Source organism: Aphelocoma coerulescens, chromosome 4 (genome assembly GCF_041296385.1).
Source record: "Aphelocoma coerulescens isolate FSJ_1873_10779 chromosome 4, UR_Acoe_1.0, whole genome shotgun sequence".
Classification (NCBI taxonomy): Eukaryota; Metazoa; Chordata; class Aves; order Passeriformes; family Corvidae; genus Aphelocoma; species Aphelocoma coerulescens.
In genome coordinates, this window is record NC_091017.1 from 60,527,206 (window position 1) to 60,671,384 (window position 144,179).

A 144,179-nucleotide genomic window follows, 5' to 3' on the forward strand; every position below is an offset into this window, starting at 1 on the left:
CAGTGTGTGTTGCAAGTCTTCAACAACCAGCAGACCACCTTGGATACATTATTTAGTGTCTAGATCATAGCTGCCTTCTCCTTAATCATTAGGGGGTAGATCTATAAACTTCAGAGGCAGAACAAGGATCTCTTCTTGGATACTTTTTATTCTTCTGATTAAGATTTGATGACAAAGTTGATTAATCCTTTCTCTTCTTTTTTTTTTTTTTGTTCCATGTGAAGGATTATTCCATTGTTTCATTTTCTTGTTTGATAAATTTTCAAATAGACGATTCAAAAGTGAAGAATAAACCTAGAGGAACTAGAAACTCTTGAAGGGTTTTTGTAATGGTTATGGTTAACCAGCTACTGTAACTGTTCAAAGGAACAATCTAGTTTAAGTCATGGAGATTTTTACTTCCATTAAAAGGATTTTTCAGATATCTTTTACCTTGATTTCTGCTTCCTTAACTTGATGTCTGCTCTGTTGGAAAGACAGCTGGAAGTGCCACAAAAAGGAAATGCTGAACAAGCAGAACATAGCAAGCAGAACCTTCATAAATTTCTCCATTTTGTCTCCCATGATGGTGCTTTCCTTTCCCTGTACAGACAAATGCTGTATATCATCGAAAGGGAGCACCAGGCACTGATTAAATGTCATCACCAGCTATGGACTAGAATCTTCTCTGACACATCTCAGGCCATGGTAGGGACCTAAAGAATCCTATGTTGAAATACTTGCAGTTGTCCTATATTAATTCAAAAGAGATTGTCAAAATGTAAAACTGAGCCCTAATTTCTAAATTTCTACCATTTCTCTGTTTATATGAAGGAATACATTATTGCAGAAAATTATCTGAAACACTGGTTACTAATACTGCCTGTTACAGGAATTGTTGTGCATATATGAAACACAACTAAATGATCAAGGTTTTACTGTGGAAATAAGTTCATTATAATAACATGCTCAAGAATTCGCCCAAAAAAGAGTGGAACGGTGAGATAGAAGAGCACACATATGTGAAGCACAGCTCTGAAAGCTGGATTCAGAGCCACTGAGTAGCAGACTACCCTGCTTTCACTAAGCCAAAGCATACAAATTAATATACGGATCTGCTTAAAGGAAAAATTACACCAAAATATTATACACAGCTCTAGGGAGGACAGACAAACCCAAATGATTTGATTTCAGATGAAGCTCTGCACATGGAAACCAAAAATTTTAAATATAAAATTGCAGTTAGGTTTTCTGGTTTGCATCACTGTTTAGAGGTCTGTGAAGAAATCTTTCAAGTGCACAACAAATTTGCTAAATTAAAAAAAGGACAGAGGTAGTACCTAAAAAATTGTATTATTTTGTTAATTACAGGATACAGGCTTGAATCTTACAATCTATATTGCAACATGTCCCCAGAAAGATGAGGAAGGAAAATTAGAAAACACTCACAAAGGTGAATGTGCTAAAGGGCTCAGGAAGGGTTGAAATAAATTGTATTTATTGCAAAAAAGAAAGCGAAGAGACAAGGTATGAAACTGATAAACCAAAAACTGTACAGCCTAGCTGAGCCTATCAGTCATTAATGTGAGTAAGCAGTCATATAGCAATGCAATTTATCATTGATCACTTTGTTCTTCATAGGAAGGACCCCTGTGGCCAGCATTCCTATCCGCTGTTTAGCAAAGAACACATTTTCCAGAGCAGGTGGGATAAAATGTGCTCTGAGCTTAAATAAATACATGTATACACTCTAGTAGCTAGTGTGGATAAAATTTCCTGGTCTTTGTCTGAAACTGCGTCGAGGCTTGCATTCATAGAGAGTAGAGCAGGGTGAATTTCTGCTGGGCAGTGTATAGCAACAACCTAAAATACAGAATTAAAATACCTCATTGGTGTTGTTCAACAACAGAAGGGCTTTTCATTTTGGCAAAATTAGGCTAATAACAAAAGCAGCATAATAAAGGTTTAGATCAAAGGTGTGATACATAAGCTTGTCCCCCCACATATGTATTGGCATGTAACAGCATGAGATCATCATAGAATCACAGAATATCCTGAGTTGGAAGGGACCCATCAGGATCATCGACTCCAGCTCCAGACTCTGCACAGGACCATCCCCAAGAGTCACACCATGTGCCTGGGAGTATAGTCCAAATACTTCTTGAGCTCGGTCAGACTTGGTGCTGTGACGACTTCCCTGGGGAGCCTGTTCCAGTGCCCAGCCTCCCTCTGAGTGAAGAACCTCTTCCTGATATCCAACCTAAACCTCCCTTGACACAACTTCGTGACATGGACTCTTTGAAGGAAGCTACTTTTAAAGTGTAGGGTTGGGGTTTTTTTTTCCCAGATATATCTATGAGGTTTGCAGCAATAATATGGATGGGACAAAAACTTAAAAAAGCTTGTAGAACAGGTTTGGTAGGGGATTTGTCGGAGAAAATGTGTATATGGATGTTGATTTTATGATCAAATATTCAGATAGAAAAACACTTTACTTTGGCATCATTATTCAGTGGTTTAGGACACCAAAACCCCCCAAGTATCTATAGCCATGCAATGGTTTTAACTTCTAGTGAAATGTAACTGTGACATGAGTTAATATCCTTTTTTCTTTAAAATATATTTTTTTAAATATCCTTGTGTAGCAAGATACTACTAGCTTTCATAACTTTATCCAAGAGGCACAAATCTTTGAGACTTAACTATTTATTTCCTCCTTAAAACTGGAAATAACACCACTGTTGGGAATACTGAATCCAGCTCAGTTGGGTTGCCTAAGAGATGGACACTCCAGACCTAAGGTGCCTTTTTCAAATTCACAGTTTTGGTTAAGTTGGCCTAAAGGAGGAGAAAACTACACACAAATAGGATGGGCAATAGGTAAAAAAGCACTCATGAGGATGCACTGAAGAAGGAACAGAAGTTGTTACCATGCCACTAACTAAATGAGCCACCATGTCAGGAAGATGGAAAAAGTGTAAGCAAGGAAAAATCCTGGGGTTTTTTCTCATTCCCCTGTACTATTAAGGGAAATGAAACTTACTGCCTTCTTGATAAGTAAGCTGGATTTCATCAAAAACTATCAATTTGTACTGCCAGTTTCTTCTTAAACAGCATTAAATCTGTAAGGCCTTGGATATTTAGTAACACGTCAGAACACAAGGATAAAAGTTTCCTATTATTTTAGGTTGGATAATATTGTATATGACCTACAGTCATGTTCCACCCTGGGGAACTGCGTAGAGTTACTTTAAAAGTGGATGGTTGGGAACGAAATTAAGCCAAACGAGTAAAACGTTGTATCTGAAAAACCGTTTATTGGTAACAAAAAGTAGAAGGAAAAGGAGTTGCCCAAACGAAAGAGGACTAGAAGAGACAGGAAAGAAATGAAAATGGAAAAGGAATGGGGGAGATGAGAGAGAGCGGACAGAGAGAAAAAGAGGGCGTTTCCCGCAGCAAGGCAGGGCAGTGCTGTCGGTGTCCAGGCGGCCCCCCGGACACCCAGGTGAGCGCGCTGCCTGCCTGTGGCCGCCTGTGGCTCTGACCCAGCCCGCGCGGCTCCCGGCGGGGCGCGGCTCCCGGCGGGGCGCGGCTCCCGGCGGGGCGCGGCTCCCGGCGGGGCGCGGCTCCCGGCGGGGCGCGGCTCCCGGCGGGGCGCGGCTCCCGGCGGGGCGCGGCTCCCGGCGGGGCGCGGCTCCCGGCGGGGCGCGGCTCCCGGCGGGGCGCGGCTCCCGGCGGGGCGCGGCTCCCGGCGGGGCGCGGCTCCCGGCGGGGCGCGGCTCCCGGCGGGGCGCGGCTCCCGGCGGGGCGCGGCTCCCGGCGGGGCGCGGCTCCCGGCGGGGCGCGGCTCCCGGCGGGGCGCGGCTCCCGGCGGGGCGCGGCTCCCGGCGGGGCGCGGCTCCCGGCGGGGCGCGGCTCCCGCGGCGACGGCCCCGGACACGCGGGGAGTGGGCGGCCGGACGGGAGGAGCAGGACCCTGGACAGGGTCGCGGCAACCGCCTGGACCGGGGCGGCAGGGAAGGAAGCAGGCAGCCCAGGCAAGGATGCGGGGCAAAGTGGTCAGGGGCACAGGAAGGCTGGACAGGTGTGAGGGCGAACCAGCGAGGGCAAGAGAGCCAGACGGCAGGCTGGGGCCAGGGCAAAGGAGGGAGCGAGCCCTAGCGAGCAGCAGCGAGCCTTGCTGCAGTTGGGTTTTATAGGCCCCTGGCCCCTCCCAAAGTCGGCCCGAGGACCGGGAACCATTGGCCCCGTCCAACTTGCCTGTGCCGTCCATTGAAGAAGCCCCTCCGCAGTGTCTCCCGCTGCCTGCCTCGTGGCGGTGTTGCCAGGCGAGGTCTCCGCAGAGACGACGCTTCCCCCGCTCCTGGCTGCCTCCTGCCAGCGGCAGGTGTACGCTCCCTCCCCCCGCGTGCCTCTGACAGCCCCGACAACCAGAGCTTAGGCAAACTAAAATGTCTGAATTCAAACTAAATTGGCTCCTTACACCTGCCATCTAGTCCTCTAGAAACAGAAAATGAAAATTCAGTTACCAATTTGTATTATGATCTCATTTTTTAGAATTTATTCGAATATTTCCGACATGATCCAATTTTAAATTTCCAGCTTTCTCCTTGTAAGGTCTTGTGAAAAAGATATCCTGGTATGAAATGGCTCAGTTTAACAGCTAATGAAATAGCGTGTTACTTTTTTTTTTTTTTTTTTTTTTTTTTTTTTTAACCAAAACATTCCTTTTTGTCTCCCGATAGCTTTCATTAGCATTCATTGACGATTAAGTCAAGATTTTGGGGAGGTCTGTCTTACAAAGTATAAAATTGCAGCTGATAATTGACTTTCTAAATGAAATGTAAATTGGAATTAAAGAGATAAGATCACTGTTAGATTAGGGTTTGAGCAGGATTATACTTCCAATACCACTGGGTTTAAAACCAGAGTGGGTTACGGTAGAATCTGGGAGCATTTCACTAGCATATTGCTTAGAATATTTTAAAAACCCTTTACTTGCTTCAGGAACTTCAGTCAGCAAAGCTTGTAAAAACAAAACTCTAACTGTTACTGCTCTTTTGTAATTATCTCATCAGAAATACCTTTCCTACTTCAATTTACTCCTTTTCCCACATTGTAGGATTGCAAAATGAATGCGTTAGAATAAAAGAAGAACATTGTGAAGAGATAAGGTATCCAAGAAGGGACACAGTAGCCACAATTCGTGTATGATCTGTGACTCTGTGTTTTGCACTACTGTCATAGGTTAGCAAGCATAGTCCCGGAAGGGATATCCTTGCTAAGGGGTGCTTACAGCTTCCTCTGGGACCTGATAGAACCTATCAGGTGGCCAGTTTGAATATGGACAATTCTTTAAGCCACTTAAAGTTGTGACCGCCTCTGTGATACACACTTAAGAATAGACAAACTCCCACCCCAGCTCTCTCTCGTTTCCGGCGCTGGGACAGGTGGCTGCAGGCCCCGTGCGGGGGCCAGCGGGCCCGGCCAGGCCCCGCTTGGGCCAGGCCGGGCCGGGCCACGGCCAGCCTGGAGCCATGGGCCTGTTCCAGCCATGGAACCCCCCCCCCCACTGCCTTGCCGTGGGCAGCCGGAGCGGCTCGGAACCCCCCCCTCCACTGCGGCCGAGATTCAGCAAAGCGGCACCTCTGTCCGGCAGAGGCCAGGGGACCAACAGCGATAAGCCACATTCCAGCTGCAAGGCCGAGGTGAGATTAACCCTTTTAGTGCTGTGAAGAGCTGAAAACCTGAGGGAAGAGAGAGAGGAGATGCTTAAAGCTGAAAGTCTGTTGTGAAGCTATGATATATCAGAGTATCCCGTTGTAATTTCATGAAGATATGGGGGGTGGAGTGTTCAACTCATAAGCAGAAGCACCTGCGCTGAGATAGGCAGATGCTGACGCAGCTGTAATTTCATGAGAAGTTTGGACAGAGAGCGATGAACCAGATGAACCAGATGAGGACTTTTGCTCCAAAGAGGAAAGGAGAAAAACCTCAATTCCTAGAGATGCTTCCAGAGATAGTCTTAAAGATGAAGATGACCCTTTGCTCCCAGGGAAGGAGAAGGGCCTCTGTTTTTTTTTTGTTTCTGAACAGCTCAACCTTAAAATTGTACCCCAGAAAACTTTCAAGAGTGGACCCTCGAAAGCAGTTGTGGGAAAAGCTGCAAGTCGGGGGAAGGGACTCACATCGTAAGCAGAGAGACTCCTCTTCCTAAATGGACTGAACAATATTTGGAAGTGGGTGGCTGTCTCGGTGTGATACTGTTTTCATAGCATGAGCAAAAAGAGACTTCTCTTCCTAAATGGACTGAACAAGGTTATTATGGAAGTGGTAAACAGACTGAACATCTTAAGGGTTATCTTTACATTGTCAGTGGGAGAAGGGAGGAAGGTGGGGGGAGGAGGAGAGTTCTAAAGGTGGTATAATTTTTTTTTCTTTTTTTCTTTTAGGTCTGTTAATAAACTTCTTTATATTCATTCAAGTTGGTGCCTACTTTGCATTTCTCCTAATTCTTATCTCACAGAAGATAAACAGTAATGAGTATTTTAGACCAAACCACTACAACTACTTTTTCTGTACAAAGCACACTTAGCACCAGTGCAGGTGGTGCTGGAAAGGGCCAAACCAGAATGCATGAAATTGTAAATATAATGACTATATAATATAAAAAATATAATGCAATATATAATGGCAAATATAATGAGATAATGACTTCAGGCACACACACAAAAGTGTTAGAAAAAAATATCCAGTTAATTGCAGTCAGTCTACTGCAAATTTTCAAATGTTTGTTAAACTGCAATCAAGAGTGTAGCACGTACCTTTTCTATATACAAGGATTACATCCCAGAGATCTGACTTATATGCTTTTTTTATATACCCTGGATATTTGGGCACACCACAGTAGCCTGACTGAATCTGACTCTGTCAAAAAGTGAGTGTAGAGAATTGAGAGGAGAGTTCGTCCTTGGACTTTTGTTTCTCCCTTCTTTTGAGAGTTGAGACTTCTTGGCAGATTCAAAGCAGTTTTGTAATGTAAGCAAAGATTAAACAATGAAAATTAATTTAAAACTTAGATACTTTCAGTCACATTAACTCCCTGCACAATGTAATATTGTATAAACATGAGCAAATTGCCCAAACTGACTATGGCAATTGTTCCTCAGCATATGTTTTCTTAAGGATTATATAGACAAAAGCGTGGCAAGTAAGGCCAACAGTACTATCGTTTAACGGCCCATCTGTGCTGAAACTCTGGAAAGTATTATTTTCAGTGTTTCAGTATTTTAATAATGTTTTGAAATCACTATCAAATACTTCCAGGACAGCTTAGCACAATAATTAAAAGAAATTGAGTATTTTTTTGTCATTATGGACTTGACCTGCCTCCCTCAGTTTCTCAGAAAATTATAACTGACAACGTTCTACATACAGCATTATACCTATCAAAGAAGTCCAAAATGTGAAGAGCATTTGGCTAATTTACAAATAAAGCTAAACATTCCAGAAATTAAGATCTAGAGGAGAACTTCAGCTGGGGTAAATTGTCTTTGCTCCTGAAGGTCTCCCTGTATCTCATCTTACTGGGTTCAAAGATTAGTCCAAACTGCCAGCTAACAGAGTTCCATTTAACTGAAAAAACTGGCCTGGAGATTGTCACAGTAGAAGAACAAGAGTCAAACAATAAAATTCTTGTGTACAACAAAACACAGGCCATGAGCCTAATTTAAAATCTTACTTTCATTATATAAGCCCACAATTTGAAGGGGACAAGCTGTCGTTTTGCTGTCTGAGTACCCTTCCATGCAAAATCACGACAATGGAAAACCAGCAAAATTCTGGGCATCACATTGTCATTTGCTTTTCTTTTTATTAGATCAAAATCCTGCTTTGGTTATGTACTTTCAAGGAGTGTTGTTTCGTTGTGGGCTTTGCTGGTAGGGGTTTATAGAGTGCAGTAGCTGTCTGTGTTATACCAGTAGTAATGGTAGATTGGTCTTCTAATGGAGAGACATTTTTCAATGCCTTCTAAAATATTTGTTCTTTACCCTCACTTCATGGTTTGAATTGTTTCAAATGACTAAAATTCATACTTAGAATTCAGTTGTTGAGAAATGTAGCCAGTTACCCTTTAAAATATGAGGCTATGTGCTCTCTTCAGTTACAGAATAACAGAGAATCCATCAAAATAGAATAAAATGGTATGTTCCATTTTTTGTGCAGACTTGTGCAAATTTATGTCAAATCAGATGACTGGTCATAGGAAGCTTATGTTTCCTATAAAAAACGGAAACTTTTAAAGAATGACTGTTGATAATTAAATTTATTCTTTTTATGTAAGTGTAATTTCCAGTATTTGTCTAATAGAGATGATGCCTCTCTTGCTTCCCATGTCTTGGGTTCCCTTAAAACAAGGATTAGATAACTCTTGGGAACTCAGATGTCAGTGAACAAATTTCAGTAATGGTACCTTACGGGACTTTATCATCAACAGAAACTGATAGCCCTCTAAAAATGTTGATGTTAGATGAGATGTCATGGAACACAAAGTAATTTCTCTCTGTACATAGTAAGACACACAAACTTTGGAATCTTAAATTAAAGCCCTGGCTTCAGACATGCTGGTACCAATTCATCCAATAATACATTAGCTGACTTTCTCTATTTCCTCCCTGCTAATTGCACAGCCAGTCTCTAAATTGCTTAGTTGGTCTTGTGAAATTAACATCTCTTTATCTAATTCTGTGGAAATATGGAAATCCATTTGATCTTAATGTCATGAGGACAGCATGGCTTCTTTTGAGAGCAGAGTATCAGGCAGCAGCAGTCTGAAAAGACTGCCTTGCTTTTCCCAACTTTTCCACTCTCCCACTGAGTGGCCTGTGCCAAATACTTCGCTTTGTTTTTTCCATCTTTAACTTGAAACTCATAGCAGCTGCAGTTAACATAACTTACTTCTTTAATAAATCTGTGTGAGACATACTAATGAAAATCTCTTGTGGTAAAATAGCTGTGACTCTTTGTTATGTGCCCAACTGGAATCCTAAAATAAAACACTACGGTTCTCAGATGTTACAGGTGGGGGTTTATTTAGCAGCCTGTTGAAGTTTTGAACTTTGTTAAGGAGTTGAGTACTGTTAAGAAGAGTCATACCATTGTGTTGCTGACATGATAACCTATTGGGGTTGTTTCTGGTGACAACCCCTGATCTTTTATCTTTGTTACAGCTGCTATTGTACCTCAGAAAAGTTTCAGACAACCAGTACCTTAGAACATGGGATGGATTTTGACTTTGACTGATGTTGGTCTAGTATGCAAAGATATGCTCAAAGGAGTGGTACCAGCACTTGATGGTGTTAATATAATCCAAAAAAAGTGACCTCTTGGGTCTGCATGTTGATGCAGGTTACCTGGCATGGGGTTCTAGCACATAATATACCTGGAGGATAAGGGTATGCAGAGCTATTTTCTTGCATCTCTAGCTTAAATCTTGAACTGTTTTTTTCCTAGAAAATTAATATTCACAGGGTGAAGGAAAAAAAAACAGGGTTGTGCAACATCATGTATAGTCTGCAAAAGAAATGAGCATCTTTTAAAAATATCTATGTTCCTCTTTCATTGGGTGTGTATTCATTCCTTATAGCACTTATGTCTCCATTTGATAAGGCACAAAAAGGAAAAGGATCACCCTCAGTTGTTCAGAGAGCATTAATGTAACTTCTCCCCTCAATTTTTAATAGTTAGACCACCAGATGTGTTGGGCGAGGAGATGTATCTGAGCTCAGTGACAGGCTGAGAAGGGCTGACATGAGTAGCAACATGCTAAACCATTTGGGAGGAATGAGTAGATGGTGAATCATTCCAGACTTCAGTAATGTCACAGGATGTCAGAAGGATTTTTACGAGATCTTATGTTACACTGGACAAACGATTTACACATATTTCTTTGAAGCAGTTTCCCTAAATTGTATACAAATTTGCATAGAAATCTCTGGAACAGAAATCCCTTTCACCCTGGAAGCCCACAGAAACTTTACCATGAGTATGAAATTGGACCTGAGGATTTACAGAGACAATATGCTTTATTCATCCTGTTCATCAGAGAGCCTTGAACACTGTACAGAACTCACAGCCATCACCTGGGAGGTCTCATTTCCTCTCTTCTGAGGAAGGTGGTAGGACAGGCTGTCTGGATGCCCTTGAAGGCGTAAGGACCAGCTGTATTGCATCTCACAGGGAGGTCAGGTAGATGGTACTGCAAACATGCAAGTTGAAGCACTATGAGTTGGCCCATCAAAAGAATGAAAAGTGGTCATGTCCAAACAATTTAAAAGGTACCTTGAGATGTGTTTCAATAATAACATGACCTAAATACATAGACTTTCATCACTGAAGACCTGTGGAGTCTTCCAGAGATTTATTGAGCAACATGCCACATAATACATGACCTTTGCAGAAGCACTGCAGGGGCAGCAGGAGCAGCAAATTGTTTGCCTTTGATCCCATCCATGGCTGGTGAATGGTAATTCAGAAATTACTGATGGTACAACAAGGTGTGCTGAAGTAAATTTCATTATTATGTTACTGAGTTCAGATCAGTATGAAATAAATTGTTTAAATGCAGATACTGTGAGTCACTGATAGGACTCAGGCTCAGATCACCTTGAAAAAGTTTATGGTAAATGTGTTCCTGAGAATTCAGTGTGTTCTCCAAAAGTGTGGCCTGGTCCTGATCTCCTTGTGGTTTGTGCCTGTGAGAGTAACTCCACTGAATCAGAGACCTAATGCTAGCATAAACCTGGCAAGTGAGAACAGAAGTAGACCATGACTTTCCATATATGTTTTTTCTAATTAGTTTATTTTATTACACTTTTCAGGACAAAAAATACATGGCAGAAAACCTAAAACTATTAGTAAGTTTGACACCAGATAAAGATATGCTTTTCCAAATTCATCATTTTACAAGTGGACTTTCTGTTTAAATTAAGTAAAGATCTTTGTCAAATTAATGAAAAAACGGAGCAGATTATTCTTCAGGAAAAAAGAATGAGGTAACTAAATTGACATGGTTTAGTTTTGGATGAGAAAAGATACATACACATGGCAGGAAATTACAGAGCACAGCAACTGTTTTGGCTGCAAAGGCAGTGAGTTTGGAATATGACATTACACTGGAGAAAAAGATAAAGACTAGAATTAAAAGAAAAAAAAAGAGGCAGATTCTTTTGTTACCATGGATTAGCAAGCCTCCTTCAAATATAGGGAAAAGTATTTTTGTATACTTTTGTCCAAACTACCTACACAGTCATATTAAGGTACCTAAGGTATTTCTTAATTAAAAAACAATTTTATTAAAAAATCACTGTTCTAATAAAGCAGCCAGCTCACGAGAAGTTCTTCCCTAAAACTTTCAACATCCCAAATAATGCATGATTAAGTTCAAATGGGACAGACACTCAGGTTTTTGTTTCTCCTAAATTGTAAAATTATGTCTGCAATGAGCAAGCATTTCATTAAAACCTCCTTTTTTTCTCCCTGAAACTTGCAGGGAGACAATGAGGTGATACTGATCTGCATGGAGAGTGATCTGTCATGCAGTTAGCTAAATGTAGTGTAGAGAAATGATATTATAAAGACAACTCAGAAGTGTCCAAACATGAGGACTATTGGCTGTACATTTGAGTAAATCTATGCAAAATAAAAGCCTAGAAAATAAAACTCTTTGATCTTGATATGTTTCATACAGAAATCCACTCCAAAAGGGGAGTCAAGAGTTCATAGCAAATTCTTCCTCATTTACCCTGGCAATTTAACCAGCAGATGCTGAATCGAGCTCAGCCCAGGACCAGATGGTATTCATCCAGAACTTCTAAAGGAAATAGTAAAATTATTAACCATGATGTGCAATCAAATGCTGTTGCCAGGGAAAAAAAAATTGTGTAAATGTGATGCCAGTCTTTAAAAAGGACTCCAGTGGGACTAAACCCTCGGTAAGCCAGTCTGTAAGCCTGGAATTCAGAGAAGGAAAACTGGTGAGGACTCTAAAAACAGATAAAAATCTCTGGTTGCATGGTCTGGACAAATTTGTGGAGGAATTTGCAAAAAGAAAATTTGCACCTTACAAATGCAGAGTCCTGAGCATGCGCACACGGTGATCTTGTTTGTTTTAAACAGTAGCTCCACAGTTGTTGGGATTTGCACGGGATATCATTCCCTCATGCATTCTGCACTTGCTTTTGGTTGAAATTAGTACCTTCTGGAGTTAGTTACTTATCCCCCAACTCTTCAAGTCTGTGCTGCATGTGCTGCCTCCTACCACTGTATTCCCAGCTCCTTTGCTGTCTGCAGAGCACACAAAGAGAGCTGTGTCCAGTGCAGCTTGGTTCAGTTTGCCTTTTTGCCGACTCCATGGAGCCTCTGGCCATGGCTGCTGGCCTCGTTGGCTTCATCCGTCTTGCATGTGCTTAGCAAGCATTTCTTGACACTGAAGTGGGACCATCCCGTGGGCTGGGGCTCAGTGAGGAGCTCCTGCTGTCCTGGGGAAGCTGGTCCTTCACCCTGTCCTATGTTTGAGACCTGCACTGGCTTTACAGTGTTAGTCATAATGTCCTGCAGCCCTGGCCAGCCTCTCTCACCCTGACAGCAAGGTGGTGAGTGGGACTGTGCAGTGGTGTGGACCACTGATTGCCAGCTGCATCCAGGACTCCCAGAGGTACAAAGGATAATTGAGAAATTAGAACTTTCAATGTAGCTTTTCAATCTACATTCCTACCTACCTATTCCCATTACTCATACTATAAAGCAAAGCTGGCAAGACTGGAAAAGAAACCCAGGCTTTCCAGTCTGTGTATATCAGCTTTGAGGGGTCAGGACTTCTTATAAAGAACCTGTTACTGCTCTGCTTTTAAGTAAAAGGGATTTTAAATGTGAAATTAATTTTTCATTCAGTTAGAGATTAATTTCTAATATTAATTTGCATTTCTGGCTATCAACAAGCTATATACTGGGAAGTAAAAGCCCGTGACTTTGTGAAAACTCCAGTGAGGATGATGTTTATGTATTAAAAAAGCAGAACTTTTAAACCATTGAGATCTTTGTGTTTTCCACTGGTGTGTAACTAATGTGCTACAGTTTATCAGTTTTATCAAGTTTGTATTCAAGTCATATAAAAATTCTTGCACAGAGGAAATGTATAAGCTTCTGCTTATATTAACTGACAATTCCAATTTACTTTCATAAGGTTTGATCCACTACGTGAAATCAGTGAGTTTTTCTGTTGACTTGCTGGAATTTGGATCAGGCATGTACAGCACTTTCCTATGAAACTAACACTTCACCAAATGAGATAAATGTAGCTGCTTTTATTTTTCTGAGTCTACCTTATCTCCAGTTTACTCTGAAAAATACGAAGACAAGAATCATTTCCATGTAAGGAATGCAAAATCTTCACTGTTTTTTTCTTCTCTGCCCTTTTATTAAGTGACTCTTACCATTTTAAATGTTGTTAGTTGAGAGACAGATTTATCACTCTCATCACTTGGTGGGTCTCATTTACAGGCTGTGACATAACGGGCTGACTCTGAGAAATGTTGCAGAGACATGAGTAGAAGCAATCTTGCAAGGGGTTAATGCTGTAATCTTTTTCAAGCCTGTTTATAATCCCAACAGTAGTGCTGTAGCAGAGGAGGGTGGATCTCAAAAGTAGCAGAGGGGATACGCGTGTGCGTGTGTGTGTGCGCATACTTGTGAGTGTGTATGTGCACACATGCTTTGCTTTTCCGAATTGCTGTGTGTGCCCCTGGAAGAAATCTTGTGCAGCCAGAACAGGACTCTGTGTGCTGGCTGCTCCTGTGGGAGAGTCAGAACAGCTTCCTTGCACAGCTGCCTCTCTTGTATTTCTTCTGCAGACTTCATTCAGAAACGTTCATTTGTTTACTGAAAGCATGGGCAGATAGTTACAAACCCACCTTCTTCTTCATCAAACCTAACCTGTGGGTACTGAAGAATGGAAATCGTTGATGCTAGTAGCTTCCTTGGGAATGGTACCAATATTACTGATTTCCTCTGCAATATCATCTTGGAAAATGACACTTTTTTCTGTGTGGATGATGCGCCTTATCCTTCTAAAGGTATGTGTGGAAAATTGATTTTTTTCAGGCAGTTTTAGTTCTAGGTGGATGTAGAGATACTATAGAAAGAAAGATCTATGCAAAGCATTTTCTCTGAGAGAGTGCAAAATCAACTGCTTGCTTTTAAGTTAGTATGAGAAACAGGCAGCAAAAAAATTTGTATATGCTGGTTTTCCAAGTTCAAAATTCAACTAGGACAAAATTTGGATACAGTGGAAAACTAAAACAGTAGCACTTTGGGGCACAAAATGTAAACATCTCTGCTAAGGACTTGGAGAAACATGATTTTTACTCAATTCAATAACAATGGAGTGATCAGATCTGATACCATGTATGAAAGTGATTTAATAGGAAATTACAGCACTCTGAAGCCGAGAAAAAAAATCCATGCATTAAAATATTTTCCGATTGCTTAATCTTCTCTTACTTTTGCATAAAATAGGATCTCCCATGGTGAATAAGTGGTGCACAGTAAGTAGCATGAGAAGCACATGCTTTAAGAAGTTGTATTTGACTCTCCAAATGTACATGGTATTGCTTGTATTGTAGTTTAATGCTATGCAATTTAGGTAGATCAGAATATGTTTAAGAATTGCAGCACTTCCACTTATTTTGCTTTGGTGTAAAGACATAACCTTCATAAAATTGAATACAGAAAAGCTTTTACATTTTGATTAAAGGTTGAAATACATAATATTAATCTGAGTTGAATACTATGTAACTGATCTTTTCTTGTGACAATTTTCAGATTTGCATCAGATAATTCGGATTCTGCTGTATTGTTTGATATTTCTGCTCAGCATTTTGGGGAACATTCTGGTGATTACAGTGCTGATAAGAAACAAGCGGATGAGAACAGTCACCAACACATTTCTGCTGTCACTGGCAGTCAGCGACCTGATGCTCTGCCTTTTCTGCATGCCCTTCACCCTCATTCCCAACCTGCTAAAAGATTTTATTTTTGGAAGCGCTGTTTGCAAAACTGCCACTTATTTCATGGGTAAGTCTGGGAATTTTATACCTATTTTGAAGACTGACTAATAAGACAGGTGAGAAGGTTTTTAAAGACCTATAAAAAGCTGATTGTTTCCATCCACCATTGAAGTTACCAATATAATGAAGAAACAGCTTTGTAGTGCAAATTGTCATGGTTCTGGTGTCCTTGGTCTGATCCAGCAAACACGCTTAACTTTAGTGACATACAAAAGTGTTTTGCTGGATGTGAAGATGTTGCATGATCAGACTTTAATGAGGAACCCAGCACATGCCCTTGCTTACCCATCACTGACAAGATGGTTATCAGCGTTCAGATCGCCCACCAGAACTGATGGGCTTGTACACCCTCACTAAGGGCAGGTTTTGCCCACAGATTTTTGGCAGCAGTGATACATAAAAAAGAAATAGGCCAAAGTAGGTGTAATTTGCAGAGATGGGAAGTTGGAGCAAGTACTCTCTGCGGACAGACCAGGTGTGATCAGAGCTCACCAGGAGACCATAAAACACAGATACCGATTTTAGAGCCTGACTTTAAGAAGCAGCACTTTTGTATGCCTTGCCATACTCCTTTTGGTTGTGGAGCCAGGAGCTAGGAGTTTCAAAATGCCTGGGTTGTGGATGTATGTGTAAGTGATTTTTGTCTCACTTTGAATATTTCCTCTGCATTTGCTTGTTTCTTAACAAAAAAAAAAAAAAAAAAACCAACCAAACAAAACCAAACAAACCAACCAAAAAAAAAAACAGAAAAAGAGAAAGAAAAAGAGAAAAAGAGAAGAGCAAAAAGGAAAATAAGATATGAGAACATTATGTAAAGTTTTTGCCTCTTTAGGAGACCCTTAGTTAGTTACAGAAAATTCAGGTCCCCTTTCAACCCATGCCCTTGAGAACTTTGATGTAATGTGAAAGTACACACCTAAAGTGTGCGAATGGGAAATCAACACCTTTTTGTAGATAAAACCAATAAAACTAAAGGCCATGTTTAAACAATTATAATGAATTGCTGGCAAAAATACCATAAAGCATTACTGAAGCATTGTCATCTTCCTCTTATTGCACACAGTGTAAATTACTTTATTAAAAAAACAGTGAAATAGACCAACGTAAAGTTCCTCATTATGAAGCTGTTTTAAGAGTCAGAATGTAGAGATTTCTCACTAAAGGTTCAGGTAACAGAGGCTTCATCTGACAAACAGACATTGACAACCATTGCATCAACTATGCTCAATTTTTCATTTTAAGATGTAGAAAGGCAAATTTTAAATTACAGATGATTTCTGTAAAGCAAACTGTAACAATATTGGCATTTGATAGTTTGACCCACATTCACAAAGACAAATAATCATTCACTGAAAGAAAAATCTGTGGCAAAGTTGAGAAGAAATACCTATAATTTTACAGTGATGAACTTGGGCACCTCAATGACAGAAACACAGACCACCGCATTGTATTTTATAAAATACAAACAGAAGAAATTAAGGATACTTGAAGGACAAAGATTCTACATCATGGCTTAATTTCTCCTTGTTTGTAACTCTATTAACATCTAATTAAAAAGTTGTAATAGATTTAATTCTCTTGAATGAGAAAATCAGATCACAAGTCAAGCAGTACACTCAAAAAAATTAAAACAATAGAAAAGGAACTGTGAACATCTGTTTTAAGAGAGTAATTAACTGATTTCAAATGCTTTGTTTGAATTTCAGTGGAATTAGTGAATAAACCACAGTAGGAAAGAGAATAGTTAGGAGTAAAATTGTCTTCTTTCCCTGTTACCAGAATTGTATGGTTTGACAAAGTGTGTATTTTTTCTTGGACTTTTGGAGTAAGAGAAGCACAGAGCAGTCTGGAGAAGTCTGGAGACCCAGACCCACTGCCCACACATTCTTCACTGGCTTAAACAGTATGGTGTTTATAAATATTTTTGCTTATAAATAGTTTGCTATTTTTTCAAATTTTTGTATGCATACAGAACACTAGCAAGACCATTTGAACATAATATAACCTTTAAAACAAGAGAATAACCTTTTTCTTTATTTTATATATATAGGTGTGTCTGTAAGTGTCTCTACATTCAACCTGGTTGCCATATCTTTGGAGAGATACAGTGCCATCTGCAAACCTCTGCAGTCCAGGGTCTGGCAGACAAAATCTCACGCCTTGAGAGTGATTGCTGCGACCTGGTGTGTCTCCTTTACTATCATGGCACCGTATCCAATCTACAGCAAACTGGTACCTTTCACCAAGTATAACAACACCACAGCAAATATGTGCCGGCTCCTTTGGCCGAGTGATGTCATTCAACAGTCTTGGTAAGACATAACTGGCTGTTAGCCAATGCATAATTATCTGCTGGAAAATGGGATTTCATGGTAGCAATAAGCCTATGGAAAATCAAGTGTTAACCTTCAGCAAATGTTTACACTCCATCATGCTTATTTAAGATGTAAAAAACCACCAACATGGTTTTGAGCTGCTTGCATTTTGACATTTGCATGACTTTTTCCTGGTCATAGGAGAGGTTGCCCAACATGGCAATGATTCTCACACCATAGTCTGCTAAGCCCCTACTGTTACTGTAAAGAAAGCATCTGTCACTTGTAGTAGGAATACTTCTTTCACTCATTTATACATAAACTTCAACATTTTCAGATAAATCCTTGATTAATCTTTGAGAAATGCAGACACATACAAACGCCCCTCTGTGTGCTGCCTTGCCTGTTAATTTGTTTGAAGGTTCTCTGCAGCAGAGAAGTAGAATATGAGGCTGAAAATGTCTTATTTGAGCACTGAATCCTTTTGGTCGCTTATGGAGAACAGGGGCAGAGAGAAGAGGGGAGAGACATGCTCTGAGTCCTACACATCCAGGCAGAGTAAACAGCAGCACTATCAAACAGCAGTAGTACTGAGACATGATGTCCTTGCATGTTGACTAAACACTGACTGGCACCGAGAAAGTGTAAGACTTTTTTTGATACTGAAGGTCAGCTGGAATGGGGAAAACGATTAAAGTCTGCACCGTTTTGGTATGGTATATCCACAAAGAGAGTAACTTTCTGTTAATGCTTTCAGTACTCTCAGGTATTTGGCAGCATGAGGAGGAAGGGTACAGGACGAAATTCTCTTCTCTGTGGTCTTGTTACAGGTTCCCAGGTGTGTTACTGAGTTTGCACCAAGTGTCAGGGATCAGAAGAGACACAGGCTCATGGATGCATTTAAACATCATTATTTCCCCAGCTTGTACTCAATCAGAGAAGCTGACTAGGAGAGTAGCAGATGTGAAACCAAGTAAAAGCTGCTTCTTTTACCGAAGAGATTGCCAGTCCTGGGATCCCTCCTCAGGAGCACTGCATGGCTCCAGGGATGAAAACCCAGGTTGCGGCTGTTCTGTCTTTGCCCATGGCCCTCAGGAAGTCCAGTCTCTCTGAAACAGAATAATAGAATAATTTACATTGGAAAAGACCTCTAAGATCATTGAGTCCAACCATTAAAACATTTTTAGTGTACCAAGGACCCCTTTGAGAATCAGCAGCTGCTCATTTAGCTTCTGCAGGGCAGTTTTTACATTGTCCAAAGCTACAGGGCATCCGATGCTTGTTTGGTTACAGCAGGAGTTCCACTCAGGGGCAGAGAGAGCTTCTGCCGCCTTTAACCCCTGTGGGAGTGGCCATCTCCTCTAGGCTGCATAGGTGGAATGAAAGATGGTTTGCATCCATGATAGTCTTGTTCCTGCTGTACTCTTCTGGGGGAAGCAGGAGAAGAAGTAGGAAGCTTCAAATTTCCAGAGGTGACAAAATGATACTTTGTATTGGCATGAAAAAAATTCAGAAAAGCTTGAAATCCTGTCTTCCCCAATTCTCAGTTGTATGAAAAGGAGTTTTTCTGGTTTTGTGCCATTCCCTATTCTCAGTATGTCTTTTGATTCCTTAGGTACACTTTCTTGCTCCTCACACTCTTTCTTATTCCTGGGATTATAATGATGGTTGCTTATGGTCTAATTTCTTTGGAACTCTACAGAGGAATAAAATTTGATGCCAGCCAGAGAAAATCTTCACGAGGTAACAATGCATTTAGGTTTGGGATGGGGTTTTTAAAGTTACAGTTGAAGCTATGAGCATTTTGAGGTTAGTAAAAGGAAATATTTCTATTTGCAAAAATGATCATTATGGTCAGTTATGTCATGAACTTGCCATCTGCATTTCTTGATTAAAGTTACTCTGCTGTTAGCAAATAAGCCTTTCCTATGGCTTGTTTGCAAAGACTCAGGGCAGAATACACTAAATTTCTAATTTGTTTATTGTAAAAATACCAAGATTTTTTTTCTGGCCGTGGATGAGGACCATTTTTGTGAATAAATGCCACAAGTAAAATTGTCAGATTAGGATAGAAGCATATAACCTTGGAAACTGTCTTCTGTCCATACTGGACTAAGCAATGCTCTTGAACCTTTTGCATCATAGAGATAAGATGTGAGAATATTGGGAGACAGTGGATTCAGAGTAGCTGAATAACATGACTGACTCAGAAGCAGACCAGTGCTTTCTTTGCAGCAGTTGTTCAGCTATGAATTATGTTGTTTGTTTAGGTTTAGACTGCATTCTTCATTTTTTATTTGCCTCACTGTTCAGAGATATTTTGCCAGCTATTTAAACAGCACTTTATATGTACAGAAAGAAGAATGAGTTTCTGCAGCACCAAATACGAGGATGGAGATGGATGTTACCTCAACAAAACCAAAAGAAAAAGGAAAATGCCATTGCAACAGCTCTCTGCTATGAGCCACAACAAAATAGAGAGGGTGAGAAGCAACAGCTCTTCTGCCAACTTAATGGCCAAGAAACTCGTCATCCGTATGCTGATGGTGATAGTGGTTTTGTTTTTCATTTGCTGGACTCCCATCTTCAGCGTCAACGCCTGGCGCGCCTTCGACACGGCTTCCGCAGACCGGCGTCTCTCGGGGGCTCCCATCTCCTTCATCCACTTGCTGTCCTACACCTCTGCCTGCGTGAACCCCATCATTTACTGCTTCATGAACAAGCGTTTCCGCATGGCCTTCCTAGCCACCTTCACCTGCTGTGCCAAGCAAAAGCCCCCCACAATACAGGAGGAGGCTGCTGATGAAGAGGAGGGGAAAACGACAAGGGCTTCCCTCTCCAAATGTTCTTACACACACATGTCTGCATCTGCACCCCCCTGAGCTGCACCAGGGGAGGCAATGAGTGGTGAATTGTCTGGTCTTGGAAAGTGACTGTGACATCAGCTGAACATGATTTAGTTCGAAGTTAATGAAACACTTCAGCTGACAGTAAACACAGGGAGAATTTTATGGGAAATAAATGCTATCACTGTCTGAGTGTTACATTACTTTCCCTTCAAAAGTACAAAGGAAGAAGAGTGCTCTGAAGGTAAAGGACTTTATGGAAAGCCTTAGAAGTTGCTGTATTTGTCATAAATTCCATTGCAAAAACTGGTGTCCTTTACATCAACAGCTTTGCTCAGTTTTCAGATGCAGTTCTGAGTATCTCTTAAAATTTCTAAGATGGTAATAGATTATCCTCAAACATGAATATGTGTAATGCAGTCTTCACTTCACTAGCTGTGCCTCATAAGCAAAAATCTTTCTGTTATATTTGTAGTATATTTTCACATTATTTTAGCTGAGCTAATACATGTTGAGATAATTTTGGTGTCACTCTCACGGCAATTCTGGGGTGGCAAGAATGGGCTTGTCCATGTGAAATGAATGCTTTTAAGTAAAACAATTTCTTTTTTTAAAATAAAATTAAAATAAATATTGTTGTCTTTGTGGGTGGAATGCATTCTTCACTAAGGCAATAGCATAAATTAACATAAATTAATGTATTTTTCACTTAAATAAACCCCACAGAACAAGGACAAAGGAATGGCTTTCTTCTGTGCAGCTGAAAGCATCCCCATATGCAAGTGGCGGGGTCTTAGATGAGCCACAAAGGCTTATGTGGAAATTTCCACACTGGGAAGCACAGGGGTAAATGCTTGGGATAAAGCAAAGAGGTGCTTTACAGAGGATGCAGGACTGCAGACACAGGTTGGTGCCCATGGCACCATGGCACATTTCACAAATTCGTTCACAGCCACTCCAGGCACGGCAATGCCAACAGGGAAATAAAGCCATTGGGTGCAGGATGGCAGAAAGGGCAGATACAACAAGCAAAGGCTGAAAGGCTTTGTCAGAAAACAGTTTTTCTAAACTTTAGAGCAGCTATTTTCTCCAACTACACATGTAAACAGATTCAACACAGATAAAACCAGCTTTGGATGATGTAATTACTGCTGCTTTGTTGAGCAAGGAAGCCAGTCTCTTTCCGGTGCAGTACACAGGTGAGTGTGGGTGTTCAGGTCTTGTCCTTTGCTCTGTGGAACCCAGACAGAGAAGTTACATCACTTATTTTGGTTTGTGAAAATATCCTGTTAGAGATGTTTCTATCTTCTAGCTGAATCAATATCATTAAACACCCTTGTTATTAGATGAGATTAAATTTGAGCACAGCGTGGAATGTAGATGTGGATATTAAATATAAGCCCTCTCAAGGTTTTTAATCAGGAAAATCTGACCTCTTTACAGAATGATTTTAAATTAGAAATGTACTGTGAGTTCCAGCACCCAGATCCATGTTCTGCACTCAGTTATTGCCTGAAATGGTTTACCCTAACAGCTTAGCACACAACTTTGGCTATTATTTTTTTTTTCATCCAGCTTGTCCACAGACAGGAAATTAAAAAAAAATTCTAAACACTATTTATGCACAATCCATAGAAACAATGTTTTGCCTGTCTTGTTAATAAAGTAGCACTGCTCCTGGAACGGTGCTGAGACTACTGACATTGATCTGACCTTTTGCAAATACCCAATGAATTAAATTATGGGACTTAATTCATAACAATAGAATGAAAATTTTACTTCACTTAAGGATACAGGTTGAGATCCTCTACAAAACTGCCCTTCAGTGTTGAAACTGAAGGAACAAACTTAGCTGCTTTGGAATTTATGTGGAACAGTGACAGCAGAAAACATATTTGTGACGTATTTTATACCCTTTGAAAGCCTGGATCTATTATAGATAATAATTTAAAAACTGTTGTTTAAGTGAGAAAACCCCTCACATTTTAATAATATACTGGATGTGACTATTGCTGGCTATGTGCTGCATTGCAGGACAGCCCACACCCCAGCTCTGTGTGCACTTTCAAAAGCAAATTCCTTTTTATAGATGGAGTTTCTCCAGTACCTGAAGAGTGACATACCAGGACATGCACAGTTCACCTGCTCTCACTGATTGAGTCTGAGGATAGTGGTTTCAGATGAAAGCCAAAAGCTATTTTCAACAATGCCTTAATCAGATCTCAGCCCCCCACGGCCTCCAGTACCTGCGGCTGAAAGGAGCAGAGTTTCTGATTGATTCCCCTCTCATAACTGTCAGGGAGCACAATTTGGAGGTGATGAAATGAGGGAGGCAGGAGAAGATCCTGATGGAGTGGTGGCTGGGAGACATCAGAGAAGGGTTGAAATGTGTCATTTCTCCAAGGCCCATCTGTGTGTGCGTCACTCTTCCCCTCCATTGCCCCCTCTGCACGTATTTTCTTGTTATACCAACACAGTATTTCTTTTGATTAAACTCCCAAAGCCACAAACCTTACACCAAATTCCAGCAAGAAGAAGGAATTAAGCTTTTAAAATGTAATATTGCAATTCAGTAATTTTGTCTTCTGCCTTAGTCTCCTAGCACAGGAAATTTCAGCCTTTCTGCATCTTAATGCCATTTTTCCTGATCTGGGCATTGCAGAAGTCATTCCTGGGTCCAAATGTTGCTCTTTCATTGTTAAAGAATCATAGCATCCTCCCAGTACCTTTAATTCAGATGCTGATGTCACTGAAAAGGTATCTTCAGCAGTAAATATGGGTGGAATAAACATACCAAAGAGCCTATGAAATCTTCTCATTTTAGCAGTAGCTGACAGTGGTTGTGGGGAAAAATCCTATCCTACTACTACAAGCAGTCCCTAAAGCAAACTGTTTTCCAGATGTAGCAGACAAATGGCAAACCAATGAATTTCAGGTGCATAATGCCCATAAATCTCGGAAGTTTTTATCTTCTTTCCCTTTCTCCCAGCTCCCAGGGTTTTTTTTCCCCTGCCCTCTGTCTTATCTCTTTCAGCTGCATGACACCATCTGATTTTTGTCCTGCACGCTTCTCAGTCTCTAGGTTACTTTCCCACCACCACCAATTGCTAGATGATTTTTTCCTCTTTGACATGTTTATTTTCCTTCACAGATTTACTTTCCCAGAAAGCACTCTCATCTTCATTTCCCCCTGTCATCTCCAGCTGACAGACTCCTGGAGCAGGTTTCTTTCTCCAAGCAGTGTATTCTGCCCACAACACAGCAGCTCTGCAATCACTGCCTTCAGTCCTGCGGCTGAGTTCACACGTCGGCTCTCAAGCACCAGCTCTCGAACAAGCAGGATGTGCTAGTTCAGAAAACAAAAGTGTAGCGTTAAGTAGCACCCAGATCCTCCTTTGATGCTTCTGTCACTATTACTTGCAGCCTCTATTATTAGGGCATGCTTTAAGACTGATGCCTTACAATACTGCTAAATACAGCACTTGGTGAGGGGTCAAAGTAAAGGTGTTTCACTGTTGCCAAGGAAAAGGACCTTAATGCTCTTAATGGAAAGCTGCATGTGGATTTGGAACTCCAGCCACTAGAGGTTTACACCCTCTTATATAAGCCATGACCTCTTTTCCGATACCACCAAGCCCTTCTTGGCAAGGTGGGGAGCCTGTCCATGATCTCACCTGCTCCTGCATTTCCTCCTGCTCTTCCTGCCTCCAAGCCCAAGGATGGTGCAACCCCAGTACACCCACCATGGTTCATCACGATGCTTTTCCGGCATGGAATAGATGACTTCAGGATCAGTCAATACTGATATAGATGTTGAGATAAACTGAGGGTTTCTAGTGGCAAAAGATGCTTATTCTCAAAAGGAAAGTATAGAAAGATAAAACCTAATGGTTTTGATTTTGAGAAAGGTTTATGTGAGAGCAGGGGCTGTAGCCTTTTCACTACAACATCAGAGTGGTAGAGAGTATAAAATGAAAGTTTAGACTTTTGGTTGGGTTTTATTTGTTTGTAAAATGTTTTGCTCTTCCACTTCAAATACAACATGGACCAACCAAATACCACTTCACTCAGGTGTGCATGTAGGTCAGCAGTTTGCTCACCCTCTGGCCACAGTCTTGCAGTCAATTTTTCTGTATGCATTATTAATTTCAGTTAAACAGCTTCAGCTTTTTATGCCCAATCCATCCAGCATGCACCCAGCTCTTTTCTCATGGGCTACATCCAGCATAGTAATGCATGCCTTTAACATGCCAGAATTTCTGTCTCAGTGTGTATAAAAAACTACTTCTAGCATTACCTTTTTTATTTTTTCCTTCTGCAATGCTTGTTAGGCTGCCTTGGGTATCTCCTAAAGAAAAAAATGCAAAGGAAATGTTAATGAATTGTAAAACTCCTGTTTTGTTTGCCTAATGGCAATTCATCCCTGCTAGGAGCTATTTGTCTGCATCTCCACAGATAATTATTGAGTGAAGAGTTTTCTTGGCTTCCACTCCCAGTTGTGTCCAAAAAGCTAATTCTGAGCTAGAGAGATGTCAGTTGTTCCACTGTATGGTGAGACAAGAACAAAACATATTCATTAGCATCAGCTGGTAGTAAACATCAAGTAGGAATCATCCCCTATGGGGTAAACACCACTTAATTGATGTCCTGCTACTTTGACAGTTATTAAATATTAAACAAAATTTCCCGATAGAATGAAGAAATTCAACTTATATACAAAGTCTGATTTAAAACAGTAGACAAAAATCACTGCATATGTCCTGTGAAAGTCATACAAACACCAGAGTTACAAAACAGGCATGAAGAAAAGTCACACATACAGAACCTAAATCCACAGGAAAGACATGGAGCTACTCATGCTCTTTGCTTGCTGTCAGAGACAAATTGTTTTATTATTATTGAATGGACATTGGCTCAGGGCCTTGTTCTGAGAATATTTAGCAACTGCTAAGAGGCCTCATTCCTGACCAAGTGAAGAATGACACACAGAGGTGAAACCACAGGGGCAATTAAACAGATGGCAATGCCCAAGAGGGAACTGCCCAACCAGCTGGGAACTCTGCACTGACTCCTATGAACCTGCTGTGGGCCTTCTAACACCTGAGATCTCCAGGATTTCATAGCTAAACTGAAGATAGGTGTGAAGCAACCAGAGCTGCTCCTTGCTCTGAAACTGGCTCAAATCTCAGCCCATATCCCTATAGGGACATCTGGCAGTGTTGCTGTGACTGGCTTGCTGTTATTGCAAAGGAATATAAGGATAGTAATGTCATCCAAGACACACTGTCTTTGGAGTTGCTTTCTCTGCAGGCATCCCAAAAGACAGTCCTGCCACGTGCAAGTAGGAAAAAAACCACTACAGTTATGGCACTGAAATGAATTCATTGTGTCAGCAAGGGCACAGCTGTTGCTTCTTTGGAAAACCAACATCATGTCTGTTCTAGCTTCCCAGGGTGCTACAACTGATTTAACGTACCTCTGACCACCCTGTGGCGACCAACAAAGGTTATCACAGGATTAAGAAGAGGCTGTGAGTTTAACACAAAGAGCTTTTTATTTGCTGTCCAGATGTGGTCAGTGCTCATGTTACAAGTTGCAAAAAAAATCGGTGACTAAAGCAAATAATACTAAAGCTATCAGACAGGTTCTCACAGTGCATTTTTAACAAGAAGAAAGTTCTGCTAATACCAAAGCCTTTACTTCACTGAGATTGCAGATCCAGGGGAAGCATCCAGAAAAATATATCTCAGGGCCTTTGTGTTTATTAAATAGGAAACCTATTTAAATATTATCAGCTGACTGAGGCAAAACAATACAGTCCAGGAAAGCCTGTCAGACATAGTTCTACATTCCCTGGAATTTTTCAAGCATTTTTTCCCTTTTGTATTTATTTCCTTCATTTTTTTTTTAAGCAGGGAAAAATAAAAGCTTTGGAAATTCAAATAATGTTTATTGAAAGGCAGGGTTTTCCCCAAAAACCAAATGTTTTTTAACATCCAGCATGACTCCTCTACTGCACTGATTTGTCAAATATTTAATAAAACCTGGATAGACTTTCTTTGGTACACACTGAGGCCAAGACCAAGACGCCTCCAATGACAGCGGCAGTGTAGAGATGGAATGGGAGAGCAAGCAAGCTGCAGGTGCCCAGCTTTGTCTGATACTGCTTTTGTGAGATCTGTAAGAGATTAATAAGACTGGTAGAAGAGTGTTTAGGAAGATGGTGATTGAAGTCAAAGCTGAATCTGAGGCACTTGCAGCTGAAACATGGCTCTGCAGGGCCCAAACACAGGGCTGGGGCAGGAATGGAAGGGAAGGTGAACGGGAAACATTTTGGCCTTGTAGAGGGGTGGGGGACAAAAAGTCATAGTGAGGATGAAAGGACACGATCTTGGTTTGTGGAGAGAGAAGATCATTGCAAACACTTTTTAATTTTGGATTGGCCTCTTTAAAGTAAAAGAAAAGGCAGATGTGCCCTGTATGGGAAGGAGGCACATCGTGGGGGAGGAGGCAGAGAAAGGTTTCTCCAGGCAGCAAGATGGAAGGAAAATCAAACTTCATTCTGGGTAGAGAAGCACTCATTTTAGTCAAGGTGGAAAGTGAAGAGTTGAAGAGATAACAACTACACTGGAATGAATTTATTTTCTCCAGGCCTTGTGTAGGGTTTGCAGCTGAAGGGATTCTGTCAGCAGGACAGACCAGGCAAGCAGAGCTGAGGGTCTCAGCCACATGCCCCAAGCACAGGAGCCAGATGGAGAAGAGCTCCTGGGCCACAGAGAAGCTGCAGCACACAGACCTGCTGGCAGCAGCACAAGCTGGGCATCTCTCACCTGAGGAGTCCAAACTGCACTGCCAAGGTATCATTGTGCTCTAGTCCAGCTGATGGGCTGAGAGAACACAGCCTGTGTTCCTCTGTCCCAAAGCCCAGTGCCCAGCATCCCGTGCATCTGTGGGAGCTGCTGAGAGCTGCTCCTCCACTTCTTGTCCACCAGCCAACACAGAGCTCACCTCTGCTACCACTGCCACGGTGGGAGGCAGCCTCCAGGGACATGATGCTCCATCAGACAGAGCAGGAGTGACAAAGGCTTCGCACACCATAAAAACTAGTTGCAGTCAGGTAAGTAGAAAAACAACTACCTAATGAAGCAAGGGATTATTTAAAAAAGCAACCGAAAAATCCCACAACCAAACCCCTCCCCAAACTGTGGTGTTTGCATTTAATTCAGTTACCAGTAACTGAAACAGGCTACTCTTCACTAGCATCCTGTAAATGAAGTTAAAAAGCACTCTCTGCTAGAAGGAAACAGGTATTGCCTCTCCTGCCCCACTTCCAGCTCACTTTTCTAAAGCTCTTTTTCCCCACAGAGCTCCTGTGTCCTCATTTTGAGGACTGACAGCAGCAGCCTGCTGTGCATCTCAGTGCTACCACCTGGCTTCGCTAGATAATAATTTTCAAACTTACGTGTCTGCTTAGGCTACAGTGCCTTGAGGGTTCAATTATTCTCCTAACTCTACCAGGAGTAACATTTCTAAATTAATATAACCTTACCAAAATGCAATTTTATAACTGATTCATGTTGTGTCTCTGCTTCCTCCAAATGTAGTTTGAATAATGTTTTCTAATCTACTGACACATAAAACAAACCAAAGAACTTTGATATTATTTCCATGAGCCTGTGGGCTCAAATGTAGCCATCTGTGCAACTTCAGACTCTACTTGTGTGCAATGAATTGTTATTTACTTACATTTGTCCTTGGTCCTCTCTGGAGGAACATTATTTGTGCAAGTGCTTTTGAGCACTTTGCTGTGTCTGTGAGAGTCTCTCCACCTGTGTGATTGGTTATCGCAGGTAGCAGGCGGGAGGGCTTTGAAGGAGGGACACTTGGGAACACCTGCTTTTTAGTTACACCATCAGGTAAATTTACATCCACTTTTTTTCCCCCCCATTTTTTAATACTGCAGAATTTCACATCTGGCTTGAGGTCCCTCTACTTGGTTTCACAGCTTTAACATGAATCTTCCTCTTTCACCTCCTATGACTGATCTCTAATTCCAGCAATTCTCCTTTTCCTTGGGGAGTATCTCACACACAGGTCACCAACAAAATTACTGTTTTTTAGTATCCAGGAAACTAAAGCAATTTTTGATTGCTTCTCCTGATGCATTGTGTTCAACTTCATCAAATTTAAAAGGTTAATTTTGTTAATATTTCAGGATTTCCATGCCTGCTCTGACTAATTACCGTTCACAATTGCTGGACCAGCTTGCACATTTCAGTTTCTTGCATTTGGGCCCTTCAGCTCTTTCTGGGGGGTGAAGTGAGATATGACAACTAACTCCTGGTTAGGAGCAGCCCACAGGGGACACTGAAAATAAGGGGAGACACAGATATATTTTCTGGATTTCACTCTCTGCAATACATTCTAAGGAAGGAGTGACAGCACATACATGTGTATCATTAAGGAGGGTGAAGGTTTGGGCAGCAAGGCAAGAGGAGATCAAACTTTTTAGCACCTGGTGAAGTAGGAGGCCATAGATTGCATCTGTGTTGGAGAGGAAATTGGTCTAAAATGCAGACATGTAAAGTCTTTTGGTGAGGGTGAGTGGATGAGGTAGTTTATACCGGCAGCAGAAACGTTCAGAAAGGAATAGCTCGATCTTGCAAGAAATGTGTAAATAAAGGTGCACGGTACCTGAGGTGCTGCTGATGACCTGGAAACCTTGTATACATTTATTAGGTCGTTCTACTCCAAGTCTAGGTCAGTCCCATCTAACGCCGTTTGTTCCCAAACAGCAGCTCTGCAAATGATCTTGGGCTTACATCTGCAGATTCTATTGCAAGCGTAAACTACTACATCCATAAAGGACAACTCCCTTTTTCTCTGAGTATCCAGGAAGAAACTGTATTTTTTTTCAAGTGTTTGTCCACACTAGTGACAAATACATCTGCCCAGAATCCTACTCTGGGTGTGTCCATCAGGACTTAATTCTGACCACAAACACCCATCTGTGGTGAAGGTGGGGCTTGGAAGGCCACAGAAGCTGAGAGTCCATTGGACCAGTCAAAGTTCAGGCCTCATTTATCATTATTTTTCATATCATTTCAAGCAGGCAGGATAGGTTTAGTGCAGTAGTAAGGCAGTGGAGGGTTTGTATAATTTACAAGGGAACAGTTCTTTCACTTTTCTAATGAACTTTTAGCTCTGCCTCTAAGCTGAGATTCCTGCACCTCTCCCTTCAAAAGCTCAGCTGATTACCAGACTGACTTACTTAGGTGCCTTAGCAAGTAGAAACCAGCACACAACTGGCATATTCCTCATCCAACAACTGCCAGAGCAGAGGTTTTCTGGGCAGCAGCTACAGCTTGAAGCCCAGTAGTCCCCAGTTTCCCTTATACACAAATCCACTCTTATCCCTTGCATTTTTGCTGAAGGTCTGCCACGTCCAGATCCTTACTGAGGATCTGAAAGTGCTAAAGGGCAACAGTTCTTCAGCATCCTCAGTTAACATGACTTTTCATTTGTGCACATCAAATAATTCTTATTTCTCCATCTCAGGAATGTAATTCACTCCTTGAAGAATTTACAGTTCAACCCCAGCTGGGAAATTAGGTGAAGTGAGAGTTCTTCAGGAGCTTTCAGATTAAACTACCCAAGAGAAAATTTTTTGATGGAGATAAACCAGTCAGATTTAATCTTTTTTTGGCAGGAAGAAAGCTCCTGTCACCCAAGAGAGAAATTCTGATTTAAGGTGAGAGAGAGTCCGGTTTTAGTTCCTTCTGCCTCAGGAAAGTGATTTAAAGCTCAGTTTGCTCCATTCCAGGCAAGATAGACTCACTAAATGGTTGGATGGAAGACAGACTTTAGAGCCTCTCTGGTCTGGTGTTTTATCAATGCCTATAAACTATTCTTTATTGCAAAAACAAGGAAAACATAAATCTTTAGAGAAATATTATTTTAATGAGATGCACCCCAACTTTGCATCTAAAGTAAGTATCTTGACCAGACTTTTTTCTTTCCCCTTCCCCCCCCCCCGCTTTTTTTAAAAAAAATATTTTTAGACTTGCTCCCTCTGACAAAACACATCAAATTGGTTAAGATTAGGTAAATTCAAGATGATTTCAACTTGGATGGGGCACATGCCTGAGTTGTTTTGGTAGGTATCTTGTATATGATTTGATATTTAAATCTGAGTCCTTGACTGTTTAGCAGTGACAATCATTTGCTAGAGAATAATAATTTTTAACTCAGTTCTGGTAGAGTCCAGCAGTACATTGAATTGCAATTATCATTCATCTGTTATTTAATTTTTCCCATTTTACATCACTAGGTTTTAGAACAAAATGGTTCATAAGTTCTGGCCATCAAGGCAACATCTGGTACTCGACAGAGAGGTTTCATGTGTGATTTTTTAACAAATAGCCTGTCCTCTTGTCCTGTATGACTCACTCTCTCCCTCTATATATGTCTATAGAATTGGAAAGTTTTCATAGTCACATATACTGAATAAATTGAAAAACAAGGTAAATATCAACATTGTTAGTATTCACTCTAATATGACCAGCTCCAAGGAATTTACTTGTTGAAATGAGTAAATGCAAGAAGGTGAGAGAAAGCAGTTAGATTGTAATATGATGTGCAACTGATTAATTAAGGTTTTTCGGATTCCAGAAGATGAATAGCAAAACTACTGTATTTCATACCAGTATCCCTCAAGGTGGCTGAAGAAACAGGCTGCCAACAGAGATCTACGTATCATTTTTAAAAGCTATGACTGCATGACATAGTTCAATTTTCTCCCTGATGTGAAGACAGCCCCATGTAGGTAGTAAGCCTAGCTTATTTTTTCACCATCCTAAAATACAGTTAGAGGAGATGGAATTCTTTGTTTTCTAATTTAACACATTTATCATGGTAGCCAGTATCTATTTTCTGCAAGTTTACCTGTAAGGTGACAGTAAAAAGTTGTGCAAAAGTAGAATTTTATAAAAATTTATTATTTCAAGCTCTGCATTTGTAAGATGTCCAGGATATAAAGACACCCAGATCATAAGTTTTAGGATGAAACGCACTTGGCTCATGACAGCTAAAGAGCCAAGGTATCTGAAGGTAGAAATATAGAACAACAATAAAAATGAGATTATGGGTTTTTTTTTGTTTGAATAAATAGCACAAAATCGTTATTAACCTGAAAAATGAACCACTTGGTCAAATGTGGAGCTGTATTTTAAAGTCTAAACACTCACCAATTGCATTTATCCTCCCAAAATATGGCATTTTCCTTATCAACATTATTTCTAAATTAAATGAATAATAAACCACTTTTTCAGACTATAATTTGATTTGCATGTCTATTAAATCTCCAAGGTAAAACTGTTTACCAAAAAATTGATTTGGAAGTCCAAAGCTTTCTGAATGTGTGAAACTGGGAAGATGACAAAACATCAGTCTTACACCTGAGGTCACCACATCAAGCACAGTCTAAAACCCAGACAGCTCCTTAAGCCCTGGAATGCTGTATGGAGCAGCATGGAGAGCAGCAGGACTGTCAAGGCAGATACACAAGCCCAAAGAAAGATTAATCCACATCAGGTCCCTCAAAAATAGTTTAATTTTCTTGCATCTCTCTTCTGAAATTTGTAGTAACTGGTGAGTAACCTCCGCAGCACAGCCACAAGACATTTTCATGTGGAACAAAAATGAACCAAACTCCTCCCTTATTGAGAATGTTGTGTTAGTTGTCTACTTGGTCCATACAAGATTTAACACCTTTTCTTTTTATGGTTTCATAAGGTATCCTGCTTTGCATTCCTGCAGACTGCCAGACTGTGCCACCTTAGCAAGTCCACCTCCCCACTATGCTGGAAATGACCAGGCTGCAGCTCCTATAAAAGCTGAGCAGGGTATAGGAACAGTGGGACCACTCACTTTCTCCCCTCAAAGAAGCAGGTGCTGTGTTAGAAACTGCACTGACATCAAGATGCAACTCTGCAGTTACTGTCTGTATACTGAAGTGCTGGTTTTCTGAATCTGGCAAACAAGGAATTGCACAGAACTGCTACAGTGTGAGAAATTTAGAATTCTTTCTTTCAAAGGGAAAGCATAGAAAAACTTTGCCTTAGGACTAAGATATGAGTACACTAAAAATCAGATATGCCACTCCCTAACCTAATTTCTTTCATGTAGAAATCTAATAATGTTCCTGGGTCTCTCACATTTTGGGAGAATTTCCAATTGTGTTTTTTAAGGCAGTAAATGCAATCACTATGAATCCTCGACTGCCTTTCCCAATTTCCACAGAGAAAAAAATGTTGGCAGTGAAAGAACTGAAACGGAATTTGAAGCAGACCTAAGAGAGAACAAACAGCAACAAAGTAAAATATGCCTAACAAGATACAAACCAACCATATGTGCCTAGGTTTTTTTGTATGTGTATATATCTATATGGTGCTGCACAAGACATGCTTATGAAGGGAAAGAAGTATTTATAGTTAGCCCTGAACTAAAATCTGCAACTACACTGCACATACAGAAGTATCAAGCAGATACTTGGACAGAGACCAATGAAGTTAGAAGGCACTGCTGTCCCATTTTACATGTGTAATGACACCACCAACGTGGATCTCAGGATCACATCCCATTTCACAGCAGATACTCTGGCTGGATTTTAAACAGATCATGTACAATTTTATTAGAATTATCAAAATCAAGAAGAAACACTACAACAAAGTCTCCAAAAAAAAAAAACCCGAAAAAAAGCCCCCTAGGATCAAACCAGAATTAAACTCACTTAAGAGATTTTAAGAACTAATTTTATGTTTGTCACCAGTTGGCTAGCAAAACAATTTTAAGATAGAAAACATAGTATCTATAGATCTGTGCTTCTATCTTTTATACAATTGTTGAAGTTATTCTCCAAACAGAACTATGAAGCTCTTGCAAGGATTCTGATAATATGGTCTGTAAGGCTGCAGCTTCTGCATCAAAATCCTTCCTTCTCTGAAGGATGACCAGTAGATGTCCATTTATTTAAATGTTGTAATGTACAGGTATAGCAATGAACAGATGAATGCAGTTGCTATCAGTTACTTGTAAATGTCAAAGGCTTCAAAGTCAAGTCACTCAGGAGAAGCCAAAGTAGAAAGATGAGATGGAGGTAGAGCACAGAAGTAGCTTGAATAGCACAAGGTCCCATCTTCCCTGTGAATGCACCCATGGGAATTCACAGAGGTGGAAACAGACAACTTTTCCCCGTGAAGAAATCAGCAAATAGAACAAAAGACAAGACTGATGGTTTCAATGAACATAGATGAGGGGGCAACATGGCAGAAAATATAATTAAAAGATAAATAAGAAGGAAAGGGTTTCTAAATTCAGACAAGGAATTTAAAACTTTACATGGTTCTAAATTGTGCCACCCTAAACGAATGTGGATCATTAAGGCCAGGTCTACAGAACCTTCCACTCCAGGTACCTACAAGCAGCTTAAGAAACAACAAACTAACATTTCTTACTCCCCACCCTACAGTCCAGCAGTAGAAACAGCACCAAGAGATGGCAGCACGTAGTCTTGAAAGTTACTTAACACCAACTCCTCTCCTAAATTATGCAGCAAAATTAATACATTCTGAGAAAAAACTGAAATGTAATTAAGGATCTGGAAGAGTACACATGAAAAATAAGGGAACTGAATCTAGAATACAACGGCAATAGCACACAGAAAAGACAATATCCAACTTTTAACCATCCCTTTCCATACTTGAAGGAGATGCAGAACCTGAAAGATGTCAAATTCAAAAGATTTTATCAGAACTTTCTCAGAAAACTTACAAGTTTGCTTCTACAAAGAATCAAGACTTCCTCAACTCCTCTCTCTTCAGCATACATCATTAAAGTTGATATTCAATACAAAAGTATTTTTAAGTAATATGGGCTCTAACTCCTCATGCTTTTGGCCTAACACTAAGCTTGTGCTACTGGATATCAGAAATAAATATCCTTTACAGAGACACTAACTAAGCACACAGTTTTTTCTACCCTGCTCAGCAGCATGCAACTCCAATCTAAACAGGGCACTGTGAAAGGCCAACTACTTGACCCAGCTCAGTAGTTCCAAATGTTCTGAAGTGGTACATGTTACATGTAAACACTAAGGGAATCCTTTCCTCTAGCCCAGTTACTTCACACCATTCTCCTTTTAATCTTCTTCTTTGGATCCTACTAGGATTTATTACTGGTACTACTTATATAGCTAATTGCCAAGGCTTAGATAAAGAGATTTTTTTTCTATCTGTAGTTCTTCATCTAAGACCAGCACCATCCCATGCAGTTTCTTCCAATGATACCAACATTAAAGTTCAGCAAGTGACCATTTTCTTTGCAAAAACCTCAGATCTAATTTCCACTCTGTTCCAGAAGAATCAATTTATCATTTCAGAAAATGACTGAAGGGTCTTGGAAATAATTTTGAGACATAATGTCCATATTGTCCCTGTTTCAAAAAACAGTTCTGCAACTGTTGAGTTTCTGACTATTTTATGTGTCTTAGTGGCAAACACCTTTGCAGATGTTTCAATAAAAAAGTCTGTAATCTTTCCTTAAAGCCAGGGATTTTTTTGTCGTTTTTGTTGTCATTCTTGCCTCCCCTACTTAACAACCACTTTTAGCCCTTTCACAGTCTTACAAGTAACCTTGTAGTTCTTCTACCACTTTACTACAAAACTATAGTTAGTACTGGTAGGCTTCTGCTATTCTATATTCTTTCTCTGCCATGTCCACTTCCCATGTCAAAAACTTTCTTCAAGTGACTGTGTCACTTGTGCTTGCAAATTGAGACTGCGTAATTTCTAGCTGTTCCTTACAGCCCTACTATTCTGTCAAAACAAGAAATAAGCTAATTTACTGAATTTCTGGCTTTAATTATCAACCAACTGAATGAAATGTCAGAGAGTCTGCAACTAAGAACAGGATTAAAAGGAGTCAGGTGCACTAGTTGCAATAATGAAGTTGCTAAAGTTAAACAATTAAACACAGTTCATTTCTTCTTATTTAATAAATTATATAAAAAAGTGAAACTTTTTTTTTACACATTATTAAAAAACAGTTTCTTATCTAACTTCAGCAATAATACAAGCAATAATGAAACCAATTTAGATTTTTGGGTGGACATTCCATATCCCATTTAAGTGGAGTCCAGTGTGCACAGCCTCACAAGTACTGATGACTTTTCACTCCCAGGGTTGGTCTTCTTTTGTGCTGTTCTGGTTCCATAGACGACCTCACTGTTCATTTGAGGGGAAAAAAAACAAACGAAACAAACAAAAAAACAAACCCATATTCCTTGGTTAACATTGAAAAAAACCAACAAAATGTGGCAAGTTTCAACACCTGTTCAAACCATAAGTACTTTTGTATCATCATACAGATGTTCAATTATGTTTGTCACAGCAACATGGCATTTTATCTTTAGCCTTGTAGAAAAAAATGAAACCCGATAGTTTATGCACATACACGCACAGAGTACACTTGACAAGAACGCTTTTATGTGGTTTACATTTCACTTTTATTTAATCCTCAAAACTGCCCATATTGCAGGGGTTTTCTTGATGAAATATGGAACTGAGCAATTCATTCTACAAAATTATGGTAAAAACTTGCTCGTTTTTCTACCTTTATTGCTAAGAAACTTTACAGGTGCACAGTTTGTAAAAATAACCCTTTTAAGACTGAATGTATACACATGCTACAGGATTTTAAAAATTGACGTTAGCATAGCACCTCCAGATGGGGCAAATGCAGTGCTGAACACAGACAGAATGTTTACGAAGTTAGAACTGCTCATTTATTTTACAGCTTCTAAAGGGAAGAAATTGTTCAGTCCTAAAAGGGTTAAGTAGAAACCCTAATATACTTCTTTTTCTAACAAAGCTGCCACTCAATCCCACAGTACAGTGCTTGAAAACAAAGTCAAAAGTCTGGCACAGGAAAGTATACACATTTGTTCAGTACTCATAAAACACAGCTGCTTTTGAAAGAAAGTAAATAATATGGTTAATAATTGAAGAACATCTTAGTTTCAAGATGGACATCCCTATGGAGTCATTTAATCCACAAGTGGGTAGCTTACTTCAAATAGATAATTTGTTTCACTTGGCATTAATATTTTCTGTATGGGGAATTCATCAATTTATGTCTTGAGTTAATGTCTTTTCAGGTAACCATTCTGATTTTATAAGTCTGTGCAATAAAAACAAGTACAGAATACCATTATTAACACAGTTGTGGGATGCCCTCAGGGCAAATAATTAGGAAAAACATCAGCAGCAGGTTATTAAAGACTACGCTAGTGTTGAATTCTGAGACGCAGTTCCAAACGACAGAAAACAAGAAAAGGCATAGCTAAATTAGAGCACTCACTTTGCTTTTTCTTCCTATAGTTGGAACTATAACAACATTCTGAACACAGACTCAATTTCTATGTATACAGAATTAACAGCAGACTTAACAGCTAGACTTGAACAGTTATAAGAGTTTCATACTGAAACATTCTATAAGTAGTTTTATCAAAATCTCGAGATATTGTTAATATCATGAAAATTGATTAACAGCTCACAAGGCCAATATATGTAACAATATCACCCCACAGAAAAAAAGTTCAGTAAGATAATATGTCTGAACAACTGCATGTATTAACAACAGTAAGGACCTGGAAGACCATTTCTGTACTACAGAGTAACTACTGGCAACAAGAGAGCCACAAGCCAAATGAAAAAATGTGGTTTAAAATGGTCTTGTAAGCAAAATAGGCTCTTTTTTCACCCACTTGGCTGTAGTGTGTAGAACAGCAGATATTAGGCTAAATCTTTACAAGTCAAGGGATATTATATCTATTGGGCAAAATTACTGCACGTAAAGAAACTGAATATAAAAAGTATTGCGTTTATACGTAAAAAATTTAAAATAATGAGTATAAAAGCACATGTCAAGTTCTGAAAAGCTATTTTAAATAGTCTTTGAAGGTTAAAAGGCTTGCTATGGTTTGCCTGCTGTGTGTCTATCATGGTTTCTTGAATACCCTCTAGATCTGATATATGTCTCTTGTTTATTTTAATTCTCAGTCAAATTAGTGATGAAAATCTGTGGCTCTTGAACTAAGCTGTACTGTAAGATATTTCTGTGCTTCTAACAAAAACATTGTGAAACGATTCCTGCCACAACACAATAAACCAATATTTTACAGCACATACAAAGGTAAACAGATTTGCAAGTAAATGCCAGTAAACAGTTTAAAACAGAGATAAGGCCACAATGAATCCTGCCCTTGGTCACTGAAATGGAGATGAGGTGAGGCAGCATTCACTAGTGCTAGGAACCAGCATCGCGACTACATCACGGGAACACGTTTCGGAATACAGAATAAGGAGTATGAAGGCCTGTGGTAGAATACAAGCACATTTTAAGAGGACAGTGGCACTGATTTTACTATCTGCTAAATATGTTTTATAACCAATTTCTTCCTTTAAACCCATTGTTTTCACGCATACAATGGAGCACTAAAGCAAACAAATAGAATGGAGAGTCAGAGTACACAGATACGGTGCAGAGATGATGCCTTAAAATGGTGGTGGGTGTTGAAACTGGAATAAGTGGTCAGAAATAAAAACCCTATGAAAATGGTCAACAGGTAAGCTTGTAAGCAACGCACTGTAGGAAATCACAGGTTCACATTTACACAGCAGTTGTGACTTTTGCTTCAGGGTATAGAAAAGGCTGAACACACCAAGAAATTTGTATTTTGGCTTTTAAAGAGGAAGATCACACTGTCAGAACTTGTCCTACAAGTCTATGCCTAGCTCTGGGACTACAAATGAACTACTGGGGTATACTTTCAAATACAAATGAAGCAGGCAGGTCTACAAGGAGGGACAAAATATGGTAAAGTCAAAATGAAATACAAATGCAACAACCAACAAAGTCAAAGTGCAAATGAGCCTTGAATTTATGCTGGAGAGAAGACTTGAATGTTGCACAAGCTGTTGGCAGGGAAAAGGAAACCCACAGGAAACAAGGATGGGAAGAGCTGACATCTTCATAGTGCTTTTATGATTTTCTATTTGCCCATTTCTAAGTAATAAAATTTACTTCTAGTTATTACTGTATGATCACTTCACAATGAAAGCACGTTCTCAATACAAGTGTTACACAAAAGTCTGGCCTAATTTACTGAACAGTATGAAGAAAAACATGCTCGTTGTGATTCTTAAGTGATGAAGGGCATCACCTACCAATCCCATTTGTAGCACATACTTCTCATGGTACTTTAGTTACATGCCAACAAGACAGAAGACATGCTGCCAAATGAAGTTATTGGGAACATTCCACTTTTGAAATAAAACATTTAACTTACACTTAATACAAATTATGTACAAGATTAGAAAAACCTGAACAGATCCTGAAACATTTTCAGATGTAATATGACTGAGCAAGGAAGAGGGGGAGTAACCCAGTAACAACCCTTCAAAAACACCAACATATGCCTGTGACATGAACAATCATTAATATGACTGCTTGAGATGCCACTTTTAGGGAAAAAAAACTCATGTAATGTTAGAACCTCATGAATTATCACTATAAATACATATTTAAAAAAGAAAAACAGAAATAACTATTAACAATGACTGAAAACAGAGCACTAAAGTTAACATACATTGCATGTATTGCAGGCAAGGCAGAGGCATTTTTTAAAGCTTTTGCACAGACTTCATATAATCTTAAAAAAAATATGCTGGCCTTTACAAGGTTCTACTTGCTGAAATAAAAACAATTTCAGTTCATAAAAAGTCACAAGACTTCAGTTTAAAAAAAGGAACAGTTCCAGCCACAGACCAAAAATATATATTTTTTTTTAAAACTGGAAGAGTATGGTAATTAGATTATACAAGCATGGTCAGGCTTGGAACCTGAATATACTTCAGAGCAAAAGCTCAGAGGAAAAAAAAATATAAACTATTTGGTAACAAAAGTGTACTATATGTTGTGATACAAAAAAGGTATGGTGAAAATGTACCTTTTATACTAAAGCTTATACAAGTTCCTTGGTCCATAAAAACTATGTTGTGTTCATGTTTTCTAGTTTGCTCAACATGTATCCCAGCCACATTTTTGTTTCTTGCCCACTAAAAAAAACACAGCTGAAAAATAGATTTTCAATAAAGTTCTTATGTTTCGGATGTTGGGGTTTTTTTTATTGTGGCTTCTGTTTTTAAGATCAGCACTTGCAGGTAACAAGGTTCAAATCATATCACCTAAAATGGAAAAGTGTTTTCCCATGAAACCACAAAAGTTGTTCAGTTCTCTTGAATGTAGCACAAAAAGTCAATTAAAGTCCAGACAAACAACAGTAGTTAGGAAACTACAGTTGCTGTAGATGATGTGACATTGGTGGGGTTTGTGCTGACGCTTGTGTAACTTCCCTCGCTGTTTGTGTTTGTTTCACTGGAAGCCATGAGGCTTGAGTTGGCTCTGAGGATTGCTCCAGCAGCACTGCAGTGTGGCCGTGGCCCTGGTTCCGGTGTGTATGTAAAGGTAAGGCTGGTGGAGTAAATTATGCCATCGTTACGGACCAAAGTTACTGGAACCTGGACTGGCTGTCGGACCCACCTCCAACCCTCTCGAAATGCAGAAATGTCTGGAACAACACAAAGCATGCTCTCTGCACATCTGAAAAACAGGAGAGTCAATTGAGCACAATGTACTTAAGTTGAAAGAATACAATAGAACAGAACAGTTCAGTTGGAAGGGACCTACAATATTCAACTAGCGCACACATTGACCACTTCAGGGCTGACCAAAAGTTACAATCATATTATTAAGGCCGAATGCCCTTTATTTGCTTAAACACAGAGAGGCTAGGGGTATCAACCACCTTTCTAGGAAGCCTGTTCTAGCATCTGACCACCTTCTCAGAAAAGAAATGTTGCCTTATGTCCAGTCTAACTCTTCCGTGGTGCAGCTCTGAACCATTCCCATGTGTCCTGGCACATGACAGCAGGAAGCAGAGCTCAGCACCTCCCTCTCTACTTCCCCTCCTCAGGAAGCTGCAGAGAGCAATGAGATCACCTCTCAACCTCCTTTTTTCTAAACTAGACAAGCCCAAAGTATTCAGCTGCAACTCCTAGGGCCTTCCAGCCCTTCACCAGCTTTGCTGCCCTTCTCTGGACACATGCCAGTACCTGAACATCCTTCATAAACTGAGGGGCTCAGAACTGCATGCAGTGCTCGTGGTGAGGCTGCACCAGTGCTGAATGCAGTGTGAGTCACCTCTTTTCACCAGCTAGATGCAGTTTGGCCTCCCTGCTGCCAGGGCACATTGCTAACTCATCCTGAGCCTCTGGCAACGAGCACTCCCAGACCCCTTTCTGCAGTGCTGAAAAGTGTACACTTGAGTGTGTCCACAAGTACACACTCTTCAAAGCACCCAGTAAAACACAGACACCATAAAAGTAATAAAAAATATTGTACCTGTACATGGTTTCAGCTTCCACATCCCCAAACCAGACACGTAAATTTGGAGTGAAGTTCTGTCCTGTAAGTTCCAACATTGCTACATCCCCACCACCATTCAACTGGAAAGGGAGCAAACAGAAAAAGAAGAAAAAAATCCCCCCCAAATATATATATATTAATGAAAATAAACACTCTCCCCTCAGGAAAAAACAAACAAACAAAAAATCCCACCAACCCAAGAAAGTCACAAACAAAACCCTCACATACAGGTAAGAACTTTAAACAATGCTGTTTCTATCAGCTGGACAAAACCAAAACACACACACAATCTACACAACTGAAATATAAAGAAGTAACACATCCGAAAGATACTGCCAATTAATTTGATACTATGAAAGAATTTCGAAGTTTTGATAATGGCCACTTAGAATAGATGTCAACAAGTCTTTGAAAACAGAGAACAAAATATTTCAGAGAAAGTTATTAGGGGAGTTTTTCCTCTGCCAAATACTGAGGGTTTTTTAATAAGGCTCTCTTTGATCTATAATTGGCAAGAGTCAAAAACAATTTCTAAATAATCAAACAGAAGTCCTAGGGATATCACTACCACAGTACTTTCAGAAATAAAATTCTTACTGTATACAACAATATTAGTATTATTCCTAGAATGGATAGACTTGTGTATTCTGAAATGTTAGTAAGAAAAATTATTACAACAAAGTAATTTTATTCTTTATAAAGCTATTGACACTGTTTTCCTACAGTATTTCACAAGGGTACCATGAACGTTAAATGACTGATAAAAACAATCTCACATAAAACAGTATATTACAACAAACTTACTTGAAGACTTTCTACAACAGGCACAGGTGTCACTGGAGCATGGACTGGACCCATCCCCTCATAAAATGTATATTCTGCTTTGTCTGTGCTAATGATTGTCCAAGAAGCTCCATCATTAATCATTTCTTTATTTGGTTCTTTTGGGCATGGAGTGGCCTTAGAGAGAAAGAAAAGTTTTAAATCTGATCTGTAGATATGTTTGTCAAGTCACAGACATAAAACCAACTCAGCCAGTAATAATGCCTGTTATTTCAAAAACATATTTCTTTATGTTTTCCTCTAAAAAATGGCCTAGAGAAACAGCCTTCATATTTCAGAAAAACTACTAGAAAACTAGTATTTGTGAGAACACCATAACTCTCACCTAGGACACTGTCACCTCTCCAACCTTATGTTTGACTTTTATTTTAGTTCAACTTTCAAAATTTTAATGTTATTCAATAGGTGTCAATAAAAAAACTACAGCAACTAGAAGTAGCTGCTTTAAAACAGATCTTTAATTAATACAAAGCATCCAAAACAGCTGAAGACTGAAGTGGGCCTTTTTTTCTTTTTAGAGTTCTTCACCCTCCACAAAATGATGGAAAACACAAGTTTATACTTCAGTGTTTGTGCAAAGACATAGGAGAGAAGCTGAAATGATAGCCTTGCAAATTAAAATAATGGAATCAGAATGGCTTGCATTGGAAGGGACCTTAAAGATCATCTAGTGTGTCCCTCTAAATATTACTAAATTAGTATAAATATATATACAGGTAGATACACAGAAAGATACATAGATGGATACAGAAAATACACAGACAAGTATTTTTTTATGGCAGCAGAAGCCCCTGAACAATTTCACCACCTAGCAACTCATAAGAAAATTGTGTATAGGTCAAACACTGGCACAGAAAAAAGTTCTAACAGCTAGATTCCATTTCCCTCCATTAAGTTTTAAGGATATATCAGGATGTAACCGTAACCTTCACTCTTCAAAGTGGCAGATAAACTTCAATTAGCATGAATTGTCCAGATCAGATGTTAAAAATCAAAGCTGTATTTTCATGTGGACTCTTCATTCTGGTATGATCATGTAAAAAGCACCAAAAACAGCTCGCAAGGAAAGTGTGTGACATGGATACTACAGATCTTTCCAAACTCAAGACACCCAAATAATACTTCCTTTAGAAACATATGGAGCTTCTGAATTACCAGCCCAACTATAGGAGAAAGTTTCACAAAGGATGTCTGGACTTCAGGACTCTTGAAAGCTGTTTATTGCATAGGCGAAGTTACAGCATTTCAGGGAGTGGGTATCCAGAGCCAGCCCTACAGCTGTCAGCTCCAGCTGTAGGCATACCTGGAGCCCCTTTCTGTTCAAGTTACAAAGCATTATGTACTTTTCTTTGCTGAGTACCTTAATACATAACAATCAATAAGCACCATACACAATACCTTTACATTTGCCTATAGCCTATCATAACTACTACCATCACCATATTACAGTCATTATTATCCAATCACAAGAGTAAGTAAGTTACAATTTAAGCTTACAGTGGAAAATTCTCAGGCCTTTCTCCTTCTTGCTTTCTTGTTTGCCTGCGATAGTTCTTTTTGGTAAAAACACATTTTCTATTTACTTATGCTCTTCTTGAGACTTATTTACTCGGTGAAAAACATGTCTTTGTAGTCACATACCTTTGTCCTATTCATAAAAATCTCCTTCCAACTCATCTCCAACCTTTGCCTTCTCAGTTATTCAGTGGTCAATGTTTCAGCAAAACATCTTTTACTCTGTATCAAAACTTGCTTCCATTTCTATCTCATCCCCAGTTTCTACATTCAGAGATCTTTCTGCCAAGCCTACATATCTGTGAAACTTTCTTACTAAACTTTCATCCTCTCCAACACCCAACTTCAAAAGAGAAGCCATTATGTAGGAACTGTTATATACTATTTTGAAGCAAGGCACCTTTCCTATAGGCTGATTGCAATTCTTGTTGGCATGGAATGATATACTTTGAGTCATAACAAATAAAACCATGGATATGAAAAAATGAACAACCCTGTAAAAATCCTTGACTGACTTTTTTCAGATTTCCTAAGTCCATGAAGTGGAAGGCAAACGCCACAGAATTTGTTCTCAAAATCCTGTTGCATCAAGAATCATTTCAGTAACACATTACTCCTTCTGTTACAGAAATCTTTGAAAGGTTTCAATTCCCTTTGTAGAGAAGCATTCTTCCTTGCCACTTCCAAATAGGGCTCCGGGGGCATTTCTCACTTCCTTTCCTTTTTTAACTAGATTTTCTCAACAGGTGGCACTGGAAGATTAAAATGGCTTAACATCATGCTTAGTACCTCATATACTGTCTGGCTTCAACTGGAGACAGAAGTTACAACTTGGGATCCTAGGGTTGCCACTGACGGTTTTCTGAAACCACCACCTCAATGTGTGGTGGCAGCTGCAAGTGACGACACCATGGTGGACAGCAGCAGATAAAAGTGATGAGAACAAGCTGTCTGGTATTATTTTGTCAGTGTAAATCCTTTATTCACCTAATTCTGTAATACTGTGTGCAGTTGTGGTCTCCCTGTCTAAAAAAGTCAGAGCAAAAAACAAGAGAAGGGACAGAACGGGCAATTAAAATCACCAAGGATTGCTGAACTTATGAGAAGAAATTGAGAAGACTGTGATTTTCCAATTAGGAGAGAAGAAATTAAGATGTTGATGGCTAAGTGAATGCAGAACTGTTGCTCACTAAATACTGCAAAACTGGAAGAAGGAATCACTCACAGAAATTGTTACGTCATTCAAAATAAACACAGCAAAAGTTTATTACACAGAGAACAGGAAACCTCTTGGACTTTCTTACACAGATTACTGAAGAAAAGGAACATTTGCACATTCTGAGTTAATCAAACCAATGTACACATTACAGAATGACACTAAAAGAGTCAGGGATGCAGCCTTTAACAATGCTTGGTACAAGAAGTGTGGATGCTGGCAGAGTACAACCACACTGGACTGTGAAACACACCCAGATCCACCTGTTTCCTGTAAGCACCAACTCCTATTGCTGCTGGTAGACTAGACACAGACATGGACCATGCTCTGATCCAGTAAGGCACAATTTATATCCTTTCTCCGTGCCCCAGAACAAACGCATGTCTTTGAAAGAGAGATCTGGGTGGTACTTCAGCAACTGAATTTCAAGGTTCATGCTCACCTGCAGACTTTTTACAGCCTCTTTGCTTTAAGCCTCTATGGTCTCTGTATAGGGCTATTTCCATTTACCAAAGAGAGACTTGTCATCCCAAAGTTTCAGGATTTTGGGGGGTTGTTGTTGTTATTATCGTTTTGGTTATGTTGGGGGTTTTTGGGTTGGTTTTTTTTTTCAACAGTGACCATAATTTGTCTAGATTCCTACTATAGGAACAGTATACACATGCTGTTTCCCTGATCTTTGTCTTCTGATCCAAAATAAAAAACCCAGATAAAACAGGATTTCTCTCCTGACATTGGCCGAATTTATCTTCCATTGTGATTTCACCTACCAAAGCACGGTAACAGCCTGATGTGCAATTTACCAGATTTTATTCAACAAGTATAAGCAGCAGGTACCTACTCCACAAAGAGGATTCAGGATAGGGGGTTGTCCTTTTATCTAAGTACTACCCATGTGGAAAGTTCAGAGCTCTTATTAGACTGGGCTCCATGAGTGCTGCTGAAACTGAAATGTGGTAGTGTGGGGTACGCCCAGCCCCCACCCTGGAGGGACATCTGCTGAGATAAGGAGAGTGCCTAAACCTCCCAGCAGAACTCCCCTGGAAAGGGAGCTACTCTTCAGTTACGGCAAGAAGAAGACAAACCCAGAATCCTCTGGGAGACCCTATGCAGATCCCTTGTAACCAATTGGCCCTTACCTTCTGATATCCACCCCCTGTATCCCTATAAAGCTGGCCCCCTGCCCCTGCGAGGGAGAGAGCTGCTCGCCCCTGGCTCCCCTTCGCCACCAATAAAGCTGCCTCGTGCGGAACAGCCACACGAGCCTCTCGTCTCTCTCTGGTCTGGCCTGGGGGTGCCCTGCAGAGCAGAGCTGAAATCACGAGCTGACAACCACTAAAGAGATGACAGCTTCTGCACGGGCCCTCCTGCCAGCAGCTGAGGGAAGACACCGGGCCTCAGGAAGACGATCTCTTTTGGGACCATCTCTCCAGACCAGTCACAGCTTCCTTGGTCAGAGCTACTGACCCCTCACCAGCAGTCATATGGTAGGACATCCTGATAGCCCCACAGGCAATTCCAGGATGCTGAACTAAGGCAGCTGTCAGAAAAGCAGGAGTTGCTTCTTCATTCAGCGCTTCCCATACAGTACTCTGAGAAAGATTAAATAAGCAGGCTGATCCTGAGTTATTGTAATTCACATTTCACAGCTTTCTCTTCTAAATGATAGTGATACCTTAGGTTTTAGCTTTTATGTTTTTCAGAGCCTGTATTGCCTAGTATGTAACGCTGACACTTCATATAGCCTGTTAGCTACTGTTCTCACATTTAGGTTAGACATAACAAACCCTCTCTGGGGCCTGAAGTCAAGGACACCTTGTTGTCCCAGGCCCTGAAATATGCAAACTGAGCTGCTGGACAAGGGGAGCAAACTTGGGGTAATTACATCATTACTTGAAATTATAATTGGAAAATTAACCCTGATAAGCAAATGGACCAAACTTATAAAAGTGTGAGAAACTCATGACCCAGGGTCCATCTTGGGTGGAGCTGCTTGGAGGCTTTTGACTCCCAATGTGTACCTTTGAAGGCCCTTGAAATAAATACCAGCTTTTATTCTCTTTTTTCTTGTCCAGCCTCTGTTTTCAGGTAGCCATTTCAAGGCATTAATAGTCCATTCTCCTTTACAAGAATATATATTGACAGATGCGTATTTCTGCTGTGTGCAGTGGGTAGAAACAACAGATCTAGTCCCTTCTGAACTACAGGTCATGAATATGTTACTGAAATAGGAACAAAGCTTCTCATACTCTCTTTCCATTATCCCAACTCAGGAGAGAATTCAGCTGAGTCTTTACCAAGCCTTCCTGTCCCTTCCCTTAAATTAAGGGAAATCTTAAATGTTAGATTCTAATTTCCTATCTCTACTTTTCTTACTCAAGAAGGTACAGCTATTCTGAGGAAGGCCTGAATCTTTCCCAAGCACGGCCATCTTCCTGGAGCACAGCATTATCTCTCAACACCCTTTGTTACTTGAGCTGCCCCCAAAATATTTAAAGAAAATTGCAATACTTAGGTAATCCTGAACTTGGCCAAATTCTTCACAGAGTCATAGAATATTCTGAGTGGGAACAGACCCACAAGGGTCATCAAGTCCCACTCAAGTAAGGACTGACCCTGTTCAGGGATTGAACCCACCACCTTGTTTTTAGCACCATGCTCTGACCAGCTGAACCAATCTCAGCGTCATTGTTGGCCTGCTAGGAATTACCATGTGGAAGTGCTACAAGCATGTTTGTACATACGAGAGACATAAAACCCGATGTTCTTCTCCACCTGCTGGAGAAAAAATATTTCTGAGACAGTTATATTCTTTACAAATCAAATTTCTGTGGCTTTTCAAGTTACTGTGGGCAACTACCACAGCTGTCTATGTTTACACTCTTAGCCAAGAGCAACACATGGCATCTCTATTGAGTTCATAATGAAACAATACTATCATCAACTGTATCATTTCCTATTTGCTGTAACCTAGAAATGGACACACAAATAAGTGGTGCAGCTCCACTGGCAGATACCAACATGTTAAACCACAGTATCATGATCACATGCACAAGTTTCTAGTGTGTTTCCTTTTTCTCCATTGGAGAAACCAGAATTCATTTTCCAGACAGACATAGAAGAAGATTATGAGGAAAGAAAAACAGATTTGGAAAGGCACAGATAACAATTCGTTGCTTTTCATCCTCTGTTTTCAAGACAAAGTATTAGACTCGCATTCAAAACCTACTGCAAAAATGGCATTCATACATATTTTGGGAATATTTGGGAAAACCTTGCAACCACGCTTCTCATCTGTTGAAATAGTTTTAAACAACTTACTTGAAATTGGATTATTCTCTCCTGGGAAAGGCACAAATACATTCTCTCAGTGTCTTTAAGGTAAAATGCACATTTATGGAGCTGTGATACTGGATCATCTGCATCCAATAATGCCGTTTGTTTATCTACTTTTCGAATTATCTGTGAATGAAAATTGTACATATATATTTAGGACAATTTCTATACTTTATGACATACAAATAGTCAGTAAAGGAAGTGAAAAGTATTTTAACATTTCCATGCTTCTCATTTTGATACCAACGTTAGATTCATAGTTCTTAATGCCTTTGAAACAAGAATACGACACTGAAGCCACACTCAGTACTACTACAATGTGCTGCATGCATAGATATTTTATCTATTTTTGCTCAAGGAGTGGGGGGAAAAAATTGAAGCTTCAGCAAAATCTGCTTTTGTCCCATTTGCTGGTGTAAAAGAGCAATTATTATATTGGTATCTTCAATTACTAATTACTGTTCTTAGTAATTAATATGCTTCTACAGAAGCTTTCACCACTGATAGGATCAACAACATTCTGTGGCAAACTGATTGCTGAAGGAGAATAATTAAAATAAGGATTAACTAAAGGTATTGACATGTCCTTAAGTACAGTTTTGGAAACAGCAATCAGAACATACCTTAACAGTTAGCTGGTCATTAAATATTACTTAAAGACAACTGCAAAGAACAACTGTTCCTTACATCTGGCACCTCAGTGAAAAAAATGTCTGCCGACTTAATTCAGATCTGTTTTACCAATTTATTTCTAAAAGTCAAAAGCTATTCCGTTAGAAAGTGAAAATCTGTAGCTCATAGTTTTAACTCAACTCCTAGAAAGAAGTTTAATGCTTTATGCAACACTACTAGATGCAGCAGCCAAAGTGCCTGACTATTTCTAAGCTGACAATCAGAAAGCCAACTATGTCCTCTGCAACATCTAATGATAATGAAGAGTATTATTAGCAATAAAAATTTAAAGGTTAACTTTTTTCTTCTAAGTTCTTTGCATTTGCTTATAAAATATCTGCAAGTTACCTTTTTATTGCATCACCTTCCATCAGTCCTGTAAGGCAGTATGACAAATGTTCCCAATGGCAAATAAAACAGGAACCTTTAGCCTGATTTGTTTTAATCTATTTCTACTTACAAATAAGGTTTCTGGAATAATAAATGATGGCATCTCTTTTCAGCAATAAGAAAGTATTAACATGAAGCCCACAAAAAAGTGACATCCTCTTACTGCATTTCATGTGCTTGAACCACATCAGTAGTGTAACCAGGTCTGGATTTTACTGTCAAACAATGTGATTTAAGGGAAACAAAAAAAAAACCTAGTGAAATTTTTATTCTGTACCATGTACGCTGAGCAGGCTATTATTTTTTTTTTTTTAGCCAAGTTTGGTATTGGGAGAGAATTTCTCATTACAGTCCTAGCAAAATAAGTCTGGGAAGAGGAACAAAAGCCTGACTCCAGGAAGGCTGTTTTTATATTGACGCATTCTAAAGATGGCTTCTACCTAAAGTTGAATTAGCAGAGCCTTGTATGAAGCTCATAATAGGCTGACAAGCCACAATTTCACAGAAGATCTCATATGAAGCACTGTTGATTATTAATCACATAAAATTCCACTTAGGCTGGCATTAAGAGCGTAAAACAGGAAAAAAAAAAAAATCTATAATTACACTTAACCATATTTACAAAACCCAGTACTGTTTATCCAGAAGTGATTTTTTTTTTTGTTCACAAACTTTAACTGATTATTCCAAAGGCAGTTCCCATGTTTCAGACTTAAAACAATTATTAATAAATATGAAAAAATGTTTTTGCAAGCTGGTACTAATATCATGTATCCTCAGGAGTACAAAGAAGTGCTTTTAGATTCAAATCAGTGGAGCATTTTTAAAGCTGTGCTGGAACTCAACACATGGAACAGTCCTACTGGCAACTAATATTTTGCTCATCTATTCGATATCAATATTTAAAGCATTTTGGAACAGGGGAATCTACAATACTGTTTTTAAAACAGACAGATTAACCGATTTTGGCAGGCTTGAATTCTGAAAAATTCGCTACGCTTATTTTACAAGTTGTTCTTTGTTTACAGAAATAATCTGCAGATACAAAAATATGCTTTCATTAAAATAAATGCCATTTTCCATATAAAACATGTATTACCCAAAGGCAACACACAAAGTCAAAAACTGTAAACATTGCAAACCCAGCTATGGAATTACATTAAGTTGCCATCTATAAATTAATTACAGCATTGGAGAAATTAAACTGTACCAGTCTCGGGAGTGCCATGCCAGTAACTGAGCATACAAGTTTGACAGTCTGCCCATAATGAATGTAGCCATCTCTCACTGTGAATTCTTCTCCTTCTGATTCATCATCATCCACTGCATGAAACAGGAATTTTCAGAATTATTTGTTTTAATCACTGTTTTTCTTGATAGGAGATACATTTAACATCATGCTATTACATCAAATATACACTCAGTAACAAAACAAGTCTGCATATGGGCAATTAATATGGAGGAAAAAATGTAGGATGCTTTTTTGTGAGGATGAAGAGAAGAGTGAAAAAAATTCACAGAATTGCTTTTACTTACAGAGGTGAATGTAAAACGCTCCCCACTGTTGTGAACTGGCATGGAAATTACCACCTTCTACGTGCAAATATCTGGTGCTAACTGTTTGGGATCGAAGTCTATTAAATAGTGCCACTTTTGTCCCTGATGCAATACATACTGCAAGGAACACATACAGACTTGAGATTATAAAATTACTTCATTATTACATAGAAAAGTAAAAAAAAGTCACAAATAACAAACTGAAGAATACTTGAAATCAAGACATAATTATCAAATACTGGTTAATTTAGAAAATATTTATATTTGTGACAGACCAAAAATAGTCTTAAAATTATGAGTGCAATAACATACATAGTGTCTGCTCTCCAAAGGCATGCTAGCTCACAGAATTTTGCCACTTAGCCAAATGGGCCAGTGCTTCCAGCTGAAAACTCCTGTTCATAGTTCTCCAACAAGTGATTATTTAAGGAGAAGCTTTAGCTTGCCCTTGTGAAGTACTTAAGACAACTTTCAGCAATCATTTGAAGAATATTTCAAATATAAAGAAAAAGTATTCTTACAATCACAAGCAATTGAAAGGAAGACAGATGTAACTATGTCAAATTATAACCATGCAACTTGAAATGTTCTCAGATCTGAACTTACTAATAATTCAAAAGAGAGAAATGCAAAGTTTGCTCCCCTAGAAAAAACCAGCAATTAAAATTTTGCCATCAGAATGGGAATGTTGTTCTACTTGGTTCATATTTACTATTGAACATTGCTCGTTTCATATTCACTGTCCATCAAAACTATCTGTCTGAATACAAATTCAACAGTGCATACTCTGAGCCCACGGGCGTGAACTGCACAGCAACAGATTGCCTTTAGTCATGTGCCAAGCTAGCGGCCCCGAGATCCACATTCCATAGGTGAATGGGTTCCAGCCCAACACAGATGGAAGAGCCTTTTAAAGCACTAGTGAAGAGAGAGAGAAAAACAAACAAAAAAAAAAAGGGTATCTCTTGAGGTGCTCCAGTGGTATGCAGGCAAAAACCGTTGGAGGAAAAGCAAAAACGTTCCCAATTATACAGTAGCACCAGAGATATCATTAGTTGAAAAACACGGTAAGCAAATAAATCTGGGTGAAATATCACCATACAGATTTCTTAAACGACTACTTAAAATGAACCATGCAAAACAAAAATAAGAACAACATGAAAATGGCATGAGATAGTAAGAAGGTGGCTGTGATGTGACAAAGTGCAGTTTGGATAACATTTATCACAATCTGAAAGCAATCTCTTTGATACTGATCAAAACATTCTAAGCACCAGATTGTGGCAGTTAAAGAGATCCAAAAGCTTAGAAAGCTGAGGTAGAACATTCTTTATACATCTGTCTACATGAATTCCCTCCTCAGAGTACATGGGGGTTTGAGTGGGCCTTTTTTATTTACTAAATAATTAATCGTGACTGCATGAAACTCAACAGGGTAACCTATTTATATGAGAATATTTAAAAACACACTGATGTGTACAGTTCTGAAATACAGCTAAAAACCAAAAGTTGAAAATTTCATTGTATTGCCTTTGTAGTCAGACCTTAGAATACGTAACAAAAAATTAGTAGGAAACAAAATTAATTGCTACATAAAGAAAAAACTGAAATACTTACAGTCTGCATTTTTCAGTGACTGTTTCTTTTTAGAAGGCTTGGAGATGACTTTGATCCGTTTACTGAGGAACACACCGATGTCATCACTATTGCCATAGAACATTTTTACCGATAACATGAAGTGCTTTCTCTTGTCTGAGTCTGATATGTATAATGTTTTGGCAGTGCAATAATTCTGTAGGTGAAAATATACTGTGGTTTCTTCTTTGAAGTCAACCCAGTTCAATAAACTATGCATATTTAATTATGAATGAATTAGGAAAACTAATACAGTAGTTTCTAAAACAGATGAGAAACTGTTTTTTCTATCTCTTCCATATGCATTTCTTTATGGCTACTGCTTTGCTTTGTGAAGTGTTGCACCCGACCTCATTACTCTATGATCATTCTAAATACCCTCACCCGAACTGGACAACATGATTGGAGACCTTAACTGTATCAAAGCCACCTCTGAGGGGTTAAGAGCACTACTAAAAATTACACTTGATTAGGGCTGTACAGACACTACATTGGGCATGCACAAGGAACCGCCTGTGCAGAAAATGTGTTGAACTAAACTTTTCTTGAAAGGATGGGAAATGATTGGGTTTTGAAACACAAGGAAGTTACCTTTGGCTAAGTGTTTACGCTAGGTGACAACAGAATTAAAAAAAAAAATCTCATAAGGACCTTCAATTATTCTTTTCCTATTCAGCATTATGAAGCATTTCTAGTAGACTGTGCTGAAAATACTACATAGCTATAAAATACTGCTTAGTAAAACAACGAGGCAAAATGAACACTTTTGCTGCTAGTTCTACTCCAACTGTTTAAGTCATCACAAATATATTTTTAAAAAATCTTTTAAGGTAAGCAATTTACACCACTGTAAAAAATAATCTATTAAATTTTTAAGATGCTACTTCAGTTGTATTTTTAGGCAAAGGGACTTAATATTTCTAGCAGCAGATGTTTTGATACTGCCTTGATCAGATTATCCACTCATGCAAGCCAAGGAAGGGGAACAGAGCATTTGGGCCAGAAACCATATTTTAGTTAGCCACTGATGGCTACTAAACCTAACAATTTACTGATTCTGCATTAACAACCTACAAATTAAAGGGTACCTTGCTATGACCCTATGAGTCAAATCCAACTTTTCAATTGTCCTAAGTATTTTTGAGGGATTTTTTTTTTAACAATTAGGTAATGCCTAGAGTGTAAGAAAAGGTTTCAAAAATAAGCAAGGGCATTCCTTGAAACATGCACCATGTAGCTATAACATTCTTTGCAGTTATCTGAGTGGTTTATTACAGTTTTTCTACCTTTCCTTCCAAGTTCAGCTGCTGCATTTCTTGGTCACTGTTTCCTATCCCAATAAAGGCGCATGGTTGTGATTCCTGCTCAGTGCAACCATCCCGCTCCATTTGTTCTTTTTTTTTCTTCCATCCACTGCCCATGAGATACACACATGGAGGAGGACAAAAGAACCTGAAAATGAAGAACACATTATGGAATTACAGTTTTCCAGATAAACAAACTGATATGTACCCAATGCTTTCACATACACACTCTGCACTTGAGTTTATACAGGCATGCCCTTCATTTGTCTTGAAGATTTTCTAAAATGCAAATTAAAAAAGAGAAGAAAAAAAAAAAGAAGAAAAAAGCAAGGAAAAACAGCAGTAGCTGCAGTGTCGCTGAGAATCTTTCCTGTTCAATATATGTCAGGTAATAATCTGCATCTCTATAAAACGCTTTCTACCTTAAATGAGATTCTGAAAGAAAGGAAAAAAAGGCCCCAAAAGTTATTACAGTCTTTTGCTTTTGCAGGTGCTTAACATGATGGAGCAATTAATACACATAGAACAGTTCCACAAACTAATTTAATGGACAACTGCTGACTACAATTCCTAAACATTTAGAGTTTTGTCATAAGCAAGGAGGGAATTGATTCCATCCATGCATAAATCTCTCCCAAGTTTTTAAATGGAATAGATTTTATATCTTCATCAGTATGTGTAAAAAATAAGGCCTAGTTTTCAGCAGCACTGACTGTAATCAGTCTAGATGTTACTTACAACAATACATTCAAAATTAAATTCAGCATTATAATACAATGCATTGGTCTTGAAGTTTCTGCAAATTGTTAAAGCCCAAATCCTGAAAAGGTTTGGCTTTAGCTAGCAAACAAGCTGCTGGCTTTTTATCATCATTTCACTATGATCAAAGATATAAAGTGGAATGAGTACCTCCAGTTGTGAGGCAGCTAAGGAGGCATGTAAAGGAGGGGAACATGAAAAAGTTTCTAATATTTTATTTACTTCAATTTGCAGAGTAGTGTTATAACTTGACACTTCTAAAACCCAATGACTCCTACCTTACAGGTGACGGTTTTCTGGCTTTGCTTTTTATTTTTTTTAATTGGGCTTGGGACACCTGAATTCCAGGCAAGGGGAGCAGGCTCCATGCTGGGACAGCAGCCAGTTGTGCCACCCGCAGGCTGCCGCAGTGGCGAGCAGGAACTGTCAGGGCAGGGGGGTGAACGGAACTGTGGGCTCCGAGTCGTGGAAAATTATCAGAGGATAAAATTATTCAGTTTCTGAAGTATCTGTGGGAGTCCTGGGCAAGAGAGGCCAGGTGACCGGTTGGTCTTGATGATCCGAAAGCTCTTTTCCATCCTAAGGTATTCCTACTTCTATTAAACACCATTAATGGATGCACGCGCGCACACACACGTGTGAGTGGAAAGGAAGCAAGAGGATAAGCAGGACTCACATTTTTATTAGGCTGGTGAGGGCAATGATGGTGCCCAAGCACTGCAGGGAGCAAAGCAGAGGCCTATGCTGCTTTCCATCCCAGATCAGGGAATCGAGGTATTGGTCCCATAAACAGTACTTTTCAATTGGGGATTATGAACTGACTCCAATGATAGAAAATGCAATTTTATGGGGAAGAAATTTTCAAGTAACAGATGCATTTATTCATGAGTTGATCTTTTGGAAACAAACTGAGATTGCCAGAAAATGCACACCATATATCTAGTCAGCTTCTGAATCCTCAAACTGAAATGACAATACAAGATCCTTTCAGTGTTAACAGATATATCCCACTAATTTTCATCAGCTATAAGTGATTCCTGATGAAGAAGTTATACAGAGATTAAAAACTATTGTCAACCTTTATTAACAAAGCAAGGCTTTGCTAAAAAAAGTCCAAACCAAACAAAACCAAACCAAAAATCCAACGAATCCCTTCTATTCCAAGTAATATTACACCATAAAGCCCATGACACATTTACCTTTATTCCTCATGTACTCTTCTGTATTTATCTTACTCATTAGAAAACAAGAAAAGAATCCCTAATTTTTCCATATCCTTTCTAACTCCAGCTTTATGCTAAACCAAGTCCTTTGAATAACTAGAGCCACTAGATGGCAATGAAGACCTGTAGAAAACAAGATGTAACCCCCGATGAAGATAAAACAAGCTACAACAATTAAAGCACTCTTAAAATCAGAACACAGAGAACAAGCTTTGAAAACTTACTGAACAAAGAAAGAAACTTTTAAAGCTGATAAAATTTTAAGTTTGGTTAAAACTACAAACATGAAGAAAGGGTCTGGACACTCACAATTTGAATGGGTTCTCTTATGTATCCACCTCTTTTCCCAGCCTTCAGGCATAGACAACTACAGTCTTGGGGCTTTTTAATGTCATATTTACAGTTCCAGGAACTCATGTATAGAAGAGATTAGCTATGAATATTCTATCCAATACAGAAAAAGTGAACCAGGTTTGAACTTTGGAAACACTATATTAAATCAGATAATCAAAGGAGAAAACAATATTCCTTCAGTCAATTCAGGCCAATCAATACAGAAAAAATGTGGTACTTCAAGTAGAGAAGCTACTCTAACCAACCTTGCCAGAAAGCAAGGGCTTGAAGTGAAATAAGATCAGCTTGTGTTACTTCTACCTAGTTCTGATGCACTCAGCACTCTCCTCAAACCACGGGTTTCTGTCACAAAGGTTTCCTTTTTCAGATCATCCAAGTCATCCCTGTGTTCATCTTACAGAAGTCTTTGCCTTCAGGAGAATTCGCATGTACTAGCTAGTTATTTTATTTCCAGAGTGACTTTAGAAGGGAAGTTTCTCCTTTGTATCTCTTGGTCAACTCCAAGACAGTCAAGCAGGAGGTGTGTTTGTCAACTACCCACATTGTTCTGAGAATAAAACTGCTCAGCAATCTTCCTTCATAGGAGATGAAAAAATTAACCCCATCCACAAAAGAATTCAATGTGAGAACAAACAAATGAAAAATCATTAGGTACTACAGTGCTAAGGACGAAGCAGTGGCGCCAAGTGGGTTAGCCCTGGAAAAAGCTGTGCTTTCAATAACAAATTTTATCCAGAGGACAGGCACATTCAGTACAGCAAAGGGAAGTATTTGATCAGAAGTTATAGGAGCTCCTTCACTCACAGCTGTAAAACAAGATGCAGCTACAGCATTCTCATGCTAACCACCAGTGATCATGTTTGAACTCTGAACAGCACAATCAATCTGGCTCACAGTTTTTTGATGAACTATGCCTTGGATTCCAAAACACTTCAGTCCTTTAAACTGCTGAATGCTCACCCTGTTCAGACTTTGAAGAAAGAAGTCTCAGTGAATGGTAAATATGGAAAAAAATACAAGAAGCATAAGCCAAACACCCACACTCATCAGGACTAAAGAGCACCTGAGTCTCTTATCAGCTGAAAGCCCTTGAAAGGTGACAGTCATGCAACAGGAAACATCAGGCACAAAGTCTTAAATTCAACTAAAACCTAACCCTGAGCTTCTTACCTCCTGGCTTCTTCGTTAAGCTAAAAACCATTAATTTTGTGAAGTACAAGGCTAGTAAGAAGGATCGACTCAAAAAAGTGAACTCCTTTCATTCCTGTTAAAAGTATTGAAAACTCTCAAACTTACCTAGAAAGTCTGCATCCATGCACCTGGAATAGTGTTATTGGTATGCCTATTTAGACCAGACCACACTACATGAGATCTGCACCATCTACAGTGAGTCTTTAATGGAGTATTTCACCATCTAGTAACCCTCATCAAAACACTAACAGGTAGTTACCGTGCTAACCTTTTAATTATGACATGCAAAGTTTGTTAATGGCAAGTATTTTCCACAACCTTGCGACAAGTAAGACTTAAATAAAGACTGGAACAAGAGGTGGAATTTCAGCTATGTTTTTGTTTTTGTTTTTTTTTAAGTTCTATGTTTACTTGCAAGAGATGTCAAATTTAAGAAAGAATTTCTTTTGTAACTTGAATTCCTAGCTACAAAAGTAATGCAAATTAAGTAATTCTTTAAGGTTCAAAAATTAACCAGAGTATATCTATGCCATAATGAAGTCCCATGGAAAACAGGAAGTTTCTCCATAAAAATTGGTATGAAATACGTTTCTTTCTATAAAAAAGATGTATGCAAACCAACTCACTTCAGAAATGGCAGTGAATGTAAAAATGATGAAAACTTGACTGTCCAGTTGCATAAAGCAGCATTAAAACTTTACTAATTTTGCTTACTCCAGAAGAAGAAATGAAGAAATAAAGGCCACAACCTGCTATAAACATAGTAGAAACAATTTAGAAATTTAAAAAAAAAAAAAAAAAAAAAAAAAAAAAAAAAAAAAAAAAAAAAAAAAAAAAAAGAGGAATACAATAATTCATCCTTCAGTTTTAGTAAGTACCTTAGGCCACACATGGATCCAAGGATTTAATAACTGGTACCTTCCTTTATGCTGATAAGCACAGGACATCATTACTGATGCTGACAGTCTGGGAACTAGCAGAACAGTATCAGAGGCAGTCTACATGGTATGTTAAAGCTTAAGAAAAACTAAAATATTTAAACTGAAAAAACGAAACCTTCGTATGTACAGGACAAGAGGGAACAGGCAGAAACTAATGCACAGAAGTTCCACTTGAACACAAGGAAGGACTTTTTTACTGTGCAGTGACCACACACACAACAGGTTGACCAGAGAGGTTGTGGAATCTCCCTCACTGGAGACATTTAAGAACCATCTGGCTGTCATGTGCTCTACATTGGACCAGATGTCCCCCTGTGGCCCCTTCCAACCTGACCAATTTGGTGACTGATTCCACACTTTCATTTCATACCCATACCACAACAGCAATCATTTCAGCATCATACTATTTGATAACCAACAACCAACTATTTTCACTACTGATCTTCTTTTCCAAGCTCTGAAGTTCTTTACAGTCATTTGACATGCTTCCATTCTTAAAGAGGTGAATCTGAGATACCCTGCATGAACAAATGCAGCTGTGCTAAGACACTGAACTGCACCTCAAAAAGTGTGGTAAAAGAATGCCTAACTCCAGTTATCAAGCAGTTTACCAAACATTACTGCTGCTTAGGTAAGATATGTGCCACAGTAAAGCACCAGGTGAAGTATACACATATATTGAATTCAACAGGATTTTATGGCAATACTATGAAATGCACACAGGAGCTTTCAGAAACCATCACCAAATAACAATTTGAAGCTTTGCTCTGGATTACTGAGAACACTTCTGCAAGTTTTCCAAGCAGTAATGAAACTTTTAATAATCAAAATGACATACTTTATCTTTTTATATTCTCATTTTGATGCAATTTATCCTCCAGAATAATGATACACAGGACAGCTTTGCAAAATGTTCCTTATGAACTGCTCTGGCCTCAGAAGAACAAAGTCACAGGTACACTGTTTAGAAAGTCACTCTCTTATCTGCAGGCACACCCCTCATTTTTAGGGAGTAATATACTTTACTCATCTGCAGTGATGAGTTAACTATGCAACTCTTGAAAGACAATCTTGAAAGACAAGATAACAATCAGAGGTTTCTATAGTGTCATGATAAATCTTTTTGGCTCTCGAGCTGCCGCCAAGGGTTACAGTTATCATTTACTGCTATATGGCCTGGCATTGCAACCCTTTTGCATTTAAACACGGCAGAGAGCAAGAGGGCTGAACACTTATACAGCAAATGCACTAGTCTGCTTCTGTGCCCTTCCTCCTTCACTGACTTCCCAATTGACTCATATCAAGAATTTCAGGAACATCTAAAAAGCACTTTGAGTAAACAATTCCATGGACATGCAGAACCTGCACACTGTCCAAAAGAAAGGATCTGAGAAAGACAGGTACTCAGTCACAAAATATTGGAAAACAGTTCAAAATATAGTCTGTACCTCTAATTTACAGACATCAGAAACTGTGACTGAGATAGGTAACAACTGAGAAATCTGCAGGTTTAATTATAACATTTGTTATGTTTCTAACTGTTTCTAACTGTTCTAAGGCTGTTTTCTAACAGCCTTATACATAAATATCTTAAATCTCTAATCTCAAAGCTATAAAAACAAAATGATGCAACAGGACTTACATAACAGTGGTAAAAGAAAGGTTAAAAAAAGTCATTTATGTGCTGAGCATGTGGTCTTTTTGTGGTGAACAAATATTAGTAATACAAAACCTAACCAAATACTGCACTATTCTAGTGAAATGTCAGGTAGAAAAGCATAGCTTAAAATTAAAGAATGCTGTATTACATCACAGGAGGTCTAGAAACCTGCATATGAAGGAGCATCCTAATTGCTTCTACTAGTTATGCAATACAAACATCACACAGAGAAGACTGCAAGAGAAGACTGCAGGAAAAGCACCTTTGCCTAAAAAGCATTCATTCTCACATATTTCTCCAGATTCTGTCCCTTAGAAAAGTACCTATAATTGTAACATGTACTGTATTGATTTTTGCAAGGGAATATTTATCATAAATACAGCCATGACTGACCTATCATTCTTTTTAAACCTTTTACAGATGTGATTCAGAAAATTATCTTACTGAGGCTAACAATTTCCCTTCCATACTAATTTGAAATTATTCAAGCAAAAACTCCTCTACAAGTATTCACGTTGATCACTTCATTTACTCCAAAATTAAAATGGAAGGTTTAAAATGAGAGCGATTTTAGTTCAATGGAAGAAAAGCTTTGCCCACAGATAGGGAGTCTCTTGGTAGAAACAGGCATCACTTCATTGTAGCACTTGTTACATAATTAAAAGATTTAGGAGGAAGCATTTTGTTCTTCAGACTACAGGGCAATCTGAGGAATTCTATGAAGTGCTGTGCACCCAACTAGTTTCCCTAGTTCCCAGCTGTAGAAAGACTTCAGTACAACAAAAAAACTTACCTTTTTTCATTCCCATATGATTTCTGCGCAACTTTTGCATGGAGTATTAGCACTGTTTGGTCACCTCGCTCCTTCAGGTAATTTCGCATTGCTTCCCTAAAAATCAAAATACAATATAAACTTTGAAAGTTCTTTTGGTTTTGTTTATAACAAAACAAAGACAGCTTTAGGTAAAAAACCCCAGGACCTGAAATTCCAAAAAGGCCACCATTAACAGAGTCAAGATGTGTTTGCTACTGTTTAAGACAATTGTACAGGAAAAAGAAATAACTATCTTGCATGAAACTAGTAATAAGGGGTCTGCGATCATTTACAATTACTACATTTTCTAGAAGAAAAAGATGCTTGTGATGTAAAATCATATCAATGCCAATAACTACACCATGTTTAAAGCCCTATTTCATTAAGCACCATGCCATCAGTATGAGTAGAACACATTTTATTAGTTAAGTATTTTCTTCATTACCAATTTAGTATCTCATGATAATGACAAACTGTTTAAGCTTTTAAGCATATGAGTGCAAAGTTTATATACAAGTTTTCTTTCAGTTTTGAAGATACTAAGAAAACGTTAAATTCTTAAGCACATTGTTTCACCTAGTCTTTTGAAGAAAACACCTACTTCCTGTATACCATCAGGTAAAAAAAAAATAGTTTTTAAATATGTTTTATTGTTCATCACTGTAATTACAGATGAATGCTGTAATTACCTCAAACACACGAACAACAATTCCTTGAGAGAAGTGAGAGAACAGTAACACCCAGTCACTCTTCTGTATAATAATCTAACTGTTCATTAAGCAGCCTGCCAAATTCAACACCCTAGGGATCAGCTGTGCCAGAGTGCTGGCAGGAACACAAGTTCCTGAAGGAGCATTTGTGGGTTGAATGCCCACCAATGCACTCATCTTCAAAGTCATCTAACAGAGAAATAAATTATGAATTTATCAGGAATTTATATGAAAAGATACAACCCTACATAAGAAGGATTTCTCGTTTGGTTGTTTGGATTTTTGTCGTTTTTTCTGTGAACTGGGCCAACTATTGAATTCCCTTAGGACAGATCTAGAAAACCGAACATTTCTAGTGAAAAAAATATGGAAGATAAAAAGCAGTATTTTATTGACTACACCTTTTCCAAAAGAAATCCCCACACACAGTTTCACAGAGAAAAGCAAGTAGATTGAGCCAGGGTTGGATTAGACAACAACAACTCAGCTTTGCTAATGATGTTCTGCAAATTCTTGTGTTTGTCATGCCTGCATAAGACATGATTAATATCTAGTGATTAGTCTGCCGATTTTCTGTGTAAATAGCAGCATGTAAGAACAGAGAATAGATTTGAATTGCTGTTTTAAATTTGGACTAACTTGATCTATTTACATTTGATATTGGTAAAACTGATGTTTATCCATGAAAGTACAGCTGGAAGAACTGTCTCAAAGCCCACAGACTTACTTATTTACAGCCATTGTTTAAGAATATATTTTAAACCCCAAAACATAATTCGCTGTGAAATTATTATTATACATTTCATTATGATATATATTAGCTGCATTTAAGTTGTTTAAAAACTTTTAATCTGACAATTTGAAATATTATATTAAGAGCACTATCACACTACATTAAAAACATCTGTCATACTAAAAACTTTTGACTTGACTACTATTAAAAAAACTACTCAAACCCAGCAACCCACACAGAAAACTGCTCGGTGCTATCTAATCTTTATTTAGCATTGCATGAGGAAGAAAATTTGTATTCTCAACTGGTCTGTTTCTACAGTGGATTTGTAAAATCCAAGCTCCTGCAAGAACTAGTGATGTTCTCCCTCCAATCCCTCCCACTGATATCTTACATGATGTTTTTCATTATTCAATCTTAAAACTCTTATGAAGCTAGTACTATTATAGTTTACATCTAAAACAGCTAGCATAGTATGAACAGAGTAGTGTTGTTCTGCTGGAGCTTGCATGACAATGAACAGATTATTAGTCAAACCAGACTGCCTGTAAACAAAAAATCCACAGCAATTTTCCAATAACTGCACTAAATGCTTTTAAGGGTTTACAGATACATTTTCAGCACTATACAAACAAATAAATCTTAAAAATTTGTGTGACAGTTGTTCAGTTTCAGTAGTTTACTCTTCAGAGGAAAGTTAGGTTGGTTGTTTCCAGCCTCTATCATCACAGGAAAGGTTTTCAAACTGCTGCTTTGAAGGATGGCTGGCATTTCTCACATGCCTACCCTGTATTGAGGAAAGATCAACTAGCATACCTAGTAGCTAAAATCCTGCATATGAAATTTAGAGTAACTACAGTAAATAGAAAACTTAGTTAAAACCTCTCACTGCAGTCTTTTTTTTTACTGTTGTTGTTGCTCTTTTTAAATCACAGAAGATACATTCTATTTTTGTTCTTTTATTTTAAATCAAAGAAGAAAAATTCTATGAGTAACTTCAGGTGTTACTACTCAAGAAGAAAGCAGCTCATTACTTAAAACACAGCATCTTCAAATATCCCTGAAGGCTGGCAGGCCAACAAGAAACTGCCACGTTTGTTAATTACTTTTAAGTCAGTACGGATCAAGTTCGTATTGAAAAGAAGTTTAATGATGACAAGCTAACCTAAAACTTATCTAGAAATGCACTGAGACAGATATTCACAACACAAAATATAAATGCTCCCCCCAATCATGTGCTAACATAAGGTATCATTTCATTCAAAACAGAGACTGTCAGGGTGACAAGGGGCTTCCTCTATCACCACACAAAACTATAAAATAAATGGCACATCCTTTTTTGCTTTCAAGCAAACAGTGGATTTTATAGCCAGGAGCTAATTATAATCGGCACAGTTTGTGGCACAGAGTAATAAATATTTGCATAGACTCTGTTACAGTAATGTGAAAAAAGAAGGTGACCACTTAACAGTTTCTGGTATAAATACATCCCAGGCAGGCCAAAAGCAAATCAAGCACTGTACTTCAGTCACTCTAAACACTTTCCAGAATGGATTGACTTGATAGCTCTATTTAATACTCTGATTGTTTGGTTTTCACCAAAAAATTGGTTCAGATCACTCCTTGATAGCATCGTGTTCAATTCTGGCAGCAAAAAGTGTTACTTTGCATGACCTCACAAGACATTTTTACTCAAGAAACAAATCGGCTCATTCCTGAAGATTTAAAAATAAGCAGATCCACATTGTACTGAATAATCTACAATAACTGATACATGAAGTCAACACCATTTCTAAAAATGCATTTTGAGTTTCATATTAAAAATAAGCCACTCTTGCAAATTGTACTTCTGGCTGCTGACTGCACATATAATTGAAAAACTTTGATATTAAAAATTCTAGGGTTATCAACCCATAAATTTTTAACTTAATTTTTCTGAGAATGAAAAGGGTAACTTCAGAAAACTGTTAAATACAGAGTTTCTTTAATGCTTACCTTGTGAGCCGTTTTGGTTGAGGTCGCTCTCCAAATTTCCTGAAAAAAGAAGTAGTTGCTAATTTAAAACAAAAGTGTTTAGTCATAACTTTACAATGAGATACTATCCTAATTTCAGAATTTTTGAAATTTTATTAGAATTTGATGTATTTTCTTTGTAATTTCCCTAGAGACGATCACTATTAAAATATTAACCACCTCCTTGCAACAGCTTTTCCCACAATGGTAGAGGCTTTTTTTTTATTTGAACACTAGGTAACTTTCTTTGTTGAAGTCACATTTGCTCTCAGTCATTTTTGAAAAGTTCAGACACCACAAGAATGTAAAGAAGCAGAAGACCTTTGCCATAAAATTGACCAGCAGTGCCAACAACAAGCAGTTACTATAAACATACAGAAATTAACAGACAGATCTGTGTTGACAAATCCGTGAATGCTTTCCATCAGGACAATTTCTCAAAAATCTGTTTTTCCTTCATGACTTCTTACAAAAAGGATGACAGCGTTTTCATACATGCCAGTACAGAATTACAGGAAAAATCTCTCCTATGGAATGCAGCCAAGCTTGATCCATAAACAGCCTGCTATACACTCAATGTTTTTTCGCCATAAAGTGTTTTGAGACAGCTGAACTTCTTTCAGTGCTTCAACACCATTCTTGAGAGAGAGAACACTCTTTACACTAACAAGGTTAAGACTTTCCACTAAAGTCTTTATTTACTTAAGACATCAAATTAACACACGGCAGATACACGTTCATTACCAAAAACGTCCTTAGATTAAACCAAAATGGTCAGGTAAAAGATCTGAAAAAAGGAAGGCTGAACCCAGCAATGTACATCTGCTAAGCCTGGTGAGGAAGTATGACCACAAGTTAAAACAATGACAAAGACAGGGGGGAAAAAAACCCCAAGAAACCCAAAACACAAAACAAAAGTGTAACAAAAAGTCAGGCTTAGCTTAACACCTTTCTGTCTAAAAATAAAGAGGCATAAGAGACTGTGCTTTTGCTGCCAGCATTCGTAAATATTTCTATGACTTGCCAAACTAATTTTATAGGTGGGCATAACTTTCCCTTTGTGGTTCCTGGATAGGGAAAAGAACCCTTTCCTACTATTGTCCTACAACAGTATTGGAGGCTCCCTAGGACAAGAATTTGATCATTAAGTGATATGACAAGAAATTCCCCTGTTCATGCAATAGATGTCTCCTGGACTCTTCAGCAACTGGTGGTGGAATGATTTCATACATTCCAATTTAATTTCAGTAATCCTAGAAATGTACAAATATGTCACTATTACCATTTATAAAGTTGAGCAAAACAGCACTCTCCTGACAAGGCAGTGACAACATTCAGCAAGTTTTAAAGTTATTTTTCAAGACTTGAGAAATAAGTCTTCTAAAATACTGGCAGTCCACTCTACATAGAGGAATTGAATAAATGACATGAAGCCAAATTTCTTTTCAACTTAAACAATGAAATAAAAATTTATTTTTCCAACCAGATTTAAGTTCCCTTCATGTTTTACTTTGTTGTTGTTACTATACTGTTCACTTCTCTGACTTTATTTTAATTTTAAATGAAACAATGAAACCAGAATTCTTGCTGTGAGATTTGGTTTTATGTATTTTAAATTTTGAGGTCTATTGGACACAAACTTCATTTATATTTTTCTCTGTGGTATGCATCACTGTACTGTCAAATCTGTAATGCAGAAAAAGTAACTAGAAAACCCAAACAGCTTTGCAGTTTGGCAGCTAGAGAGTTACATCCAAAGCCTTTCTGCTTCTAACACTTATCTTCTCAGGATCTGCCTAGCTTGATGTCCTGAGCACACCCTGTGCCTCCAATTTTCCCTGGATAACTGTATGAGTAGGTGTGTAGTTGCTGTCCTCCCCAGTAGACCCAAGATCATCCTATTTGACAGAGGGTTCGACTGTGACTCTCTGACTAGACAACAGATTACCTTTAAGCAATACTCTACAAACAACATCCCTATGGATTAGCTCCCTGCTTTTGAGCAGAACTACTGCCTTTGTTTCAATCCCTCTGCACATTTCAATTCACCACAGAAAAAATTAAGAGATGCTTATCTTGGAGCAAAGAAGGCATTATGCACACAACGCTTACTTGTACTGTGGCAAACAGATCCAATCCAAGATGAGGACCCTAGTACACCAGAAACTGCATTAACACCAAAAAACCCTTAGAGACAAAACCTCACACTGCCCTACAGCAATGCACACCCTTGCAGAACTCTTGAGTGCAGCAGATACACCTGCACTTAATTGCTAAGAAGAGTTTTATTAACAAGAGATCTACACAACACAGCTGCAATTAGTGAAAGAAATAAATTCCATCTTTTCCTTTAGTCAAATCCTGAACATACAACACAGGAGAAAAGTACCAAAATCCCCATTCTTCAGAATCAGAGCTAAAGCACTAAGTCACTCTGGAGAGGCACAGGGCAAACTCTGATCTGACGCTCAGTGCAATACCTCTCTAACTCATATACCAGCTTCTCCCCCCACACACACACACAAAATGAAGTTATTTATGTCACTGTAATCAACTTGTGAACACATAAATGCTACCATTAGCAACATGAACCTTTCAAAGAGATGATGCAAATTGGGTAAACCTTTTATTATTCTTTCAATATACATTAGAGAGAGGTAGAATAGGAGGAAATTGCATCTTGTTATTTATTCTAAGTCTCATTTTAACTGTTTCTAAATTAAATTCAGCTACTTTGCCTCAATAATGTTATCTTGACAGATGACTGATAGTTATGTACCCTAGCCATAGTGTCAATGAACAGCATTTTCCTGCATCATTACAAAATCATTTCAAATATTCCACAAATATCCACCTCCCTAGCTCAACAGCAATAGTCAAAGAAGTTAGAATTCAAAATTATTAAGAATGAAATAGGAAACAGAAACATGACCATGTCATGGCATTATTCTGCCACACCCTCACAATTCTGAAAACTTGCAGCAGCAGAAAAAAAGTTATCTCAGAGTAATAAAAGCACGAAAGTCAGCATGAATAATTAATAGTTTCTGTATGCAATTGGCTAAAACTCCAGCCTTCAGTGAGAGTGAGAGCACAAGAAAAAAGTGACAAACAGATGCAAAGACCCAAGAGACTGATAAAAGATATGCAAAATGTGGAAAGTAGACGGTCATTCTCTCCTGTCTCACAGGAACTGGGAAATAAATCCGTATCAAAAATTTAATTTTGGATTTTTTTTTTTCTTGCTCTACAAAGTTGTGAAACATATTTCTAGAGAATATTGCGGAGGCTGAAAGCAGAAGTCTGATACAGAACTCAATTAGATTCTATTAAGTATAATGACCTTTTTTTACAAACTTGTTCTCGGGAAAACCTAAACTATGTTCTACCAGCAGCAAAGAAAATAGCATGAGTTAAAAAAACCCAAACCAGTCTACATTTACCCTGTCTTTCATATTCTTTCCTTACTCATCCATTAGTGATGCCTAGCAGGCATGAACCAGTACATATGCTCCTAAGAACCAGATATATTCCAAAGCAGCAACTGCATTCAGGATGCCAGATTTTCAGTCACACTACAAAACTCAAATATACAAACAAGACACAAAAATTCTAAAAAAAAGTATCGCGGGTGTTTTGTTTAATGGTTCATCTGGTTTACTTTTTCCGTATGTTTGCAAACTGATGTAGAGATGTGTATTGACAATACAACCTGAAGGACAGGAAGTATCAGCAACTATTACTACACAGAAGAAAAGAATCTTTTAAATTTTTCTGATGTTAAGACAGATGAAAATGCAAGAAACATATTATATCTATGGTTCTGTTCTAAATGACATCCTTTGCACAAGCTGTGATTGTTGCTATTTCAAACTTTCATATTTGACTGGCATGTTGAAAAATGAGCCAGTTCAGACATTACAAGGTTACCTGTCAGCTATGACAGAGACTGCAACACTTTTCTTGTGTCAGTTTTCACTGGATTTCACTGTTCTGGAATTTCTTTTTATATTCAGTATTTCTATTTCTCCTTTCTTTCATCTTGAAAATATGCAGGTTGATGAATAACAAATATGTACAAGCAAGGAAACTAAAAATGTATCATAGTTCTATTCTTACAGCGGTTATTAGACAAGATAAATATATATAATTTGAAGTCTTAATTACAGGTTATATATCATTATATCTAAATGCTCCCCAAGTTCCTTAAATTTCCTGGGTTTTTAAAATTTTACTATCCAAGACTAAGTGCTCTTTCAGGTGTCCTGTATTGGGATTCTAGACATTCAATCAAGTTGCTATTTCATTCACATCAGTTCAAGCTGTGCTCCATTAGTATTCCCTAACACACCGTACTAGAAACATGAGTGAGAGCATTAGCCACACCATAATCACTTGCTATTGGAGCAAGTTATACTTGTCCTAATAATTCTTTTCCCAGTCCTGGTTTGTTTTTTCCAACCACCAGTTAGTATTCTATTATTTCCTGTGTTTTGACTTCTGATGCTTTGCATAAATTAATTTCACTCCCACATTTTGCACTGTAGGTCTAACTCTTTCTTCAACATCATGTTCCAAATCATTCTTTTCAAGTCCATACTTTTCATTTAGCAAGTCCCAGTTCACAAATTAAAATTCTTTTGCCCATTCACAGAAATGGAAGGGAACATAGTCTTTCCCCTTTTATCTCTTTACTGCCCTTCAAGTAAGTATGGAAGTTAACAAGTGAACTACCACTAATCTTATCAGTACAGTAGATAGTTTTACTCAAACTTTCAATATTCTCAGGTTAGGTAAACACATGGCACAATACACAGGATAAGTTTCAAATGTTTTCAGACAATACAGAATGTGAAATCCTATTTGGAATTCCTAGCTCAGATACAATATGTACTATAAATTTCTATGGCTGCAGGAATACGAATTTTCACTGTTTTCAGCATCAGGAGCACAAAGACATACACAAAGAAAATCTATCAGTAGTTGTATGCCTTTACTCACGTATGCCAAACTTTTTTGTTGTTGTCGTTATACAGTCTTATTTTCTGGACATAACTGTTTAGCTGAATTTTTTTATTCAGTGGTTCTATGTGTCAAGTCAACTTTGGATGGAAAAATAAACAAATGAATATTAACCAAAACAGCTCTGCCATTTTCAAGAAAAAGAATTATGAAAAAAAATCTCTACAAAAAATCACATGCTATCCTATCTTCAACTCTGACTGAAGATCTATAGTCACTGAACAGCTCTAGCATCCTCCTGCCTGGAATAGAAACTTCAAATTTTTCCGGTACTGGTCTTCAGCCACAAAAATCCTTTTAACAGCCCCTGAGAAAGATCATTCACCATTATGTACTGAGCACAGAAGCCTTAAAAAAAATTTCCACAACATACAAACAGAGACAAACTTCAGCAATTAGGTATTCTATCTTCACTTGGCCTATGGACTGACACAGTTTTTGGCATCTAGTCAGAATAGCACGGATCTTTCTGTAAATGGTCTCCAGAAAAGCAAAAAGCAAAAGGGAGTTGTCGAATTTGATTACAGCAGAAACAACAGCTGAGCAGAAAGTGAGCGTGTTGGAGAGGCCAACATGGGGGAGCAGCAGAAAGCACAGACTAGGAATGGGAAGATATGAGCTGCAAACTAAGACTTGCTAAATGAAAAACATGGACCTGAGACCACTTTGGGAAATGGGGTACCAGAAAAATCTGTGGCAAGGCAAAACATTCAAATTTAACTCCAGAATATACAAAACATAATAAAAATACACTATGGTTACTGTTTTCTGTGTCGATTTTTTTGTGACAGAAGTTTCCCTGGTGTCTTAAAAATTTCAACACTGAAAATAAAAACAAATACTTTCCTTACCCCGAAGAATCCTAAAGCATACTATCCAAAACCAGCCTGCCCAGAAAGCTGGTAGATGCCCCATCATTGGAAACATTCACTGGACAAGGTTCTGAGCAACCTGATCTAACTGAAGACATCCCTGTTCATTGCAGGGTATTTGGACTCCATGACCTTTAGAGGTTCCTTTCAAAACAAATATCCATGTGTTGAGATCTCTATTTCCTTTCTGCCTTACTCAACTGTGAAGAGATCATGTGGTGCTTAGTTGCCCACAGGCAACTAAACCATACAGATGCGTATTTCCCTCTCACAATCAGACCAATTAAGAGAAAAGCATGAATAAAGAGCAAGAAAACTTGTATGTTGAGATAATAAAATTGTTTAGCATACAAAGGAGAAGTGGAAGTAGAGAAAAACAAAGTGAAACGGGCCACTCACCACCACCCATGACTGATACCAAGCCACTTCCTAAGCAAAAGCTGGGTAACCTTTCTAAATCCCATCCCCCTCCAGTTTATTGCTGAGCACGACATTATAAGGCATGGAGTATCTCTCTAGCTTGCTTGGGTCACCGGCCTGGTTGTATCCCTTGCAGCATCTTGTACCCCCCTCAATCACTGTGGGGGGACAGACATTGGGCAGAGTGAGAAAGAGAGAAGGCCTTGATGCTCTGCGAACACTATTCAGCAGGAGCTAAAATATCAGTGTGTTATCAACACTGTTCCAGTCACGAAGAACACAGCACCATAACAGCTGCTATGAAGAAAACTAACTCTGTGCCAGCCAGACTCTGTGCCAGTACAATGAGAAATGAAAAATGGATGCTTTCTGCATGGGAAACAAATGTCAGATTTTAAAAAGACACAGAGTACCTGTTCATTGGAAAAGTTTTACCCCCAAACATCTGACTGCCAGATCAACTGGACCTATATGCTGGTGCTTTTGACTGATGCAGCAAAGGCCTAACGTAATTCCTGAACAGCAAACTCAATTCTTTATTAGTCCTGTTATATCACAGTACATATCACAGTATTCGCTGCAGAACACGTTAGAAGAACTCTTTCACAGGCTACAAGAGATGACTGTAATACCTCAGTATGGATTTTGGAAACAATTCCCAGGTAAGTGTCACAAAGAAACTGCCCTGGAAGGAAGTTACCTCACACTGTTCAGTTCAATGGTTTCAGTTCTGTCTCCCAGCGCACAAATGTCTCAATGTTGTAATAAATAAGATATGGCAGTCACTATTTTACAGCAGTATAAGACCCAGAGTATTAAAACATAGAAATTAAATACAGAATAGAGTGATTAAGTAAAGTTTTTACTTCCTCAGAGGAGATCCAAGGGAAACAATGCTTGAAACAGGAGGAGTCTAATAAAAAACTCCAGATTTTTATATAGTCTTTGGCAACATCTGAAAATACATTATGCAATTCAAAAAGAAAGAATGTAAGAAAATCCACTTCTTCTCTCCAACAATATGAAGTGACAATGAAGTTTGGTGAGAGGCTCAAGTTAGGTCCTAACATTTCTAATACCTATCAAATAGATGGTATCCCACAAGCCATATGGAATGGGATTGGGGAAGAAGAAATACTGCCATTTCAACTACTCTAAGTGTATTTCAGGCAGGAGTGCAGCAAAAGAAATTCCTGTGCCTTACTTAACTCCAGTTCTAAGAACAGTCAACTGACAGATGCAACCTTTTCCTAGACCTCTTGCAATGCCATGTAACTTGCGAACGAATGAGAAGAGTTTGTGGCTCAACAGTCAGACAAAAGCCTTTTAAAGAAAGGAGTGATAAGAGAAGTAATTTACACGTATTTTTTATCATTCTCTCTCTGCTTTAAAATAACTATGATAAATCTGGAAAGCTAGAAAGTCTGTCAAATGTTCATTCAGCCCTTAGCACCAGATAACCAGACCCTCGTTATAACAGGCTCTATTACTTTCTACCATGAGAAATGAAAATACTTTTCAAAGAATTAACTTCAAGTTGCTCTGTGATCTGTTACCACGAACTCACTACACTACAAGCTCACCAGCACGGGATGACAAGGGTTTACTTGGCCTACTGAGGCTATCTAAGATCCAAGAAAGTGAAATACTCAGGTTTCCATTCAAAGTTTGAGGATCAGTATAAAGGTACTCATTTTCAGCCACTAACAGAGACATTGAGAAAAGCTAAAAGAGATGGATTTAAATAGCCTGCTGGGACTTTATTTTCTCTTCTTCTTTTAACTGTCTATCCTCTGCCCACTTCCAGCTTCAATTTGCTTACCACAGGCCAATCAGTGAAGAATTGAAGAAGCACAGAGGAAAGTTCGTATTTGTGGACTTTAAACATGCTTGAAATTATCAAAGCCAACATACACAACAGTGCCCACGTACAGGACACACTGATAAATTCTCAGGAGCGATCCCTTAATCTGGCATTTGCTAGAAACGCTTCATTCAGATTGAATAGCATACTACAACCTACATGGTAAGACTCAGCCACTCCACATCAGACTTGTTTCAGTTTTGCGGATTTCTACATTTAGGGTAACATGTTACATCAACTGCAAAAGCAGGTGTACATTTTAAAACACAGGATATGCTGTTAATGTAGCTATACTTTCCTGTGCACAGATTTCGGTGAAGACAAGATGCGAATACAGAAAATATTTCTGGGCATTCACCTACACAACCATAGTCTATTACAAATATTTTAGAACACAACTCCCAAGAGAAATGATCATCTGTCACTAGAAAACATTTTCTCATCTGGTGGTTTCACAGACCCGAAGAGAATTCCTACATATTAAAAAAAAGGGCCATTTACGATCCAGCATGAGCTGGCATATAAAAACCACCACATTTCACACAGAGACTGGATTCACATCACTTTAAACATATTTCCTGCTGGAGATTGATTTGACTGCTGGATTTGATTTCTGTAAGTGCACCTTATTCCACACTGATATCCTTTATTTTTAAATGAATCTGAAAATAGTGCACTGCTATGATCTGTTCAATGCTAAAAATGCAGAGCTCAAAAAAGTGATGATCTACAGGTCTCACACATGATTAAAAAGTCAAAACACCTCAAGGACACAATTTCTAAGAGACTGATGCAAAAGACATATAATTGTATAGAAGAATTCAGTTAACATGGAAGTAAACACAAACAATTAACTATGCTCAAACAGAACATTTCACACTGATCTTTTCCATGGATGAGATATTAAATAAATGAACTATACCAATGGCTAAAACAAAGCCTTTGGAAGGAGAATTTTATCTTCTCCAAAACAAAAATTGGTTCAATATACACAACTCTGATTATGGAAAACAGAAACAGTTGTACTACCAGTAACATCCAGCACTAAACAACCACCACAATGGAAACACAAACTAAAGAACTAAAATAAACAAGCTTATATTGTCAAAAGAAAGGACAGATGATGAAGTAATTCTTATTCACTCTATACTCCACAGCCTACAACTGCACACAACCTTCATTCTTCACAAAGTTCTGAGCATATCAATGTTTCTCAGGCAACTCCCCCTCCATGTCCCACAAGTATTTTGGTTTTTTGCCCTCCACTGATTTTTGTAGGTTGTTGTAACTTAATGCCATACAGTCGAATGTGACCCAGCATACCCTGTGTTCCTAACTATCTGCAGAGCATCACAGAGTAAGGAGTCTTTAAATCCTTAGACTACTCATACCCTAAACACTGTGGTCTTGTTTTTCTATAATATCACACAGCTGAGGTACAGAAATTGCTAAAGAAAACAACACCTATCTCCCCCCTGTTCCTCCCTCCAGACACAACCATGTTCATAAGCATGATCCACCCGAGGCTGATGAAGTCAACAAACTGACTTACAACTTCCAGCTCACCCATCACAGGCGGGTTCATCCTTCAGGAAGAACACACGCACTGACAGAGTCACATGCAGTCATCAGCTCACTCTCACGTTTCTGCCTACCAGCAGCACTTCAGCCCTGATACTCATTAGGGTGTCTACCATAACAAATATTGCTATAAGGACTTTGTCCTGAAGGTTAGAGTTGAATTAAAAGCTAACCCATTTTAAAAAATAAATACAGTTTTCATATTCACATACAAAGAACCAATCTCAGCCAACTTGCTTGAAACACTACTGACACTATGAACCCTCTTTCTTATCCATCCTACAAAAGGAGGTAAAATTAATTAAAACGTCACCAATCAAGAATGTCTAACGGACGTGAACAATGGATTTCTACTACTTCTAAAGTCCCTTTCTCCTCTGTAAAGAGTGACTGATGGGTGGTCCAACTGCATTGTGACTCTTTGGAAGTAGGGGGCACAGCAGCCCCTGAAATCACAAAACCAGAAAGTTTTTGATCAATACACAAAACATTCCCCCTCTTCAACAACAAGACCCACCTGCTCCAGGGTGAATGCCACCAACTTTGCACGATCAACATCTTTGTACTGCATGATTCTGCACTGCCCCTGATTACACTTAAAGAATTTAAGTCCTCCAAAACAGAGTATGTTACGTGCTTGAAACAACTCTTCCACTCTACAGCACTGTACACGCTTTTGGCACTATATCAAATAATACTGACAAAAATACAATAGAAAAAGCTCTGCTTCACTCAGTCACGCCCTCTCACTGCAAGCCACTGGTTCAATTAGAAACTCCCTCTCCCTTTTCTGACCTGCTTTCATTCCCCCACATTGCTTTTATTATTGTCCTCTCTTTTCCAATCCCCATAAAATCACAGAACGACAGCTGCAATTTAAATAAAGCTTGCACTGTATCAGTAAGCAGGCTCACTTTCAAACAACTTACAGAAAGTACACAAATTCACTTCCTTCTAGCAGCCTACCTGCATTTGGAAAAAACTCCATGCAGTAATCACTATACTTGTATATGACTCCAAAAGTCACAGGTCTTGTCCAAATGACATAATTTTAATCAAGACAGCAGTCACACAACTCTGCCACACTAAGTGATGCAAGGAAGTCAGTAATGACAGCTTTATGCTATCATTAGCATGATATGACAAAGTGCCTACACATATACCTGAGGATGTGATTTCCTTACTTTTGCTTTTAGCTGTAGGTACCTGCAGCAAGAAGCTAGCAATCCAGAGATCTCAGGTATACTAAAGAACTCAAAGGATAAAGCCATCAAGATGCTGGAGTGGTGTAGAATGGAAGAAACATAATAAAACATTACTCAATTTATTACGATTCCTTTATATTCACATGCTATTACTTCTTTTTTATTAATTGCCTAATAACATTGGCTCAAATGTTTAGTGGAAACTGCAGACTTGGACACACATACATTAGCAACTGAATGAGTTATTAGCTTGAAAAACCAGTATGCCAACAGAATCCCAGTCCCTAAAACACAGTAAAATTTGGCTCAGCTATTGTAACTGCATAGGGAATGCGCTCACTAGTTTTATTTTCATCCATTCAAACAAAAAAAAGTGGATACTTAGAAAAAGGAAAACACCTGCACGTAGTACACAAAATTGACTCTTAAAGTAATGGCGATACATAAAATCAGTCTGGAGCACGATTCTACACAAAACATCCCATAGTCACACCTTTCATTGACAATGACTTTGATCAGCTTACGATTATTAGAACTCTTCTTGTCCATCTGACAGCAAATTTTCCTCAGGATCTCACCTTGCACATCACCTTTGAATACATACTTCACAAGCAAACTTGACTTTTTTTTCCTATGAAAGTGATTATATGTCCCCTACTAAACCATAATTTAAATATCAGCAAGTCCTTAAAAAACAAGCACTAATCTTTTAAGAAATTAAATTTCTAAATATGGCAAGAACAGAGCTATTGAGTACCAAACCAGCGTTTTTTAGAGTTACTATTGGCCCATAACTGCAAGTAAGATTTAGTCTGAAGAAATTTTTTTTAGAGGCATGAGGGAAAAACTACTAACTGTACTGATTATTATCTCTCTTGCCTGGTTACTTGAAAAAAATCGCAAATTAGATGTAAGAGGAAACTTTTTCAGCCACTTTCCTGCCAATATAGGAACCCAGCACTGTAGTAGAGTACCTAAGGATTTGTTCCACCTTCATTTCAGTGACTGAATGTCTGCAGTGTTCAAAGAACAGTTTCTCCTCTGTAAATATAATTTCCATCCTTCACTGGAAGATAAGCAGTGATATTCTGCGCAGAAGATAACTTTTAAAAAAGTTAATAAAACGAAGGACAAAAACTTAAGGTTCATGGTTTTCTTTGAACCACTAATGTTCACTGTAACGCCAAAAATATATAATAGAAGGAGAAATTGTGAATGATTTTATAAGGAAGTGGTAAAGAACCATATTGAACTTGCAAAGGTGGAAGATTCTCAAAAAGCCAGACTAACCTCACTAATCATAAAGGCAAATATGTATCTCTTTGGAATACCTCTTAAAGAGATAACAGGTTCTTGACGGGGACAGTCATCGGTCACTTTCAAAATTTCTCACCACTACTCTATTAAAGTAATAGGATAATCACTCTTCCATGTTCTTTTCCTCACCCTATACCCTCATAAACAAAGGAGCAACTGCTTCCTATGAGCAGAAAAACAAGGAGAATGGCCTAATCCGCCTCTAAGGGGGTTACTGTCCCTGCTCCAAGGTCCTCAACTCGCTTCCCCTGCACCACTGCTTTCCCCTGCAGTGCTCAGACCTTCAAAAGGAGATAACTTGGTCCATCAATCTGGCACACCACTAATACACAGGGAAGCAGGAGACAGGGAAACCAGTCCTGTTGGTTGCAGAAAGCTGCTTGGTCACCTCAAACTCAACTTCAACAGAAGCCAAAAAAGATTACACAGAAGGAACAGTTAAGCAAGCCTGTAACTCTCATGGGAAAGAACTATAATGCAAGAAGACACAGAAGAATTCAGTAAGGAAAATGACTTGCAAAACCCAAGTCTTAAGGAAAATTAAAAGATCTTACCAAGAAACTGACATCCTTAGTCAAAGTTTAGCTTAGGATAACTGTAAGACTGTCACCCCAAGCACAGTCAGAACTTAATGCAAAATGACACCTATGTAAACATCTCTAAGGTTTAAGCAGACCAGCTCTGAGAAGTCTTGCTGTGACAATTTAAGTCACCACTGTCTCAAATGCCTTTACCACCTCTCTGCTAGGTCAGGGCAAGCAAACGTGCCTGTGTCCCAGCTGCTCCAGTTCACAGTTAAGACTGTGGCTTCAGAAGCAGCTGAGCTGATTTGTCACTGCCAAACAGGTCTTGCCTGCCAGCTTCCCCCAGCTGCACTGACCTACCCTCACACACCAAACTCCAGCACTTGTCCGACCTTTCCACAGGTAAATTCAGATCAGTAGGCCAGAACAAAAACTATCTTTTTGGGGAGGCCAGAGATGGAGAGGCGAAAGAGGTGAAAGAAAGAGAACTTCATTGATTCAATCACGAACCCAGTGACTGCCAGCACCATCTCAGCACAATCAACAGGCACACTCAGGAGAATGTGACCTCCTACTTCAGTAGCAGGGCACTGTTACAACCCTGGTGCACCCCTACCTTCAATTTAGACCCGCTTAATATTATTTTAAATAATGTAAATAATAATAACAACAACAATATTAGCAAAAAGCCAACAAAAACCAGTTCATACATTCCCTTAACTGGTCTTGGTTTAGCAACTGTAAGCTCCGACAGAAGTGCCTAGCCCTCCAGAGCAAGTTTCAAGAGCCACTTTTAAATTGTTTTACTGTATTTTCACATTTCTAAAAAACACCTTTAAGAAATGGGGACAATTCCCTATCATCTCCCTCCTCCAGCAACTCAGTCATTTTCAGTCAACTTTTTTTATACAATATAATATTTTTCTTTATTTTTTTTTTAACACAGTACTATTACAGAATGTACCCTCTCCTTTCATTCCCTTTCTTCCTCCAAATTCTATACTGGGAGCCTTCAAAATGCAATAAGGAAGCAGCTCCTTATATTCAATAAAAGTAAACTGCTAGAGTTCTATAAGCTTATTTCTCTGAACTACATCTCACCCACTGATTCTAGACTTGTAAAACAACTCAAAAATTGTATCAGTATGCAAGCAGAGAACAGGTTATCAGCGCCTAAGCAGGTTGCCATGCAAACAGTAATTTTCAAATTGGCAAATAAAATTTATCTCCTCAGTAGATTAAAATGTTGACACAAAACCTGTGCATACGTATACTTTTTAACAAAGCTGTATTTGGCACCAACCTGTGTTACAAAATTACAGGGTTTCCTAGATATCAGATGTTTTCTTGCATCACCCAGGAATTACGTGGTTACACTAACATTAACTGGGCGCAGTTGCAAAATGAGCTGTCAGTATCCTAGAATTAATCAATCTCAAGTGTATTGTTTCGTAATTACACTTATGAATACATCATTCCATGAATATAAAAACAGCAGCAATAAACACATCCCAGAAAAGAATGAGAATTAGAAGGCTCTTTTTCAACTTTCTAAGACAACTAAATCAGTTGGCGGCCATTCTTCCCTGTTAGGCTTTTTCACTGTGATTGTGCTGAAGGTCTCTAACGAAGCATTTAATATAAGCAAAATATTCTTAAACCTTTAAAGTCATATAACTTGCATAGAGAGCAAAATTAGGTGATCCATCTGCAGTTTACAAACCTGTGTTTTAAGAAAAAGAGTTGTTTTAAAAGATTTGAAAGCTTTGGACTTTTTGTCATTGTTGTTGAATTAATTCACAGTTAAATTCTAAGTTTCTAAGATATTAAATCATACTGTAGCTACAGTCCCTGCAATAATTAATAGAGCATTCCAACATAGGAAAGACAGAAATTCATATTCCCATTTAAAAAATACTTGTTTTGAAAGAGAAAGAAGAAAGTAGGGTAAGTACAACAAAAACTATATTTCTGTTTATATTTTACAAGCTAGAAGCTCCTTCTAATTATTGCTAGTTATAATTGTAAAAGTAAAATATTTAGAAACAAATTGCTAGAGAAATATAATCTCTACAATGCCTACCATCAAATATGATAATACTTTTAACAACTGTTACGATAACTGGGTCAATGATCCCTGTACAAGACAATTAAACGGACACTCCAATAATAAACTTCTACTCCTCCTTATCACAGTACACTTACAATAACCATATGAAAAGATTAGATTACATGGCTGGAATGCCAGCAAGCTAACACCTTATCATCCTTTTTTCTGGTCTTATAGTATTACAGTTCTCTTACATAGTTACACATACTCCTATTGTGCCCTGACAATTTTTGTACAGCATTTGTCATAAGAAAAATCTGAAGAGCACAAATGCAAAGCAGTTATTATTGTTCATTTTTTAAAATGGAAATTGTGTGAATCATACTTAATTCAAGGAGGCTTGCTTTTCAGGTTTGTCAAGTTTAAACTCCACACAGATGCAAATTACTGGTAAACTTCTTCCTGCATCTTAATGAGGTACACTATAAACCATGAAGCCAATTTAAAAACAAGAACACTTTTCTGAGACAAACTTAACTTAGGTATTCTAAGTATTTAAGAAACCACTATTTAAAAAAAAAAATTTACCAAACAGCACTTAACTTCTGCATGATCTTGAACCTGTGACTGCTACAACACGAGTTTCCCAGAATAACAACTGTGCTGGCACAAATTTTTTTCAAGGATTTTACAGCATGAAAAGAGTGCCTAAGCAGTGTTGCGAAGACTCCCAACTGCTGAGCTCCGAACCCAACCTCTTTTCAAAACATTGTCTCATCCTTCCAAGTACATTTAGGCCAGAAGGGAAAGTAAATTGTCAAAAGCATCTTGAAGTACTAAACAACCAAATCTGTCATTTCAGTTAGCAGCTACCACCCTTGTCAAGCGTAACTTGACCAGCCTAAAAATGTTTGCCAACATAGGACTACCAAGTATGTAGTATATGGAATATGGCAATCTATAGGGAGATTTCCTTCCTGAAATTTCTGCCCACTGCTGCTTCCAACACGGCAGACTGAGCTCTCCGAAAAAGAAAAAATTGACAAATGCAATCATGAAAGTTCAACAATCAGATAAATAGCCTGAACCATGGAATGAAAATATGCAGATGGCCATGGAGCCAAGATAAATGAAGAAAAAAAGTCTCATCCTAAAGAAAATCAAGGGATAACCTATACTAGAAGTTACCACTTAGAATTCAGCATTTTAGAGAAATGATGTATTTTCTTCCAAGACATTAATGCATTCTGGAAAATACAGCACACTCTGTCCACAAAGCAGGCTTAGTACTGTATTAGTACAATTAATAAATTGATTAGCAATCCTTTCAATAACTTTGGAGCCCATAAATCAGTTCTAACTAAGTTTAAAAAGAAGAAAAGAGCTTTTAAAGACAATTACGTTGCTATGAGTTTTATGAAAACTGGAAGCTGGATAGACATTTCCAAAATACCAATCTCACTGAAAAAGACAAAGCAAAATGTGGAAACTCCTGTTTCAACAGCTGATCACTTTGCATATGCCATTTGGTTAGACAGTAAGCATATGCCTTAGCTCTACTACTGCTACACTTTGTCCATTAGGGATGAAGGAGTTCACGGTACTGTCCCGAAACCTTTCCTCACCATACAAGACAGAAGTGTACAGGACACAGTTCTTTAGTCCTACCCATTACAGAACAACTTAAGAGGCTAAAAACCCACAAACCTGTTACATGACAAGAGAATATACACAAAATACAGTCAAAACAAATGAAGGAAATTCAGAATGCCAGTTTTAAACTGCTTAAATTATCTTATATGGTTATGGGAAAGATTAAATACTGTGAAGATAGCATTCATATTGAATACAATACGTTACCTACATACTGCTCACCTAGGCATAAGAAATAGAGAAACCATTTGCTCTATAGTCAGATTGAAAACAGAGGATCTCCAGAATTTCTAGTGAGAGTAACACATTATGAAATGCAATGTAACTGTTTAGTTACACACAGTTTTAGGGCCCCTGCCTTAAGTGGATTTTTAAACAAAAAAAAGCCCATGAGTTGCATACTGAATGTATTCGTAACTATAAACCTCTTGGAACAGGTATCAAAGTTCTATTTACTAGCCTGAAAAAAGCCTAATAAAACATTCTGGCAAGTTAAAGATAAACATCAGAAAAGTGTAGCACCGTGTAAATTTTTTTTATTTCCCCAGTGGTTTACAGGTTGTTGTAATAATTTGGTGTGACAAGTTAGCTACCATATTTGCTATGATAGCATCTAGCTTTTTAGATAGATGGTATTGCTATAGGGCAGGGGAAGGACTGCTGGACTATTTATATGACAAGAAAGGTAGTGGGAGAAGTGAAATGTGAGCAATATTGGAAGCCTGAGGTATTTTTCACTTCTGTTTTGTATTTTTCCATATACACAGGAAACTCCCTTGGGGGAGAGAAAGTACAACTTCCCTACAGCTAAATAAAAAGTACATGTGTAAAACAGAGAAGCCACTCAATGTTTCTGTACCCCAATAAATAAAAATGTAAAGAATCAGATAAAAACTTTTAACACTGAGATAGCAAAATCTAGTTTTCCCACCTCCAAAGTATCTTCAAAATCTTTGCAGCAGTAGAAAATTCAAGAGACAATCACCTCCACACATATATATATACATCATTATCTACCTTCAGAGATTTCATTCTGTTCCCCAACCCCACACCAGTGTCCATCCATTCCTCTCCATTCCCTGTCCCTATTACAAAGTGAGGCAAAGATGAGGAAGAAGGACAGAGTTAAGACAATCCACCCAGGGGTGCAGGGCCTTCTGCTCCCACTGCTAGCGGGCACAAGGGTTATTCTTATTCAGGCCAAGGCTCCAGCAATCCATTTCTCCATTTCCAGCAGCAGGATTAATGGACAGCTGAAGAAGAGTAAGAACCATACAAGCCTAAATGGTACCTCCCCATAAAATTCTCCTGTCTGTGACTATTCTCAGTTCAGGGCAAGGAAATCTGAAGGCAACTTCACATCATCAATACGATCAGCCTCAAAGAGTCGCTCCACCCCAGAACTAAAACTTAGTTTTAACAGGTCAGCAAATCCAGTTTCATACTGGAGTGACACTGGAAAAGCCTGCAAATCACACAGCTCACCAGTCACAGATGCTAACCGCTGACCAAAGTGCTGCGACACAAGGCCACTGTTGTCTGAAGGTACACACAGAAACCAGCTGTCAGGTGTGGCATGATAATACAAATGTGTATTAATAAAATTAACCACAAACTTTAAGGGAAAGCATAATAAATCTCTACCGGTCATTTTTGGCAAAGGGGAGAAGAGGCAGCAAAGGAGTGGTGCTGTGGAGTTTTCTGGGTCAAGTTAGTTTTTTGGTTTCTTTTAAAAAGGAAAGGATTTTCCAGTTTTCCTCCAGAGACTGTCAACTAAAAAGAACAATGCCCTTTAGGACATAAATCTCCATTAACTTCACAAACAATGCCATGACAGGCACCCAACAGTTTTTCAACTATGATACTTTTACTAGTTATAAGACCTGGTTGGCCATGCCAGCACACGTTGGGACAAACCTGAAGTATGCTCAACATCGGCACACCATTCTTCCCAAAACGTAACGAGTATAGAGAGCCCCAGTTATCCTGGCTGGAAAACCAGAGCCCATCCTTTAAGGTATCCTAGAGCTCCCTGGACCTGCATGCCACCCAACAGCTTGCAAGCCGCTTGAGTGACAGGTGAATGCAGGTTACTTACAGGAAGGACACTGTGCCAAGACCTAGGGCAATTTGAACTCTGAGTCCTCAAGATGTTTCTAACAGCTACAATTAACTACAGACACTGCAGAAAACAGACAGAATAAGCAATCAAAAGGACTGAGACAGCAAGTCAAAAGCAAGTGGACAATGCAATAAACAGCCTCAGGCAGAGAAAATATAGTGGATTCCATTACAGATTATTTGCAAAGGAGAAGCTGACAAATGACTCAACTCTTAGGAGAACTGCATGAAGCTACTTTTGGCTTCCAAGAAAGAAATTAAGAAAGCAACTGAAAAAAAGGAAGACGCCACAGACTGAAAGAGCAATGGTGATCTGGGACAATGTTTAAGTGTTTGCTTCCTGTTTCTACAACTATGGACCAGTGTTGCCAGAGTGATAGTTTGAAGACTCCTTTTACCAAAGGAAAAAACCTTTAACCGAAGGAGAAGGGTTGCACACATTAGCCTCGCTGGCTGGAACCATTATTCAATTCTGATATCCAAATGATATGCCTGTTTGACTTTCTAAATTTTGTTACAAAATGAAGTGGGAAGAATACTTTAGACAAAGGGCTATGTGAGCTGTTTAATCAGCAACAGTAAACTGAGGCTCACTGTTGAAAGAAAAAGTGCACCATTGTTACACATCTACTTCCAGAATACCTCTATATTAAGCTTTTTGTGAAGCAAGAACAGACAAGATCAGGACATGTATTACTAATAAAGTTGCCTTCTATAATGAGAATAAAAAGTGTAGGAGAGAACTATCTCAATCAAATTGGTAATTTTTATATTAAGACACCCCAGTATGTTACCATTTCTCTAGGGTTCTGAAATGGTATGAAAAAAACCAAATCAAATGCTTGTATTCAACCACTGAATCAGGCAAAAAGAAAAGTTACAATTTTATGCAGAACATCACAATGCTCTTTTAACCCATCTTATGTTAGAAGACACTTTCTGTATAGTAAATATAAATCCAAGTTGTATATTAAAGTACAACAAACACTTTTAAGTGTACCTGTATGCACAGACACACACCCATCATTTTTTGGGCAATGCTTATTTACAGAATTTAGCTTTCAAAACCTGGTCTCAGCTTTACTTTGTTTGCTTTCATCACTTCAAAAACAATCCTTTCTCCCTGTTCTGTTGCTTTAGAAATATACCATGTTGGTAAGAACAAAGTGTCCTGCTTCTTCACAGCTTTCAATATACACCCTACAAAGCCACTATAGCAACAGACTGTAGTCTGTATTCATTCAAAGTTCTATTTTATCCATTCTCTTTGGAGTAGCAAAAGGATAAAAAAATAGTAGTGGCTTCCCATACATGAAGAGGACTGAAACATTTCAAAAGAAAGAAGGGTGGTAAAAGCAAAAAACGAAACTCCTCCAAAATAAAGTGCTCCTTCACTATGCCTTCTTGCCCCTCCCAAAATATATTTCCTGCCTTCGCAATAATAAGACTGGATCTTTCTTTGGCTTTACCAATACAACTTAAGTTTTACTCCTCTCTCAGTATCAGTTTTGTCTTTTGTTACATGAGATATCTCAGGTTCTTGAACTCTTTAGATTTTATTTTCTCTCCAACCCTCATCAGTTTTTATGGGGGGAGACAAGTCGCATACAAGTGCTTATTAGACAGCCCCTCTCATGATCAAAGACACTGATGAAGTTTCAAGTTCCCAAAAGTAAGGAACAGGGTTTGGACTTGATTTAAAACATACAGTTGTTGGATTGCTGAGTAGCAACAGTGACTTCCCCACTCTGTAGATAATGCTGGTGGTGATGCTCAAAGTACACCATAAGCCTAACAGCAAAATATAGGGGAAAAAAGGAACAACACTGTTGGGAAGTAGTCTGAAAGTACTGCCCTGGACAAACATAAGTGAACATGGACTGCCCAGGAACAAAGAGAATGGGGCTTACACAAAAACTCCACAGAAAAAAAAAAACAGACAAAGTATTCTGGTGTGCTATTCCACTAAAAATAATAAAAGAGAAGGAAAAAAAAAAAGAGATCCAGAAGCAAAACTAATTGAGGGCTGCTCACAAAATTCAGGAGAGAACAGAACTCAAAATGACCAAGCAAAATACAATACTCTGTGTTATTTCAGTATGCTTTATGTGTAACAAGAGGAAGCAGAACTGACCAGATCTAAACTGGAATCAGAGGAAAGGAATGTCAAGCAGTGGCTATACATGTTTTCCAACTGATGTCAAAACAAAAAAAAAAGAAAATATTAGCTAGGAATGCAGTTTGTACAATGGCAGAATAGTATTTTTTATCTTAAAAAAATGTAATATCATTACTGAAAAAAATCTTCTACAATCAGGGCCATTAGGTACGAGATCAGAAGTTGTCACCAGTAAAATCTGCTGAGTACTTCCAACGATGATACCCAGAATTTGAATCCTATGCAGAGTAAGCACAGAGGAAAACTTCCAATAACTGAAGAAGTCTCCTATCTCCACAGATACAATATTCATCACCGCTTAATACCCTCTGTTGCTTTTGGTTTGGTTTTTTTTAGTGAACTAGTCAAACTGAAAAAGATAAACTTTTAAATTCAACCTGATGCAATACAACTTTCATGACTATGCAAACTGACAAGTCTAACCAGTCTACTGCTAAGTGCCATCCAGCAATATGGTGAGACAGTAAGGCAGGAAGGTCAGTTCAGTTTTTCTGATTATTTACTAAGTATTTAACAATCAAAAAATAAAGTTAAGATTTTTTCCAGAAAAACCATGGAAACCAGAAACATTGGAAAAACAAGGGATATGCCCAGAGCTTTTCTTCTTATATATTTTATTTCCATATGGAAATTCAGGCTACATTGAAGGAACACTCACATAAGGACTGGCTTCAAACTCTGTCTTGAGAGGAACCTTCAGCGTATCTTCTGAGGTCACTTTTTGTTTACTGCAGTCTCAAAAGCTACATGCAGATGCAGCCAGTCAAAAAGAATGACTACTACCCTTATAGCACAAGGGATCAAGTAACAAAAGTTGCCCTACACTTTCTGTACACTTTAACAATCACAAATTACTGTAAAGGCCTAGTCTACTTTTCCTTTGCATTTGAGGTATGATTTATCACTTCAACAAGCTAATTGGGAGTAAACTCAGTAAAACCTTTTTTAAATATTGTTTCATAACAACTCCTTTGTTTTGCCTGCTAACTGTTGTGAAACACAGGTATTTTGCCCATTGCAAAAAAAAAAAAAGGCAGAATGTTCTGACGTTTGTTTTGGCATAGTTCTCACGTTTGTTTTAACACAGTTCTTGGTATTTTGAGAGTGCTGCTATCTAAACGTAAGCACTGGGAACACTAATCTTATTTACTGTATTATCAAAACTGAACATAAGCCTGGCCAACATCTATATTATTAATTAAAACAGATCACCAAAATAGTTTTTCATGCCTTTCCTGCTTTAGGTGACTCTTAGAGCAAAAAATTTACTTTAGAGAACTGCATGGTTTTTTCTCTCTACATAACATATTCTTCTATCACTCTTACAAACTAAGAGACATGTTTACCTCCATAATCAACAGCAAAACAATCAGTAGAGGAGGGCACTCTTGTAAATTTAGTACTTATACAAAAATCCCTTAAACTTTTATACTGTGATCAGAATTCCATGTCATTATCATGTGTGCTGACTGAAACAGTTTGTCACAATGCATCAAGTATGCTACAAGCCTCTTTCAAAGAGGAAGCCTGATCCCAAATACTTATTTTGATTAACTGCTCTGCATGACTTATTAATGAGAAATTTGTAATGCACACATAAACAAAACAAACCAAAAGCAACATCAACCATGCAATAGCAAATGAAAAAAAAAAATTGAATGCAAAGGAAAATTAAAAAAAAAAACAAATGAAACCCCCCCCATACAAACAAAAAAACACACACAAAACCCCAACCAACCAAAAAACAAACCAAAACAAAAAAGCCCCAACAAACCACAGCAAACCAACAACATCCCAGGACTCAGTGCTGACAAAGAAGTACTGAACAGCAGAAGAAAAAAATTTGGCTGGAAAAATACTTGGACAAAAAGGCATATCGAAAATAGTTTTGATATATCCCCATAATTCCTGGAAGGTAGTACTTTATTGAGGATTTTACTAGTCATCACCATGTATCTACTGCAAAACTAAGAGAGCATGAAAAGAAGCACACACATGCAGAACAACAGAAGTCTTTCACCAAAGCTTTTTCTTTTCTGAATTCTGACACTCACTACTGAAACCAGAGCTGGGTGGCAGATTTGGAAAGCAGTGATGTATTTCCAGTTTTGAAAATAAGTACCTATACAGAATAATTTCTCCCGCAGTATAAAGACATGGCAACAGCACACTGCAGCATCACTTAATTTTATTACAGGGCACATTTATCTACTGGCCATGCCCCAACCATCGCATCTGTCTCAATTATATAAGAGCAGCATCTCTCTAGTGTCCACTCTAATATCCCTCACTATAACCAAAACACATTAATGATGAATACAGTCACTCAAGTCTTCTTTACCATACCTTTCTGTTATGCAGATGAAAACCGTAAGGAAGTCTTATTTCTCTTGACCTGCTTTCACAGCCACAGTTGGGAGAGAAAACATGATGTCACCTGTCAAAACCCAGCAAACACCCCGTAACTACACCAAGTACGAGAACAGAGGCAGGAGACAGTAATTCTATTTCCACCTCTCCACAGACTCTGTCTGACCTTGGCAAGTCAATGGGTTTTTATGCTTGTTTTCTCATGTTCAGGACATGAAGAGCTTTTACGCAGACAGCTGGAACAACAACAATAACTGAGTAAGACTCATTATTATTATTCTGTCTGGTCTTAGAACTCTTCCACAATGGCATAAACTCAGTGTGCACAAGCACCTCCAAGACTCTAGACCTTTATTTTGAAGCCCCCTTTATGTAAGATCATGAGTGAAAGCAGTAACACCCCTTACCAAGACAACCTCCCCTGTAATCAATAACTGATAAAAGCGTAGTTTCACAAATTCTTCTGCTGAGCAAACAACTTTAACCTTATTTTCTACACTAGCAGTTCCTAATCCACAACTTGGAAACACTGCCTGCAGATCCTTTGCCACTGCTCCTAGACAAAATTAAATTACAGAGCAAAAATAAGAGCTGCCAGGAAAAGGAAAGCAGGATATTTTCTGAAGAGTATCTTTTATTCCATGCAGTTTCTATGGTTCGGCAAAAATTAGGGACCAGTATTTTGCACAATTCAATTCCCTCTTTCAGGCTTGGAAAATTCTGAATTTCACAGCAGCCTGATGAAGTTTCATTTCAATACCAAGTTTTCCTGGTAATCTCCCAAAGCACCACACACTGGAACTATGCCACAAGAATGGCTTTGAAAAAAACAAAGTGCAGATGAAAGGTCCTACAGAACAAGCAATGTTACCAAGTATAAAAGTAGAAAGACATTTTTTTCTGGCACATTCAGAAAAATGTCTATATTTGTCTGTACTCATAAAGGAAAAAATTTAAGTGTTCATTCCTCTACTCAAATAACTGTAAGAAATTAGATTAATAACCAGAACACTAACAAGGATCCATTGTAGTACATACCCTTTAATCTAACCTATGAGAAGTAGAAAAATTAAATGAAGGTGTGATCTCACACAGAGCACTTAAAAATTAGTTGCCAATACAGGTTGCTCACTATTGGAGAAAGTGTTCTGGATTTTCAAGGCACTGATGAAATAGCACTGTATACAAGTCAGTCACATAATATAATAAAACAGAGATAAGCTCTTGCTCCTGAATAACAAACAAATGAAGAAAAGTTATACCATAACCACAACCACTGTATGGTCTTCATGTTTTTCAAGTGAAGCATGTAAACAACTTCAGAATCAGACTCATAGAACATCCCGAGTTGGAAGGGACCCATCAAGATCATCAAGCCCAATTCCTGTCCCTGTGCAGGACACCCTCAGAATCACATTATGTGCCTGAAGGCATTGTCCAGGTGCTTCTTGAACTCTGTCAGGCTTGGTGCTGTGACCACTTCCCAGGGGAGCCTGTTCCAGGACCCAACCATTCCCTGGGTAAAGAACCTTTTCCTAATATCCAACCTAAATCTCTCTTGACACAAATTCAGGCCATTCCCTTGGGTCCTGTCACCGGTCACCAGAGAAGAGATCAGTATCTGCCCCTCTGCTTCCCACTGTGAGAAAGCTGTAGGCTGTGATGAGGTCTCCTCTTGGTCTCCTCCAGACTGAACAAGACAACTGATCTCAGTCATTCCTCATATGGCTTTCCCTCTAGACCATTCACCATCTTCATGGCACTCCTTTGGATGCTCACTAAGAGCTTTACATCTTTCTTACATTGCAGTGCCCAAAACTGCCCCCAGGACTCGAGGTGAGGCCTCCCCAGCACAGAGCAGAGCAGGACAATCCCCTCTGTTGCCTGGCTGGCAATGCTGTGCCTGATGCTCCCCAGGACACGTTTGGCCCTCCTGGCTGCCAGGGCACTGCTGACTCACATTCAGCTTTCTGTTGACCAGGATGCTCAGATCCCTTTCTGCAGCCTCCCATTCCCTAGCCTATGTACATCCACAGCTGCCCCATCCCTGGCACTTGCCTTTGTTAAATTTCACATCTGGTGATTGCCCAGCCCTATAACTAGCCAAGATCACTCCGCAGGGCCTCTCTTAGTTCAAATAACTACGGAAATACGTACTTCAACTCAACATCAATGTTTCAAGACTTATCTACATAAAAAGACGCATTCAAAAAAGAGCCTCACAAGCTTCCTGAAGTCATGTGCTGTCAACTGAAGTGTTTAGACTGCTTTAGAGAGAACAAATCATGTCCCAGGAGCATGTCATTCATTAAACAATCTTATTAATCGAATAGTAAAATATTATAACAATTATATCTTACAGTAAACTTCTATGATCAGTCAGGCTTTTAAAAATAAAAATACTAAGAAAAATAGTGTTTATCTTCATCTGTTTATTTTATATTATACATAATTTAAATAGATATATAATACTAACATTTCTTATATATAATAATAGTCTCTGTCTATTGTAAGGATCAAAATCTGCAAGGTCAATCAAGAGACTTCTCACACTGTACATACTGAAACCCTTACGTTCTTTTCTTTCTTGGTAAAAAAGTTTACCAGTGCAAATATGTACTTTATGCATTCACAAGCGTAAGAGCAAGAAGATACATGGCCATATGTCACCATCTGGATAACTAAAGTGCAGTTGAAGAGCAGGAAGTATTTTTCAGAAAATGAAATTTTTTTAAACAGTATAAACAGTCTCTGAAAAATGGCTGTGATGTGAAACAAAGGTGATAAAAGAGTTTCTCCAGGTTGTAGAAGTTACTTAACTTTTTTTGTGAAAGGTAGCAACCACAAAATACATACACACACGAATTATGAGTAAAGAACACCACATAAGTAGAACCTCAGGAAATGAGATAAACTCTAAGTTTAGCCCTTACTCTTCCAAGACTCAGTAAGAACGTAGGGATATGGAAACTGCTTCTATTAATAATTTCTTTTTCAAAGAAGTGTACTGGCTGTTTCCTTTTCTGAATTTTTACATTACAAGAGATAACCTTAATTTTGTATTATTTTCTGACGTCATATAATCTTAATTGTTAATTAATGCAATTATATTCAAGCATGAAGTGTATAATATTATAATGCTATAAGCATTTCCACATAAAAATAATGGCAGTTCACTAAGATCAAGAATATAATTATTATTTATAATTATAAAACTGCCTTGAAATACCATAGACTTAAAAGGCATATCCACTTTTGTCAACAGAATTAAGATTTCATCTGACAATACGGCTAGTGACATTTACCTTTTTCTCTTCTTCACCTAAAGACAAAAGAAAAAAGTAATTCTATAAAAGCAGGCATACACAATTGCTCAATTTTTAAAAATATTGAAATAAATTTAAAAAAAAAACCTTAAAAATACACCTTCCCTGTGAAATGCTCTTGGGGGGCAGTATTTCAGCACATTAGTGCCATATAGGTCAGTTAATAATGCGCTTGCAATTAACATCCAAAGAATTTAGGGTTGCAAGTATTACAAATACAGAAAACAGATGTCCTGAAACTTCAGAATTCTGCCGACATGATTTGCTCTCCAAATGTCAAACTAATATTGTGTAGAAACTACATTCTTCATCCCAAGAGAGATTCTAACAAGTTGTGTAAGATAGAATACCTGTTTGTATTAAATATGTATTTTACAAATCCAAACTACAACCTATCTCTTCAAGTTTATCAAAAACCAAACATAGGATAGAACAGGTATGCATTGCACCTTAACTGTACTCTTCAGCAAAAATGAATTAGTAACTATAAAACCTTTCTTCAAAATCTTTACTTGTGAAGGCACCACAAGTCTTTTAGGAAGACTTTATACATACCTACAGGCTACTTGCTCTTCTTTTCACAGTATTTTTAAACATAGAAATTGGAGTTCATAATACTGAAAAATAGTCCTAAAATTAATTATTACTGCAAAACAGAAATTAGCAAGTCAGAGGAAAGAAACTTGCTGTCATTGACAAACCCATGATCTTTATGCAATTCATAGGATGGAACAATACTTAAGAGAGAGCTACTTCTGCAAAAAGATATCAGCAAAGGATATTGCCTTTTAATTGGCTGTAACAAGCACACACACACACTATGCCAAATACAACAGTCTACAGATTACTTCTGGAGAAATCAAGCTATGGAAAGATTATTTTCAAACTTTCTTTGTGTTCTCTATCAACCAGAATAAGTCAAACAACAAAGAGCTACTTAACACAAGGAATAAACAGTGAAAGCAAATAAAATCCAAATTAAGACCTTAACTTCATGAAATTGCTCCTACTGAAACTACAAAAGGTTTTGCCAGCATTTCAGAGTCCCTTCAAGAATATAGTGCTCACAAGGAGTTCCCAATAGTCTGACTTTAGACAGCTCATGCTCCTTGATAACAATTTAAATGTCAGTCACACAAAACCATCTACTCATTTGCTTGTAAACAAGTTTTTCCCAATCTTTAACACTCATCAGGTGCATATACACAGTACAATAGCTGTAGTTATGCTATTACTCAAATCTTTATAAGCACTGTTTAAACCTTCAGTGACAGTAAAAACTGTAGCCTGAAGAACCCATCCACGAATTCTAGTCCTATAGTCTACATGATTCCTGTTTCCACTCCTTAAGCTTCACTGAAACCATTCTGACTAACATCTCTTGCAGCCTAACCCTATGATGAGGCTCAGAATCAATACGTAATTGTTATCTTCCTAGACCTGTCAATCACCCAAGACTACCAGCAATGCTTCTTTTCTGGAAATAACTCTCCCTTGTTTCCTTGGCATTGTTGCTCTCATGATTCATCCCTTATCATTCTAACTGTTCTTTCAGTGTATCCTTCTGAAGGAGCCTTCTCATTCACCTGTATTATTTTATCAATCACTTCATAGGTTTTGGTCTTGCATCCTTTTCCATTCGTCTTCATTCTGTCCAGGGCCAGGATTCAAATTCACCTATGAACTCCCTGCCATCAATCAGAAGTATCCTTTCTACTCCCTAGCTCCTGTGCTTGTCCAAGTCAACACCCCAGCTTGAATCTCTTTCCCCATATTGATGCCTCACTATCAGCTCAGTATCAGCACAGACAACACACAGGTCTTACTCATTTTACTATTGCTTCAGTCTCCTTTCCACTACTGCAAGTCCTGAACCTAATTGGGCATTAGCCCTCAAACCTAGGTTCTCTATAGGTCCTAGAAATAATCTGGTGTTGAGATCCTAGCAACGCCCATCACATCCCTTTAGTAGGTGAAATTTTATCAGTGACCACGGAAGTTCACACCTGAAATAATGAAGCACACTTCCTCATCTTTCAAGATCCAGAATTGACCCTTATGAACATTCCTCTCTCGATAGCTTTTTTTAGCCTACAGCCAGATCACACAAGTCCTCCCCTGCCTCATCTCTTGAGCAGCATCTACTTCACTCTCTACTTCAAGACCCTCACTGGTCAATGTCCTCATTCTAAAACTACTAATCAGGATGTAGATGAGATTAAAGTTCTGATAAACTGTTATATTTTCATCTCTGAACTTCTCTTCCCTTGACCTTGCGGTTCAGAGAGCTCCAGGAAGCAGCACCCTCATTCAAAAACCTCCTACAAGTTTTTTCTTAGTTACTTAGTTCTCATTAAAAACAAAGAAACAAAATGACCAGATGGCTGTCACATCTACACTACTGCACTAAAATTCACAGCACTGATGCCAAACATTCTCCTGTGCCATCACAGATCTCATGAGTCTTCCCCTACCCTTAAATCATTAAGCATTCTGGGTAAGGAAACCCCTCATAACCACAGAACTCCTGGATGACTAATTCAGACATGGAACTTGAATAGCTTGTTACTTAGAAAAGTGTGACTAAAACAATTTTCTACTGTACAGTGCCTATGGAAAACATCATACCAGTAACAAGCCTACTCAAGTTATTTTTGTCTTTTTTCAAGGCTTCTCAACCTGTTTGAAAAATAATCTAAATGTTATACTGTATACTGCTATTACAGAGGTTTTCACTGGTAATCGAGTGCCCAAGACAATGCTTACTATTTATTATTTCAATCTCTCATCTCTAAGTTGGCTTCTAGTATATTAAAGATCAGGTTGTCCCAGGCTACTGAGAAGACACTATTCCATACTTTATGTCACTTTAAAACTACAAAATTAAATTCATGGCATTAGAGATCTTCTCTGTCACATGGCTTTATTAGACTTAGCAGAGCAATTTTCAAACTAATTGATGCCTACAGGTATTTTTGCAGCATCAGCAATTATTTAAAACCAAGTGGTTTGCACTCAAAATGTTATATAATTAAAGAAGCACATATTCATTAATTTTGTCATCTTAAAATGGTATTTCCCTAAATTGTTCAAAACCAAAAATACTCCACAAAACCTCAAAAATACTATCCTATAATCCCAGCTATAAATTATCCACTTCTTTTAAATAATATTTGTGAATAGTAATTCATTTTAAATTACTTGTCTCATGTTTCTGTTTACCTTTTCACTATATCTGGTTCTGACACCACCCAGTTTAGGTTGTGACACTGTACATATGAGCAAGTTTAATCAAAACCCTCCTTGTGAGGCAGCAGCACAAGTGTGCCACATGCTGCAAACAACGAAGCGGTAACATATGCTGACTGCCCCCCAAAACTGCTGCAGTAAATTCCTACTACTCCAATCCAATACTGCATAAACCTATGCACCATAATTTAAGCTCAGACATATCGTTTTCACAGAGGAAAAAAAAAAAAAAAGCTTCTTCATTCAGGTAACACTGAGTGCAAAAGAGCCATAAGCTTTGCCTCAAAGTTTGAGTGCCCATGTGATGCCCATTAAAACGCAATGCAGGATTTGCATATTACATTATTCAGTTATTGCTTTTAATTTCACTTTTTTTCCTCTGTCCAAGTAAGTTTTTACAGAACAGGCCAGAAAGAAAACTCCTTATACCAACTATTTTGGGAAAAAAAAAAAAAAAGAAAAAAAGAAAAAAAATCGGCTACTGGAGAATCATCAGTTTTTAATCCTACTACATACAGACAACTCAGCATCAGAGCCACACTCCAAACACAGGTCATGTAATTAAAAAAAAATTAAAAAAAAAAAATCAGGCTCCTTCATGTAATAGAACTATAACATTAACAAAAGTTAGCATATTTCATTTTACCTACACTGGAAGTATTTAACAATAAGAACACAAAACTATTTTTCCAGAGAACTATTTGACTTAGAGGTTTAAACAAAAAAATGTAGAATGAAAAACCTAAACTACACACAATTTTTTCACTCTTGTTAAAATGGTATTTTTTCCTACTGCTCTGATTATTTGATCACTGTTTTTAAAATAATCGACAGTTGTTTTGTCAACATTTTAACAGACAGCTGAAAAAGATCAAAGTAATATCACAAGCATTACAACACTTCTGACAAACCTGTAATAATAACAAAAAACAACAAATAATAACAATAAACAAAAGGAAATGGAACCCAAATATTCGGATGAGTAAACTAACAGAAACGTGGAAAAACTTAACTGCTAACTACAGCACATGCTAATAGTTATAGCAAACTTTAAAAGCATTTGTTCCCTTCTTTCAACTCCAACCTCTAAAACAGTACACTCCAGGAATCATAACAAATAAGATTAGCCTCCCTAAAGAACATTTAATTGGGAAATTGTGTATCAGCCACAAGATGCCTTCATAAGGAGAGAAATCAAGCAAAAGCTTCAATTTATTTTTTGACAAACAAGAGCGAGGAATTGGAAACACTACTGCAGCCAAACAAAACAACAAAATACCATAATGCTACCTTCTCCACGAGAACAAAAGCATCAACCACCAACTCCACCCCACCCCCAAGCAGGCTGTTGCTCTCTAACCACAGAGCCAATGCTGTAGACAATGTAATCCCACAGGGAAGACAGAAGGTCACAGACACACTGCGAAATCTTAAAATAAGGTCCACGTTTTAGAAAGACATAGAAGTACTTTAACGAGACAAAATTTCATTTGGAACAAACAGGTGGAGTATAGAAAACAGCCTGTCCTTCTCCTGACTGCCTCTTCCCTCAACACATAGAGGGAGGTCACACGTGCCCAGGGTAGCCCAAAATTAAGGACACGGCACTTAAAATAAGCAGCAGCAATCAAGGATGGCAACGTGCAATGTAACACTGCAGGTGTGATTGCATGCTGTATACCAGCAGTGGATCTGTTATTATTCATCAGCAGTAGGTGGCAAAGAGGGTGTCACTTATTACGGTGACACATGCTGCAGCTGGCTAGCCATGATTAAGTATTAGCCACTGTGGTTGAAAGGGATGGAGACTACCATTCATTATGATCCAGCATGGCTTAGTCGGGTAGGCAGGCTGCTACCCTTCCCTGCACCGCAGCATTTGAAGGAAGGCAGCTAAAACTCAAAAAAGCCCTGGGAATAGTGTGCAGAGAGGAGAGAAAGGGAACATCGGTCGCCCAGCCTGAGGGAACGGGTGTCCTGCTAGCAGGGGCGGAGAGCCCGCCCGCGCTCGGCGCGACCGGGAGCGCTCCGCCGCCAAGTGACAGCGCCGGGCCGGGCCATGGCCGGCCCCGCCGTGCGAGGGGCGCCGGGGCACCGCGCTGAACTTCCAACCACAGCAGCAAAAACCTTTGTCCGAGCGCTCCCGGTCCGTGGCCGGGGGAGCCCGGGGGACCCCCGCCTGCGGCGGCACGAGCCGGGGCGAACGAGAAGGGGGAACAGCCCGTGCCAGCCCCAGGTCCCCTCCCAGCTGGGCTCCGCCGCTCCCCTGGGAGCCCACAGAGCGGGACCCGCTTCGAAACAGCCGGGATGAGCACTGACCCTGCACGGAGTCCTGACCAGCGTGTTCGTGCCGGAGAGAAGGAGAGCAAAGTGAGCGCCCAGACCCGCCGGGACCCCCACGCCAACGGGCGGACGGAGAGCGCGGCCACTGCCGGGCCGGCACCCGGGGCGCCTCCTCCGTGCGCCCACCCGGCGGGACCCCAGCCCCGCGAGGTTTGCGCCGCAGGGCCCGCCCGCGGGCCGTCCGGAGGGCAGCCCCCCGTGCCCCCGAGCGGCGGCCGAGGAGCGACCAAACGGGCGCAGCGCGGCCTCGCCCCGGCAGCCCCGGGCGGCGGCGGCTCCGGCGGGCGCCGCGAACGCCCCGCACTCACCCTGTCACAACAGGCGCCATCTTCCACAAACTCTCGCCAAAACTCCTACTCTCGCGAGAGCTCCCCCCTCCCCGCGGCCCAGAGCGCGCGTGCGCGGGCCCGCGAGACACGCGCGGGGCAGGAGGAGGGGGCGGTGCGCGCCGCCCACTCAGCGCCCGGGCTTCTCCCCTCAGACACAACAGCCCAGGCGTGGGAACCGCGCTGCTCTCGCGAGAGCCTGGCGCCGGCCGACACTGCGGAGAGCTGCGCAAGTCTCGCGAGAGCTGAGCGCGCTCAGGGGAAACCGAGGGATTCCCTTTGCCTGCTCGCGCGTCTCGCCCCCGCCGGCGCGAGGAGGGGCGGAGGAGGAGGGACCATTCTGGGCGCGGAGGGAGGGGCGGGGCGGGGCGGGGCGGCTGCTGGCGGGGATCGGCCCACGGCCGCCACCGCCTCCTCCCCCCCCCCCCATCCCCGCGCGTGGGACCGCGCGCCTCGTGCTGCCCGCGGGCCCGGCACGTGCGCGGCCCGCAGAGACCTGCGGTGGTGGCGGCGCTGAGGGTCCGTCGGCGCGGAGTGGGAACCGGGGCAGGGCGGAAAGAACTCCTTGTCAAATGCTACATAGAAAGAGCGGGAGGCTGGGATTTGGAGGCACAGCCCTTAGGAAGACCTGTTAGGTTCCTTACATGTAATCGTTAACGTAATTTTTTTAGCAGTAGGTTTTACATTAAAAGCTCGGTTTCATAATTTTGTTTTCATCTGCAACCGAAGTGCGTAAGATGCGTTTGTTTAGCAAACAGAAACAGTGGAGTCTGCCAGAGTCCCAGCCAGCTGAGCGAACCCTGTGGCAACAGACGGCTGAGTGTGGGCACGGGGACAGGAGGTATCTGCCACACGGAGCTGCCGGGGTGAGCTCCGACGTTTTCATAAGACAAAGAAACCCCCGTTTTGGATTTATTTAACAACATTGCCACTTCAAGGTGAGGGTCTGATTGTCCATTAGGAGACCATATTTGAAAACTAATCCTTTTATATCAAGACTTCTGTCTGTTCAATTTCCTCTATGTGTTTAGTAAAACATGTCAGTCTAACTTCGGGACAAATGCTACATTGATTTCAAAGATTGCTGAGATTCCAAAGCCCACATCTTTTTTTCTTACTTTAGCTCTGCTGTCTTCCAAATTACAGAAAAGGTAACATTTCAGTAATCCCATGAATAAAATTTTAGGTTTCTCTCCCACATATGCGCTTCATTGCTAATGCTAATTCAATGAATAATGTCTCAGAGAAGTAAAATCATGTTTTAAGAGACTCCTCGGTGACAAAGTTTTCTGTACATCTCCTGTATAAACAGCTGTTGTCTCCTGTCATTAAGGGACTTTCCCCATCATGATTTCCCCCTCCTCATTAGATACAAGAGGACTTTGATTGGCTCCCTTGTAGGCACAGTTCTTGGCAAAAGCACAATGCATACTGGAAATCCTCTGTAGTGTTTGCAAAGAGCAACTCATAATCCCTTTGGAAATCTCTTCCTAAAAACATCTCTTTTTCTTTTTTTTTTTTTTTTTCCTCTCAAGGCTAAAAAATGATCTCAGATCATGCTAACTCCATTCCATTAAGAATAGTTTCTGGATGTTTGCCATGGACTGTCTCTAGATGGTTATTTTATGGGGCCCCTTTTTTAGTGTGTTTTGAATCAAACTGGAAAATCTAAAAATACAGCACACAATAATCTGCAGTGTCTAGCCTCTTTCAATAGTTTACAAAGAAGGCTTTGATTAATAACCAGATTAATTGGATACTGGAGCAGGTATATTATTTTGAAGAATTAATAATTATGGAAACCATTGTAGTTCTTTCCATCACTTACAGCACTACATTATAAAACAAATAACCATTGTTTTTTGGTTTTTTTTTTAAAGTATAAAAGATTTGCAGTTCAGAAGGCCAGGAATACTATTCAAATCAAAAACAATAGCCTGAACTTCATGTGAGTAGCTGGTGGAAGAAAAGATAAAATGCCACCAAAAGTTTTTTAATATTGTTTATGCACTGAATTTTCTTCTTGCTGCTAAAAGTTTGTATTTCATATGGAGTGTGACTGTATTGGAAACTGAAAGCATCCACTCCCTCAGGGAACTAGACCTCACTTTCTGACCTGTAATGAATATAAGCACTTCCAGAGCTGAGGTAGAAAAATTTAAATACCGGGTTTGCACCATTTAAATTTTTGTGTTTGCTATGCAAATCAGTAGTTTGACTTTTTGATTTAAGCTCAGCTGAGGTTGGCAAAAGGGTTCTGAGTCAGGCCTATCACTTCAGAGACAATTTGAAGAAGCACAGCTTGGAGGTGCCTTTGAAGGATATGATTTCCACAGGTGTTAGGCTTCACCCGTATTCCAAGCAGATGCTCTGCCAGGTGACTCCAACTGGGTGCTCAGAATCATTAGTCACCTTTGAAACTGGAAGGCTGTTAAAGCAGGAAATCCAGTTTACTCTCACTTGTAAACTGGGAGACAGGACCACCTCAAAATTACCTGGATTCACCAACACGTGTGCATGTGGACAGAGCCACTTGGCCAGTGCTTAGTGGATCTCAGCAGCTTCATCTGGGGATCCATACAGTTCCCCTGTCCTCTGAGTCTTGCTTTGTGTGGAAAGGGGAGAAAAGACAAGGACTCTAGCAAGAGCCCATGGAATCGTTAGGGATCAGGCCCTCTGTGTAGGCAGGGAGGAGGTCTTTTGGCCTGAAATTTTGTCCCACCACTGGTACTGCGAGAGCTGCTGGCTGGCAGTGTTCAAGCAGCCCAGCTTTGGAGGAGAAGGGCAGGGAGGAGCAGGGAGCATGGGATGCAAGCTGTGATAACCAGGCCAAAGATTTCAACAGCTTGTTTGACCAGTCCAGACCAAACTTTCTCCAGCTCAGCCTTGGCTCTGGGTTTCCCCTAAGTTCATTCCTTTGGGCACAGCACTAGCTAATACGCTTCTCATTTGGCAACTGCTTCTCATCTTGCTGGTTTGGAGAAAGATGAGAAAACAAAAGACCTGCACCCTTTTGTGTAGAAGGAATCCCAAGTTTCTTATGTGGTTAGCACACATGAGTGAGAGACAGGCAAGGGGACAAGAGACTCTTTCTTAGATCAGCCTGTCTTACAAAAAAAGTCTCACAGCATGTCCTGTAAAATCCCAGCTATTTTAAAACCCAGTGACCTTCAAAAGCATTGTAGGTAGTGAGAACCACAGTTATATGGATCTTCATTATAAAGAGCAGGTTTATCTTGAGATGTTGCAGTTTGTAGGTGGTGTAAATCACACATTCTAGTGGTAGGCACTGTGATACAACCCTGCTGGAATTTCATAAGCACAGGATGTACAGCGTGGTTCAACCATGTCTCTAGGAAAGCAAATAAACAGGCAGTTGCCCACAGAACATCTCTTAGATCGGAACTTTGGTGCATCTGCCAACAAAAGTCATTGCTTAAGCTGTTAGCCAGCCAGCTCAATGTCAGAAGTGTGTCTGCTCTTTAAAATAGATGCTGATGTTCAACACAGCTCAGAGAATCTGCAACATTGTCTTAAGGATGACAAGGAGAAAGAATAGGCTAGTTAGCAGTCTGCAGCAGGAGGATTGTTAAATAGTTTTCGCTTGTGTGTCATAGTCTCAATGAGGACGGTAGAGCAAAGAAAAATATCTGGATATGTGTCTTAATCCCGGCTCAGGTGTAAGTATGCCTTGCTGTGGGAGTCTCCAGAGGCTACATTCAGACTTGGGCCTCGCTCTGGTGTTCCCTTGAAAGCAAGTACAGTCCCCTCCCAGAATATTCTTTTAGTGTAAAGACAAGATGCAAGGAGTATAGGAAACATTAGGAAGGAAGACAGGGAAGGAAAGATGAGGTTAACAGTAATAACATCATGTGGTTATGTAGGTTAAGTGTGAACAGCTTGATGACTGACTTCTATAACCTCTTATTTTTACATACTTTTCTAGAACAGCCTGTTAAGACACTTTGCATTCTATTACATTTTGCTTCTCACCCTACCTCAGAACAGTACCTTCACTTATTTTCCATTGGGTGAAACATTTTGTCAGTTTGCGTGTAAACTACCCTGTATCCCTCCTTTGTTTTACTGGGCTTTTCAAAGAGCCCACATCTGAACCTCTCTTACGGAGCATTCCCCCACTCGTGCACATGATGCCTGTCCACCAGTTAAGCATGGCACCAGGTTATTCCCTTAGCTCTGCTCTCCAAATGCAGCCCTCTGCAGTGGTGGCTGGTGCCATCAGCCCTCTCATCCTCAGGGTGCCCCTGCAGGTACCACCAGACTTCAGTGAATCATCGGGAGGCTAAAATGCCCTGGGGGCTGGCAGAGCCTGCCCACCACACACCAGGTGGTGCCAACCCCCTGCACCCCAGCATTCACAGGCAGCAGCAGAACGGGGGTTCCACAGGCTCCCCCTTGGTGCTGCCAGGAGCACAGCTTCCTTGCTGCCCTGACCTTCTGCCATGGCTAACGTGTGCACGCACCAAACCAGTTCTAAGATTAAACCACTGGATGCAGGATTGCAAAGTCATTAATTACAAGGAGTACAGCAGGATAAACTGTAAAAATCTCCATGTTTCCAAAACATACAGGAGAAATACAGCTTCTTTTCAGTCTGTCTGATATCTGTAGGACTGACTATGAGCTGAAGACACCTAAGGAAGTTAGTTGCATCCTACTGAAATCAAGAAAACAGGGAAGATTGAGCTAGTTGGTTAGACTGTGAATTATCACAATTAACAAAGTAGAACGAAGATTGAAAGATCATTATATGACTCCAGATGTTTTATTGATTTTATTAATATATAAATACAAATCAAATTTGCAGTGCTGCAGTTCTGAATTAGTGTGAATATAGATGTCTTTCTACAGAAAAACATTTTGACCAGAGGTGCTCTTGCAGTTCTGTTGTTTTCCTGATGTGTATTAATTCACCATCTACACTGCCAGTGATACACTCACACCCCAGCCTGTAATTCAGTGACTGAGTTAACAGCTGGCTTTTTCAGCTAGTCTACTCTCTCATTCATTAGGCTCTTTGAGAAAATGTATGCTGAACGGCTTCACCTCTACCTGTAAGTAAAATGTGTTTTTGGAAAACAGAGAATGAAAACTCATTTGATTCTACAAAACACAAGAGAAATACACACTTAATTATGCACATTTTTCTTACTTACAGGGAATATGTAACAGAACAATGCTTAAAGAAATTTCAGACTAACTATAACAAGGTACAAAAAAAGAATTCATCAGCCTACTATAAAAGAAATCCACAAACTGCACATGACCTCTTGATAAAACAACCACTAAAAATCCATTTGCCATTGTAAACCATCCCATTTTACTATGTATTAGGAAAGTCTTTGTCCCAGTGACGACCACACACTATGTCAAATAGGAGGAAATATGGACAGAAATCCTTAACCTATAATTCTACACACAAATATGTGCACACAGTAATTCTGTCTATAGCTAGAGAGAGGAGTTAGGAAATTAATTGATTCACAAATGTAAAGCTGAATACCATATAATTGCTATTTAGAGAATTTAGTGACAGGTAGCCTCATTCTGGTCCTATATAAAGAAGGTAAACTAATTTTGTGTTTTAGTAGCTTACAGACTGTTCATGGTCATAGGCTATAAAGGTAATACTTTATTTGGGGCTGTTTATTTAAAACATTGGGAAAGTTAGACACTCTTGAAACAGAAGATAGTCTAAAGGCATCGCCAAAGAACATGTAATCCTAAAAATGTTATCTTGCCATGTTGATACTGATTTGGGTTGCACAAGTTCTAGTTGTTGTGGACTTAGTCTAGCTCTCATACTACTATCATTTTGCTGTTCAAAAATTCCAAAAAATTATTTTCCATAATCCTCATCCTGAGAATAGACTATTTCTGGCAGGAATTATTGAAAATAAATTCCATACAAATTGCCTGAGAATATTTCATTGCTCAGATCCAGAGTGGCTGACAGCTTTTGAATTTTTTCCTCTTAGGAAATTACACACGACCTTTTAATGCTAAAGTTCATTAGTGCTTGGATGTCATCTTGATGAGCTTCATATAAATGAATGGATGAACAGATAAGTTGTAACTAATGTAATGAGCTTATAGCTGTTATGGAGGTAACTGAAGATATCTCATGGATGATAATTAATTAGAGAATTTTGCTATGATTTTATTTATTGCCAGTCTCAGTTCAGGATTCACTCTCTCTTCTTTAATCTTAAGTGGTGTTTCATTTTTAATGTTCTAGACTGCCATGTCTTTTTCTAGAAATGCAGATACCCAGACATTCTTACTACTCACGGTTTCATTATCAGTTTGTTTTTCTCCTCATTACTGGCACTGACCTTGCCAAGAGCTAAGCACATGCATAATTTTACTAGTGCGATTAGACTCATTAAAGCTAATGGGATTAGTCAAGAAAGTAAAGCTACTTCCGTTTATGTGTTTGTTGTTTGAGATAGTGCTGCTAGAACCAAGATCAAGTCTGGAAGGAATTCGGACTGAACAATAATTATCATTAAATGTCATACAAAGAGAAATTAAAACATTTTTCTCTTGACCCAACCTTGATGTGTGATGAACCCAAGGTGGTTTTACACTGGAGGTAAACAGGGATTTCCTAACATTGCTTTTTCTTCAAAAGATGGCGCTTGTCAAAAATGAAGCTGGTCTCAGAAAACTTTACAAGGTAGTTTTCCAAGTCTAGGATGAAATTTCTAAATTAAAGATAATGAGATATCTCAGCCACCAGCCCAACAACAGAGGCTGAGTGTAACCTAATAGCAGTGTTGTGATGCTGTGCCCTGGGAGACTTTGGGTCCCCCGAGGAATATTTCTTTAATGTGGGGAGATTGAGAGAGGCAAACCCAGAAGAGGTTTCTTCCTCTTTCTGCACAGAAATAGGGAGATTGCACTGAATTAAACAACATAAAGGTGTCTGCTCTCGCAGAGGAATGGTCTCACAGTTTTAACATGGGTTTATACCTTGGGGGTCTTGTGTATAAAATCCTCAAGAGGTGTTTAGGCCAGTATAAAGTGGGGAAAAAGTCTGAAGGATTTCCTTGCCATTACTCCTACCCTACCTTTGTTCCCCATTTCGAGTGCTGCAAGTCTGCTGTTCTTTGACCTGCCAGCTGAAAGCCTCCAAGAAGCATTATAGCAGCCAGAAACACAATGTTTAGAGTGCAGCTGGTTTTCAGCCCTTTTCTTTGACAGCCATCTCAGCTACGGCTGAGAGGGGAGGAGCATGGAGCCGTTATTCCATCCATTCCAAGGAACTTCCCTTCTGGACCGTCAGGACAATTTTATGGAGACTGGTAACACAGGCCAGACATACAGTGGGTGATTGTTAACTCCAACACACACAATTTGTCATTTCTGACCTCTTATGAGCTGCCTAATATAAAAAAATCTGGCCTCTTACTTACAGAATCAAATGTAAACTGCTCTACTATCATTCCAAAAGCATTAAATATCCCATGGCCTTGGTGAAAACATCACTTGTGGACTTTCACCCATTTTATGCCTTCCTTTCAAAACAAACACTTATTTTGGTTTCTGATAAATACAAATGACAAGTAAAATTTATTTAAGCTACAGAGAGGCTATTTGTAGTCTAAAAGTTAAAATTCTTAGTTAATACTGACTCCTGTATCCTGGCTTTTTCTGTGCAGAGGTTAAAAACCAGCAAGTCCATCACTGCAAAGTCTAATATCAGGGGTGATAGATATTTTTAACTGTTACTCACTTTTCTCTAGGAAAGCAACTGATCTATGCCCCAATGCTCACAATTTTATTAACATTGGAAAGAGCCATGTGGTGTTCGTATAGTGTTTAATCTCCATGAAGTCTCAGAGCCCAAGGTTTTCTGATTACTGGCAGAGGAGGAGGACTGGAGTGACAGTTAGGGGTGCGCCGGTCCCTACTGTATATACAGCTGTTGCTGCGCAGGGGAGGGAAACGCAGGGTCTGGCTGCCTGTTCCAAACAAAAAGAAATGGCACATGCTATTACTTCCAGATCATTGCAGTCCCTGCACCACCATCTGCTGGGGGTCAGAGCAGTTGTCCGGGTCGGCGTCAGTCATGCACAAACTCAATGCCTTCCACCGAGCTGTGCCCAGCAGTACATATTTACAAGAACAATAAAGCGAACCTGCTCCCTGGACACAGTCACCACAATGCTCCATCACAGTGGGAACAAAGGGGCACAACGAAAGTTGATATGCATTACAAAGGAGGTTCTCGGGGATCACAGCTTTGTGATTTCAGGCTGTAACACAAATTGAAGGGAAGAAAAACTGTCACCAATAAGCCCAGACCTAGTGATCATTGTATTTGTAATTGACACAGCATTGCTGAAAGGGTGCCTGGGTCTCTGTGTTTCCCCTTTTCCTAATGTCAAAGTCATCTGTAGAAAATAGTTAAATGGGAAAAGCTTCGATGATAAATATTGAAAACTTGGATATGTTATTCTGTAACAGCAGCAAGATAATCTCTGCCACTTATTCCAGCTTGTCCATGCAGATCACTTTTCCTGGGGCTTATGCCATGTGCTGGAGTGAGATGTGGAGAGCCCTGACTGACATAAACTGAACAGTTCCTGGAAACTGGATGAGTACAACTGTGTCACTGTGATGTTGAAACCAAATGAGCAGTTTTCGCATCTCTTTGGCCTAACAACAGCTAGTGAGTAATTTATTTCTCCTGCTAAAAACGGCTGCTTCACCACCACTGGAGTGACATCAGGCATTACTGTTGCTGCTGTCCTGCACCCTTGGCTGAACATAAATGCACAGGCATGACACCCTTGGGGCCTAGAGCTCGAGGTGGGTTTCCTGGCAGTATGTTAAGACATAGAGGTAAAAAGTACAACCCTTCTTTTTTGGTCTGGGCTGGCTTGCTGCAGAGCTAAGTCCAGTGTTCTGGTGCTGCATCAAAATGGAAGCAGGGGAGTAATGGAACTCCGTGCAGAGCATCTGCATTGCTTGGGACAAACTCAGCAGCATTCAGTTGAGTTTATTAGTTTGGTCTCAGCATCAGCACTGTTAAAACAGGCAGGAGTACCAGCATGGGGTGAGAGAAATAGGCAGCAGTTCTGGAAAGCTATAAAAAGGGCAGGTGGAGCTGTACCCAGAGCATTTCTTAAGTGAGGCTCATTGCCAAATAACTAGAAACTATGCTGTACTAGCAAAAACACATGAAGGACTGCTGTAGTCCCTGCCTCGCATAGCTACAGTGTCTGTCACAGCACTACCACATACATAATTGTTGACATTTCATCTGATAATTAGTGGTTTTGGCACAAGTAAACACACTCTTGTTAGGTCCTATCCTCAGTTGCTTTTTACTAAGCATCACTCGTCATTTTTGCATAAAACCTCTCTAGTCCACGTAATGTTTGACAGCCTTCTTGGATGATTTGCCTGAAACATGATACGAAAGAGGAGACCTCCAAGTAGCTGCACACACATGTCTTCCAGACTCCACCTTCCTGGCCTCACTGGCACCAGGACACCCCAGCTGCTGGAGCCGCAGAGCTGGTTCTGGAGCCTGCGAGGGCATGCAGAGCAGCCTTTGCTTGTTTTCTTGGAAAACCTCACCAGCTCAGTTACATATCTGTACTTGGAGGACACTTTCCCTGAGCCATTCCACACAGAGCTGAACTCCACGGGTTTGTACTGCAATTAGGCAGGCTTTCAGCAGTGGGTCAGAACTAAAAGAAATAATTTTTTTTACCATCTGGTCCTGTGGAACTGAGTTTGAAGTAAAAGTTGCAGAAGAGTAGTCAATGTGGCTTAGATGCATTTACATAATAAAATGTATGCAACGTGTAAATAACTTTGGGAAGGAAAAGGCAGGGGATGGGAAGCTGGCAGAGTGGCTCTGTGAGGATATTAGTAATAAAATGAAAGGACAGAAAGCCTTCAACCTGTAGTAATTGATGTAAATCTGCTCCAAATGTGTGGGGACTGAAAGTCATTTCCATTAGTAGTCCAATGGAAGTGATTGTCCTGTATGTCTAGTCCACCATAGAGAGGTGATACATTGTGGAAATATCTCATTTCAGTGCCTGCTTGCACCTGTGCTGGAGGCTTTATTCTACCAGCCAATGACTAGATTAGCGAAGAGAACAGACTGGGTTTCTCAGTCATCCTTCTGGACACAGTTCAGATATTGAGGAACTTGTTCTAGTAGAAGGTGTCTCTGCCCATGGCGGGGGGGTTGCAATTAGATGGTTTTTAAGGTCCCTTCTAACCTAAACCATTCTAGGATTCTGTGATATTCTTCACATAATGCCAGGGAAAATTAGAACTTGTTTCATGTATTCTGCAGGTAAATAAGGGACTTCAGTATTCAGGAGGAACTTTACAGGCCTTGTGGTCACTAGCAAATGTAAACCACAAGAATAGATACATTCTGACTAATAAAATAAGTTTTCTGATAAAAATAAAGCTTTTACTGAATAAGCAATCGAACAACTATGTTGGTACTCTTGTTCTATGACAGGTTATCTCTGAACCATGCCCTTTTAGTGGAATATTCCTCCTCCTCAATCATATTGTGGCATACTTAAATGCTGCCCTGGATAAACCATATTCTTAACCTCTGTTTTGTAAGTCTATCATTGTGGGGAAAAAAGAGTTCAGTTATTTTTCTTAATTTCATCATTAGATGAAATGAATCTATACCGTGTCCAGCCCACTGGCTATCCAGTTATGCATGCACCTTAGGAGTCTAATGTTGAAACCCTGCAGCATCCAGAGGCTGAGTGGAAGCTTTTTTGTTTGGATACTTAAGTGGGAGATGAGCTGCTGGGAAAATCTAGCCCAGAATAACAGTTTAACTTTTTATATGGCCTCTTTTGTTTCGTTAACATTACCCTTTATCTCCAAGGTTGTAGATATGTTTTTATAAAGAGTATTTCTGCGAGTTACCAGACCTCTGGGCAACATAAATTCAGCCCAGATCAGGCACAGCGTGTTGAGTCACACAGCACACATAATACATACACATCAATGGCTGTTCATGCCAGCTTTATTCTTTATGCTGCGTCAATGACAACTATGGGAGAAAAAGTGACATTTCATCAAACTCAGATTGCACAGAGGGAAGGCTTGGCCTTTTTGAACAAATTTAATCTTTTACCTTCAGCTGTGCCAATTGAGTACACTGCAAGAGACAGTGAGGTTTTTGATGTGGGATTAACTGTTGTAACTTTGCATTTACTGCCTGGTGGAGGCTTGTCCTGATTTTTACCCCCAGACCACTTATGTGCTGTTTCTTAACATATCTGTCTTGAACTCATTTTCAAATCTACTAACCTGTCTTCTTCCAACCTAGTCTCTGAATTGCGTCTGCAGTAATGTCTCCCAGTTTCTAATGCCTAGTGGCCAGATAAATGACCATTAGGAAACAGTGGCTTCATAAAATACAATTATGTATTTTTATGAATGCAATGTTTTAGTGATTTACAGCTGGCCTAGGGCATATATATGGTTATTGTGGACTTCTGTTGCTTTTGTACTCTATCCCTTCTCACTGCTTACTCTACCCACTTACAGCATTGTATTTTAGCCCCTTGAATTTGCCTGATTGAAGAAGTCTTTGCAGTGGTATTTCCTAAGTGTGATACAGGAGGTTCCTCAAACATACTGGAGATACTTAAAACTTCATGAGGGAGCAAAAGCTTTTAATATTTAAATATGTTCCCATTGTTTGTGGTGTTATTATTTTTGTTATAGAAATCGTCTAAAAGGAATATTCAAGGGGTTGTCTTGCCTTAATAAACTTAGGAAACTTTTGTCTTGTCTCTTATGTTGATTACAAATGGAGCTGAAATTACTCTGTTTTTACTTGCACGTTTTAAGCCATTGCACTGTGTTAGTGACTGAGTAGCACCTCGCTGAGCAACAGAACTGTGTTCCCTCAACTTGAATACTGCTGCAAAAGTAGCACAAGAGAAAAATGTCTTTAAGGTTCTACAGAAACTCTGGCTAAGCTGCAGTAGTGGACTGGAAAGAGATGTTGCAGAGAGAGAATCACGGAAGTTAAGGAAAAATTGGTAGAAAGGCAAAGGGAGAGACTGTTGCTTCAGTAAATAGAGAGAGGGATGGCTGAGCAGACAGCATCAAATTGCTCCCCATCTCTGTTCTGGCACTTGCAGATCTATTGAAAACAGGCCAGAAGGACATGCTGAATTTGTTTCTCCCGTGTGCCAGCCTTTTCTGCAGCAGCAAGAGAAACCAATCAGTGCTGCTTCAAAAGCAGCTGGAAACTGAGAAATCCCTGGTCCCCCGCTGCCTGGCAAGCAGCAGTACAGGGTCTTCTCAGTTTCCAGCCACTACAGAGGCTCCATTGACAAAATGTGTGCGGCATTTGAAGGAGCACAATGTGACAATGAAAGAACCTGAGGGAGACAAAACAAGGAATGGGGAGAAAGGAGGAAAGGGGGGAGAATTAAATGGGAATGAGGGAGCAACTGAAGACAGGAGGACAAAAATCAAAAGAAAAATATGCTAATCATGGCAAAAGGGGCAATAAAAATAAATCATCCTTGTCATATTTGACACCTCTGCACTGGTTTATCAAAGAGTATAGTTGTGATAGGAAGACTAGAGAAAAACAGGTAAAACTTTACTAATGTTTGCTTTCATTGCCTCTCTGACATACAGACATGCTTAATTTAGTCCCCTACTTTCACAAATACTGCTGTAAAGTACAGAGTGACTGGAAGATGCCAGATACCACACAGGGGACCACGTGGCATTGTGAATGGGACAGGTCCTAACCTCATCCTCTGTTTCTGAGAGAAGCAGAAAGATTTAAAGAGCCCTGAAAGTCAGAAGAATGGTGCCTTACTGTTGTCAGAACAACCTGGAGAGAAAAAAAATGCTGCCCAAAATAAAGCCAGGGAGCTGGCTCATTTTCTCCTTTCCCTTGTACTTCATTGCATCGGCTACGGGAATATGTAGCAGAGTGGAAATCAGAGTATCACCAATAGCTCAGAGCAAAGCAGCATGGCCAGGTTTTATTTCTTTTACCTCTGTCTGCCTATGCATGAGGTAGGGCATCCAAGATGGGTACCAAGAGCTCAGGGATGTGCCTGTGGTACATTAATCTTCCAGCTGTTCCCACTTGCGGTGCTTGTTCAGGATGAAGGGAGATCTGGGGGTGCCAGAACTGAAGTTAGTTACAAAGCAACTAAACTGGAAGCGGCTTCCCAAATGTCCTCACATGGCTCATGGAGTTTTTAGTTCATGTGTCCAGCCCAAGCTCCTTCAAATTAAAATCCCCTGAAACATATAGGGGGTGAACACTGTGTCTTCAGCACCAACTTTTTCACTCCAGATAGCTGCTCTTACTTGGAATAACTTGGTAAGGTAACATGCAAAAATGAATAGTACTTGGGAAAGAGCACTGGCATCTACAGATTTTCTGTGAATTCTTTGTACTTTTGGAAAGGTCAGAGAAGTGCACCATAAAAACCGAGATAGAAGAATAGCACTGTTGCTGTTAGTTTCAAGAGGCAATATCAGTCAGGAACCGAGAAGGGGGTAAATTTTGTATTGCCCAAGTTGAAGATGGGTACGCTCAATTTGTGTACATTTGCATGAGCACTGCGCTGTCATAATTTTAAATGACTTATCTTTTTAAGCAAAGGAAGGCTTCTGTCCTGGTGACAGGAATTTTGCAGTTAATAACACCTTCTTAAAAAATTCTCATAATTCAGGTTTAAAATAAAATGCTTCCATTTGCTCTATTAGTTTGACAGTTATTTTCAGTCTTGAGAAATTATTCTTCTAAAGTAGTTACTGCTGAGGTTTAAAAAAAAAAATCTGTTTTTCCAAAGCAAACTTAATTTGAGCGTGACCCATGGCATCTCCACAATCCCTAGTATTTAGAACAGTGATCAATTTGTCTTTCTCTGTAGGAGTAGTAGGCAGTGTAGAACTGATTTTTTGTGATATTTTTATTAGTGAGTTCCTCTCTGTTATAATTTTGAAAGAACCTACAGATGCTTTAGAAGTTGTAAAATGAGACCACCATCATGTCTGTCTGATCAGGAATCACCCATTGTGTAGTAGGTTAAGAATGAGATGGTTTTTATTTCATCTATTCAGTTCATGTATAGTAGATCAAAATTGGTACCGTATTTTCAAATTTACTATTTCAGATTTTTGTCATCTAAGTTAATTTATAGCAAAAGTATCTTGCTTCATCTCTAAAATCTTAGCTGCATTTTTTTTGTCATAGGAGGAGGTCATAGCAAGGGCTGTAGAGGAACTACCAGCATGATAAACAAACACATAGAGATACCTCTCAAAATACTGGGCAAAAAGCTATCATACTTTCTGAATATTTTCTGCCTTTTTATGTTTGTCTCATGGACTGGGTCTGATTACATTAATGAGTAATTCATGATAACAGAAACAGATCACCATATTGAAGTAGTTAGCGCTGAGAATCAGTATGTTTGTTATAAACATTACAAGGATTTGAACTTCAGTCTGCCTTTAACTTGATCCCTTGGATTGGCTCTTCTCACCATGCAAGCTGCCCTAAAGCTGCCCAAAGGCCCACTGGTTGGTTTGGACTCATAACACCCTCGCTGGAGTGCACTTCATGTGCACTGAGCAGAGCTTCTGGGTTAGTTCCCTGCGAAGGGAATTCAGTGCTTCTGTGCACCAAAACTGCTCTGGGAGCTGAGCCAGTGTGCAGTAAATGGGAACAGTCAGGGGGTTTGTTGCAAAACTGCATTGCTGTTCTGAATCAAAATGGTAATAGATAGACAACCATATATATTTTTGTGACTTTGGGAAGGCATTGCATACTTTTCTCTTATGTGCAAACTGAGCAATTTGCATGGTAACACTCAAATGTGTATTTGTATACTTCTCTGGCTAGCAACCTCTGGTAAGTTCTGTGTGTTTGATGATGCAAAGAGAAAGCAAGCTACGCTGAATCATTATGTAAGCAGAGAAATCCTTACATGTGTTCTTTACATGCAACTCAGAATAGTAGATTTTATCAAGTGATAAAAATTGTGGTTTTCACATAAAAAATATGAAAAACTGGTTTCCTAGGTTCAGTTCTCCAAGAAAGAGAAAATGATGGGTTTGCCAAATCAGGAAAACAGATTAATTTTCTGTGATCAAAGAAGACCCGGTGCTACACAGGTTTTCTTAAGAGTGCATAAAGAGTGAAGAAAAAAGTCTGGAATCATGTAGGCTTCATTTAAAGCAATGTGCTTGGTATCATATAGTACACTGAAGTATTGATCATGAGATCAGAAGTCAGAACTTCTGTATGCTAATTTTGACTTTGTCAGTGATTTCAGATTTTGTCAAGTCATTATATGCAGTTTCCTACCTGAGCAAAGGAATGTTAATGTTTAGAAGAGCAGAAGAAAGAGTTCAATACTTAACAGTTTACCTTTCTCATTTCCAGTTTATTTATTTGAGTGAATCAGTATTTTGCTCTTAAAAGGCTGCTGAATTTCATTTACTACTGCTGGCTAACTTTTTGCACAAAATGTTTTAATTTTGATTAGTCATATTCATTTGTGTAATTTCAGTTCCTTGGCTGGATTGCTAGAGCTCAGACAAGGTTCTTCTGCAGCTGTTGGTGTAAGTACAAAATCTAATTTCAGTTAATTCTTGCTTATATGTTTTTTGCATTTGTTCTCAACAAATGATCAGGCACATTTTGAGTGAATGCATATTTCCAGAAAGCCAATAGAAAGGAAAGTAAAGTAAGTTGTAAAAAGCATTTGATTGCTAAAAAAGATAATTCCTACAGTAGTCTACTCCAGTGGCTTTGTGCTAATGCTCTTGAATTTCTTCCACTGGGGTCTGATCCATAAAGGGATTTGGTTACTTAAAATAGCAGTTATGTCCTAAAGTTCTTAGTATGTGCTGTTAGAACTTCGTCTCAGCTTCTGTTTAAGCTTAATAGAGTACGCCCATGTTCACACCTCAGATTATACCTGCAATTCGCCTTTCAGGCTTTACTACCTGCCCAAGGGAATGGTGACACCTGAAACGATAGGCACTGTAGGAAATTCAAGCAAATGTGCTCTGCTGCAACCAGTATGCCTGAGCTCACTGAGAGCCTCCTTATTCTGACCTGGGGGCTTTTTTTGCTACCTGTGATTGTGCATTTGCACATATCCAGAGCTACGTCTGTCAGTTTGCAGGTTCCTGCTGTAAAGACCTGACAGATACACCAGCTCTGGTGCAACAATGCTGGGGCTCTCCAGAGGGCTTTGTTTTGTATGAGTGCACAAGCAGGAAAGATTTCGCCTTGTAAGAGGCTACCATCCACTTCTGTGCAATATCCATTTTGATCCATATTCTTGCGAATAATATTTTGAGGATAGTGTTCCAAACTGTACATTTCCTGTCCCCAGATGAGAGGCTAAGTTTGCCTAGAGAGTTGGAAGATGCTGCTTCCTGAGGAGCTGTCGGTCAGCTGTGACTCCAAACTCCTGGTATGTCACACCCTAATTAAAACCAGCTTCTAGAATCTTCTTTTTCACTCATGCCTTGAAATATCATTCTAGTTTAGGAAACTTTCAGACACAGTCATGCTCAGCTCCTTCCTGAGTCTGAGAGAACTCAAACCTATATTCATCTGTTGGACATCCTCTGCCTCTGGGCACCTTATCTCCCTTTCTAGTCCTGGTCCTAGGACAACGTGAGTGTATTTGTCCCCTCATAAGGAGATACTTTTGTAAGTTTTCCGCCTCAGTTTTGCAAAATCAAAAGTTTCCTGATGGTCTACAGATAGCTTCAGATCTAGTTTTTAATCTGAACTGGAGGCTGTCCACAGGAGTGTTTAGACATAAGGTCTCAGTTCAAAACACCAAAACACTGGGAGCTTCATCTTCAAGGTGTTTCTGATTTTCTTCTTTTAATGAAACACAAAAAATGTAAAGTATCTCCCCTTCCACCCCAGGTTTATGGCAAGAGCTGCAGGAATTACCACAACTGCATGTCTCAGATGTTTTTTTAAAATTTTAGCAGACTTTTAAAATTTCAATTTGGTCATATTTTTAAAACTTGATCTCTAAAGAAAGCTTGCAGAACTCCCTAGTAATTATTAATGGGTCCCCTGGTGTATCATGGAGATCAATACTTCTTACCCTCAACCATTAACCATTACATCACTCTTAAAAGTGAGTATAAAGAGACAGACAGCTCAGGCTTTTACTTTAGCACAATCCATACAGATTAATTAAAAAACAGGCCCAGTACAAAATTATGCGAAAAGAAAAAAGTCCAAAGCATGAAAATAAGCCAAAAAAAGAATTACATCATTTCCTTGTATCTTCCCTAAGGACAAGGAATTGGAGAGTATGAGTCAGTCTCAAGAAATGAAATAAAAACAGCCCAGCTTTTAGTGACTTTTTCTTGTTCTTACCTTCTGGAGCAGAGCAGGCCATCCAGTACAAGCAGCAGAAATCTGGCTGCCTGACAGGTTTTAAAATAGGAGTGAAGGTGCACTTGTGGATAGCTTGGCTTTCTGGTTTGTGACAAAATGCAGTGACCAAGAAAAGTGGACTTGAATATGGGGCAGCATGGTCTTGTGGATACCCCATCTCCTGCTGCTTACAGTCAACTACAAAGTCAGTGTGTTCTACAGCTATGGGTGGAATATTTTCAAAGCTCTCTGTAGTGAGAACATACATTACATGTCCTTTTGGATGCTCTAGCCTCTTCTTTATACCTCTGCTTTCCAGTCTGCAATACAGAGGTGCTGTGAGGATGAAGCAATGGATGACTTATAACTACTTTCTTTGTACAGGGACAGCACGTTTTGTCTGTGACTTATCACTTTGGCATATAATTTTACCATGTATTCACCTTGCTCTCTGTCCAACATCACAGTTTCAAATATTCTGCAAATTACATTTAATAATGAAACATATTTTCCTGCTTAGTAGTTCTGTGAGAATTATCTGGAATATTAATGAGCTTTCTACTGTGTCTAAATGGTATTGTTCACTTCTGCTTAAATAAAGCTCAGGATAACAAAGGATCAGCTGTTTGAGCCAAGGGTTCATTTAACATCATCATTTGTATTTCCTTTAAAATCAAGAGTATTCACAGGGTCAGTGTCTCCAAGAATACTTTGACAGCATAATTCTGTGTTGTTCACATTCTTGAAGAAAACAAAAAAGGCAACACAACATATATTTTGGTCACACTCTCCAGTGCCTGTGAAGTCTTTCAGTGATCAAACCTGATAAGTTTCAGAACTACCCTAGAGCATCCTAGGTCAGAGTTTACAAAGCAGAAAGCTTAGTTACCCAGCTCAAGTTTCATCGTCCCCCTGTCCCTGAGATTTCATTTCAGAAGGAAAAGATTTGGGGTGTACTTTTGCCCATATTTTAAACTTTTTTTTTTCATTTTTGGTTTTCACCAGTTATTTCTAGTCTCTTCTGTCTTTTTATATCAAGTTCTGTCCATGCTCCAAATAGGTAGTTTGGTGAGCATAAAGACATTTAAAGGGTTTAAACCAAATTAAAAATGTGTGTAGAACTGATGGAAGAACATAAGATGAGAAAGTGGGAAAGGCTTACCTGGAAGCATACATATAATTTTTAAAAATTGTTTAAGATCTAACCCCTCCCCCTCGCCCCGAGATTAATTTGACTATATCACAATCTCAGTTTTCATTTAAAAATAACTCCCTCTGAAGAGATATTGATGTCCCTACTGGTGCCTGCATGTACAATGTGAAACAATACCTGTGAGCAATGCTGATGTGCATCATGAAGTTCAACAGTGTTCAGTAGCTTCAGGGCTCCCTGACAACTTTATCAAATGACCCCATGCACCAGGATGAGAAAAATATGAAGACTGTATTAAACCCTCCAAAACCTTGGCTTTTGCAGTAATGATCTCTTTGCCTCTGTCAGCCTATGAGGGGCAAATGGGAATGAACCATGGGATGGGTGTGAGAAGCCAGGACCATGCAATTTTTGTGTCATGCTGTGCCTTGGGCAGAAGCTCCCAGTCATCTGACCCTGTCCTCAGCATCTGTTTCCCCGAATTGCAAATAGTTCCATTACCATCATGCTGTTTTATGTCCTGCAAATGCAAATTTGCCCTATGACAGAACAAGTCCTATGTCTGATGGAGATTTCGCCATCCCGTATTGTGTGCGTGCAGGTCCTGCGTAAGACTAAGAAAAACCTTCTGATGTGTACTACTGATTGTTTACATATGTTATCAGAGGGAAAAAAAACAGGAAAGGAAAGCTGGCAGCTTACACTGCCAAGAGACCTGGCAGTGGCTATAATCACATTTAGATCATTTCCAGTCAATAGGCTTTGTCTTCTTTTTTTTTAAAAAAACCCTTCCTAGAAAGTTGCTGCACTGTTCTTTTTACTCTGTTACAGTCAGTCCAGAGGAATACCTGCAATGGCTCCTGTCCTTACAACCAAAGCAGGCAATATCAGGAGATGTTTCCAGAGAGAAGGTGGAAGGTGTGGTAAGATACTGTGCTTTATACAAGTTCAAAATGTGTAATGCTACTTGGAGCTGTGATTATGGTTCTGTGTGACAAAGGTCTTTTAGTGACAGTGAAGTCAGGGACTTGTGGTGCAAACAGAAATTGATGCCAAAAGAAGATGAAGTTTGGAACCTGGGCATATTTCTCATCTTCAGGTCAATCTCCATGATGGGACTAAAAAATATGAGCACTGGAGGACTGGGACTCCAGCTGCCTGAGTCTAGGAATTGCCTGTAGTAGAGAGAATGGTTCCTTAGCCAGCTAGGCCAGAAAAGCTCACAGCTTCTCTGAAACAAAATACTAGAGGGAATAGATACCAAAGAGAGTTTAATTAGTGTCTAACTAAGTGTGTTTAAATCTGTCTTCTTTCAACTATTCTGCATCCATTCACATGTACATGTGATACTGGAAACTTTGTTACAGTGAAATAAAATTGCAAACTTACATCAGCATCTCAAGTATACAATTACAGCTAGTCCAAGCCCAAGCCTTGGGAGTCCTTTACTATTAATACAAAACTGTTCTCATAGGGTTAAGCATTTGGGGACTGAAGATTGCAGTTTTTGAAAATGCTGACTCATTTTACAATAATGGCCTTAATATTATCTCTGCCTGAAGAGATACAACATAAGCAAAAGTAAACTTTGATATCAGCATAAATATTAGACTTTCTATTAGCATCATCCAGAGAGAAAAATAGGAAGTTCAAATGCATCAAATGCAAGCAGTCACAGAGATAAGGAGCTCTAGTACGAGTTCTGTGTGAGAAGATGCAGTGTTACTGGAATCAACATTTCTTCTGACATCTTAGTCATCAGAAGCACAGAGATGGCAATGAATGCTACAGAGGAAGTAGGGCAGTGATAAAATCACATCCAGTATCAGATTCCAGGTGTAAAACCAAAATAGAAGGATTCTTTTCTGTATGCATGTAGAAAAGTGACAAAAGCTATCTGCTTTTGACATCTAAATGAGACACACTGATGACTGAAGTTAGCACTGAGGACTAGTTTTACTAGGTTTTACTTTCCCTTCCCTAGAGAAGGGAAGACCAAATAGCACCTATCAGATGCTGAAGTAGCCAACAGGTTATAGCATACACTCCTTCCTTCTGCCCCCCATGGTTACTTGGAAATCATATATTGTAAGGTCATGTCAGAGGTTCTGGCTGTTAGGTCACATGCTCCAATACAAAAATGCAAGGCATAAGAAGTTGTGAATGACACAAGAAAAAACAAAGTAATACTTGTAGGCTGAGATATCAAAGGAAAACCACAGCTGAAAAGGAAAAAAAAAGCTGTGCTGTCAGAACTTGGTGGAAGCTATCATCTTCTGCTGTGTTTTCCTTGTGAAAGGGACAAAGATGTTTTCTCCTAAAAGCTGGCAATAGTAGGACAGATATTGGTGTGCAGAAATTTCATATTCCAGACCAACAGAAGTGGAAAAGAAAATAACCTTGAAATAAATGGACTTTCATGTCCAAATCTCCATCCAAAAAACCTAATTCTGGTCTGAGCTACTTCAGATAGCAGCAGTCATTGGTGCCTGACTCTCAAACATACCCCTATCTGTGAACTTTTTACAGGTTTGGGAATAGGGTGAAAGGTTGGATGCGCTAATTCTGGTTGAGGTTACCCTGGTTCCCCAAAGCAGGCTGACTTGGAAGATTTTTGAGTTTAGCTCTTCTGAAAGAACTGTCTGACTTCTTTCCAGGAGAAGAGTGAAAGTGGACCAACACTGTTAATCACAGAGAAACCATCATCTGCCTTGACTTCACACTCACAACTCCTGCAAATGTCAGATAGACTGTGGCTCAGAGCCAGCACATGGTAGTGGCAGCAAGAACTTCTTTCCACTAGTTTCTTTAATTCACCATTTCCCTTACAGATCTGAAAAGAGATGAATCAAAACTAATTGCTTGCTTAAGAAGTAATACTGACTAACTCATTAAACTTTGTTGTGGCACTGGGCACAGGCACTTGAATGGTCTGGAAAATATGAAAAGAATTGGCTGGGGAACAAAATCAGAGCTGATACATGGCAATGGCAGAAACAGAAATAGAATCTATATAATAAAGGCAAATTCCTATTGAATGCCTCTTTGTCTTGCTTTAAGGAAATACAGAGAAGCACTCAAGATGTACAGATAACTAGGCAGCGTTTCCCCCTGCAGAGCTCAAGGAAAGAAGGAAATGCTTCAAGGGTTAGTTCCTGACTATATGGAATATTGCTGGACTGAAAGCAGTCAGCTGGAGTTCATCCTGATAGTCCCCCAAACCATTTTATCACAAAAATGTACTGTAATCAGTAAGAAGCAGTCACAGTATTTTCCCACCACGTTCATGCTTTATAGGCACATGGGGGAAGGGGAAGAGTGTGGGGTTCATGCTGCATGTGAATGATGAGCTTGGTCCATGTTTAAAAAATGTTTTTTGTGGAAAGAGAAAAAAAAAACTATGGTTGCATGTGAACTTCAGCTTTCCTCCTGCCTATTGATTATTTGTTCTATTTGTTAGGGCAATGTTGCTTGCATAGTTGTTCATATGTTGCACCAAAGGAATAAAGATGAGTCAATAAATGGATGGATGCTACATTCTGTAATGTCTTTGCATCTGCTTCCACTGCTACATTACCAGCTGGGGAGAGACTTTAGAAGCATCAGTCCTTCTTCACAGGCTCATCACTAGCTTGGTGAAGACAGAAATTAGAGAGGTAGGAAATTAGAAGCAGCGGAATATTATACTTTCAGAGAAACTTACATTGGCTACTTTCAGAGATAAGGTTATTGATTTGGCCTTCAAGCAAGATCCACAAGAATGCAGTTTTAATATCTGCTTTATTTTTCTGCCAGTCTGGGTCTTAAATTGAATCACTGTATTTCAGTGTGATGTTATGTAATGTTTTTGATATACATATTTTATTGTCTCAGTGTAAGGATACAACTGTATCATCCTAAAAATTAGACACTTTGTGCTCCAGCTTACTTTGCAGTTTAGTTTCAGGAGTACAAGCGCTCTCAGTTTGTATTCAGTTCCCACAATGGACTGCTTTACTTGGGTCCTTTGAACAGTGACATGGAAAAAGAATTAATTATAGTTGTACTGAAGTCAAAGGCAAAATAACCCATTGAGGTTTCTTGTTCAGGCAAGTTCTTAGACTGTTGTCCTTCTATTAGTTCACTTCCAGCTGACACATGATATATAAATAGTTGTTAACGTGTGATGACCCAGTTATTAGAAAGAAAATCTCAGTCTTGGCCATGGCAAGATAAGTAAGATGAGTAGGAAGAGTTTTTATCTTATTTTGTAGCATTAAAAGTCATAGGATTGATGGCATCACAGCAAATTATTTTCTGGCATATTAGACACACATTTACTAACTCTGTGAAATTATGATACAGTCTGAAGCATTTATATTTTCCTCTTACATAGTGTGTCTCTATGGTCAGGATGGAAGAATTGATTCAGAGGTCAGCTAGTCAGTTTTTTTAAAAAAGTAAGTAAGAAAACGTCTATATTTTTTTCTACTCTGCTCTTGTGAAACCTGACTTGGAGTACTGCATCCAGCTCTGGGGCCTTAACAAAAGGACATGGTCCTGTTGGAGCAAGCCCAGAGGAGGCCATGAAGATGATCAGAGGTCTGGAGCACCTCTCCTATGAAGACAGGCTGAGAGAGCTGGGGTTGTTCAGCCTGGAGAAGAGAAGGCTCTGGAGACACCTCATAGCACCTTCCAGTACTTGAGGGGGGCTTAAAAGAAATCTGGAGAGGTACTCTCTACAAGGGCATGTAGTGGTAGGTCAAGGGGTAATGCCTTTATACTTGAAGAGGTAGGTTTAGATTGGATATCAGGAAGAAATTTGATACCATGAGAGTAGTGAGTGAGCACTGGACCAGATTGCCCAGAGGAGTTATGGATACCCCATCCCTGGAAGTGTTCAAGGCCAGGTTGGATGGGGCTTTGAGAAACCCTGGTGTAGGGGAAGGTATCCATGCCCATGGCGAAGGGGTTGGAACTTGATTATCTTTAAGGTCCCTTCCAACTCAAACCATTCTGTGATTCTTTGAAATCTGTCAGACCTGAAGTGCTCTTTCCTGGTCTTGGTGGGCGGCAGAGGCATTGCTGTGAGGTTTCTGGCTAAGAGCCTGTGGTCCTAGAGCCCACAGTTCCAGAACACCCCACTGCCCAAGCTGTCCCTGGGGCCAGGGGGTATTTGGGATCCTACTCCAGCCAAGACCAAGGAAGCCTTGAAAGCTCTGACTTTTAACTTTATTTTGGCCTCCATCTTTATAGCAGTCAGCTCACAACCCCAGCTCAAGCCAAAATTTGCTTGCCTGCCAGGTGTCCTACCAAAGAGGGGGCTGCAGTGCTAATTCAGGGTGACCTGGGCTGAACATCCCAGGGTTTCCAGGCTCCCAGTCCATGGGGCTTTAAGGATTACACCGCCATTTAAAGATACACCTCAATCCAGTTCTAGAAGGCTCCAAAGCTGACATTTGCCTGAACATCTAGCATTGCCTTGGTTTCAGTGCTGGTTTATCTACCTTCTGCAATTAGAAGTGTATAGGTTTAGATGATTCTGGGGTGCTATGGTTACCAAACAAGGAAGCCTCTGCAGCCATTGTGCTGGGTCAGATGAGTAGGAAAAATACAGCACAGCATCACTGCTACCATATCTCTCTGCAGGGCTTCTGAAAAGAATTAAAAATAGCTTCCTGCTTTACCAGGAAACTTCCTGTTATTTATATAGTTCTCTCTGTCCCCTAAGGCAAGGTGTTAAATGAAGTGTATTTAAATGAAATTGTGGCAAGTATTATACCTCCATGAAGTTGAACAAATTCTCATTTCCATTGCTTCATTCTTATGGGTACTAAGAGTGACATGAACAGAAAAGCAAAATGAGGAAGTTTTCAGATGACTGTTTTTTTTCTAGAAATTCCTGTTCTTATATTAAAATGAATTTTGGAGTGGGGGAAGGGGGAGAGTCTCTTACGTAGTGTACCTTCATCACACTGCATGTGCTTTCAGCTGTCTATTTTGCCTCCACCTAAGCACTCAGGAATAGGGCCTTTAACCTTGCAGATATTTGAAGCTTCAAGGCTTTAAACAAGACATGGTGGAGCATTATTGCTTTTGACTGTTAAGGTAGAAAAGAAGTGTGGTGTGGCAGAATGGTATTTGGCACTGTGAGACAGTGGGGCTGAAAATTAGGAGACTTATTATATTAAAAAATGTTATTTTTTAATATTTTAGTTTTCTTGGCAAGTGTGTCCATCTCTGTATTGTCAGTAGGATAAAGGCTATTAGAGAGTGTTTGGAGTAGCAGGACAGAAAGTTTAGTGTAGGTTCTGTTACTGCAAACTATTTTTCCTGGTACCAACTGCATCTGAATGTGCAAAGATACAAGCATGGGAATGGGAAATCTGGCTCCACAGGCAAACTGTTATTTTACTGGTACAAATCCAAGGAATCCAGAACTCCAGAAAACAGCAACTAGCAGGTATCTGTGCTGTGGCTTTTATTTGGGAAGTAAAAGTATGAACACCAAGGTATTTTTCTTGGTCTGTATTACCACTATAAGAGATTTGCTCACTGGGAACAGCTGTGTACAGGTTCTTATCAATTTAAGTGATAAACAAGAAGAAGAGTATCAGAAGTCTTGCACAAGTGTGTGTTTCCTGCTAAACTGTGTCCTTTTTTCTCCTCCTTGGCAGCAGTAGATGGAACAAATCTTTCCAACTTACTGAGGTTCAGTAGGTTTTTCTGCTGGACATTTTTGTTGCCTCTCCCCAACTGTTTTGGCTTTTGAGGTAAAATTTTAATTTTTCAGATCTGTTAGGATTTGGCCTGCATGTTTTGTTTTCCTTTTCCTGTGTTATTGCAGAGTGTTCCCTTTTTGGTTACTTATTGATTGGCAGCCAGATAATGACACTCAAGAAGACTTTTTTGCCATGTTTTTTTAGGAATGTTTTTCCATGGTAGAAAAACCAAAGGCAGTGAAATTGAGTTTAAAAGTTTAGCATTCACAAGCATTGGTTTTGTTCAGAATAACTTTCAATTTTCTCGCTTCAAAATACAAACAGCCAGAACTGTTTTAACAACAATGGTGTCATAACCAGTCCCAGATTTGTTCATTGATGTCCAGCCTGCTTTTAATTGTCTGAGTGTTATAAAAGTAAATTCAAAAGTTTTGAATTAGCAGTGTTTAAAAATCTGTGCAAATCTGGAACTCATAAGGCTTTTACTGAATATTTGTTCTAGAAAGTTACGGCCATGTCAAAATATATTCATTTGTGGCCATTTTAACCTTGATTTTGGCCTGAATTGACTTTGTACAGAACTGAAGAAATTATGTATGATGTTAAGAGAGAAACCAAGCCCAGAACTCAAGAGGATGGACAATGCTAGATGTGATCAGGGAAACAGAGATGCCTGATAACGTAAGAGCGGTGAGGAAACTGTAACCATATTGCTATAAAACAACACATAAACAAAGGCAGCAAACGGATGGGGTTACTGTACTTTTGAGAATTGTGCATGAAGAAAGTATTGCTAATTTGGGTTGCACAAGGGCTGGAAAAAAAACCATTTGAATTTGTGCAGCCACCTGCCTAAAGTCAAATGAAAGTTATTGTGCAGCTAGGCAGATAGAAAGGATGATAACTAAGAGTATTAAAATGAAGCAATTCAGCTTTCCTATTACAGCTACAGATATAAGGCATAAAGTGAAAGAATAATCGGGGGAATTTGAACCTAGCAATCATTAGATCAATAAAGAAGAATTTGTTTAGGACAACTGGGAACTTAAGAATGTTAAAGCAAGCACAAAAGTGATGTTTTGGCCAGGAATGCCTGGAAAGGGAAAATAATTTTTTTTTTCTAATGTCAGCATAAAACTTTGTCTAAGTGTCAGCAGCAAGAAGAAAATGTGAAATCATCAGCAAAAAGAAACATTTATCATTCCTGAACTTCCATGTCACCTATGGCAACTTCTGGGAACAATTTTTTCTGCAGGGAATAGTGTGAGTATTTACTGGCAATAGATTTCAAGTATTTTTAAACATCTCCCTGAAAACAAAACATATCATTGGATGTCCACTCCAGAATGGCCTTCTGTATTTGAGAGAAGAAAAAGTGTGAACAATACACCTACTTTTAAGCAAGATCTGGAAAGATTTTCAAAAAAGCAATGACTGAGGAGGGTGGGGTTTTCTGGTTTTGCTGTGTAGACATGGTTGCACCTAAAATGCTGAAAAAACAAACCCAATGCAGTCTTATAAGTCACAGTGACAATCATCACAGTGAAACATTTATGTAGGGTTCACTTAAAGTTAATCAAGAACAGGTAGACAGACTCACAATAGGTTATTAGCAGATGAACATGAAATTCCTCCCCTGGTGAGTGCAGTGATGCTCTGGTATGTAGCCAGTCCAGCACTGCTTCCCAGGTCCCACAGGTCCAAGTGGCTTATAGCACCTTGCATCCATAAGGGCTGTGAAATGACAGCAGCAACTCATCTCCTTCAAGCATGCAAAACTTTCAGATGAGGCCCCCACAGTGCAAACCCCTCAGTCTGCAAGGCAGCTTAAGCAGCTACAGAAAAAGGCCCATCTGGCTGTAAGAGCCCCTCCTGCTGTGAAATGCCCCTTCTGACCAGTCCAGAGCGGGAGCTTGTGCTCCACTTCCCCTCTGAAAGCTTGGTGGTGGTGTTGTATCCAGAAGGCTGCTGGGGGCTCTTCATGGTACTACACCCTACTCCGTATTTGTAGGATCAGGCAGAGTTCTGGGCTGAGGTTGATGGAAAGCTCATATGGTGTTGGACAGAGGCCTGGCTCTGCTGACAGGATGGAGGAGGAAGAGATCTTATCTTTGCTTGCTCTAAACCCAAAACAAGTTACTCCTAATAAAGAAAAGATGACTGGCCTGCAGGTAAAGACTAGGGGTAAGTAGGTATTTTTCTGCTTACCAAGGTCTGAGTGGAATGCTCATTTTGGAGCTACACAAAAATAGTTAGGTTGACAAAGGTGTTTCTTTGAGAAAATGTTTGAAGTTTTTTGTAAATCGTGACATTAATGTGCCTGAAATGTATATCCTATCACAGAGTCTGTGCTGGAATTGTGATGAAACCCAAAACCATGACCACAATAAGGCGCAATGTCTGGAAGAACTAGACCTATCTTCTCAGGGTGTTCATCATTAAATAGCATGAATTCATATTTTTTCTGCATAGAAGAAGACCTGGAGGACTCTCAGAAAACCTAAAAAGGACAATAGTCTTTTTGTATTTTTGTACCAAATTCCCACTCTCTAATAAGCTCAATTTTTCATTTTACAACCTGATTACTAGATACTGGATTACATCCACCATGATCATTTTTAGGGAGACTACTTTAAAAAAAAAATCTAAGTGAAACTAATGCAATTTGCATCAGTTTTGTCATGATCAGAGCCATGCCTATTTACAAAACCAGGAGTTTTAAGAAGACAGTAAGAAAACAGCACGAAAGGGGATTTAAGCCACTGCTGTCTGTTGTGCCACAAGATAAAGTATGTGGAGACACAAAAAGGAGCTGCTAGAGTGCTTTAGAGACTGTCTCAGGCTACTGAAATGGTAGAAGTGGGGAGATAGCAGCACTAGCTCCACCCAATGCAATGAATAACCAGAATTCTTGGCAAATAGGCACATGTGGTGTTTTTTAGGAGTTAACTCTGGAAATTATAATCAGCTCCAACCACTTCACCCTCAAGCTAGGAAACCAAAAATCCTCAAGGAAAAAGCAAAGCAGCAGCCTCAGAGTATCATATAAGCCCGTTAAAAATCAGCCTACACTATGTCTCCAGGAATTTAAAGATTATGAAAATAAACAAATTTTGCAATTCAATATCTAAGCAAGAGGCTTCACCATTACCTAATGGCTGGCCAAAACTAGTTAGCAGTATGCAGTAATATTTAAATAGCACCTTGACACTGCTATTAGAAAACAGATTATTACTGAAAACTTTGAAATATGAAGGTCTCATTTGCTGAGGTTCCTGAAGTTTCGTTGAAAACTTGGCTTTTTGCCCTATGGCCTATCTGTCTATATATTATCTAAAGATCTTATAGGGTTTCTCACAAAATGAAGCCCAGATTCTGGAATATAACCCTTTACTGGAGTCGTGAAAATCTTTTCTTAAGAGAGATACACATTTGCATTTCCTGTTCTGGGTTTGTGTAGTTCTGGACATATTATTACCATGGAAAATTCAGGAATATTTGACAGGTTCTGTTAAAGAAACATCTTAAGGAAAAGGTTAAATAAATCCCATGCCTATGCAATATTGCAATGGATTTATAATTATAAAACCCACATTCATGGAATTCTGAACCCAACGCAATTTTTATTTTGTTGGATTGGAAGACCAGACATTTTATCAACAAACAGGAGAACTTCCAAATTTCTTTTAATCGTACTGCATAATTATTTTTCCTTAGTCTCAAACTAAATTTCAGTGATGCAGAAAAATCCAAAGTACCATTTTTTAGTATAATATTTTTAAAGTACCTTTTTTGTGTATATATATCATGCACATATGCACATGTGCATGCACTCACGTTTTCTTTGCTTTCGTTTCACCCTTAGGTTCTATATAAAAACTGCAGAGGTTCTTTGGATAGTTTCTGATGGCTCAGAATACCCACTGAGACTGAAAGCAAGCCAGAGTATCTGGAAACCTAAATCCTCTCATTTTAATAGTTTTGCAAATCCTTGGCATTTTGCTTTGAACTTTAACCAAGAAAAGTTATATCTTATAAACAATGGCATTTGTTGATTGGATGAAGGACTAGATCAATATTGATTTTGGCAACTTGTTTTGGCTGGGTTTGCATGAAGAAATATGCTGGTTGTGGTGTTAAAAAGTTATGTCAGTTCCTCAACATGTGCCTCTTTTTCTTGGAGCATTGCCTGAAAAATAGTTTCCAAAGTTACTTCCAGAAGTTAACCTAGAGGCTATCTATTATTGTGAGCTAACAACAGCCTTCTGCTGAGCTATCAGCATGTATGAAATAAAACCATTCAAGAAGGCAGATTAAAGACAGGAAAAAAAAAAGGATTTCTGTTTCACAGAAGTACTAAAGGGTAGGTCCCCATTTTTATTTCCAATGAAGATGATTTACACTATTTTTGCAATTTAAAAGGAGCTCTATATGTAGAGTAATAGCAACAAGATTTTAGGCACTCTGAGAATTACCTAGTTGACACACAGCAAAATAAGAGCCATAGGATGTACATGAATCAGTTCCGATTCAAGGGCAGTACTAGGAATGAACAAAAATGTAGCTGGTAGAGAAAATGTGCCATTTTCATTTCAAAGTTTCCACTGAGGCAGAGTCCACTGCAAACTGATAAAGTGCTACAATTATCATCCCAACTAAAACTTTTTGTTTGGTTTTGAAGTAATTTTTTTCTAGTTTCAGCTTCCGACTCTTTGAGCTTCTGATACGAGTGCTACAGGAAAGAGTCACGTTGAAAGTGACTATCTATTTATACATCTATCCATCTACCTACCGACCTTCCATTTCCTGTAGATGCTGTTAGTTCACATATCTTTCTCCTCTCATGGTGCTTAGCCCTCTGATGTATTTCCAGAAAGCAATCATATCACATCCCAGACATTTTTTTTTGCTATGATAAACAAGACAAGCTCCTTCATGCCTGCTCTACCAGAGCAATTTTCTCCATTTCATCCAGGTGCCTGCTTTACTCATGCACAAGTTTGAATTCTCAAACATGAGTGAACAAATTTTCCAGATAGTATCTAACCAATATTCTTGACAAATAGCACTAATATTTTCCCAATTTTAAGAAAAAACTTTCCTCACCTGATTCACTCTGAGATTACTTGTCCCTTTTTGCATTCAGGTCACTTTGTGCCTCTGACTGCATGCTGGGGCTGACCAGTCTTTTCATTTGTGGGGTTTTTTACTGTGCCGTCGTGAGGAATGCCACTTTAAAACAGAAATTTATGTTCTTTGACCCAGAGGATGGAATTCATCTCCTCTGTGTTTAGGGACTTTCAGAAAGTGATTTAATCTGTCCTCAGAGGAGTCCAAGACAGGTGGGATAAATGAGCAGTAAAAAACTTCTATTTCTATGTGTTGAATACAAATGCCTTGAGAACTGCTATAGTGGGTAGTATTTCATCAACAGATTATGTGAATGCAGTGTTGCATTCCCCATCCTCTAAAAAAGAACAAAACCACTTCTTGAACATTTCTAGATTTCTGCATTTTTTCATTATTTCTCATTTTCATCTAATAAGGACTAAATACATAGTTTGTTATTCTCTCTGGTCATTACTTTTGGCCCTTGATTTTATATATATTAAAAATTATAATTAATGTATTTGTGTTGTCTGGGAATCATCCCTTATTCCCGCCTCCCCAGAACCAAGGGTACTTTCTTAATTTTTAACATCCAAATGAATTATTTCTTAAGGTAATACAAAGGACACAAAACTTTACTCTGCTTTGACATACATTAGGATAAGCCAAGTAAAACGATGCATCACTAGAGCTGCTGTTATTGAGTTGCTTTAATGATTTTGTGATAGCATTTTCCTGTAAGTTCCTTCATTATCCCAGAAATCCTTTATAGTGTATACTCTGTTAAATGTATCTTATGCCTTACCAAATCTAGTAATTTCAAGAAAAGAAGAGAAAATATTCTACAAGTGGCTGGGTTTTTTCACTTTAAAGGAAAAATTTCAGTCATTTCAGACTTGTAGAAGTCCAGCAGTTCCTGAAGTCATTCAGAGTCTGCTGTCTGAGTTTTGATCAGTGCCAGTTTTGATGGCAGGATCTGTTATCAGTTTGAAGTGGCATGTCATAGAAGATTCTTTAGCATTTTATTCTAAGCTTGGATAGAGAGATTAAATTCTCTAACCATTTTTACCTGAAACAGTGCTTCTCAATTATGATGAGAACAGAAATAATTTCCTTATTGTTCCACAATTTGTCCGACACCTGTAGGAGCAAGCTGTACTATGGGATTTCTGTGCCTCTGACTCTAGGTTGCCAAATTCAACTATCAGAGCACCCAAAAGTGGAAAGAAAAAAAAGAATTCTTTCTCCAAGAGCAAAAATGAAATTTGTTTCCCTTTTTAGACCTACTTCTTTAGCTCCTGTTTGCTCAATCCTAATCCGTGTTAAAGTAAACCCAACCTATTTACCAGGCCCAATTCATGATACTAAAATCAATCCAGACCTCTTAAGAATCCCCCAGGAATTTGCAGGTGGCTTGTCACCTATGTAGTCTCTTGTCTGGCTCCTTCTCTAATGCACAGTGCATTTGATGCAATAGTGTCATCGCCACTGAGGCCAGAGCAGGGCTTTGGCCAGAGCCCATCTTGCTGGAGGCAGTGTCTGAACTGGATTCAGCAGAAGCAACAGTTCCCTCCACAGTCATCTCAGCTGGACCAAAGTGGAACTGTTGGGAAAAACTTTCTTTTCTGTTGGACTTTTAGGGGAGGCCTCAGATCACATCTAGGTCTTGTACTTGTGTTTATTGGTCAGAAAGCCCTTTATCATCAAATTCTTTCTTCTTCAATGAGCACAACTTGCAGACTCTCTCCTAACTTTGTTACATACCTAATGCATAGGTTGAGCTCCTTTGAGTCTTTGTATATCCTCCAGGTCTTCAGCCATTGCTTTGGATCCTCCTTAAGTTCCCTCCAATATTTTTGAGATCAGTCTTGAAAGGTAAAAACAAGAACTGTCCTGTTGTAGAAGCTGTTGAAGCAATGCCAGCTACAGAAACTCCCAGCCAACTCAATTGCTTGTCTTCTCAGGTTGGTGTTTTACATACTGAATTCCACCACTTAGCTCCATCCTCCTGCTAAAAGGCCAAAATAATCAATGAGATTATCATTCATCCTTAAGATCCTCATCAAAGGCCCACAGATATGAGATATTGTTTCCCCAGCCATGCTAAAGCCAGGTCGACCGGCACACACACGTGCCAGGTCACACTTCAGAGAGATTCAGATGCTCACTGTCTCTCCACCCAGCTCCTTGGAGAGACTCGTGGGCAGGTGGGAGCCAACATGCACTTCAGCCACATGCTTGAAGTGAAGAACTAGAAAACAGCCACCTTGAGGTGCTTCACAGCATGTACCTCCTGTACAATGTAAACATATCCACAGAGACAGACTCTCTTTAGAGGCTCAAAACTGCAGCTGTGTCTTACAGAGCAAAAAAAGCCAGAAATAGAGAGTAAATACATAGTCTTTTCACCTTCTGATATGAGATGTCTCAAAACTAGGCATGAAGGGCAGGGAAAAAGTAAAATTACATAGTTTTGCTTTTTTATAGCACCAGGCAGGGGTTGTTAAATTAACAATTCTTATATAAAGGCCTCTTCTCTAGAAAATGTATTGCTAAAAGAGCTATTACAAAGTGGGTCAGAGCAGAGTAAGTGCAAAAATGTTTCAGAGTATGTTTAAATAGAATGATAAGCACTTGCAAGACTTTTGTTGGATCTGGTTTAGAGTATCAGCTTGTGATGATCTTGCAGTGCTTTGACCTCCTGGGCCACAGAACTGACACTCTCTTACTTTATCCCCATTCTGTACCCCTCTGGCTTTTGGGCTGAACTCTGGTTTTTTAGCTTGAAGTGGAAAAAGGAACGTATTCAGCTCTTTCATCTGAAATTCACCAGCTACCTAAAGAGCAGATTTTCTGGTTCATGTATGGAGCAGGTCATATTCCTCTTTCGCTATGACTGTCAGGTCTGTCATATAACCTCCACAAACCCACTGCAGAGAAATTCAGACATATTTTAGAGAAGTAGTTTACTTTTTCTAAATATAAAAGGGCAGGGACTTGCTTTCAAAGACTGAAATTTTGCTTTAAAAGTGATCTTATTAAGAGAAGGAAAATGAGTCAGTAGCATGTGGAACATATATTATGTGTGAGACATCTTACCCACGCAAGGGGAGAGGGGATACAGAGAAGAGTTTTGCCTGCACTTGCAACAATCTTCAAAAGCTTTTTTCCCCTTGCTTTGCAGGACTGCATATTTCTTTGTTCATATACAGAACCAGTCATTATGTGTATGTGTTTTGGTTTGAGACCTCCTAACTTAGCAAGCAACTCAATGACATCCTCCTCCTCCTCCAAAGTAGTGTCACTACTTTGAGTGTCACTGCCAGTACAATCTAGCAGTATAAACATACTAAATGGTCAAGTTCATCTGAGTTTCAAGATAGGTCTTAAACATATCCCACCTCACCCCCTGCTGTGGGAGCAACAGAAAAAGGAAGTAGCTGGAAAGCTTCTGACCCAGTCAGCTTTCCACTGCATTTGAGGCATTCTGTAACTCACAGAGCCTCGGCACCAGCTCTGTGATAACCTGTCTCTCCCATTTCTCATATTCCCTCTGGACTGTTGTGCTTTCCAAGCAAGGATGTGACTAATAGGAGGGAAACAGGATAAAAGCAGGACTGGGGATAAAATTATGAAATCACACGGCCATTTGGCACTGATCAGGTTCAAAAATCACAAAGTTGTCAGAAAGAGAGATCTAAGATACTAGACAGGTCTAGTAACCTTTACAAGAAACACCCACATGCTCTTCCAACATTTTCTCCTTTATGTGTGTGCATGGCAGGAGGAAGCTATTACTGCTTTCGTTTTACATATGAAGAACTGAGACTCAGTGCTTATAACTAAGCAGCCCAGTGCAGGGACACCCAAATCAACCCAGTTCAGTCATGTAGCAGCAAAACAGGCACTGGGAAAAGAACAGCCATGCTTCCTTAGCTAGTCAGCCCTGCTGGAAAGCAACCTATGCCTTGCTAATGAGATTATCCTGCTTCCAGAAACTGGGATTTCTCATTTAGGGACTCTCTTTTAGTATCTGAAATTTGGCTTTAGAAATTGTCTTGGTACGAAAAAGTTTAGAGCTAGCTTGGTCATTGCTGCATGGAAAGGTACCCAAAGGAACTGAAAGGATTATCCAAAAAAGCAGTGAAGACTTTCAGAGGAAGCTGGGGCAGAGAAAGCAACTGTAGCCACATGTGTTTGCCAAACTAACCCCCAAACCCATGAAATGTCTGCTGTTCTGCCAGTGGCTATGGAGACTCTCACTCACATGAAAAAGCTCTGACTTGAGCTCCTGGGTATGTCAATGGCTCCACTGAAATTATACTACTGTTTTCATAAGCTATTTATTTCCTGTTAATACCTTGGAAAAATTCTTAGAAGAGACTTAAATGAAGACAGTATTGCAACTTGGCAAGTTCACTTCAAAATTCATTAGTGCTCTTTTTCTATTTTCCTTTGCAGAGCTCCGGTGCCTGTCATCAATAGTCAAGGGGAGAACTGGGGACGGTTTTGTTTGATTCTGATTCTAAAGAGAAAAATCCTATTGGCTTCAGTGTTTTGGCCATAAAAAATTATTGAATTTCCCCTAGGAAGCTTCAACTTTAAAATATTCTGTACTGATACATTTTTAAGTCTGCACAGATGTAAAATGTTTACATGAATTAACTTCACTTTTTGAGTACCTGAGACAGAAAGATTTCCTAATTAAAGATGTATTCTGTATTAGTCTTTCCTATCTATTGTGATTCAATCCATATGATCAATCTATTTTCCTTCTGTCATGGATTGCAGAGATCATTCAGCCGTGGTGGTTTAACATAATGCCGTGCTGTGTTTGTACAGAAACACTGCACAAGGGAGATTCCAAAGGGATTTTAGCAACCCTCATCTAACACAGGATTTTTGAATAACATTACTTGGCCACAGGGAAAAGAATTTCCTTTGACATTTTTTTTTTCTCCAATGAAAATACAAAAAGTGGAAGTTAGATAGTACTGTTATTAGAGCTTTGTTGCAATGAGAGAAAAAGTGGTGTTCACAACAGCATGGATACAGCAGCTGAGAGACAGCTTCTCTGCTAGACCTTCATTTGATCAGCCTCTCTCCTAGATTTAGGTCTTCATGGAGCTGATTCCTCTCTTGGAGCATGCCTAGCACATCCCACTTCCTTAGAATCCTCCGTATCATTGGGAGTTTGGGAGAGCAGAGAGGAAGTAATGAGTTCAGTGTTGAGATTTTTGTGGTTTAAGTGTCAGTTACTAAGGAGATGCTTGGAAAATTTAAGGTTTGCTCTGTGTGGATTTCTAATAGAAATAAAAAGATGAAGATGGAACCTGTCAAAAAATCCATAAGCAGAAAAAGCCACCTATACTTGTCCTTGGCTGCAACCTGAATGGAGTAGGAAGCACCAGAACACAGCAGTTCTGTTTTGTGCACTCACTAAAGCCAGGGAAAAGTGTTAATATTTTCATAGAAAACATTTCAAAAAAATCTCCCTTCAACAACAGCTTTTGGATTCTCAGGGTTTTTTCTGGTTTGTGTTTTTTTCCCTTGCTCTCCTTCCATTTCACCTTTACTGGTGCAAGAGAAGAGAGTAGAAAGGTGGCAAGTGATCTAGCTAGCGAGCTACATAGGTAGGTATCTTGCAGTGACAGGGTAGTAAGTACGACTTAAGGTAATCAGGCCTGTTAAATTGAAATTTAGTTTTCAGATTTCCTCCCAAAAACTCAGCATACACCAGACTCATGCTTCAGTCCCTGTGACTGACATGCCATGCTGAAGGCTGTCACACATATGTGCACAGGCAGCCAGTGGTACAGTGGGACACTATTTGCTGCCCAGCCAAAAGAATATGTTCCTGCTCCATTGCAAACACAGAACAGACTTGTCTCTAAACAGTCTGTTTATTCTTTTGACTTGCATTTGTAGCCTGTATATGCTGAATTGTAACTTAGTCTTATTTCCATTTACTTCTCCTTTATGCTGAGCATAGACAAAGCAGCAGTAGGTCCTTGAACAGTTCCCGATTTTCATTAACAGTTCTCAAGTTTCTGTTCCTAAGTAACTATGTCTAGTTACTTAGGGTTTAGAGAACTGGCTCACTCTTTTCCTTTAATCGTTTAATGCAGTATTCTGATTGCATAAGGCAAGAAAGTAATAGAGCAGTTCTCTTCCTCTGTAAGACCTAAAATAGAACTACTATTTTAAGTCACCCCTCCTGGGTGCAAGGCTTTCTGTTTTTAAAAGCTGGTTCTTACTTTTAGATTCTCTTTAGAGTTCAGCATTAGATACCTTGCAAATCAAAATTGAAGTCACACAAGATTTTTTTTTCTTCTTCTTAATACTACAAATAGATGTTTTCTTGCATCAGCATTATCCTTTGCACTGTGAAGGGGCAATATGCACTAGAGGGTGGCTATTTTAATTTCAGAATTTTGTTACTGAGGCAAATAGTGTAATAAAACCAACATTAAACTTTGATAAACTTGAGACAACTTTGAAGAAAATTTCTTAACAGAAGACTTCCTAGTATATGTTTGGACTACCAATAAAATTTTGGCCATAAGCCCACTTCCCTCCTTCTGCCCCCCTTCTCTCCCCCCCCCCTTCTCCTAGTGCTGCAATATACAGAAGCAAAAAGAGGAAATCAGCTGATGACATTTTTTCAACTGAAGAACAATTTTTGCTTAGTATTCCCTGTAGTGTTCTTTGCGTAACATTCTCATTTCTTACTCCGTTTTTACGTGATGGCAGAAAGAACTGGTTGCTGCAAGCCTTGGTGTGCCCACTCTTGCTTTCCTACAGAAAGTAAGAGCAACATGGAGTCTGAGGACCCAATTGCACAGTTTTTTGCCAGGGCTTCAGGTAGTTCCCAGTGCCCAGGCTGAACCCTGTTGTACCCCACATTCACTTTTGTGACTACTGGATACACTGCTGAGGGCATAGGTAATGTCTTAAAACTGATTCTGTTGAGACTACTGTCTGAATATATCCTTAAGTTATTTCTGCTTAACACAAATCTTTAAGGAGACAGGCACATAGCACAGTGACACTTCCACAGTGGCACCACTTCCATCAGCTTGTCTCAAGATATTTTGCAAGGCATATTTGAAAGAGGAATAGGCCTTTAAAAACTGTCAGACCACTATCCCAGAAGCTGTAGGGCTGCTGGCATATCAGCATTCAGTGGCCCTTCCTGATAGCTGACAATATTAGATGTTTTAGAAGACAATGAAAATCTCTTTGAAAAAAAATAGTTTATTTATTTTTCAGGGAAACTAATGGTGACTACATCATTGGACCAAAACCACTAATCCAAAACTGACAAGATAAATTGCATGGACATATCAATGTCCAAATAATAAAAGTCTCCCTCTGCCTGTTATATAAAAGACTTTATAAAGTCAGGAAACATTATAGACAAAAGGACTTTGAAAGTTCAGAGAAAAATGCTTGCTGAGCAAAATGCTGGTGAGATTACATTTTAAAAAATGGAGAAATATTCCAAAACTGATGAGCAGGAAATTTGGCTCATTTGGCAAACAACAAAAGAATAATCCTATTTTTCTTATTGCACTTTTGTGTCCATAGTTTGATGGCTGAAAGTAGTGATATTTACCTTTGTAGCAAAAAATGCCTACCATATTCAGGGACTTGAGGGTTCTTTATGGCATTACTGAACCTTAATTCTCTTAATGCTAAAAGATGCTATGGGCAGACAGAGTTGATGGGAAGGATCCAAAAGATAACCCCATTTCTACTAGTTTCTGTTCACTTGTGAATGATATCCAGCATACTGTTCCCAGCCTCTCTCTGCTATCTCCTTTTCCTTCTTTAATTCAGTTAATCTTTCTCTGTTCTTGCCATCTGTTTAGTTAGTCTGTCCTAAACTGTTTCTTTTGCAACACTGCTGCAATCCTGCAACCAGCAAGATAACCAAGAGCACTGCCTTTGGCAGCTCAACACTAGTGTAAATTTGCCAGGTCTCAGAGTGGCTGATAAGGCTTTGTGCTACATTTTTTCTTTGTCTAGCAGCAAGCTTGGAGGAAGCAGAATAAGAAAAGCACTCTGTTGCTGTTTTGCTCTCCTGTTCTCCCTCTCTTAGTAGGATTTTTTTGTTTTGTGCTGTCCTTAAGAAACTTGGAGTCAGTTTTCAGTAAGAGTAAAAAAATTATCTCTTTTCTGTTCTACCAAAGGGACAGTTAACACCATAAAAATTCAGGACAAGGGAGTAAAGGAATGTTCACAAGAACTTGCTGCAGATAAATGGCAAGGAAAAAAGAAGGAGGGTTAACTCAGTTTCCTTCTTTGCCCAGGTCTCCAAAAGTGTCCGAGTGATTATTAGTGGTACTGTTTGTTATCATGTCATAAAAGAGAAGATCAGGTTAACACTTGTGAATCGCTATGCCCAAGTGCTTCATTGAAAAGAACTCAGAGCAAATGTCCCTCCTCTGCTTCTGCCTTCTTAATTGACTGCCTGTTATTGCTGCAACCAGTGCACATAGCAGAATGCATGCTTCTGCCTCAATATTTAATTGATATTTAAAAAGGCAGTTAAATGCTCTGGCATCTTCATAAGAAAATTTCCCACCCTCAGATTGTCCATGATGAAGGGGACAGAACTTCTCAGCCACTAAGTGGCATTTTATGGCAATGGAAAGTTGGCATTTATACCTGTTTCAAATATGTTCCCTTGAGTCTGTTTCCTTTTAGCAAACACTTCATTCTACTTACTTTTTCATTGAGTTCTGCTGATGACAAAACGAAGCAAGGAAGACTGACTGGAAAATCGGAATTCCATTTCATTAAACTGCTTCTAGTTTCAAAATTTGTTTCTGTATTCATGCGAATGCAATCCACGACCTTTCCACTGAAAACAAAGCCCCCAGAGAAGGTTCACAGTGGCTGCACTCCCCAGGAAAGGACAAGACTCCTCTGGAGAGCTTTCACTAACCAGACTGGGGTTGGAAACTTGGTTTTCCATGGCTGGGAGAAAGCCAAGGCCTTTCTCTTAGCTTGTCTTTCCTTCCTTCCATATATCATCTGGAGAAGATATTTTGCCAAATTTTGGTGAGCTGACATTTCAATGTTTGACTGCTGCAACAAAATGAGATTTTCAGACAAAAAAAGAACTGTCAAAAGACTCTTAATGTTTTATAGTTGAGTTCTCTCTACAATTCATTACTGTATCATCTTTTGAGAAAAGAGGCAGCCCTCTAAACTTTTCTCTCATCAGTTGCACTGAAAACAGCACTCCAGTCTTGATGCTTAAGAATCAAGTCTTTTATGCCACAACTTTGATGACAACACAAATGTAGGAAAATAAACTGTCAGCACAACCTTTAAGAAAACTGAACTCTACAACAAGCCCAACTCATAAACAAAAATCAGACTCACTTTTTTCTGAATCCTTTTTTATTTATTTTTCTGAAGTAATACTTGCAGAATACTTGGGTTTCATATGCATAATTTAGCATGGAAAAAAATGTGAACAACTGAGCTGTAGGTGACATTGGGGCAGAGACAGTAAAATGAAATCTTATTGTAGTTGAACTGGCACTATGGCCTGTCCATCTCTGAGAGTAGAAAGTGTACCCTCCAGTGTACTGTGACATGCTTAAATCAGCATAAAAAAAATTGCCACTGAAAACATGGACCTCACCCTTGATGCAGTTTATCCTTCTCTTTTCCCACCTTCTCTTTTCTATATGACCCCTTCCCACACAAAGAACAGGATAGCTTTAGCTGTTCTTCTCCCTTGATCTTTTTCAACACATGTGACGGGAAAAATGGATGGATCAGAACTGGCAATGAGTAAGCAGCTGGAGATGGACAGAACAATATTTTTTATTGCAATGGTGATGTCAGTTGAAGCAGATTACAGCATTTGCTGCTACCTGGTAGTTTCTCCAGATAAGGTCACCAGGAGCCATGGATTTCCCTATAAAAGTTGGTTTATTGGAAGATCTGTTTTTTATGCCAATTGCCCCTCTGTGTTTTCAGTACAACAGAAAGGAAGCATATTTGGACCATCCTGAGAACACCCATCTTTCTGAAACAGAGCAGATGGCCCTGAACTCTTTAGTAGGTGCTTGGCACCCCCCAGGCTGGGCTGTATTATATCAAAGGTAACCTGTCAGGCACATGCACTGCAGAATGGGATGTGCAGCACAACACTGGATTTCACTCTCCCATCAGAATTCAGACAGTCCACATACCTATTATTTCTTCAGCTCTTGGGAGTGGGATTTACATGCTTAAATTCCTCATATTAAAAAAATAGACTGTTTTATTGACTAAACGGTATTGTTCCTCTAAAAAAAAACCACACAAGACATAAATAAATAGACATAAATAGACATAAATGCAGATGAACTGTTAAGTAATTTGCAAGAGTTTGAAATACTTATACTCATACCATGCTTGTAGACTTTTTTCACTGGAATACATTTTGCACTCGTTAACAAAGATGCTATTCCATTTAAGTCAATTGGGGCTTCTCTGGTGTATCCTAGAACAGACCTGGAGCCAAGATGTGTATCTTACTCAGTTCATTAGACTCTCCAAAGCCGTAGATTAAATAAGCAAGTATGTCACTAAATCTGTTCACCATTAAAATGATACAAAATGTATTTTTCCTCTTCCAACTAAATAGTTTTCTTCAAATTTGAACCAGATGGAAACACAGTGAGTTATCTGAGATGAGCTCATCTGGACTTCTGAGTGGAATGTCCGACATTTGGTCACACATCTTGAGATGTGAGTTAGGGTCTGAATGGGGGAATTTTTATCATCTTATGTTTACTCTTGTGGATAGGCTCATTAGGTTCAATGGGTAACAAGAAAAACACATGACACATGCACAGAGTAAGGCCATGCAGGACATGGTTCTGTATAAAATCTCTCAAATGTAGTTAGCATTCCAAAGAAAATTGTCCCTCAAAACTCCAGCGAACACAATAAATGAAAGCTCAGCATCAAAATCAGTTAAAAAATGTGGAGCAGTTCTTCTTTTTCTATGTCTTCCATTAAACCTGCTTTTGCTATGTTTGTCTGGAAGATTAATATTTCAGAGGACACACTGACTTGTAAGTCTTCTACGGAACCAGACATACTGTTGGGATTTGACTCATTAAAAAAAGCAGGAATCTACATTATTTCTTTTAATAGTTAAAAAAAAAAAAACAACTGTGAGGGAGTATATAAATGTAAAGCAGCACATATTAAATCCCCGTGCTTTCAGGATTAAAACCAAACAGTTCCAATGAGAACTCACTCCCACGTGGCAAGGCTACCAGAAAATTCCATGCTTCAGCTGTAGAGTCACTTTCTGTTGTCAGGTACACCAAGTGCTGCAGTCAAACAGCTCATGTTGAAGAAGTACCTGTCTTCTATTAGCCCAATCAGGCTGATCTTGCCTCACTGAACTCAGGGGAGCTCTGCTGTTGCCTTCACTGAGGCAGGAATTTTACCTTTAGTCAAGAGCCTGAATATTAAATGCGTTGAGCTCCTGCATCCTCAGCAAAGAAAATGATACCCAAAAGTACCTCCTCTATATTATTATGCACATTCAATTTTTAGACAGAGTGTGACAGCTGCTTCAGGCTAATTTACCAGGCTTCCTGGTAAGATGAATTAGCATAGGTGGAACTCCTCACCGTGAGAATTAAGCTGCTTCTAATATTTAGACTGAACAGGTTTGGTTTTTTACACTCCATTGAACTGGGGCCAGCACACTTTTAATGTGCAACTCTCCTGACTCCTATGAGCAAGTTGGAAGAGTCTGTTCTGTGGCAATGAAGAAAATCTGTGTATCTGAGAGAGATTTAGCAGCCATCTGCTTGAAAGTTTTTCCCAACTCTACTATAGATTTTTGGGTTTGTTTTTTATTTTTTAAACACTTTGTATCATAGCCCTAATCAGAATGGCCTGAATTTATTCCTCCTATGACTCCATTGCAGTTCAATAATTATTTTGTATTTATTCTTTCCCTCTCTGGAAGGAAGATAGTGAAAAAAAATCTGCATTTAAACAAACTTCAGGCTCATAAGACAGCTTTCTATCCTAAAGAATTCAGAGTTTTTACAGTTTGGGGTTTTTTTAATCAAAATCAGATACACAAAATCTGATTTGTATTGGCTAAATTCCAATTTATTTCTCTTGCCTGATGTTTCCTTCTGGCTAGCCCTGCATCTTCAGTTGTGTATAGCCAAGAGGAATCACCAGCCATGGGGACATTAGGTGAATTTAAACTGAATAAATCTGGGCCCTGGTGCCTTCATTTTGTGACTTTCGTTTTTGATATCCCCAAAATGTTTGACAGAGACTTAAAAGTTTGTGGGCCAAGATTTAGATTATTACTTGAACAGCAAAAGATAAAACAGACTATTCTGAAATATAAATGAATTTGCACATGAACTCAAAGCTGAATTTATCCAGCAGAAATGTCTCGGTAGGACTTTACGGACACCAGGAAGAATGAAAAATAGCAGGATTTAAAAAAAATAAAATCATACTTACTGGAGCTGTGGACATTCTCAGGATAATTAGTTACATATGTTTTGGTTGTGCCCTAGGGTAAAATAAGTTCTGGGATGAGGTAATAAATAAATTAAATGTGGTTTTGGAAATAGTTATCCCTCACTACCCAAAATGTCCACTGCTAAAAGAATTTGGATGCAGACAACTTTGGAAATCTGAAAGGACCACAGACACAATTTTTATAAGGGCAACAATACTGCAAAGAAGACACCACAAAAACTGAAGTCAGCACAATTTTGAATGCTTCTGATCAATGCACTAAGCTAATCCAATTGATAGATTTTGGAAAGATTTGTTTGAATAAGATAGGTAATTTAGAAATTAGGTTTATAATAATGTAGCCCCACTTAAAGTCATCAATTATAGCAGCAGCTGAAATACTAGCTACATATTTTGATCACATGTATGAATTTTATAAACACTGAATTGCTTTCCCCTGCCTCTACCCTTCTCTTCTTTTCTCCGTTTTTTAGAGCAGAAAATGTAAATACAGCTTAGTATCCCTTTCATGTTATATGTTCATTTACTACTGTTATTCAGTCTTGTTTGCAGTACTTCAAGAGCAAGCTTTTTTTAACTGTGTCCTGCCCCTGTGATGAAATAGAGAACCTGCTTGACCCAGCCAATCTGAGAAGACATATTTTAAGTCCTTGACTAATCAGTAGGCTTGTACTTAGGGCTAGTTTCCATTTTCAGTGGAAAAGACAGATTTCAAGGACTTGACAACATGTTGTCATTTTATTTGGTCTTGTAGAAGCAAGGAAAAAGTAAATTTGCCAGAGTCTCCTGAGGTTTTGGTAAATTGCAGAATTTCCTTCTCACAACATGTCTGATTAGCCTCACAACTTTTTCATCAACTTTCCAAAGGACTTCATAGAATTCTCACCATTTAAAATGTATTCTTGTGTTGGACAAAGAATATTAATACTTAGTCTGCAGGATCAAACTCATTTCTACATGTCTTTGCTTCAGCTATCCATTTTAGCTCTTCTCATTCTTCCTCCATTAGGTACAGGATGATTCTGGCCTGGCAGGTCCATAAGAATAGCCTCCAAAGTAAGGACTCTCCCAGTGGGAAATAAGAATCAGCAAGTCCTGGATCTGGTGTATGTTTGCAGTGCCTATTTAGCATTTTAAACAAATGGACAAATCAAGGCCATCATCTTACCACTCCTGCCCTTTTGTGCCAGATTAAGCCTGAATCAGTTTACCTCAGCCCAGTCACAAGTAATGAAAAATGCTAGTTACTCCAACATCCAAAGGATTTTAGTCAGGGACTAGATTTTGGTCTCTCTTCTTAGTCAAGAGGTCCCTAGTCTTTGGATTCTTCCATCAGTAAATTTTAAGAACTTAGCAAAAAGATAAAAAGAAAAATTAATTTCCAATTCTGTCTTTGCTGTTCTCCTGCCTTTTCCATTTTGAATACAGGTGTAGGTTTTCTCAGGTGCACAGTATCCCCATCAGGCATCCCCTCCTGAGGCAGTGACAGAGCAACTGAAACATAGCAGAGGAAACTGATAGCAAGGTATTCTAAAACTTAATTGATCTTGGGTTGAGGCATGTAAATAAAAAGACAAGGAGAAAACTGAACCCAAAACATGATTAAGATGTTTTGAAGGAGCTTTAGGGACTACCACATGGAGAACTCAATATACTTGAACATTGTGGTCTTCCAGCTGCCACAGAAAGGACATGTCAGGGGATCCACACAAATTCCAAGGTAGCCTGTGTCCTTATTATAGAAGCACTTTCACATCATATCAACGATACATGCTAAATCTAAAAAAGCTGTATGAGCAACTGTATTTTCTCAACTGAATTTAGCAACACAATCTGTCTAAAGCCATTGAAAATTATCTTTTAATAGCAATCATTTTCTATGTTCTATCAGCATATTTCTGAAACACATTCAAGGGTGTCACAGAAATATGCGGTATTGTGGGTAGAGGTAATCTGGACTCTGTGCACCAGTGGGTGTTCACAAACACACATTGACCACAACTGGGGACTAGAGTTAAGTTAGAGTTAAGCAATTTTCTACAGGATTGCATTTTACAATGTTAGGAGGGAAATAATTTTAATCACATAAGTGGAACAAGTATCATTCATTCACTTCTTTCCATAATGATGTTCGTAGACCTTGTTCTAAAATCCTGTGTTCTGAGCAGCAGTAGTTTTTGTAACATAACTGGTAGAACTTATGGATCAGGATTCATAGATACTAGATAAAGGGCTATGCATTGTATCATTAATAATATATTAAAAGTTAATAATCATCTTGATCTTATACAATAGCAAATGTAGGGCTGTAGCACAACTCATACTGATTTTTTTTTTCATGCTGAGAGATGCTGCTGTAGTTGCACCACCAGACTGGCATTCAAGAGATGTAGGGATAGCCACATGCTTCCTGTGTGACTTCTTATAAATTGCTTAATCTCTATTTCTTAACTCCTCATCCATGAAACAGAATTATTTCCTTGAACCACAGGAATGCTTATTAAAACACATGTATTAATGAGCAGGTACAGTGGCAATAAAAACTGTAAGATGGCAATTAGGAAAATGTCAGAGTGAAAGCTCTGTGTATGCATACTTGCAATTTATTCCTAACTTCAACCCCCTCCACATTTTCTACAGACCTATGCTAACACGCCACTGGTAAACTTTTTCATTTTCTGCTTAATTCCCAAGAGAACATTGCAAAAATACCGTGTTTGTTTAGATAGTCTTTTATCAGAATAATGTTGTTACTATTTCTTTCAATGTGTTGTGGATACAAATACATGAAAAAATATATCAAAGTACAGGATCATCAGACTATTTACATAAGAAATGAAGTATCATATAAGGAAATAATCCCGCAAAACTTTGTATCCTTCAACAATCTTTGCCAGTGATAAATGTATTGCTGAAAATATGATTTGTCCAATGTAAAATTCAGATATGTTAGAGATGAAACTGTCAGTCATTTAATAGGTAGGAAACATGTAAATGCCTACTTTAGGACCTTTCATTAAAAATGTACTGATTAAGTCTTGAGTATATTGGAACAACAGTTTTCATGACAGATAAGGAAAATGGAGAGGCGAAGAATGAGGAATGATGTAAGATTGCACAATTGCTCCACGTGGAGTGAATCTGCCCTAGCACTGAGGAACTGTTTGAGGAAGCTGGGAAATGGAGAAGGGTGTGGCTGGTGAAACCCTGTCTCTCAGAGCCATAACCACATGTTTAAAATAGCATTGGAAAAATACACTCTGGCCCATCTTTGTTGTTTTTGAGTGCAGTAAACTTTCTACATGAGTCCTTTAAAACAAGCATGCACACACAAGGAAGAATAGGAGCCATCAGTGGCATAAAGCATGCCCTTAATTTCCACACTCCTCTCAGTTCTAGGTAAGAAGGAGCTCCCAAAGGCAAGACTCCATGTAGTTATTGTCTAACTAAAGTGTCCTCTGTAGTGATGCACAGTGACAGAAAATATTTATTATTGATTCCATAGAAAATGAAAGAACAGAGAACAGAGAAAATCATTATTTATAAAAAAAGATATGTGTGGGCTTATGCATCATGAGTGTAAATAGGTCGCAGTCAGGAGTAATATAGTATTCTGGCAAAATAAGTTTTCCACTTAAGAAGATATTTTATTTAGGCAGGGCAGAAGACTTTTCAATCATAAATAACAAAGAAAGCCATGCAACTAAAAGCAGCAACTTTACTAAAGGTCTCTTTCTAACCAGTTACTTAAAGAGAGAGGAAGAAGATATGGAACTATTCCTAATCACAGCTACCATTTGATTTTGATAAAATGCTTCAGGAGACAGTAAAATGACAGAATGAAAACAAAAGAGATCCTCAGGGTGATATATCTCAAATTAAGTCTAAAGGCCTTTATGTCACTTCATGTCAGCTCCTATTTCAAAATGGTTCAGAAGGCCCTTTCCAGAGGGCAGCAGTCCCACATGTAGGAGGCTGAGTAAGTTCTGAGTAGCCATGCAAGAAACTTATTTTCTACTTACATAGCAATTTTTTTTTTTTTATTTAAACTGAGATAGAATACCAAGGCTTATACCCTGGCATGACACTGGGAGGTTTTCATTGTAAGGAGTCAGTGCAATTGTTTGATCAGTTAGTAAGGCTAATGGAGTCCCGAATAAACAGGTACAAGACATCATGTCAAACAACAAAAAATACTGTCATGCTTCGTCTCAGTGTTGTAGATCTTTCTGTATTGAATACAGACTTTATGTACTTATCAAGGTCACAGGATCACAGAATGGTTGAGGTTGGAAGGAATCTCCCGAGGTCATCTAGCCCAACTCCCCAGCTCAAGCTGGGCCAGTTGTCCAGCACCATGTCCAGATAGCATTTGAATATCTCCAAGGATCTAGACTCCACAACCTCAGGGCAAACTATGCCAGTGAAACAGTATTTCCGGACATTCAGAGGGTTTTTTTCAGCTGTCTCTATTCCTGTCAATAGGCAGCACTGAAAAGAGCCTGGCATCATACTCTTTGCACCCTCCTGTCATATATTTATATACACTGATGAGAGCCCCATGTGCCTTGTCTTCAGGCTGAACAGTCCCAGCTCTCTCAGCCTTTCCTCACAGGATACATGCTCCAGTCCCTACCACAAATCCATAGTCCTTCAGTGGACTCTCTCCAGTAGCAGTTTCACAATAAACCTTCTTCTGATTGGTCAAGCTGAGAAAGAATTGTATATATTTATTTCTTCCTGAGAAAGATGCATTGGCCAACATCAGCCTTGTCTAAGAAAGAGTCACAATTTTGTTCACATAACATATCGACCTCTCTCAGTCTCCTGCCTTCCAGATTCATGCATTGTGGGATCATTTGCAGAGGAAAACTGAGTGTCCTGGGTACAGAGGAAAAAGAGGGGTGGGAGTTTTCTAGCATGGTTAAATTCCACACCACCCACGTCATGGCGGGGGAGCGTGGTTTCAGCAGAAAATGCCGAGCCGCTGGAAGCTGGAAGTGGAGTCAGTCTTACCTCGGTGGTGGGGAAAGACAGACTGGTCCCTTGAACACACACAAGCAGTAACTGCTGCTGAAGCCATGGAAAGATGTGCGTGCTGCTGCTGCGCTGCTGCTGCTGCTGCCCCGGGGAAGGGAACCCCCT

The 144,179-nt window shown here is 39.2% G+C and overlaps 2 protein-coding genes and 1 long non-coding RNA gene across 6 annotated transcripts; 1 reads left to right on the forward strand and 2 right to left on the reverse strand.

Moving 5' to 3' along the window:
• Nucleotides 1–13,987: 13,987 nt before the first annotated feature.
• CCKAR (cholecystokinin A receptor) lies at nt 13,988–20,903 on the forward strand. The gene is made up of 5 exons (XM_069012197.1): nt 13,988–14,111; nt 14,860–15,111; nt 17,155–17,416; nt 19,035–19,162; nt 19,775–20,903. Exons 1-5 carry the CDS (start codon nt 13,988–13,990, stop codon nt 20,299–20,301), a joined length of 1,293 nt encoding a protein of 430 aa, XP_068868298.1. The 3' UTR covers nt 20,302–20,903.
• A 113-nt stretch (nt 20,904–21,016) lies between these two features.
• On the reverse strand, nt 21,017–28,099 carry LOC138109110 (uncharacterized). 2 transcript variants are annotated; one of them, XR_011150277.1, is made up of 4 exons: nt 28,012–28,099; nt 24,563–24,613; nt 22,512–23,611; nt 21,017–21,497 (listed from the first exon to the last, which is right to left on the reverse strand). It is a non-coding gene; the product is annotated as an uncharacterized lncRNA (long non-coding RNA). The 2 variants fall into 2 exon arrangements; XR_011150276.1 differs by having other exon boundaries at nt 21,017–23,611.
• A 4,889-nt stretch (nt 28,100–32,988) lies between these two features.
• On the reverse strand, nt 32,989–96,308 carry RBPJ (recombination signal binding protein for immunoglobulin kappa J region). 3 transcript variants are annotated; one of them, XM_069014308.1, is made up of 11 exons: nt 96,080–96,308; nt 63,658–63,696; nt 60,199–60,294; nt 53,260–53,425; nt 51,956–52,130; nt 50,318–50,455; nt 49,992–50,104; nt 47,705–47,845; nt 41,614–41,769; nt 40,786–40,889; nt 32,989–39,984 (listed from the first exon to the last, which is right to left on the reverse strand). In XM_069014308.1, the coding sequence occupies exons 1-11, from the start codon at nt 96,097–96,099 to the stop codon at nt 39,669–39,671; spliced, it is 1,464 nt and encodes a 487-aa protein (XP_068870409.1). In that variant the 5' UTR covers nt 96,100–96,308; the 3' UTR covers nt 32,989–39,668. The 3 variants fall into 3 exon arrangements, with proteins under 3 accessions (XP_068870409.1, XP_068870412.1, XP_068870410.1); XM_069014311.1 differs by lacking the exon at nt 96,080–96,308 and adding an exon at nt 95,748–95,816; XM_069014309.1 differs by lacking the exon at nt 96,080–96,308 and adding an exon at nt 86,830–86,919.
• Nucleotides 96,309–144,179: the final 47,871 nt, after the last annotated feature.

Bases quoted from the DNA above. Each gene is read 5' to 3' on its own strand.
- RBPJ (XM_069014308.1), bottom strand. From the start codon at position 96,099: ATGGCGCCTGTTGTGACAGG. The intron at 60,295-63,657 runs GTAAGCATTAAA...TTTGATTTTTAG, and splicing joins CAACCAAAACGGCTCACAAG to GGAAGCAATGCGAAATTACC. The intron at 53,426-60,198 runs GTAAGTTTTTTT...CTTCATTTTCAG, and splicing joins TCATATGGGAATGAAAAAAG to GTTCTTTTGTCCTCCTCCAT.
- CCKAR (XM_069012197.1), top strand. From the start codon at position 13,988: ATGGAAATCGTTGATGCTAGTAGCTTCCTTGGGAATGGTACCAATATT. The intron at 17,417-19,034 runs GTAAGACATAAC...TTGATTCCTTAG, and splicing joins GATGTCATTCAACAGTCTTG to GTACACTTTCTTGCTCCTCA. The intron at 19,163-19,774 runs GTAACAATGCAT...TTATATGTACAG, and splicing joins CCAGAGAAAATCTTCACGAG to AAAGAAGAATGAGTTTCTGC.